We start from the raw sequence: 116495 nt of genomic DNA, 5'->3' as shown, positions 1-116495 counted from the left end.
AAGCGGAGAGGCAGGAATTTGTCCGGACGGCACTTGTGGAAAGGTAAATCCTTGGACAAAAAAGACCTGCCAGATTTTCCTTCCCTACTTGCTTGCGATTCAGGTAGAAAGGAGGAGCTGACGGAAGATGGCTAAATGCACAGCCACTATGCCTCTTGCGTGCTCTCCAAGGGGCTTTCCGCACTGACAGAGTTGAACTGGTTTCTACCTAGGTTCACCTCAGTGTATCCGCACTTCAACTGAGCTCAACGTTGTTTTGTCTCAGTTCCCCCCCCCCCAGAACTGCGACATCCCTGTCGCAGTTATGAACTGCGACTTTCTGCTGGAACAAGGTCAATATCGCTTCGAAGCTTCGAAGTGCGGATGCATCGAAATGACACCTCATCCGTTCAACCAATCAGGATGCGCAGAACGGGAGAGTCGTGGCGGGCATGTAACTGTAAACTGTGAAAACTGTAAAAAAAAAAGAACGCTCCCGTTTCCCGTGGTAGCACAAGCTCCAATCACGATCGAGGAGCAAAACAGGCACCAAGATGATCCCGCCCACTTAGCTCGGTTCCAGGGGGTGCTGTGCGGACAGCCTGGAATCGCCCCCCCCACTGAAGGGAACCGAGTCGACCTTAGCTCCCTTCTGTAGTGCGGAAAGCCCCCAAGTCTGTGCTGATGCAGAGAAAAGGGGCATTTGATGGAGCTTCCATTCCAAAGAAAGGAGCTTTTTCGATGCCTGGGAAGGGCAGAAGCTGATTAAGAACTGTCCCACAACATCACTGGATTGCTGGCAAAACGTTGCATTTCTTGAGAGGGAAACAGACCACGGCTTTCTTGTGGATCCAGTAGAGAAATCAGCCATGCCCCTTATCTCCGAAGATGGGACCATGTGCTCTTTCGCTGGTCTCCTAAATGTCGAGAAGAGACAGTCCCACAGTCCAAGGCTCTTGATTTTGCTCCATGATGGTATCAGGTGGTAAGAGAAGTTCTCTCCCTCTAATTCTGTTTTGCCTGGTTTTCAAAACAATAACCAGAAAGTGAAATAAACAGGAATCCTGGAGTTCCGCTGTCACCGAGCCAGAATTCTACCACTTTATATATATATATAAATTAAATACCCAAGAGAAAAGTCTGTTTGAAAAGAGATGAAATGGGACTTCGGGAAGGAGCTGGGGAGCAAGGAATACTCAATCATTTCAATGAATGAGAGAGGAGAAGCCAGAGGGTAGAGAGTCTAGCTGACTCATCGCCCTTGGCCAATAAAATATCGAACCTCCTGCCTCCGGAGAAAAAACAGAATTCTAAAGAAAAGGTTGCTTTGCCACCAGAGATCCAGTCATCCCGAGAGCATGGGGTTTGAGTTCCCTCATTGCTTCCGTAAGACATGACAGGTAAGGGGGAAAGGGAGAGGGCGAACAGCGCCCCCTCTGGCAAGAAATCCCGCTTGTTGTTGTGATAGCACCATCATCTCCACCATACATCCTGCCCTCCTGCATGGAAAAGGAGAGCGTCGCTTCCGGATCCAAAGGCCTGCTCCCAAATTTTGCGTGCCTTCCTGGCTGTGTTCTGATACGCCGGTCCAGAACGGAGGTGTGCGGGAAGCTGGTGTTAGCTTCAGAATGGTCTCTAGCAACAAACCGACAGAAGAGTAGACGTTGCGCTTGGGAGTGTGGGTTTTTTTCTTTCTTGTGAAGGTTAGCAGCCCGCTTCCACCTTAACGTGTAGGATCTTTGAAAAGCCTGGCCTCTTCTTCAGGGCCTGAAAGAGAGCACGGGAAGAGAAAGGAGTCAGTGCAGGGACTTCTGCCCTTGGCCGGCCAGCTCCAAGCTGGGACATTCTTGGAGGTTTTGGGATGGAATCTGGGGAGGACCAGATTTCGGGAGAGAAGGGACTTCATTGGGGTGCAATCGGGGGCATAGCTAGGAAAAATGGAGTCTGGGGCAGACTCCGAGTTTCCCACCCCCCCCATGGGCCACTGTGCCCCACTTACCTTAGCTGGGGGCGGGGCCTGGTGGGGCGGGGCCAGCAGCAACCTCTGTTGGGCCTGGCGGGGCAGGGTGAGGGGGGAAGGAGGAGGGGCATGGGGCGATATTCTGCCCTCACGTGACCCCAACGGCAGCCACCCAGGGCGCCTATCCCCACCCCATCCCATGGAAGCTACGCCACTGGTTGTAATGCCCTGGAGTCCACCCTTCAGGCCAGCCATTTTCTGCAAGAGAACTGATTTTTGTGGTCTGGAGATCAGCTGTAATTCCAGGAGATTTCTAGGGCCCACCTGGTTGTCAGGAACCCAACCTGAGCAGGTTAGAACCATGGAACTCCCTTTCCCAAATTCTATCTATCCCTATGTTACAGGCCACTTGGAGGCTTTTGAAAACATCTGCTCGTTCCAGAAAGCCTGTGAGCGGGGTTATATTTTTCCCTGACTTTGTAATGCATTTCACGTTTGGGTGCTGTCAAATGGTATTTCTACATAGAACTGGCCCTTTCCGCACAAACCTTTTAAAACATTTTGAGGCTGGAAATAAAACATTTCTTCCATAAAGTTCCACATTGTTTTTACCACCAGACGTTTCATTTGCAGTCTCAAAACGTTTTAAACGATTGCTCTTTTAAAACGATTCCTTGGCTGACATGTTTTGAAAACGTCTTCATTCCAGGGACCTAGGGCCTGTCATATTGTTGGTATTTGCAGATGTCTATCACAATTCAGACATGAAGGGGTTAACTGTGTGCATGCTAATTAGCTACTGAGGTCAAAGAGTTTTATGGCCAGTCCATTGATGAGGCTATTGGTCAGCTAGCCCCGGCATTGCCTATGTGGAACTACCGTGTTTCCCCGAAAATAAGACAGTGTCTTATATTAATTTTTGCTCCCAAAGATGCGCTATGTCTTATTTTCAGGGGATGTCTTATTTTACGGTGTTCTGTTCGTCGGGCACGCTTCCAAACAAAAACTTTGCTATGTCTTACTTTCGGGGGATGCCTTATATTTCGCACTTCAGCAAAACCTCTGCTACGTCTTATTTTCAGGGGATGTCTTATATTCGGGGAAATAGGGTAGTCACGTAGACAGAAAGTTATAAAGTAAAGTAGGTTTCTTTGTTTGAGCACACTGCAAAAGCCAACAGACTGCATTGCTAAGATGGGCGCCACGTGAAACCACGAGGTGCAAACTATGTAGCCAAGTTAGTGCTAGAATAGAATGCTGTTCTTTGTTTTCTTCCATGTAACCCACCCTAATAGCTAGTAAACTCATTTGTATAAAACCAGCAACTGTGTATTGGTCTCTTTTATGGTCCTCTGCTAAACATATTAAGTTACAGTCAACACATATCCTGTTCTCAGCCTCTTCCAACTCTACAACCTATAAACATGCCCATTGTGAAATGTACAGCCAACACTCAAGCAGAATGGCTAACACAGGAGGCCTTGTGTAGCTGAAACGCTGCAATTCCTGTACCTGAAGTTTGTTAACCATTTCCTCAAACATCTTCTTGGCTTCGGAACTGTTTGGTTCCTTAAAGTAATCGGCAATCCCGACCTGTACCACAATGGACTTCAGGTTCCGGCAAACACCTTTAAGGACAGAGAAACGCTTTTGGTGTGAAGATCAGCAAAAAACGTACGCAATCCCTGCAAACAGACAACGTTGCCAACCAACCAGAATAAAACTCATATGACTGCCCTTGTGTTGTTTAATGACACTAGAGACAGAAATTTGGGACTAATGTTTGTCTTTAGGGTGTTGTAATTTCCCGGGTTGTATGGCCATGTCCCAGCCACAGATGCAGGCGAAATGTCAGGAGAAAATGCTACTGGAACACGGCCATGCAACCCGGAAAACTCACAACATCCTATTGATTCCAGCTGTGAAAGCCTTTGACAATACAGTGTTTGTCTTCTTGCATATATATCAATCTCTCTATATCAAGCCAAATTGGAAAGCATTGCTACAAAAGGCAAGGGAGAAAATTGCATTGGCAACTTCGGGACCGCATTACCCCATATGTCCCGGCTTGTCCTCTGCGATCAGCAGAGGCGAATCTACTGGAGATCCCTGGCCCCTCGATGACGCGGCTGGCCTCCACACGGGCCAGGGCCTTTACAGCTCTGGCACTGGCCTAGTGGAACACATTACCATCAGCTATTCAGGCCCTGCGGGACCTTGGAGAGTTCCGCAGGGCCTGTAAAACTGAATTGTTCCACCGGGCCTTTGGAGAGCCCAGCCGCCGATAATGCCCCGCCCTCCCCCCCTTGCTAGTAGGGTCCCCTAACATCACTGGGACCCCTCCTCATTTTTTGGAAGAGGGTGGTATATGGGCCTCGTGGGCCCCTATTTTAGAATGTACTTGTTTTAAGATTTTTATGTTTTCTGTATGATTTTGTGTTGTTCACCGCCCTGAGCCCTTCGGGGTTAGGGCGGTATAGCAAGTTTAATAAATAATAATAATAATAATAATAATAATAATAATAATAATAATAATAATAATAATAATAATAATAATAATAATAATAATAACAACAACAACAACAACTTAGAGTGGGATAGAATTATTTGTTTTTTTTATTTCCTGCAACATATATATGGGCTCTGAAAACTTATAGTAATATGGATTTTAATTGAGGGGGTCCTATGGTGTAATGGCCTTTGGCTACAAACACTAAAGTGTATGGTGTGGCAGTAATACAGTTGTGCTTTGCAGAATAAGCGATTTCATGCTGTAGCTATATTTGTGATTTTGAAACAGCATAATTATATTGTCAAAGGCTTTCACGGCTGGACTCAACTTGTTGTGGGCTTTCCAGGCTGTTTGGCCGTGGTCTAGTAGATCTTGTTCCTAATGGGCCTTTCCCCACTTACGGTTTGCAACGCGCTACTCTCAGCGCGAGCGATTTCCGCCACGGGGTCATGTTCCCAAGGTGCCGTTTCTTCAGCGTCAGAAATGACGCGCGCTGAGGGGACGTGAGAGCACAGAGTTGGGGCGGCTGCGTTGTTGCCGCCCGGACTCGTGGGGAGCTGGACCATGCGCTATTTGGGGAGAGTAGTGCGCAGCAAACGGTAAGTGGGGAAAGGGCCAATGTTTCTGGACACAGTGTGTAACACACTTCTCTCTGTGAAACACCTCTGAAAATGCCAGCCACAGATGCAGGCAAAACGTTAGGAACAAGATCTACCAGACCATGGCCAGACAGCCTGGAAAGCCCACAACAATCGGCATAATTAATAGTCCTCATAAATGTCAGGGGGTGTTTACTACAGAACTAGTGATACACCAGCTTCATAACCACTCTCTTGCTCTCCCAAAACTGCAGGAAAAGTCTTCTTTGTAAATCCATTGAGGAATGGATTATTAGCTGGTTGTTCTGTGGCCTGATTTGATGCAATTTTTTCTAAATGGAATACTTATAATTATCTGTGAGGTGAACGAGTAATTTCTGTTTTGCGACTGGCTCAGAGAATGATTGCTGCCTTCTATTTTTGTGAGGCGAAGTTTGCACCAACGGCTGAATAGTTTAAGATGCTTCCTGTCCATTTATATTTAAATAGTGGCACAGCCAACTTTAATTAGCAGATCAACAAAGGAGATCAATTAATAGATTAACATATTAAAATTTCAGTTATGAATCAGTGGAGGCCAATTTTAATCTGCAAGGGTGGGAGATAAAGGAGACCCCTGTTTAATTTTGAGGCTCCTTTTGTTCGGGTGAAATTATGGCAGGAGAGAATGAGAACAAAAACAGAAATGATGAACTTTCAGTGATTGTAAGTTCTCAGGCTTCCTTCATTTTATAAGTATAAACTGATGCACATCGGGGCAAAAAAAATAATCTTAACTTTGCATATTCATTCATAGGGTCTGAACTGGCAGGGACTGACCAAGAACGAGATTAGGACTAATAAAAGGAAACACTTCTTCACGCAACGTGTGATCGGTGTTTGGAATATGCTGCCACAGGAGGTGGTGATGGCCACTAACCTGGATAGCTTTAAAAGGGGCTTGGACAGATTTATGGAGGAGAAGTCGATTTATGGCTACCAATCTTGATCCTCTTTGATCTGAGATTGCAAATGCCTTAACAGACCAGGTGCTCGGGAGCAACAGCCGCAGAAGGCCATTGCTTTCACATCCTACATGTGAGCTCCCAAAGGCACCTGGTGGGCCACTGCGAGTAGCAGAGAGCTGGACTAGATGGACTCTGGTCTGATCCAGCTGGCTTGTTCTTATGCTCTTATGTTCTTATGTTCTTATCTTGCAGTTGCAACAGACAGCAGCAGAGGTGTAGCTAGGGGGGGTACTGGGGGCTGGAGCTCCAGGTTCCACTTCCTGGGGGTGCCCTGTAGGGCCACACCTCTCCTTGCAACTGTGGCAGCCCCCCAACTCCCTGTGAAGTTTGGGGCAGGGGCTCAGTTGAACGCTGGTGAGCAGGGCTACATGGAGATTAGGAGTGGCAAGAGCCCATATGATCTTGGCTTAATTTAATTAGGCTTGGGTCCCGCTTCAAACTGCAGGTTTCCAGTCTGCAGTTTAGAGCTCTATCCAAGCCTTGCTGAGGCCAGAATCAGACGGAGCACAGGGGCTGTCCAACTCTAGCTTTATACCAGTGATGGCGAACCTTTTTGAGACCGAGTGCCCAAACTGCAACCCAAAACCCACTTATTTATCGCAAAGTGCCAACATTTATTCTTATTGCATTTTTATATTTATTATTGCATTTTTATACCGCCCTCCCCCTGAATACTGAGGTTTTAGTTTTGGAAAAATGGTTGGCTCTGAGGCGTGCGATACTCAGGAGTAAGCTTGGTGGTAGTTGTTGGCTTTGCTTTGAAGCAACTGTGCAACTCTTCCAACGGGTGAATCATGACCCTAGGAGGGTTTGCTCAGAAGAAAGCCCATTGCCAGCAACTGAGCTTACTCCCAGGTAAAGGATCGTGTTTTAGTTCTTTGCATGAAAATCAGTGGGGTTTAACAGCGCTTAACAGGGTTACCTATGCTGCTTCCCCAAAACTAGGTCTTAGGTTTAATGCTAATAATTGAGCCCAGCAGCCTAGATGGGGGGGGGGCGGGCGATTCCCCCGCCATGATGAACTCTGTTTGTGCGTGCCCACAGAGAGGGCTCTGAGTGCCACCTCTGGCACCCGTGCCATAGGTTCGCCATCCCTGCTTTATACTATTGGCTGCGCCCCAAGCTAGAGCTGGACAGCCCCCCTGCCCTATCTGATTCTGGTCTTGGGTACAATATTTAAGAGAAGTCCCCCAGGTGGGCTTCCCATTTCCTCATCTTCAAGAAAGTGGACAAATCTTTGCTCCCTTCTGTTCCTCCTCTTAATCCCTGGGACCCACACAACCTGGGAATTCTCCCCACTGCTTGCCCTTCGGAACCTCAGACCCCTTTCCGGTTCCCACTCACTGTTGAAATGCAGCAAGGCTTTGGGGGTGACTGGGGTGAACGTCAAGACCAGCATCTCCAGCCCTTTCAAGCCTTCCCGGCACACCTCAGCAGCCACCTCTTGGTTCACCTCTGTCACGTGGTCCAGCTCCAGCACCTGAAGGCGCATGCAGTTCCGGGCTGGGAAGAAGGAGATGCGTTCAGCAGCGAGGTGGCTCGCGGGCTCATTCAAAGTATGCTCTCCCTCCAAGCAACCATATCAATGTAAAAGGTTTAATCACCCCCACTCTGCACGAGGCGTGTAAAGGTCTACTAGAATCTATCAATCCTTATTTATCTTCTGATATGTAATAACATAAAATAATCTCTGTGTTCTTTCTTACAGGTAATAATTCAAGAAGAAGAAGAAGAAGAAGAAGAAGAAGAAGAAGAAGAAGAAGAAGAAGAAGAAGAAGAAGAAGAAGAAGAAGAAGAGGAGGAGGAGGAGGAGGAGGAGGAGGAGTTTGGATTTATATCCCCCTTTCTCTCCTGTAGGAGACTCAAAGGGGCTGACAACCTCCTTGTCCTTCCCCCCTCACAACAAACACCCTGTGAGGTGGGTGGGGCTGAGAGAGCTCTGTAGTGCTGTGACTAGCCCCAGGTCACCCAGCTGGCGTGTGTGGGAGTGTACAGGCTAATCTGAATTCCCCAGATAAGCCTCCACAGCTCAGGCGGCAGAGCTGGGAATCAAACCCGGTTCCTCCAGATCAGAGTGCACCTGCTCTTAGCCACTGCTCTTAGCCACTACGCCACTGCTTACATTCACTGGGCATCACAACAATCCATAAAGAACCAATACCTTACACATAGATATGCTTGACAAAATCATACATTAGGTGTTTACCATACGAAATGAAATATACCACTGAGAACTGTAATGTGCTTTATAAAACTATATGTAGGACAATATAAACTCTGGATAGGTTATTATTTTGGAAAACCTTTCTCAAGCCCAACCTGTAAAGGATAAAAATAAAGCAACATTTAAGAGAACGGACCTCTTTCTTCACAAAAAAGACATAGAGAATATCGCAGGTAACGTTGCTCTCATGAGCTCCCCGAGAGGCAAAGAACTGGTACTTGACCTCCGAATTGTTCCCAGAGCTTCACTGGATTATTTATCTACAATAGCAAATGAAAGTCTTACAGTACATGTGCACAAAAATGCCATGGATTGTGTTAAATGTAAAGCGGAGAGACTTTTCAGGGTAGCTCTAATAAAAAGGAGCAACCTGTGCTAAAAGGCCATCTTAGCAGATGAGAACTTCGTTGCTGTCCATTGAAGACCTAAGCCATAGGTGTCAAACTCGCGGCCCTTTGGGGGGGGGGGGGGGTGGCTGGGGGGGGGGGGGGTGGGGGGGGGGGGGGGTGGGGGGGGGGGGGGGTTGGGGGGGGGGGGGTTGGGGGGGGGGGGGGGGGGGGGGGGGGGGGGGTGGGGGGGGGGGGGGGTGGGGGGGGGGGGGGGTGGGGGGGGGGGGGGGTGGGGGGGGGGGGGGGTGGGGGGGGGGGGGGGTGGGGGGGGGGGGGGGTGGGGGGGGGGGGGGGGGGGGGGGGGGGGGGGTGGGGGGGCGGGGGGGGGGGGGGGGGGGGGGGTGGGGGGTGGGGGGGGCGGGGGGGGGGGGGGGGGGGGGGGGGGGGGGGGGGGGGGGGGGGGGGGGGGGGGGGGGGGGGGGGGGGGGGGGGGGGGGTGGGGGGGGGGGGGGGTGGGGGGGGGGGGGGGGAAAATGCAACCTGAACAGGACCTTGAAGTGTGATGTTAAATGTTGGTGTTATATGTTATATGTTAAGAAAGTAAACCATTTTGTTTTTAAAATTTGTTGTTGCAAACTCATTCCAAGTTCTGCCCCACAGAACCCACAGATAGAGGTTACACATAGGTCTACCAGTAGAGAGATATTCACATCTCAGGTGCACTGCGCATGCCTTCTTCCTCATAGCGTGCAAATGTGTGATGCATGAGAAAGGAAGATTTTTTCCTTGGCTTCATCCACAGGGCGACACCCCTTCCCATTCCCAACATGCAAATATTAGCCGATCACACCCTCTCTCTTTTTTTTTAGTTCCATAGAAACCCATTTCCCAGACAGGGGAAAAACCCAGACTTACCTAATGAAGCTAACCCCTGAACACCACAGCCTGCCCCACCGACACCCAGCGCCCTCAAATGCGGCCAACACCGTCCAATCATCTGCAGGCAGCGGTTGCTAAATCGTGTTGGTTGCTGGCTGGAAAATATATTTTTTTAAAGCACAGAAGAAGCTGATCAAAGCATCCCAATTTACATATCATTAACAGAGGCAAATTAGGAAGGGAATGTGTCACCTCCTTTGGCTTGTGGGAGTTTTCTGGGCAGCTTGATTAGAACTGGGAAAATAGATGTAATTTAACTTCTGTTATGTTTTCTGCGGAACAAACGGCAGCAAAGGGCTTTTCCGGAGGATAATTTCTTTGCACTTCGTTGGGGGGGAAAGGCAGAAAATGATACAAGCTTATTTTTCAAATTGCATCTGGGTATTTCTATGCTGCCAAACTATTTCTCCCTTGGAATTTTCTTCGGTAAATGGACTCTGTTTCTTTGCTCTGCTGGATCGCAAATCTAACGCGATCCACAGATAATGTCTTCATAGCAGACATCTCGGCAATCCAGCTCATAGGTTCCAGCCCAAACATCACAGGGAGCTCCGTGTATAGCCTATTGTGGGTTTTCTGGGCTGTGTGCCTGTAGTCTAGTAGTTTTGCTCCAGACTACAACCAAACAGCCTGGAAAAAAACACAGCTGCCAGTGGATTCCTTCATCAACACAGCTCCATGTATTTTTGTTTTCATTAAAAATTAGCCTGGTTAGGCTCTGACTGAGGGCTCAGCAACTACTGAACTGTAAACTGCAATCTTGTGCAGCTTCGCTTGAGCTTGGAGCAGGGGTGGGCAATTATTTTTTTCCATGGGGCCGCATAAGAAACAGAAAATATTGTGGAGGGCTGGGCCAAAAGGCTGAACTCAATTCTGCATCATAGGGGCTGATAAGTGACAGACAGGTGCACAGATCAACTTGGAATCAGTGGCAACAGTTCTGCATACAACACTATTTGGCACAAAGAATCACAGGCTTAACCTACCTGCATAGTTGTCCACTGTGACAATCAAGCAAGTGGGGAGACTTAAGTCCCTTGACCCACTTTTTCATCAACTGGTGCTTTTGAATGCCCCGCAGAAGCCGGCAGCCAAGGCAACCGGCTTCTGCGGGGCTTTCAAAGGCGCCTCGTTCCCCAGCAAGGCAGGGGGGCGAGGCGCTTTTGAAAGTCCCGCAGAAGCAGGCAGCCAAGGCAACCAGCTTCTGCAGGGCTTTCAAAGATGCCTCGCTCCCCAACAAGGCAGGGGGGCCAGTCAGGGTCATCCGGCGGGCGGAATGTGGCCCGCGGGCCGTATAATGCCCAGGTCTGCCTTGGAGGCATGTGAGAAGAGAGGACAGGGTTAACTCTTCAGCCTGTTGCATTTTCAGTCATCAAAATCGCCCCCCCCCCCTCGCTCTGCTATTAACAGTTTAAAGGAAACAGATTAAACACTTTCCAATTGTTAATAGCAAAGGCGAAACCTCAGTTTTGATCAGCAAAACCAAGAGGAGTTTGAAGGGTTAAACTCCATCTCCTTTCCCCTCATGGCCTCAAGGTAAATTGAGGCTTCAGGAGGCCACAGTAGCCATTTTATAGATGGACGGAAATGCTTGATCTTCCTCATGTCCATTTGAGCTCTCAGTGGAAGCTTTTATATTTATACAAATCTGAAGGATTTTTGTTTATTGTAAGCAGATCTGTGTTGTTTGTGTTTAATAAAAAGGTTTAATAAAAGGGCACAAAAATAAGTACACGCACACATATACAGTTATCCCATCTACATCTCTGGGGTTAGGAACACAGAACTCCTCACGATCTAGAGATCCACGTAAAATGTTTTGGCCTTCCTTTCGTACCAAAGAAGTCTGAATTTTCTTTTTCTTTTGACTTAAAAAAAGAAATTGTGTATATTTATGGTATTGAAAGACAAAATATATTGATATTATACAATACTAGACACATATTTTATGCATTTCTGAGTTACGTTGTCTGCTGCCCTTCGTGTGTCGTCTGCAGCTTCCGCAACATTCCCCCCAAATTCCGCAAGACTCCCCCCAAATTCCGTGATAGGTCAAATCTGTGATAAGGAAAGTCAAGATGTGGAAGGGATAACTGTATATAATGCATTGGAATAACAGAACATATAAATGCCACATCTTCATCATCAACAACAACACTAACACCCCACCTTTCTGTCCTATGGGGATCCTAGGAGATTTACATCATTCTTTTATCCTCTGTTATCCTAACAACAACCCTGTGAGTTATCTTATTTTGAAGGTCAAATTAGACGAGAAGGCACCCCAAGTCCAGATGGGCTATGTTTCATAGCAGGGGGCTCCCATCAGGAATTCTGTTCAACTGTGCTGCGGTTGCCCAATTCTGGTTGGGTGTGCCCCATCACCATCTTGGATCAAGTAAAAAGCATAAGGATGAAGGCAGGAGTTCCTTCTCCCACTGTGCCACAATAGTCCAGGGCAGAATCTGGTACCTACAGTTCTGTCAAAAGGAGTTTTTAGTGGGAAACCAAGGCTACAACATGGCAACACATCACTCCGGGCCCATCTGTGAACATCGCTTCATTCAGTTTGGTCCTGAAAATGGACTTGATGGAGTCAAGTTGACCAGCAAGCTGTGGGGATTCGAACCTAGTACTCTCATATCTTCGTCTGACACTCTAATCCAGGGTCTTCAACCTATGGCCCTCCAGATGTTCATGGACTACGACTCCCATCAGCCCCTGTCAGCACGGGCAACTGGCAGCGCTGATGGGAATTGTAGTCCATGAACATCTGGAGGACCATAGGTTGGAGTCCCCTGCTCTCATCACTACACTATTCTGGCTTTCATGTCCACTCCAACCATGCATTTTGCTATTGCCTTTTATAATATGCATTTTTTTAAAAAAAATACCCCCACAATGGGAACGCACAGGTACTTGTCTTACCAAGGATGAAGCGGTGCCACCTGTAAAGAGATTATGTCTCGGCAGCCGGCCCCCAACGCCCAGATGACCTCATGGCCAACGGGATCTGTAGAACTCCTATTAACAAAAAAGCAGAGGAGGATGGAAGACCGTAAGCACCTGCCTGTTTGACAGGAGACGCTTGTCTCCATCAAGGGGAGAGCTCCGCCTTTCCACTGTGGAGTAGATTGTAGACAACAGGTAGTTTAGTGATATACATTTACATTTCTTCTAGGATTAGGCTCTTTCCTGCTCTTTTTTGATACCGTAAGCTGCTTTGGCATGGACCTAGATAGCTCGCATCTTGTCATATCTTGGAAGTTAAGCAGTGCTGGACCTATTTAGTACCTGGATGAGAGGAAGTAAAGGGTTGCTATGCAGAGGCAGGCAATGGCAAAGGCAAACCACCTTTAGGCTGTCTTTTGCTTTGAAAACCCTACGAGGTCACCATAAACCACTTGGAGGCACTTTCCGTGACCACCAAGCTGCTCTCGGTTTACACTGCGTGGAGAAAAGTGGGTTAAAAAAGCATCTAAATGCAAATGCACAATAAATAATTTCCCCCCTTTCTGTGGGCAGGTGACTGACAAACAGTCTCTTCACCCTCTTTGGTCTCAGTTAGAACTCTTCCCAGCTGAAAAGAAATACCTCATCGGCTACCCCTGCCATCTATTCCAGACCTTTAACATGAAAGTCATTTCAGTTCCAGATCTGTACAAAACAATATTCCATTCCAACATCCTGTGAGGTAGGTGGGGCTGAGAGAGCTCCAAAGAACTGTGACTAACCCAAGGCCACCCAGCTGGCATGTGTTGGAGTGCACAAGCTAATCTGAATTCCCCAGATAAGCCTCCACAGCTCAAGTGGCAGAGTGGGGAATCAAACCCAATTCTCCAGATTAGAGTGCACCGGCTCTTAACCGCTACACCCAGTGGTGGGATCCAAAAATTTTAGTAACAGGTTCCCATGGTGGTGGGATTCAAACTGTGGCGTAGCGCCAATGGGGCTGGGCAGGGCACGACGGGGGCGTGGCCGGGCATTCCGGGGGCGTGGCATTCCTGGGCGGGGCTGTGGAAAGGATGCAGCCGCTGCGCCGGTCCTTGGGCGGGAAACGAATGCACAGGCGCAAGCTGCCACGCACGCCGGGGCACTTCCTGCTAGACTGCTTCAAGTTCTGTGCGCTACTGCTGAGAGGAGGGGCGTAACTAAGGCAAAAATCACATGGCAAAATCACCAATTAGTAACCCCCTCTCGGCACCCACAAATAATTAGCAACCTACTCTTGGGAACCTGTGAGAACCTGCTGGATCCCACCTCTGCCTCACCGGCTACCCCTGCCATCTATTCTAGACCTTTAACATGAAAGTCATTTCAGTTCCAGATCTGTACAAAACAATAATCCATTCCAACATCCTGTGAGGTAGGTGGGGCTGAGAGAGCTCCAAGAAGCTGTGACTAGCCCAAGGTCACCCAGCTGGCATGTGTGGGAGTGCACAAGCTAATCTGAATTCCCCAGATAAGCCTCCACAGCTCAAGTGGCAGAGTGGGGAATCAAACCCAATTCTCCAGATTAGAGTGCACCTGCTCTTAACCACGACACCACGCTGGCTCTCTCTATACCCCTTTACTGCATTTTGTGCTTCTAATCCCCTTGTGAAGCCCCCTAAACCAGTGCTAATCATGAATTCCTGTGTCAGTGAGTTCTGTAAGTAACAACCTGTGTGTCCAATTGTGCGATCGATCCATCGATCCATCTCTCTCTCTCTCTCTCTCTCTCTCTCTATCTATCTATCTATCTATCTATCTATCTATCTATCTATCTATCTATCTATCTATCTATCTATCTATCTATCTATCTATCTAAAGGACTTGGGACTCTTTATGGAAAATGTATTTTGTTTTTCCTTGGGTCTTTCGTGAGCTAAATCTATACACTAATAAAAAAGAAAAAGACTATTTCTATTTGGAACACTTTAATGTCACCCTTCCTCTGAGGAGCCAGAGATTATTCTCTCCTTGGTTTTATCCTTACAACAACTTGGTTGAGAAGGTTAAGCTAAGAGAGAACGACTGAACAAAGATCACTCACGATGACCGGCTAAATCTTATCCACCCCGCTCTTGTCACCACACCATACTAGCTAACAATAAAACCAGGAAAAAGAGAACAAAGAAGCCCCAGCTGCAGGTTGGTAACCCCAGAGGATGAGCATGTTTCTGCGAAGAAGGGAGGCTAAAATGACCAAAATAAGAACGATCGGGAGCCTCGGAAGAAAGTTCCTGCTCCCCTCCCTCCCAATTTGGAATGACCCAATTCTGCGCTTCAGAGGAGCCTAAAATAAGCCAGAATTGTATTATCTGGAACGCTCATCCATCTCAGAGAAAGCTGCCAGCGAAGGCTCCCAGACCGGATTGGCTCGGCCTTAATTAAAGCGCCTGAGTCACGGTGATGGGTTCAGGAGCTACTAAAGTGCTCAGGTGAGACTGAATATTCCAAGCGGATGGAGAGATCTGCAAAGATGGCTTATGTTGACTCGGCCCATCACCTCCTCAGAATCGAAGCAACGCTCGGGGGCCTCTGGCAAGAGGTTTCCCCAAGCCCTGCAAGGGAGGTCTGGGAGAGAACCGGCCTCCCCATAAAGTCAGCCCCTCCCAAGATCTATGCTGCGCCATCCAACAAGAGACTGCTGCCCATCCAATCAACCGTTGTACTATATCACTTGCTCAATGGGACCCCCTTTCATGGGCCAGATGCAGTGGTGGGATTCAGCCGGTTCGCACCGGTTTGGCCGAACTGGTAGCTAATTTTTTCCTTAGTTCACTGAACCGGCTGAATCCCACCGTGCAGAGGCGTTCCTCCCATTGGGCAAAGTGGGCAGTTGCCCAGGGCCCCACCTTGTGGGGGGCGCCAAAAATACAGGTGGGATTTTTTTTGGATTTTTCTGTGTTTTTTCTGTTTTTGGCCTGCAGGGGGCGCAGTTTTTAGGCTAGCAGCACCAAAATTTCAGGGATTTTTCAGGAGACTATCCTGATGATATCACCCATGTTTGGTGAGGTTTGGTTTAGGGAGTCCAACATTATGGACTCCCATAGGGAGTGTCCCCATCCCCCATTGTTTCCAATGGGAGCTAATAGGAGATGGGGGCTACACCTTTGAGGGGAGGGAGTGGACAAGAGAGGCAATAAAGCGATGGGCATTTGGGGAGTGGGCCGGAACTGGTTTTGCAAAAGCCAGGGGTTCAATGTTGGCTCCCCAAAAGGCTTCTGATTGATGAAATCCAGAGTCTGTCATTGAATGAATCATAGACCTGACACAGAGGGATTTTTCGTTCCTTAAAATCAGCTCCTTTACTTGCTGTCTTGCGTCTTATAACCAGAGCCTAGCCAGAGTTCTAGAGCCGTTTCTCCCCCTGCGTTGTGTTCTGAAAAGAGCTCCCCACCTCGCCTCGCCACCACAGCTTCTTGCTGGTCCCCAGATGTCTCTTCCCGCAAGCCAGCCTCTTCATTGAAAACCGCCTCTCCCACCGATTCAGGCTGAGCTAATTACAGGCTTTCTCAGGGCAGTCCTGACACGGAGACAATGCTGCGCCTCCCCAGTCGTCGGCTAAACCGCTTTGCCGTGGCAACCCTGCCAAGGATAAAGCCGCAGCCCGGATGTCAGCAGAGCGTGGGGGCTCATCAAAAACTTTCTCCCCTCCTCCTCCATCTCTGCCCCAGACTAGGGGGAGACAACGGTCATTTGCTTACACCTCCACTATCTTTTTAATGCTGCACTACACAGTGTGTGGACCCAGACACTTGGGTGCACTGCCAAGGATTGTTTCTAGTGGTCTGGTGTATCCGAATCCAGGCATTGGACACCCTATATCCCCCTGGGAGATACGCCCCTGCCCAGCCTTCCCCCAAGAAACTGACGGGGATGTATATGGTTTTCCACTCCTCTATTTTATTCTCACAACAACCCCATGACGTTAGATAGGCAGAGATGAAGATGCGCCCCAGGTCGGCCTTGTGGGTGACAGAGGATGTGTTGGGGTGAGCCAGCGAACCCAGCAGAGTCTCAGACAGTGCACAGGGATGCCTGCGCCATCTGTTGCCCTCTGGGCAAGCAGACTCACCGGTCACAAGACCCCCGTGACTCACGGGTCACAAGATGTCCTGGACAAAGGGACAAAAGGTGCATACCCCCAGGTATGGATTAGGCCCACACAGGAACGTTTCCTCCCACATGTACGCAGCCCCTATGAGTCATGTATTGTGCAACATTCTCCCGCTCTCCCGCCTTCCCTAAAACCCTAATAAAAGGTGCCAGGGACCCCAGTTCGGCAGAGTAGCCAGATCCACGGATCACGCTATATCACCACTGGCTTCTCTCCACCAGATGATATCGCTGCATCTCGTCTCTTCATTGCGTCGCCCGTTACGACTTCAAGGATGTAAATCTGGGTCTCCCCAGTTAGCGTCTTCCCAGTACCCACAAAAACAGATGGCTGTCCAAAATACTTCCCGGAACTGCTTCCATTCAATTGATTTTTGCCACTCTGCGCTGCCTTGCCCCAGGTTCCCCAACTTAACGCTGCGAACTTTGTTCTGAAGGTCAAACCTGCACCCTGGCCGAAGTCCCATCTGCCGACTTACCGGTAGGTGACGGCTTGAAGCGCCCGGCAGTAGCAGCTGGCGAGCCAGAGGGAGCGATCGGTCAAGATGTTGGGGCAGTGAGAAATGCGGAGGATCAAGAGGTTACTACCCGTGGCCTTTAACAAGGACTCCAGACCTGCTTCCAGGCAGCCCCTGGGGAGAAGAAGCAAATGGCAGGTGGAATTCAGACAGCGACACGCACCTGCACGGCAACCTCACATCCGATTTAGACCCCTGGAGCGACTTCACATCAGCAACTATGTGGTTCGTTTCCCTGCTCTTTCTTGGCCCCAGACATCTGTGCGGGGTGGATTTATTCGTGAATAACCTCCTTTCCCCAGTTGGGACTCACACACATGAACACACATGGACATGTCCTTTACCAAGTCACATCCGTGGTCCGCGATTGCCTTCTCTGATGGCAGCAGATCTCCAGAGCCTCAGGTGGAGGGTTTTCACATCACCTACTGCCTGTTCCTCTTATCTGGACATGCTGCGGATTGAACTTGGGACCTCCCGCATGCCTAGCAGAGGTTCTGCAACTGAGTCAGGCCCTCCCTCAAAGCACTTTATAAGAACATAAGAACATAAGAAAGAGCCTGCTGGATCAGACCAGAGTCCATCTAGTCCAGCACTCTGCTACTCGCAGTGGCCCACCAGGTGCCTTTGGGAGCTCACATGCAGGAGGTGAAAGCAATGGCCTGCTGCTGCTGCTGCTCCCGAGCACCTGGTCTGCTAAGGCATTTGAAATCTGAGATCAAGGAGGATCAAGATTGGTAGCCATAGATCGACTTCTCCTCCATAAATCTGTCCAAGCCCCTTTTAAAGCTATCCAGGTGAGTGGCCATCACCACCTCCTGTGGCAGCATCTTCCAAACACAAATCACACGTTGCATGAAGAAGTGTTTCCTTTTATTAGTCCTCATTCTTCCCCCCAGCATTTTCAATGGATGCCCCCTGGTTCTAGTATTGTGAGAAAGAGAGAAAAATTTCTCTCTGTCAACATTTTCTACCCCATGCATAATTTTATAGACTTCAATCATATCCCCCTCAGCCGTCTCCTCTCCAAACGAAAGAGTCCCAAACGCTGCAGCCTCTCCTCATAAGGAAGGTGCTCCAATCCTTCAATCATCCTCGTTGCCCTTCTCTGCACTTTTTCTATCTCTTCGATATCCTTTTTGATATTTAGAATGCTGCTCTTCCCGCCTAGATTTTCTTGCAGCCTTCTCTCTGCTTGCAGTTTACATTGAGAAGCTTACAAATATCCCAATAATATTCTAAAGTATTGAGAAAGCAACGGTGCAAAAAGCTCAGCAGGGACGTGATCGCACAGAGGCCCTTTCCCCACTTACCTTAAGCCCCGCGCTACTCTCCTAAAGTAGCGCGGGGTCCAGCTGCACTCCCCACTTCAGGGGCGGCGAGAACGCAGGCGCCCTGACGCTGCCTCTCTCGCGCCCCCTCAGCGCGCGTAATTCCTGGCGCCTTTTCAAATGGTGCCTTTTGATGACCCTGCGCAGAGTGCGGGGTAGTGGGGAAGACGGGGCGCGCTGGGAATTGCGCGCGCTGGGAATTGCGCGCAGCAACCCTCCAACAAGGGTAAGTGGGGAAAGGGCCAGAATCTACCCTCTGAAACATTTTCTTGGGGGAGGGGGGCTGATCTTTGTAGCATGGAGATCAGTTCCAATTGCAGGTTGCACCATAGAGATTTGTTCCTCTGAAGGAAATGGCTGCTATTGAAGGGTGGACTCTATGGCATTATGGCCACTAACGTGGATAGCTTTAAAAAAGGGCCTGGACAGATTTATGGAGGAGAAGTCGATCTATGGCTACCCATCTTGATCCTCCTTGATCTGAGATTGCAAATGCCTTAGCAGACCAGGTGCTCAGGAGCAGCAGCCGCAGAAGGCCATTGCTTTCACATCCTGCATGTGAGCTCCCAAAGGCACCTGGTGGGCCACTGCGAGTAGCGGAAGGCTGGACTAGATGGATTCTGGTCTGATCCAGCAGGCTAGTTCTTATGTTCTTATGTTCTTATAGGCCGCTGAGGAATCTCCAAAGATTCCCCATCCCAGAATTGGGCGCTCCACCCCTTGCCATCACTTTTCTGACCTGAAATGGCCCCATACACAAACATTTATCCCAAGTGGCTCATACGTGTATAGAGCTATAATTATTTATTTAATTAATCTTGGTATTATTGATTTTATTTGAGCTCTATTGTATATCTTGTTGTTCACCGCCCTGGGCCCTCCGGGGGAGGGCGGTATACAAGTATAATCCATCCATCCATCCATCCATCCATCCATCCATCCATCCATCCATCCATCCATCCATCCATCCATCCATCCATCCATCCATCCATCCATCCATCCATCCATCCATCCATCCATCCATCCATCCATCCATCCATCATCCATCCATCCATCCATCCATCCATCCATCCATCCATCTATCATCCATCCATCTATCATCCATCCATCCATCCATCCATCCATCCATCCATCCATCCATCCATCCATCCATCCATCCATCCATCCATCCATCCATCCATCCAATGTAAGGCTGCCAGTAGACCCACAAGCCGCCATTTCCCAGTTCCAGCCTGGGGGGCTTCCCCTCTCGCACCCACCGTGTGCTTTTCATGTAGTCCTCCCGCGTCTCCTTCTTCCCCCTCTGGCGGGGCTTGAGGTTCTGCAGGGTGAGGGAGTGTGTTTGGGTGCACCATTGTGACAGCATGACCAGGAACTGTGGGGAGAGCAAAGAGAGAACAGTGCTGAGTCTTGGAAGCTCTGCCTGTGGGAATGAGAGCCTCTGGAAGTGAATTCATCTTCTCTTTGTGCTAGAAGGTATCTGATGAAATGCTAGTGGGCCTGGGGCCGACTGGAGAAAGGCTTTGCTCAAATGGAATCTACTCTACCCATGGAATTCATGGCCACAAGATGCGGCAAGGGCCACAAACACAAATGGCTGTAGAACTGCTTGAGATAAGTTCGGCGAGGGCACGGATAGCAATGGCTCCCAGCCACAAAAGGTGAAGAGCCCAGGTATACAGAGGTAATGTCCCTCTGAGTATCAGATGCCAAGATGGCTGCAGCCGTTCATGGCCCATTGCCATAACTATCTAGAAACATCAGAATGGCCACTATTGGAGGAGGAGGGGGGTTGGATTTATACCCCACCTTTCTCTCCTGTAAGAAGACTCATGGGGGCTTACAAGCTCCTTTCCCTTCCACACTTTGTGAGGTAGGTGGGGCTGAAAAAGTCCTGAGAGAACTGTGACTAGCCCAAAGTCACCCAGCAGGAATGTAGGAGTGCGGAAACACATCTGGCTCACCAGATAAGCCTCTGCCACTCAGGTGGAGGAGTGGGGAATCAAACCCGGTTCTCCAGATTAGAATCCACCTGCTCTTAACCACTACACCACGCTGGCTCTCTTGGACGAAGGAAGAGAATCAGGGGAAGCGAGTGTCCTGGAAAAATTTTATTCCACTCTTAAGATTTCTATGTAAGGATTTTTAATTTTTAAAAATCTCCTGAGGTGGGGCGCCCCCTGACAACCCTCCGACCAGTTGCCACTACCTGGCAACCCCGTGCCCATCGCAATGATGAGTTTTGCTAGGCTTTATGATAACGGTTACTCTGGTGTTTCGTATATGGCTCTCCTCGCTTCGATACTGGCTGCGCCTCCATTTTCGATCAGAGCAGGACAGCCTAACAAAGCGAATGCTTTCGGATTCCTATCTCTCCACTTGGAGTCTTTTGATCAAGAAAAAAATTAATTCGTTAGGCTTCGCTTTAGATTTTTTCATAAACATGGACGAAGCGCAACTAGTCAAACTTCTGTCGCTAAGGATACTTGACGCCGAAAACCAACTGCTTTCTACTCAGCACATGAAGGGCATTTTACCAGAGGGTTCCTATCTTCCCCCCTTCAGTAAAGGGCTACCAAGGTATTTCTACAACATATCTTCACCGTATTCTTGATCGCATCTTAATGCTAGCTCCGGACTGAACGCCCTACCCTCAGCAGTCCTGAGCGGCAGATTTCTCCAGATCCCATACCAACAAAGAACGTGTCCCTGCTCACAAAAAGCCATCGAAACAATCGAGCACATCCTCCTAGATTGCGAACTATGTGCTTCATCTAGAAGACAATATATAGACCCATACGCTGAGAACTAGGCCTACTCATCAGACAAGGTCAAATCTTTCTATCTGCTTTGTGACCGGTCTCCTCAGAGATCCCTAGACGTTGCCACATTCCTGGCGCTGGCACAGCGGATTCGCCACAGATTTTAGCTTGTTTATTTATTGATTGATTGTTTTAACTGCCGGAAATGTCTTTTACTTATTGTATTTACTCATTTTAACGTGATTCTCCTCAACCTCTCTGTTGTATTTTAAACTCATGGCAATAAAAGGTCGATGATGATGATGACGACTCTGGTGTTCCTGGGCGCATGCCCGCTTGAGATACCTTCGAGGACACCCTGGCGTTCTCTAGCAGCACTCGGGTCCAGACGGCCGGATGCCGGGCCACAAATTTCCAGTCTTTGCAAACCTCGGCGGCCCTGAGCAAAGTCTTGGTGTCGAGGTACGTGAAGATGCAAAAGAGGGCGGCTCGCATCTTGAGGATCTCGGGGCGGATGACTTCGTTGGAGCGGGCCGGGCTGCCTCTCTCCGGTCGGACGGCCTTCCCGCCTCCGCTGTCAGACCGGGCTGGGAAGAGGAAGGAGCAAGACACAAATGGCCAGTCATGATGTCCGCTGCTTCTCAGGTTACACACACAGACATCTTTAGAAGTCGGAAGAGCCCCCAGAACCCCTCTCCCCGCAACTCGAGCCGACGTAAACGCACACGGGACTGGGCTGCCGGAAACTTTGGCACAGATTGGTTAAGAATAATTTTTAAAATTAAAAAAAAAAATCCAAGGAAAACAAGGGAGTCTGGGAAGGTTGAGGTCTGGGGCGGAGAAGGACCTCGAGGGACGATTCCCCACTGTCTAGCTTCCAACTGAGTTCGACCTTGGTTCGGGGAAAAAGCTGTACCTCAGAACTGGAATTAGAAATTAGAAACTGGAACTCAGCGGCAGTGGGGAGTTGCTGGGACGAACCTAGGTTGACTCTGCCAGTGGGGAATCGCCCATGTAGGGCATATTGCTATAGAGTCCACCTTCCAAAGCAGCCGGTCTCTTCAGGGGATCTGATCCCTGCGGTCTGAAGATCCCTTGGGAGATCTCCAGGGAAGAGACTCACCTGGTAACTTTGAGCTGTTTCCAGGTCTGGTCAAGTTCACTGGTTGAATCTCAGGCGGAACCCTCGGCTCCGTCTCCCACACCTCTGCCTCCGACTCGGTGGTCCTGGACCCCACATCAGAGACGTCTCCTTCTTCCCCCTCCGTGCTGTTGCGGTACGGCCTACGGTGCCAGTTTTGGATCGCCTGCCGGCGCAGACCCGCACCACGGATTCCCGAAGACTTGTCGAACCCGCCGTCGGAGTCTCGGTTCTGGTACTGGTTGCCGTCGGCATTCTCGCCCCCCTGGTAGAATTCGGGGCTGTCGCTGTCATAGCATCCTGAGCTTTGAGAAACGGCTTTGGCACGGCTGGAAGCCCTGGGTGCAAAGGAGCGAAGAGTCAGAAGGAGAGCATCTACACTGACCCCACCGGGCTGGAGAACGCACACAGTTCAGTCTCCCTCTTTGAAGCAAGTTTATTGATTTACTCTACTCTGTTTCACATAAAGATGTTAGTAGATTGTATATGGCCGAGGACTACATTTTCCAGAAACCTTTGCTTTTTCTGGTGCATTGCCAAGAACACACTGCTGAATTATATGTATAGATTATTGCAACATCCACATTCCAACTCTCTGCCCAACAAGGGTAATCAAGGTGGCTAACAATTCAAAACATCCAGGATAAAATCAGATTTTGAAAACGTTAAAATCAACCTGCTCAATGCACATCATCGGAACAATTTTTAAAGGGTTAAAATACATACAGAAAATAAAACCAGGAATTAAAACACTGGTTAGGAAGGAAGAATCGTTGAGGGAATCTCAAATGAAACAAACAAACTCTACACCGATTCTTAGCCCTTTCTGCACAAACCTTTCAAAATGTCTTGAGGCAGGAAGTAAAACGTTTCCCCCATGGAGTTCCGCATTGCTTTCTCCCCATTTGGTTCTGAAAATGTTTTCTTTCCAGCCTCAAAATGTTTTCAGTGAATAGCCCTTAAAAACGATCCCTTAGGCTGACACGTTTTCAAATGCTTTGCTCCTATGCAGTCCAATCCAATCCAAAAACCTTTATTAGGCATAAAACTGGAAGTCACATAAGAAAAGGGGGTGCAACAGTAAATATTATAATGATAGAACTACCACTACTGTTGCACTCTGGCTATAACTAATATTTCAAATACATATATCTATATACATGAGTTTATATTTATCATTGTTCATATTTTTTATATTTCATTAGTTATAAATACAATCATTTCTTGTCGACTACATCCAACAGGTAAGTTCAACTTATTTTTTAACAATTATAACAAATAGATTCAGGGTCATCCGTATTAATTCTGGTAAGTATTTAGTTCATACTGGAAGTACCAAACTGGAAGTACCGAACATTCCAGGTACAATAACAGGATCATTGTTACACATCATGTGAAACACGGATTAAAAATGTAGCAACTGCTTCCGAAATTTCTACATTAGAGCTGTTCAATAGCTTAGACATTTTTAGTTTGTCTGAGAAAAACATAAATTTTGAAGGTAATAAAGCTTTCAGGCCGGTTCTAATATCATTATACCTCAAACAGTAAAGCAGGATATGAGGAATTGAGTCCATAGTGTTGGGACAGTACCGACAGTCTCTTTAAAACATTTTCCACGCCCCTAACTTCTCCCTCAGTGCCATTTTTTGAGCTCACTCTCTGGGCGTTTCCCCACTCACCATGATCCCTTCCCTTTATGTTGCCGCCAAGGCTGCTCTCAGCGCCGACAGCATCCCTGGCATGCTTCTGGCCGCCCCTACCACCCCAATTTATCGATCATCAAAGGCGCTTTGCAAGCATGTACTGCCAGAGGGATGCTGTGCGCTGAGGGGGCGCAACAGCGGCAGCGTCGGGGCGGCTGTGCTGTCGCCGCCCCTCTCGTGGGGAGTGCCAGGGGACCCCGCGCTGCTCTCCTCAAGTAGCGTGGGGCTTAAGGTAAGTGGGGAAAGGCCCTCTGTTCCCTCTCGCTTGTTTATTGCCAGTGTTTCTTTGAGCTTTTGTTATTTTGGACGGCTAAACTGGCGTATTTCTAAATTGGCAAATGGATTTCCCCAGGCAGCAGAACTAGTGACCTTCTTGTTGCAGAGGTCATGTAACTGTAATTATATTGTTTTAACTTATTACTGTTTTGGATTTAGTGTGTTTTATCGCGTTTTAACTATTGCACACTGCCCAGAGCTTTCCGGGGACGGGTGGTCTATCAAATTAATTAATTAATTAAACATATGTAAAATAAAATGATGGGTTCCAATGAGCCAATACTGCTTTGGTGCTGTGTGGTTTCCGGGCTGTCTGGCCGTGTTCTAGCAGCATTCTCTCCTGACGTTTCGCCTGCATCTGTGGCCGGCACCTTCAGAGGATCTGAAGATCCTCAGCCCGGAAACCACACAGCACCCAAGTGATTCCGGCCGTGAAAGCCTTCGACAAGACATTCAATACTGCTTGGTTCTCCCCTTCCAAGTGCACTAGAGTTGTTCTCCTGAAATTTAACAATAAAGAAGGATGTGTGAGTAAAAAAAACTCATAAGGACATTTCTTACCCAGTACTGGAAGATGACCTCTGGTTGGAAGCGGAGTAGGAGCTGTGAGCAGTGGCCCCAGGGACGGAATGCCTGTCCCTCTGTTGAGACACGGAGAGCAAAGATGGACAATCTTCAGCACACAGTTCCACCAAAATCTTTCCTCCTACTAAGCATTCCACATAACTGTGCTGCTGAGACAGGTCTTGTGAAAGATTTGGACACTGTATGTCAGATCCTGGAAACCTGCTCCAAAGAACTACAGCAGTTGGTTCTTTTACTAAAAGGCCTTACGCGGCTCCTCGGGACCTCGTGAGATTCTCGGAGACCAAAGATCACCCCATATAGTCCTCTGCACGGCCTCTTCTCGATCAAGTTGAGGCTCAATCTACTTAGTGGTCCCTGGCCGCCCCTCGGGCGATAGCGGCTTTGGCCTCCACGCCAGCTGTGGCCTTTACGGCCCTTGCCCCAGTCCTGGTGGAATGCTCTCCAGTAAGTCCTCCAGCTGTCCAGGCCCTGCAGGACTCTTGGCTTGAAGTTCCGGCAGGCTGGGCCTCGTGCAAGATCGAGAGTTCGTTCCGCTGGCCTTTTGGGAAGGAACGGGCAGCTGATGGTGCCCTCTCTCCTTTGGCCCTTGACATCTGGGCCATTTGTCATCTGATGAGACTCACCATTCCTCCCTTCTGGGGGGGGGGGATTTTAAAACTAGAATGCTGGACGCCACTCACATTTTCATTCTCCTGAGATCTATTGTATAATTATTCGAATTAATTTTTACGGTTGTATCGCTGCTTTTAAATGTTTTAATTGCCTTATATTGTTATTTCCATAGTAAGTTGTAATAACTTCCCCGGATTCTTCTCGGGATGGGGCGTATAAAAGCCCTCAGGTAAATAAAATAATAAATAAAATAAAATAAAATAAATAAAATGGTCAAAGGTCTGGATTCCATATCCTACGATGAGAGACTTAGGGAGCTGGGGATGTTTAGTTTGGGGAAGAGAAGGTTAAGGGGGGACATGATAGCCATGTTTAGATATCTGAAGGGATGTCATGTTGGTGAGGGAGCAAGCTTGTTTCCTGCTGCTCCAGAGACTAGGACCAGGAGTGATGGGTTCAAGGTGAAGGAAAAGAGATTCCACCTAAACATCAGGAAAAACTTCCTGACAGTCAGGGCTGTTTGACAGTGGAATGCGCTGCCTCGGAGAGTGATGGAGTCTCCTTCTTTGGAGGTTTTTAAAGAGAAGCTGGATGGCCATCTGTCAGGAGTGCTTTGATTGTGTGTTCCTGCATGGCAGAGGGTTGGACTTGATGGCCCTTGGGGGTCTCTTCCAACTCTATGATTCTATTCTATTCTCTGCAGCAAGATTTCCACTGGGTTTTGTGTCAGGAGGGGGGGGGGAATACTGCAGTTAATTGGGCAGGTGCATGGGGTCCAGCCCACCAGGGAAGAAAAAAAGCTTTTAAAGTTCTCTGTTTTGGGAAAGGAAACGAAAGATCCTGCGGAAGTCTTGGAGAATTTTCTCGTCTTGCTATATGTTTCAAACAAGGACAAGACTTAATAAATACAGCTGCTTTGACTTTACTAAGCCTATTCCTTTCCCATCCCTTTATGGCCCTCGGGGACCAGTTGGAAAGCCAATATTTACAGGCAGGCTCGCTTAAATTTCCCCTCACCTCGAGTGAAACCATCAATCTACTTTGCCCAGTCCTGTTTGTGACAAATTAGACTTTTGGGGAATTGTGACTACGTCTCTAGAGTGGTTTAGTGATGCCACAAATGTCACTGTAAACCTGTTTGCCAGTCAGATGTGGTCTGTTCAACATTTATGATCAGGCTGTGAACCCGGGCTGCAAAGTGGGGGATACTCATATCCCTCTTGGCTGCCAGAACTCTGATCAGAGGCAAGAAACTACCACCACCACCACCACCACCCCGCCCCCAATCCTGTCTGTGGCATTGTGTCTGCTAAAGCAAGGAAATTACATTTAATGTGTTTTAAGGTGTTATGATTGAAGAATTGTCTTCCCCTTTGTTGTTCACCACCCTCAGCCCTTTGGGGGGAGGGGAGGGCGGTCTAAAAGTTTAATTATAAATAATAAAAACGAACATAAGAACATAAGAACAAGCCAGCTGGATCAGACCAGACTCCATCTAGTCCAGCTCTCTGCTACTCGCAGTGGCCCACCAGGTGCCTTTGGGAGCTCACATGCAGGAGGTGAAAGCAATGGCCTTCTGCGGCTGTTGCTCCCGAGCACCTGGACTGTTAAGGCATTTGCAATCTCAGATCAAAGAGGATCAAGATTGGTAGCCATAAATCGACTTCTCCTCCATAAATCTGTCCAAGCCCCTTTTAAAGCAATCCAGGTGAGTGGCCATCACCACCTCCTGTGGCAGCCTATTCCAAACACCAATCACACGTTGCGTGAAGAAGTGTTTCCTTTTATTAGTCCTAATTCTTCCCCCCAGCATTTTCAATGGATGCCCCCTGGTTCTAGTACTGTGAGAAAGAGAGAAAAAACAAACATAGGGTCGTTCTAGGAATCACCAGAAACTCTCTGAGAAAACTATAGAGGTTCTGGCAATATTCCTAGAGCTACTGATGTTACTTCAAATTGTGGTTTTTACCAAAAGTGATATAAACCAGGAGCCGCCGGTGTCGTGGCTCCTGCATATCCCTACCCACAGTCCTCCTGGCAGTGACCCGGCTCTGCTGGGCAACCTTATGGTGACCCTATCAAGCAGTGGTGGGATCCAAAAATTTTAGTAACAGGTTCCCATGGTGGTGGGATTCAAACTGTGGCGTAGCACCAATGGGGCTGGGCAGGGCGTGACGGGGGTGTGGCCAGGCATTCTGGGGGCGGGGCATTCCTGGGTGTGGCAAGGACACAGCCGCTGCGCTGGTCCTTGGGCGGGAAACGAATGCACGCAGGCGCAGGCTGACACGCAAGCTGGTGCACCTCCTGCTAGACTGCTTCAAGTTCTGCACGCTACTGCGGAGAGGAGGGGCGTAACTAAGGCAAAAATCACGTGGCAAAATCACCAATTAGTAACCCCCTCTCGGCACACACAAATAATTAGTAACCTACTCTCGGGAACCTGTGAGAACCTGCTGGATCCCACCTCTGCTATCAAGGATATGTTGAGATTGCAGAGCTGCCAAACACCTTTCGACTGCCTGTTGGTCAGAAGCAGGCTTGCAATGGACTGGGGGATCTGCTGGGAGTCAGTTTTTGATGCTGCCCCTCAGTAAAATAGCTTCACAGTGAAACAGCTTCATAATAGCTCCAAAGGGAAAAAGTCCTGTTTTAATCCCAAGCTCTGTGGGGACAAATGCGACGCTTTTAATCTCCACATTACCCAAGGGAGGGGTGGGGGGAGAGGTTGTTGCTCTCTGCAGCCCCAGCCGACATCTGGGGGTTGGGAAGGGAAAGACAGAGCAAAATGTATCCCGCGGGAGATCAGAAGTTGACATTGGGGCTTTCCCCACTTATCTTCTGCTGTGCGCTACTCCGGGAAAGCAGCGCGGGGTCCAGCGGGGCTCCCCACTTGCAAGGGAAGCAACCACACAGCCGCCCCGACGCTGCCGCTCTTGCACCACCTCAGCGCGCGTCATTCCTGGCGCTGAAGAAAAGGCACCTTTTGATGACCCCGCGCAGAGCGGGGGTCGTGGGGAACCCCGAGAGAGCGGGCCAGGAATGACGCGCGCTGAGGGGGCGCGAGAGCGGCACGCAGCAGAAGGTGAGTGGGGAAAGCCCCATTGTGATAGACCGGTGGCGGCGAACCTTTGGCCAATTGGCCATGCTGGCAGGGGCTGATGGGAATTGTAGTCCATAACATCTGGAGTGCCAAAGGTTCGCCACCACTGTGATAGACGGACCACTGTTCTAATCCAGCAAAGCCCTTTTAATATTCTTCCAAACAGCGTCATGAGGCTACTGGCTTTTGAGAAAGCAGATCACATGTTGGAGGAGGGAGGGGGGGGAAGAGAAGGAAGGGCTCTTTCTGCCGCCACCCCCCCCCCCCAACAACGACAGTTTGGCATCACCCATAATCTGTTTAGAATTGCGGACATGGTCTCGGTTCACCAGCAGAAAAGGTGCACACGGTCCCCTTGTGCGCATGAGACCCCGTTTGAGCACCCCCAAACCTAAAAGGAATGGAGGGGGGAAACAAGTTTGGCTTTTAGTATTTACTCCTCCAGTTTGCTGCTTGATAAGAAGAAGAAGAAGAAGAAGAAGAAGAAGAAGAAGAAGAAGAAGAAGAAGAGGAGGAGGAGGAGGAGGAGGAGGAGGAGGAGGAGGAGGAGGAGGAGGAGGAGGAGGAGGAGGAGGTTGGATTTATATCCCCCCTTTCTCTCCTGCAGGAGACTCAAAGGGGCTTACAATCTCCTTGCCCTTTCCCCCTCACAACAAACACCTGTGAGGTGGGTGGGGCTAAGAGAGCTCCGAAGACTAGCCCAAGGTCACCCAGCTGGTGTATGTGGGAGCGTACAGGCTAATCTGAATTCCCCAGATAAGCCTCCACAGCTCAAGCAGCAGAGCTGGGAATCAAACCCGGTTCCTCCAGATTAGATACATGAGCTCTTAACCTCCTGCTGCTCCTGGCCTGGGTGGGCTGCTCCCGGCGAAGGGGGGAGTGCCGGGTAGGGGTGCCTCTCCACGGAAGAGGTGTGGGGGCAATTTTGCGCCCCCACGTGATGTAATGGATGGTGCCCAGGGTCATGTGACCCCCACGTCCCTCTGGCAGATACACCGCTGCATCTAGGAATCACCAGAAACTCCTCGCTCACTGAGGAGAACAGCATAACTACGTACCGGTCTTCCAGTGCTCTTGGACCCAGGCACGCTGCACCTCCCCAAGCTACAATTGGGGGTGGTCCCACAGCTGCTGCTGATAATCTGGAGCTGCTTCTCGGCCCGGTCGGCCCGGTCAAGAAGCTCTTCGATGAACTGCTGGAGGCGCACTTTGGCGTTGGCTTCACGGGCCGCCGTCTCTTTCAAGAACTGGTCGATCTGGATCACCTCCCTGCGTGAGGAGACAGGAGCAAGACAAACCATCAGTGGATCTAGTCCAGGGGTAGGGAACCTTTAACACTCAAAGAGCCATTTGGACCCGTTTTCCACAGGAAAAGAAAACACTTGGAGCTGCAAATAATTTTTGACATTTAAAATAAAGATAACACTATATATATTGGGGTTTTTTTACCTTTTACTTCGCTCATTCTGAGAAGTGCATGGATGCGCCCGCCCTGCTGCCTGCAGTGCAGGCAAGGAGCCGGCCACTGGGAAAGCGCCCGCCCCGCTCCAACGGGACGGGTGAGAGGGGAAGCCCAGCCGACCGCGGGCAGTTGGTGTGCCTGCCCTGCTGCCTGCAGGGCAGGCAAGGATGAGGCCGGTGGCTCGACTCGTAGAGCCACAGTGCAAGGGCAGAAGAGCCGCATGCGGCTCTCGAGCCGCAGGTTCCCTACCCCTGATCTAGAAGAAGGGGAGTTTGGATTTGCACCCTGCGTTTTTCTCCTGGAAGGAGACTCAGAGGGGCTTATGAATTCCTTCCCTTCCTCTCCCTTTGTTCCACCCACAGGGACACCGCAAACCCTTCACCAGCGGCTAAACGGTTTAAAACGATTTCCAATTATCCAAAACAATATCCGATTACGTAGCTGTCAGTTCCATTCCTGAATCGCTCTTGACCACAGTAGGTCCGTACAGCTTGCAGCTGTAGTTTTCCGGTAAGCTGTTAACTTCACTGGAATATAGACCTCCTGTGTTTTTATTTATTTATTTATTTATTTATTTATTTATTTAATTTATTTTATTAGGCTTTTATACCGCCCCATCCCCGGAGGGCTCTGGGCGGTGTACAGCATATAGGGATACAATATAAAATAGGTAAACATTTAAAAGCAGAGATCAAAAAATTACAAATTTTTGTTCCAAGAATTATATAAAAACCTCAACAAAATAGAGTGGCATCCAGCATTCCAATAATAAAAAGTCCCTCCCCCCCCTCAAAAGGGAGGCATGGCGAGTCTCGTCAGGTGACAAGTGGCCCAGATGTCAGGGGCCACAGAAAGGGGGCACCATTAGCGGACGGTTCCTCCAAAGGCCCGGCGGAACAGCTCCGTCTTACAGGCCCTGCGGAACTCGCCAAGGTCCCACAGGGCCCGGACAGTTGGAGGAAGAGTGTTCCACCAGGCCGGGGCCAGAGCCGTAAAGGCCCTGGCCCACGTGGAGGTCAGCCGCATCACTGAAGGGCCAGGGACCACCAGCAGATTGGCCTCCACCGATCGGAGATAACCATGGCAGGCTGGTGGAGCTCAGGGAGCAGATGGACCTCAGTGGAGTATAAAGCCATACACCAGGGGTCTGCACCTGCGGCTCTCCAGTTGTTCATGGACGACAATTCCCATCAGCCCCTGCCAGCATGGCCAATTGGCCATGCTGGCAGGGGCTGATGGGATTTGTAGTCCATGAATATCTGGAGAGCCGCAGGTTGCAGGCCCCTGCCATATACTCTACCCTCCCAAATATCAGCTTTCTCCAGGGGGAGCTGATCTCTGCAGTCTGCAGATCAGATGTAATTCTGGGAAATCTCCAGGCCACACCTGGAGGTTGAGATGGTTTGGGTGGGAGGAAACCATGCTGAATGGGGAGAGCACGTGTTTGCATGCAGAGGGGCTTTGGGTCGATCCCTGACGATCCCAGCTCACTAGCTGGCCTCGGGGCCGTTTCTGCACGGCAAAATTATACTGGTGTACTACCGTTTTTTAAAACCTGGGTCTATTTTATCCTAGTTTCTCCCTCTGCACGGCTGCCCGTTTCTTTCTAGGAGCTGAGTTAAGACCGGGAGGTAATACTCCAGCTTGTTTTGCACGAGCTCGGGTCTTTGTATTTACACCACAAGTGCAGCGCCTCTTGATTGGTCGACCCGGAGTGGTGACGCAGAAAAAATGAACCGGTTCTGCTCCCATGGTGTTTGCACGGCAGCGGGGTCACCCTGGGATATTTGAAAGGAATCGCCAATTTGGGAAATATCACGGGGCAACACCGGGGCAGGCCTGCTTCAGCCCCGGGAACTGTGTAGAATTCTTGGCTGCACAGGGATATTTCTCTTGCACAACCAGGATATTTTGACTCAAAGCGGAAATGACTTTGAATATCGCCGGCTGGGCTTACTATCTGCCGGGAATCAAGTGCGCTATGTTGCTTCGAAGCTGCCAGAATGTGGTTTAGCAGCATTCTCTCCTGACGTTTCGCCTGCATCTGTGGCTGGCATCCTCAGAGGATCAAGATGCCAGCCACAGATGCAGGCGAAACGTCACGAGAGAATGCTGCTAGAACACGGCCAGACAGCCCGGAAACCACACAGCACCCAACCGACTTGAATATCCTCTGCATGAGCCACCACCAGCCAACTGTCAGTTTCAATTACATACTTTATATCAGGGGTCCCCAGTGTGGCACTCATGGACACTTTTCGTGGCACCTGCCAAGTGTTCTTAAAATAGGCGGGGCCAGTGGGGCTTTTGCCCAGCAGTGTTTCGGATTGTCCTCTGGAGATCTGATTGGTTGTGCAGATTTTTTTTTTAAAAAAATAATATTTTGGCAGTAGCTGCCACCAACTGTATAATGATTTTCACGGTGTGACTGAAGATAAACTTTGCATATGCAAGACAATGGCTTTTTCTGCACAAAGCATTTGAAATGTTTGCCAAACGTTTTGGGAAGGTTTTGAACAGAATTGTTTTTGTGGGTTTTGTCTGCATAGCCCAGAAAAATAAAGCGCTTCAGTTGAAAACATTCCTTTAAGAACATAAGAACAAGCCAGCTGGATCAGACCAGAGTCCATCTAGTCCAGCTCTCTGCTACTCGCAGTGGCCCACCAGGTGCCTTTGGGAGCTCACGTGCAGGAGGTGAAAGCAATGGCCGTCTGCTAAGGCATTTGCAATCTGAGATCAAGTCAGATCAAGATTGGTAGCCATAGATCGACTTCTCCTCCATCAATCTGTCCAAGCCCCTTTTAAAGCTATCCAGGTTAGTGGCCATCACCACCTCCTGTGGCAGCATATTCCAAACACCAATCACACGTTGCGTGAAGGGCGCAACATACACGCACACACAGAGATATATCTTTGAAGTTGGGGTGACTCAACATCTACGCAGCCTCACCGATAACAGACGGCATATCAACATAGCATTGAATCTACCTCACACAGAATTTTAAAAACGAAAAATGGCTGGGTTGCATAATCGGCAGGCAAAAACGAATTCATTAGCACACAGCATTGACGGAAATGGCAGGTAGCCATGATGCCAGATGAAAAAACATCTGTAGGGAAGTTCAGAAAATGGCAGACAGCAGAGAGGATCACTGAAGTGGCAGAAAATGGCAGGTGGCCGAGAAATGAAAATGAGAGAAAATTGGGCAGGAGAAATAAAATGTTTCCTGTGCACATCTCTGCACAGCAAGCAGGAAATGTTTTGAAAACATTTTTTGGGGAGAAAATTGCTTGTTTACTGTCTCCAAATCAAATGGTTTGAGGCAGAAATAAAACATCAAAAAGTTTTGGGCTAAAAGCTGTGCGGAACACTTGGAGGAAATGTTTTATTTTCCTGCCTTAAAATGTTTTATGTGTGCCGTGTGGAAAGGGCCATTAATATGTTCATTTTAAAAGGCATCCTGTTTAGCCTGAAATGTTCAAGAGTTGCTGTTAAGACTATACATAAGCTCACTTCTTGACATCTTGTTGCTGGCTTTGCCTTTTGTGGCCGCCATTTTGTGATTGCACCCACCAACCCAGGTGGGAATTCCAAAGGTGTCCACAGGCTCAAAAAGGACCCCTGTGGAGGGGCCGGGGGACCCCTCAGGATAGTTTCATGGGAGGTACTAAAAGAGGACTGGCCTTTGAGCTGGGCATCTTGCAAAACCACCCCCTCCCCTAATTACTTGCTACACAAGCTGAGTTCTGCAAGGATTCATTCAGCAAACTCACATCCCCAATTCCCTTCTGTGATGCAGAACCAACTTCCGTTGCCCCCTCCTCCTGATTTCCTTCCCTCCTTCCCCATCCGTCTCCTTGAAACATATTCATGCCAAAGAGCCCGGGGAGTCCACGCACTTGCCAAGTCTTTGGAGGACTCTGAAAAGGTCACGGTATCTGTAGCGTAGAAAGTAGGTCAGACACATTGTGGGGCTGAGGACAGGTCAGCAAGAAACCAGGGCGAAGGGAAATGCCACGCTGCTCCGAGAGACACTGAGAGCAGCTGTGGACGCCTCTGCAGTTAAAGGTGGTTCTGTGTAGTGAAACTAGATCCTGTCGGGCTGAACAAAGACCATAGCGAAAATGTAGCCCAGTGCAACACCCAACACCCCCGTATGGGCAGCCACCCTCTCCCACCACGACCAAACAATGTTTTTTTGCACCAGGTCTTGAAGTCAGTGTATGGACCCGGGGGAAAGGAGCAGGGGTGTGGGAGGCGATTTTCCACCCCCATGTGACTAAATGGCTGCAACCCGGGGACATTTGACCCCAAATGTTCCCCTAGGTGGTACGCCCCGCCTCCACCAATGCATTTGGAGTGAATCATCCCTCTCTTTCGTTTTCCTCCATCCATCCATCCATCCATCCATCCATCCATCCATCCATCCATCCATCCATCCATCCATCCATCCATCCATCCATCCATCCATCCATCCATCCATCCATCCATCCATCCATCCATCCATCCATCCTGTCCTTTTGCACATGTTCACTTTGGCCAGAAAACTTTCCTCACTGGGCAGCCTGATTGATAACCCCCAGATGCTGTTGGGTTTTTAAGGGTTTTTACAGCCAGCAGCAGCCAGATTCTGAATTCTACAGTGTGGTGCAGGGCACAAGTGCACGTGCAAAGTACCAGCCAACATGGCAGATTGGTTTGGAGCCCCACCAGCTAGCAGGGGCTGAGGTGAAGGGGCAGGGGCACTTAACGTGGAATCATCTTTAATAAGGGTCAGCAATCTCCACATGAGGCCAGGATTTCTGGCCTGAAGGCCAACAACAATACCTAGTTCCAATCTTTGGACAGATTTTGAACTAGGAGGGGTCTATTTTAGACACTCTACAGATCCTAGAGTGACTTGAGAGGAAGAAAGGAAGAAGAAGAGTTTGGATTTATGCCCCACCTTTCTCTCCTGTAAGGAGACTCAAAGAGGCTTACAAACTCCTTTCCCTTCCTCTCTCCACAACAGAAACTGTGACAAGGTCACCCAGCAGGCTTCATGTGGAGGAGTGGGGAATTAAACCCAGTTCTCCAGATTAGAGTCCACCTGCTCTTAAGCACTATACCATGCTGGCTTTTAAGTCTGGGGGAACTAGATTTGTCCACACAGGCTTGGGAAATTTCTGGAGATTTGGAAGCAATCTCTGAGTGTGATAAACAAGAAATGTGTTTTCTACTAGGAGTGAGGAGATGAGTCATAAGGGAGGATGCTTGTGGCAGGACAAGATAAGACCGCTGGATGACTAGGCTGAAAGGCAAGGCTTGTATCTGATCATAGGTATTGAACGTGCTTAATAGGCTAATGCATATTAACTTCTCCTCTGACGACAAACTGTATTATAATGAACATACAGGAAGAATATAGCAGGGGATCACATATTAAGGAGGAACATGTAAATAGGCAGACTGGAAAGTTGTGAGTTGTGATACTATTACATTACAGTCTAAATATCCTCAGCCAATGGGGGAAGAGAGAGGGTGTGGCAAATTCAGGAGAAGGGAATAAACATGCAGTGGAGATGCTGTTTTGGTGGAGTCTGCCCACGTGGGGACGGCTCCCCTTTCTTTGCAAATAAACCTACGGTACTTAAAACTCTTTTTTGTTGGCTTGATACGTGGTAAAGAAATATTGTGCACCACATGAGGAAGTTAGAAGCTCAGCAGAGATGTCACTCCAGGACTTCTGCTTCATAGAGTCTACCCTCTGAAGGTGCCCGTCCACCAGAAGAGCTGATCTTTGTAGCCTGGAGACCAGTTATAATTCTGGAACAAGTCCCTGGTCCCTTTTGGGGTTGGAGCTGCACAGTGATACTATTACATTACAGTCTAAATGCTATACTATCGATGCAGCCCAGAATCGCATTGGTTTTCTCGGCTGCCACACCACACTGCTGACTCATGTTCAGTTTGTGGTCTACTAAGATTCCCAGATCCCTTTCACATGTAGTGTTGTCAAGTCAGGTGTCACCCATCCTATATCTGTGAATTTCATTTTTTCTGCCTAAGTGTAGTATTTTACATTTAAGAACATAAGAACAAGCCAGCTAGATCAGACCAGAGTCCATCTAGTCCAGCACTCTGCTACTCGCAGTGGCCCACCAGGTGCCTTTGGGAGCTCACATGCAGGAGGTGAAAGCAATGGCCTTCTCTATGGCTTTGCCCCGAAGGCACCTGGTCTGCTAAGGCATTTGCAATCTGAGATCAAGGAGGATCAAGATTGGTAGCCAGAGATCTACTTCTCTTCCATAAATCTGTCCAAGCCCCTTTTTAAAGCTACCCAGGTGAGTGGCCATCACCACCTCCTGTGGCAGCATATTCCAAACACCAATCACACGTTGCGTGAAGAAGTGTTTCCTTTATTAGTCCTAATTCTTCCCCCCAGCATTTTCAATGTATGCCCCCTGGTTCTAGTATTGTGAGAAAGAGAGAAAAATTTCTCTCTGTCAACATTTTCTACCCCATGCATAATTTTATAGACTTCAATCATATCCCCCCTCAGACGTCTCCTCTCCAAACTAGAGTCCCAAATGCTGCAGCCTCTCCTCATAAGGAAGGTGCTCCAATCCTTCAATCATCCTCAAGTTCCCTTCTGCACTTTTTTCTATCTCTTCTGATATCCTTTTGGAGATGTGGCGACCAGAACTGAACACAGTACTCCAAGTGCGGTCGCACCACTGCTTTATATAAGGGCATGACAATCCTTGCAGTTTTAATATCAACTCCTTTCCTAATGATCCCCAGCATAGAGTTTGCCTTTTTCACAGCTGCCATGCATTGAGTTGACATTCCCATGGAACTATCAACTAAGACGCCCAAATCCCTTTCCTGGTCTGTGTCAGATAGCACTGACCCCTGTAGCGTGTATGTGAAGTTTGGATTTTTTGCCCCTTTGTGCATCACTTTGCATTTTGCTACATTGAACTGCATTTGCCATTTCCCCGTTACATTCCCCCTCCTCAACTGAAGCAAAGCAGAAGGACGCTGTGTCTCAATGGTGTGAACTGTTGAGTTGTGTTTATCTCTGTTGAGGTTCATGTTGTTAGTTTTGGCCCAGCTTTCTAATCTGTCCAGGTCCATTGGAATTCTGACCTTGTCCTCTGGGGTATTAGCTACTTTCCTAATTTAGTGTCACCTGCAAATTTGATTAGCATGCCCTGCGTTTCGTCATCCAAGTCAAGAAAGCTTATACCAGCTTTGTTGGCCTTCATGACGCTGCTAGACTCAACAAAGATTTCTGCTGCAAACTTTAACGGGTTTCCCAGAAGTCCTTGTGACATTTTTTAAAGTGTGTATGCGTGTGTGCGTGCCTGTCAAAGAAGAAAACACATTTTGGAGCATGTTGAAAAGTCTGCTGGCTGTATTTGTATCAGTGAGAAAATACAGGAACCCTTGCAGATTTCGACTCTTAACGGATGGAAATCAGATTGCCTGATACCCCCCCCCCCCAGAGGTTTCTGGGGCGCCAAAGCAAAAGTCCCCGTTCCCCTTTGGGGTTGGAGCTGCCCCCAGCCGCTACCTGCCATTCAGAAACAGCACAGCCTAAATCAGGTAATCTCAGGGTCACATAACATCTATAGTTCCATCTGGAGTGTCTCACATCCTTTTGTCCCTAATTAAAGCATCCTCCGTGGCGACCTCCATAGAATCCACACGCTGCGTCTTTGTGTGTGAGCCCCGTGGTTCACAGTTCAGGTGGAAACCATGGAGACCAAGCAGGCCTTGTAGCTTATTTTCCACAACCGCTGAGAGAGAACGAGCCGTCCTCCGCTGTGTTTCCTCATACTTGGCTGTCCGTTTGGCTTATTTGGTTGTTTACCAGACTGGGGGGCGGAGAAGGTAGCAGCGGTGCTGGAACTCGCATGGGAGGGGTGCGGTGCAACAGAATTCATGCATGCTGTACCGAAGCCGGGCCTGTTCCGGAAAATGCCGGAAACATTTCAATCCCCACCTCTGGGAATGGTGTGTGCGTGAGAACTGGGGTGCCGATATTCACACCTTCCTCCCAGTGCTCCTTGCCTTCACACTGAATTAATTTTCTCACACGGTTATTTAGCCAAACCGATCGGCTCCGTGGCGTTATATCATTACTTTTATTTTGCAATCCTTGATTGCCGCTAGAATCACCGAGAGCCAGCGTTTTGTAGTGGTTCAGAGCAGGTGGATTCTAATCTGGAGAACCGGGTTTGATTCCCCATTCCTCCACCTGAGTGGCAGAGGCTTATCTGGTGAACCAGATGTGTTTCCGCACTCCTACATTCCTGCTGGGTGACCTTGGCCTAGTCACAGTTCTCTCAGAACTCTCTCAGCCCCACCTGCCTCAGAAGATGTCTGTTGTGGGGAGAGGAAGGGAAAGGAGCTTGTAAGCCACCTTGAATCTTCTTACAGGAGAGAAAGGTGGGATATAAATCCCAACTCTTCTTATTCTTCTATGCATTACATTTACCAGTTGGTCACTGTGGGAAGTTGCAGAAGGAAGCGAGTGGCAAGTTCCTTGCAGGTACTCTGGACAGAAGCACCACAGGGTCCCAATTCTGGTACAATGTAGGAGGGGCTCCTGCCTCCCCTGCGCCATTTTATTTAACCTGAACCATCACCAGAGGGTATTTTTTAAAACCCATTTCTGGTTAAGAGAATGGTGCGGGGCGGGGGGGAATAAAAACTTCTGGACTGAAAACCCCACCCGCCATACAATGCAGACAACCACACCTTTGCATAGTAAGTTCCACCCAAACACTTACTGATTGGTTCCCCACCCTGGGACATGGATAGGCTGACCAGACGTCCCGCTTTTGGCGGGACCGTCCCGCCTTTAAACAATTTGTCCCGTGTCCCGCGGGTTCTTCAAATTGTCTCGATTTTGGGATGCTGCCGCGACTGCCTTCTGGGGGCGCAAGGCAGTGTGGCAGCCTCACGCGATCGTCGCAGGAGCACACTCGCCTAAGTTTGCCGCTGTCGCCTCTGTCACAGGGCGCAAACGGCAAGCCCCAGAAGGTAGTGCGGCCTTGCTTAGCGCTACAAGATACGCGACGCCCCCCCGTCCCGGATCACAAAGGTGACCATCTGGTCACCTTAGACATGGACAATATATACCTCACTCAACATCCCCTTCTCACTAGACACAGTATGTAACAGACTTCTCTCTGTGATACACCTCTGAAGATGCCCGCCACAGATGCAGGCGAAACGTTAGGAACAAGATCCGCCAGACCACGGCCACACAGCCCGGAAAACCCACAACAACCAGTTCTCCTACCCCATTCCACGGTCACAACCAGAAATGGGTCCCTGTGGCACTTTTAAATAATGTTCCCTTGGGGCACGCACAGCTGGCTCTCTGACACTCATTTCTGTGGTCAATGTGTGGCAAACATAATGTATAGTTTGGCCCTTAGGGGAAATGACAGTCGGAAAGGAATGGCACCATAGCAGCAGCAGCAGAGTAGAGAAGGAGATGTAGAAGCAGCCAAGTTTTCTAGGGACCCTTGAGTCTGGCTGTTGCAGGTTTTCTGGGCTGTGTGGCCATGGTCTGGTTGGGGTCTGCAACCCGCGGATCTCCAATTGACCATGCTGGCAGGGGCTGATGGGAATTGTAGTCCATGAACATCTGGAGAGCCGCAGGTTGCAGACCCCTCTGGTAGCTTTAGCTCCTAAGGTTTCACCTGCATCTACACTTGGCGTCTTCAGAGGCATGTCACAGTAAGATATATTTCTTTTCTCATGGAGAAAAGTACCAGTACATACCTCTGAAGATGCCAGTTATGGATGCGGGCAAAGCATTAGGAGCTAAAACTACCAGATTACGGCCACACAGCCCGGGTAACCCCCAATGGCCAGTTGATTCCGGCCGTGAAAACCTTCGATGGTGCATTAACCCACTACCAGTGGTGGCGAACCTTGGTTCTCCAGATTAGTGGATCACCGTTGCTTATCAGCTGGCCAGCATGGCCAATTGACCATGCTGGCAGGGGCTGATGGGAATTGTAGTCCATAACATCTGGAGTGCCAACGGTTCGCCACCATGGCACTAGACCATAGGTGTCAAACTCGCGCCCCTCCAGATGTTATGGACTACAGTTCCCATCATCCATGCTGGCAGGGGATGATGGGAACTGTAGTCCATAACATCTGGAGGGCCACGAGTTTGACACCTGTGCACTAGACCTTCCTGCATTCACCCTGAAAAAAATCTCCTGGCAAATATTCCCGGCAGCCCTAACAACATATTCTTCCAATACCTGCACGGCAAGCTGTCTGATCCGACAGCACGCCTTTAATTGAAACCGAGGTGCTGATTCGATCTCCATGCAAATGCCCTGTTTAAATAAAGATCAGGGAGGTGGGAATTACTAGAGGGAGCCATTTCTGGAAAGGAATCTATTTCTCAAGCAGCCGCCAGTCTTTTTAATATTCAGCTGGCTTTCCCTCCAGGCCTGCTCTTCCCCGGACGGCTGGGACCGCTGCATGTGCGCTGCTCCTTCACAACATTTGCACTGCGGAGACCAGGGGCCACGATGCAGAGTGGGGAGGGGGAGGAACAGCCATCTCTTGTGGGGAGAGAGACTGCAGATAGCGGGGACTTTTCTGATGTGCAAGTCGCATTTTTGCCGCTGTGGATAAATGAGCCAAGCAGGCAGGCAGGCAGTAGAGTTGAAAACGTTTTTTGTTGTTGTTGTTGGGAAGAACAGGGGTTTAGTTGCAGGAGAAGATGCACAATTCACCCGGTTGTGCATGCCCCGCGCAACACATCATTCCGATCAGCGTGGCATTGTTTGGAAATCTGATTGTGAATGGGGAACGGGCGTGCAATTAAGTCAATTGCACACAAGATTCACCGCTCTGATTTAGAAATTGCAAAGACACCCAGCGGTGGAAAAAAAAGGCATATTTGCATTTAGAGAAAAAGGGATGAATACGCATAATGCCAGCGGTTGAAATGGCAGAAAAATCCACACCAATAAGCACAAAGCTGTGTAAATCTCTTCTTGTGGATTGGGAAAAAATACACAGAACTGGAAGTAAAGGAAGCTCAGCAGAGTTCTGGGTTGAGAATGCCACATGGGTGGATCACAGGGGGCCCAGAAGGTGTTGACTCCAACGTGACTTAGTACCTACAACAGTGATGGCAAACCTTTTTGAGACCGAGTGCCCAAATTGCAACCCAAAACCCACTTATTTATTGCAATGTGCCAACATGGCAATTTAACCTGAATACTGAGGTTTCAGTTTAGAAAAAATGGTTGGCTCCGAGGCATGCGTTACTCGGGAGTAAGTTTGGTGGTAATCGGTGGCTTTGCTTTGAAGCAACCGTGCAGCTCTTCCAATGGGTGAATCACGACCCTAGGAGGGTTTACTCAGAAGCAAGCCCCATTGCCAGCAACCGAGCTTACTCCCAGGTAAAGGATCACGCTTTAGTTCAGCACATGAAAATCAGTGGGGTTAACAGCGCTTAACAGGGTTACCTACACTGCTTCCCCAAAACTAGGTCTTAGGTTTCATGCTAATAATTGAGCCTAGTGGCCCAAACCAGCCTAGATGTGTGTTGGGGGGCACTCTGCACGTGCCCACAGAGAGGGCTCTGAGTGCCACCTCTGGCACCCGTGCCAGAGGTTCGCCACCACTGACCTACAACATCGATTTCCTCACCGAGTGGAACCAAATTTGCATCCAGCTGCCAAGTTTAGCTATTTGGGTAGTGCCATGAATCACGGGACCAAAGTGATATGGGACGGGACTGGCAACACTGAGCGAAAAAGCTGACCAGATCCAACCCGTGGCAACGCTAGCCAAATTAAAATCGCTAGGTCCCCATCGCTGCAATGGTGAAGCTACTGACCCCGATTGTCTGAACCTATGTGACGGTACAGAATGTCCATCAACATTCCATGCGCACAGAGCTGTCAGACGGTTTGCAGTTCCACTTGTGCAAGAGAAGGGGCAGTTGCCAGTATGGGATGAAAACGTCACACACAGACTTTATGGGCACTTGTTCCAAGGGGTTGGCAGAGTGTGAGAAAGACAACTGGGCAGGCAGAGAACTAGAGAGGCCTGCGGCAAGGTAGCTGAAGGAAGGATGTGAAGCAGACAGAGGGACAGGGACCCAAGAGCGTTTGGGACTCTTTAGTTTGGAGAGGAGACGTCTGAGGGGGGATATGATTGAAGTCTATAAAATTATGCATGGGGTAGAAAATGTGGACAGAGGGAATTTTTTCTCTCTTTCTCACAATACTAGAACCAGGGGGCATTCATTGAAAATGCTGGGGGGAAGAATTAGGACTAATAAAAGGAAACACTTCTTCACGCAACGTGTGATTGGTGTTTGGAATATGCTGCCACAGGAGGTGGTGATGGCCACTCACCTGGATAGCTTTAAAAGGGGCTTGGACAGATTTATGGAGGAGAAGTCGACCTATGGCTACCAATCTTGATCCTCCTTGATCTGAGATTGCAAATGCCTTAGGAGACCAGGTGCTCAGGAGCAGGAGCAGCAGAAGGCCATTGCTTTCACATCCTGCATGTGAGCTCCCAAAGGCACCTGGTGGGCCACTGCGAGTGGCAGAGAGCTGGACTAGATGGACTCTGGTCTGATCCAGCAGGCCAGTTCTTATGTTCTTATGTTCAAGAGGGAAAAATGAGGAAAAGGGCAAAAGAAACAGAGAAGTGAGGCAAATTGCCATGTCAACATCTGTAGGTACAGAGTACATCTTGAAATGCCTTGAGAATGAAGAATGCCATCCTTTCCTTTAACAACTCTGTTGTTTGCCCTGGGTTTTGAGATGTTGACTGCTGCTCGTTCAGAATTTCAAGGATGCTCTTCCTAAATTCTTTCAGTGTGCAAAATTCTTCAGCTTCCTTGACCGACTCTTTGCAACTCCTGGCTTTGCGTTCGGGGAAACCTTTGTGCATTTGATGACCAACATTTAGGCCAGGGGTAGGGAACCTGCGGCTCTCCAGATGTTCAGGAACTACAATTCCCATCAGCCCCTACCAGGATGGCCAATTGGCCATGCTGACAGAGGCTGATGGGAATTGTAGTTCCTGAACATCTGGAGAGCCGCAGGTTCCCTACCCCTGATTTAGGCACTGCAGTTGTTTGTAATATATTTTATGATATTGCAGCATTGTTTGTGATTTGAATGTATATGTTAGTTGAAATTTTTTATGTCTAGTGTATATTTTAGCTGAAAAGTTTATGTCTAGTGTTTTATAGCTTAGAATAAAACGTACATTTCATACATATTAAGGGACAGTTTTTAGACTTCTCGACCTTTTCGGTCCCTAGGAACTTTTGCATTTCTCTTCACACTGCATATCATACAGTGGTTCTTCTCATGCTTATGGTGAATTCTTGAATATACTTAATTAAAGGGTGGTGGACCCAAAAAGAACAGAAACACCAAGAGAAGGAAATTAGCATCTACGTTGGGGATGGGATAGTGTGGAAAGACAGCCTGTGTAATCTGTTTTGATTTCTGCAAACGGACACAGGAAATCTAACTTGAAAACTTAATTTCTGCCTCTGGGGGTGGGCCTGCTGTTTCTCAGACAGGAAATCTGCCAACAGACCATAGACAACAGCCAGGATGCTTAAACAGGGGATGGTGGTAGAAGTCTTGCTGTCTCACCTTATTTTCATCTGTTTTCAAGCAACATGGAAAAGGGTGCAAATGTCAGTTTGGTTAAATCTGCAGACGCCCCTGATTTGAGAAACTCGTATGGAATTCAGCATCCCAAGAATTTCAGATTTCATTTAACATCCATCCCCCGCCCTGCCAATCTCCAGTGCTTAACATCAGTGGGACAATCCCAGGTGGTGTCGTGGCCAGCGTGGTGTAGTGGTTAAGAGCAGGTGGATTCTAATCTGGAGAACTGGGTTTGATTCCGCACTCCTCCACCTGAGTGGCAGAGGCTTATCTGGTGAACTAGATGCATTTCTGCACTCCTACACTCCTGCTGGGTGACCGTGGGCCAGTCACGGTTCTCTCTGAACTCTCTCAGCCCCACCTACCTCACCAGGTGTCTGTTGTGGGGAGAGGAAGGGAAAGGAGTTTGTAAGCCACCTTGAGTCTCCTTACAGGACAGAAAGGTAAGATATAAATCCAAATTCCTCCTCCTCCATCTCCTCATGTTCCAGGTGAAACCAGATTAGCTTGTGCACTCCAACACATGCCAGCTATGACCAGTCATAATTCTTCAGAGCTCTCTGAGCCCCACCCACCTCACTGGGTGTGTGTTGTTGGGGGGGGGGAGGGAAAGGAGATTGTAAAGCCCCTTTGAGTCTCCTTACAGGAGAGAAAGGAGGGATATAAATCCAAACTCTTTTCTTCTTCTCCTGCGAACAGCAGCATACACAGGCAAACAGTAACTGGGCTAAGGCACTTAGAAACCTTGCTAATGTAACCCCCATGCTCAGAATGGGTTGACCCAGTAAGGGGTGGAGACTCAAAGCAGCAAGAGGCTGCAGCAGACCTCATGTAGTTTGGAGGAGACAAGGGTACCAGACTTGGACCTTGATTTGTATAAGCCCTTAACACCTTGTTAAGGGTTTTTTGTGTTTGTAATGGGTGAGAGTTCTCCTGGAAACCTTCCTCATGTTGAATCCTGTTCATCAAGCCCTTGGAGTCTTCAGGAGCCAACCCACTTGCAAAGAAGAATTGGACTTGGCAGTATCAGTAGACTGTAAATAGAAGGACTTGAAAATGCAACCTGAACAGGACCTTGAAGTGTGATGTTAAATGTTGATGTTTGATGTTATAGGTTAAGAGAGTAAACCATTTTGTTTTTAAAATTTGTTGTTGCAAACTCATTCCAAGTTCTGCCCCACAGAACCCACAGACAGAGGTTACACTTTGTGTTATACAGGTGGGGTCTTCTGCAACATTGGTCTCATCTTATCCTATAATCCCTCCGGGACAGGACATATTACCACTACTAAAACGTTAGTGTCAATATACTCCTCAGCCCTCCTGAGATTCTTTCAGACTTCAGGTGGAAACTATTTACCTGCAACTACTCATCTCTTTCAGACAAAGGCACCTCCTATCCTATGGAGAGCCATGGATGGTAGCCCGGGTCAAACAAAGATATGATTCATGTTTAAATTCCCGTCTGCGCTCCTTCTCAAACGATGTTTGTGTTTCTGGTCCAGCCATTTGCTTGGAATTTGCTGAAGCGTCCCTAGTGGCCAAGGCTGGAAGGCACCCTTTTCTCTTCGACTTAAAATTCATCACTCACAAGAGGGCTGCTATCTGTACTATCGGGCCGAAGAGGGCTTTCTGTTCTCAGGCCAAGACTTTTTTGGGGTATGATACTTGGGAAATTACAAAAGATTATGAAGATAATTTAAAAGAAAACTAAGGCTTTTTTGTTGGGAATCAGGGAGGAGGACTTTCCTAAGCAATATAGACATTTGTCTATGTATATAAGAACATAACATTGATAGAGCCACTGCTTAATGTTTATTTAATCCAATTTGATATTACTGATTTTATTGTGTGCTCTATTTCTATGTTTTGTTTATAAATACAATTAATAAGAATAAGAATAAGAATAAGAATAAGAATAAGAAGAAGAAGAAGAAGAAGAAGAAGAAGAAGAAGAAGAAGAAGAAGAAGAAGAAGAAGAAGAAGAAGAAGAAGAAGAACATAAGAACAAGCCAGCTGGATCAGACCAGAGTCCATCTAGTCCAGCTCTCTGCTACTCACAGTGGCCCACCAGGTGCCTTTGGGAGCTCACATGCAGGAGGTGAAAGCAATGACCTTCTGCTGCTGTTGCTCCTGATAATCTGGACGAGTTAAGCAATTTTGCACCTTCAGATCAAAGAGGATCAAGATTGGTAGCCATAAATCGACTTCTCCTCCATAAATCTGTCCAAGCCCCTTTTAAAGCTATATGACAACTGCAGCAAGAACTTACAGAGTATTCAGCAATGGCAAAGCTGTTGACATTATTAAGAGATAATAGTTTGAATGCTTTTTTAAAGAAAACTGGAAATCTTTTATGCAATATCTTTTGAAAACTTATTTGAATAGAGAAGTAGTGGCAGGGTTTGAAATCTAAAGAAAAAAGTAGATTGTAATCATAAGAATACACTTAAAGAACTATTGAATTAATGCTGTAATTACATATGCATGAACCTACAGATAACTGATAAACAAAGATGAAACAGCTGGAAGTCAATATCTGATATGTAGCGTTGTGTTTTCTTTGTGTTTGTATGTTGTATGTGAGGAAAAATGTATATATTAAAAAGAGAGTTTTCAATGCTTATGGTTGAAACTGGTGGGTGACGTTACAAAAACTGAGCTTTTCCCTTGAAATCCTCAATCAAATGGATCCTTACTGCATGCACAAGCAAATCCAATTTGATAAATGGAGCACATGCTGTAGAGCACAAAGAGAGTATGTTCCCAACACTATTTGGGCTTCCAAACCTTGAAAACTCTACCTACATACTGTAAGTTTCTAACAGTTCCCAAACAAAGAATATAATTCTCTAAAGGCAAGAGTAAATGCCCTGCCATTAGAAGAAGAAGAAGAAGAGTTTGGATTTATATCCCCCCTTTCTCTCCAGCAGGAGACTCAAAGGGGCTGACAATCTCCTTGCCCTTCCCCCCTCACAACAAACACCCTGTGAGGTAGGTGGGGCTGAGAGAGCTCTGAGAAGCTGTGACTAGCCCAAGGTCACCCAGCTGGCGTGTGTGGGAGTGCACAGGCTAATCTGAATTCCCCAGATAAGCCTCCACAGCTCAGGCGGCAGAGCTGGGAATCAAACCTGGTTCCTCCAGATTAGATACACGAGCTCTTAACCTCCTACGCCACTGCTGTTAGGGGAACTAACAGGTAGCAGATGCTTGGGGCGGCCAGTGGCTCAGACGCATGAGCAGCAGCAGCAGGCTCTGCAGTATCCCCAAGCCCCAGTTCCCCCAGGGCCTGGGAGGGAAAGCGCTTGGACGGCTGTGCAGGCCAAGTCCTGGCAGCAGCCTGGCTCTGTCTTTAGCTGCCTCCCCTGCGCCATTGCACCCGGAGTCATTTGACCCCCCTGTCCCTATGTTAGGTACGCCACTGCTACAGGGATCGGTTTTCCTGGAGAAAAAGGCTGCTCTGGAGAGTAAACTGTATTGCATTGAACCCCACTAATGGACCTCCCCATCCCAAACCCCAGCAGTGGCGTAGGAGGTTAAGAGCTCGTGTATCTAATCTGGAGGAACCGGGTTTGATTCCCCGCTCTGCCGCCTGAGCTGTGGAGGCTCATTTGGGGAATTCAGATTAGCCTGTGCACTCCCACACACGCCAGCTGGGTGACCTTGGGCTAGTCACAGCTTTTCGGAGCTCTCTCAGCCCCACCCACCTCACAGGGTGTTTGTTGTGAAAATACTAAATACTAAAATATATACATGGTCCTTCTGTATCTAGGACATTCCCTTCAGCTGAAGCTAGCAAAATTACTGCTGGCTAAATGTTGTCATAATACATAGACATATGGTTGGTATTCATCTAGACTTTACGTCTTATTATTATTGTTAGCAGAAATTCTTGCATACATTCTCACACTGTGGGATCCATGTTGTTCAAAAGCATAGGTATCTTAAGAGCATCAGTGCTAGATTGTTATGTACAGAAATGGGATAAGTGCAGATTGTGACATTCTTGATTTTTTGCAAACCGTGTCTCCACCTGACCCCTATTGCATGGACATAGCCTCCTCTGTTTATCAATTTGTTGATATCTGCCAGAGAGCAGCATAGAAGGCATATGAGGGTGTTGTGAGGAAGGGCAAGGAGATTGTCAGCCCCTTTGAGTCTCCTGCAGGAGAGAAAGGGGGGATATAAATCCAAACTCCTCCTCCTCCTCCTCCTCCTCCTCCTCTTCCTCTTCCTCTTCCTCTTCCTCTTCCACTACTACTACTACTACTACTACTACTACTACTACTACTACTACTACTACCTGGCTCCACCCCCAAATCTCCAGGAAAGAAGCATTCCCACCACTACCATCCCACCTGTCATGGTCCCGGAGACCACAAAAAAGAGAGACTTACTGTTGTTTCCGGGTCAGCTCCTGCTCCTTCTGGACAAGATCTTGCTTTAGGGAAGCCAACATTTCCACGCTGACGTCCACCTGCCGGGAGAGCTCCACGGCCCGTTCTTCCAGTTCCTGCTTCTCTCGGCTGAGCCTGATGCTCTCCTGCTTGGCCTTCTCCAACTCCGAGCACTTCCGGTCCAGTTCCACTTGGAGCCGGCCTACCTGCGAGGCAATCTTCTGCTCCACTTCTTCCGTCAGCTTCTCCAGACGCTTGTCCACCTCCAGCTTCTCGAAAGCACGGATCTTGAGGCGGGTCAACCCTTCCTCGTAAGCTGCGTCCACCGCGGCCACGGCGGCCGCTGCAGTGGTGGGCGGGGTGGTGGCCGAAGTCATAGCCTTCCGGGTGAAGATCTCGGTCAGCGGGATCTCGATCTCGTGGATGTAGCGGGACGCCACCGGAGAGGAAGATGTGTCCAGCTCGTCGGCGGGAATGAGGTCGCAGGTGAAGCGCTGCTCCTTGCCCTGGAAGGAGGTGCTCTCGAAGATGTCTCGGCGGGTGGCTGGGGTCAACAGGGTGGTGTCTTGCGCCAGGGGAAAGACAGTGGCATCGCAGATGCTGTTGGTCTTGGAGAGGACATAGAGGGTCTCATAGGTGTGGTTGTACTCCAGGTGGGCCCGCAGAGACGACAAGCTCCGGAAACGCTTGTGTTCCCCGCAACGCGGACAGCGGTAGGGCAGGTCCAATGAGGCCATCCCTCAGCCAGAGCCGCGCTCCCTGCCGTGTAGCCCTCCTCCACAGGAATCCAGCCGCCGGGTGCCTCTCATGGTTCAGGGACGCGGGCGGTGGCAGGAACAGGACTGGCAGTGAAGGGAGAAAGGGGGCACCCTGGGACAGAAGGCCAGTTCCACAAGGTCATTGCTGGGGAGGGCCTGGCAAGCGAAAGCAAGGAGCGCGCCAATCCCAGCTTCCGACCCGGAGAGGCCTGGTGAGCATCAGGTCCGGCTGGCAGCCCTGGAAGAGAAAAACAGGTCAGTGGGTTAGGGCTCAGCCCAGGGACGTAACGAGGCAAACCAGAGCCCTGGGCAAAACCTGAGTTGGATGCCCCGCCCCCCCCATGGGCGGCCACCCCACCACGACCCAAATTTTTTTTTTGCACCAGGTCATTGGTGCCTACAGGGGATGCATTTTTAGACATATCTCACCAAAATTTCAGGGTATCGTCAGGAGACTGTCCTTATGCTACCCCCCAAGTTTGGTGCAGTTTGCTTCAGTGGGGACAAAGTTATGGACCCTCAAAAGGTGTAGCCCCCATCTCCTATTAGCTCCCATTGGAAACAATGGGGGATGGGGGCACCCCCTTTGGGAGTCCATAACTTTGGACTCCCTGAACCAAACTGCACCAAACTTGGGGGGTAGCATAAGGATGATACTCCTGATGATACGCTGAAATGTTGGTGCCACTAGCCTAAAAACTGCACCCCCGGCAGGCCAAAAACGGAAAACCACTAAAAATACCCCAAAACGAACCCTGCATTTTGACACCCCCCACAAGGTGATGCCCTGGGAAGCTGCCCACCTTTCCCAATGGGCATTACGCCCCTGGCTCAGCCTGGTCTGGGTGGGAACCCCCTGGGAGGAAGACTCAGACAGAGAGGAGGGGACAGTGTTGGGTCCAGGTTCTCGGGCACTCCCTGTAGATGCAGAGACTGAGCAGCCAGAAGTTCCTGCAGGACCAGGTCCCCGGGCTCAGGCAGAGCATTCGGGCTGGGATCCACAGCCAGGTCCAAGCTCTGAGACTCCCCAGCAAGAGTTTAGCTCTCAAACTCTTCAGCCTCTTGATACGGAGCCAGAGGGACCCTGACAGCTCCCCCCTTGTTTCCAGAGCCCCAGGAGCAACACAGGAGGAGACTATGTGCTAGTTTACTGCAGAGGAGACCCAGCAGCAGGTTGGCAGCTATGGGGCAAGCTAGAGTAGATGCAGAGACTTTTCAGGAGCCAGACTAAAGTAACTCAGCTGCAAGAGGTTATTTTACAAGGGAATGGGAGGCTGGCTATATAAGAGAGGCTGCAGTTGAGCTAGCTTGTGGTCGTGGTTTACTTTGCAGGTTACTATTTCTTGTCTTGTTTAGATTCCTTGCTCTGTGTACATTAAATGTCCAGACCTGCTAAGACCGGTGTGTGGACCATCCTTGGTTCCTGAGGGCCTGTCTATACCACAGCATTTCTGTGGCACCGCAGCCCTCTTTGCCTATTTTCCCAAGCTTTTTGTTCAGCTACTCCTTATAGTTTTTAAGTTCTAGAGCTTTTCTGCACTAACTGCTTGCCTTGAGGCTGTTTGCTCCGCAGTCGGGGTTTCCTGCAGTTTTCTGTTTACACAAGAGATTGGGCCCGAGGACTCACTCAGTCCTCAGGTCCATTCAACAGAGACAAGCTGGTCCAAAGCAACTGCTTTTGTTTGCAAAGGAAGACACCTCTTACAACCATCGGCTTTAGCCAACAACAAGAACTAGAAACTGAAACCATCAGCTCCACCCAGTAGGACCAAACTAAACCACACAGATAAAGGAGGTGGAGCAGTCTTCCATTATATACATATATACACAATAAATGAACCACACTAGCAGAGTCCCTTTTGCATATCATATTTGCATTTTAAAAAGGTCCTTTTCGTCTCATCTCAAGTAGTCCTGCCAATTCAACAGGGGCAAAAGTTTAAATTCTGCATGCCTTGCTGTTTTCCTGCAAACCCCCCCCCCCATTTTTTATTGGTGTCCAATAGCTCCATAGACTGGCCCCTTGTTCCAGCACCAGATTAGCATTTTTTACAACTCTTCTGGTCATTCAGAAATGGTGGCCCAAAAAATGGGAAAAACTACTTTTGGGTGAAGGTCGAAAGTAGCAACAAAATTCACATAAAGAATTATGATTCCTGTTTAGCTATTTTGCTTCCTGGGGAAAAGCAAAGCAACAGAAAAAAATCATGATTTCCCAGCATTTGGAAACCACTCAGCTTCTCTGGGATTTGGGTGTCTTGGTTGATAGTGCCATGGGAATGTCAACTCAATGCATGGCAGCTGTGAAAAAGGCAAACTCTATGCTGGGGATCATTAGGAAAGGAATTGAGAATAAAACTGCAAGGATTGTCATGCCCTTATATAAAGCCGTGGTGCGACCGCACTTGGAGTCCTGTGTTCTGTTCTGGTTGCCACATCTCAAAAAGGATATTGAAGAGATAGAAAAAGTGCAGAGAAGGGCAACGAGGATGATTGAGGGACTGGAGCACCTTTCTTATGAGGAGAGGCTGCAGCGTTTGGGACTCTTTAGTTTGGAGAGGAGGCGTCTGAGGGGGGATATGATTGAAGTCTATAAAATTATGCATGGGGTAGAAAATGTTGACAGAGAGACATTTTTCTCTCTTTCTCACAATACTAGAACCAGGGGGGAAACACTGAAAATGCTGGGGGGAAGAATTAGGACTAATCAAAGGAAACACTTCTTCACGCAACGTGTGATTGGTGTTTGGAAGATGCTGCCACAGGAGGTGGTGATGGCCACTAACCTGGATGGCTTTAAAAGGGGCTTGGACAGATTGATGGAGGAGAAGTCGACCTATGGCTACCAATCTTGATCCTCCTTGATCTGAGATTGCAAATGCCTTAGCAGACCAGGTGCTCAGGAGCAGCAGCAGCAGGCCATTGCTTTCACAACCTGCATGTGAGCTCCCAAAGGCACCTGGTGGGCCACTGCGAGTAGCAGAGAGCTGGACTAGATGGACTCTGGTCTGATCCAGCTGGCTTGTTCTTATGTTCTGATTTGCCCCGCGGTGGCTTCAGAAAGGGCAAAAACAGTGCATAAAGGAAAGGTGAAGCTTACTGCCAGGTAGAATGCAAGTGTGTAAATGGCCCTGTATTTCCTCCATGTTGTTCAGGGAGGAGAAACTTTTCTCTAGGTTTGCCATTTCAAACTTTCACCTTCAGTCCTAATCCCCTGCCCTTAAGGCACTGAGAAGTGGGCGGAAAAAATGGCTGGAAAATAGTCTTCACAGTGGCACTCTAAGAATTTCATGATTTCTCTGTGGTTACCATAGAGATTAGGGGAAACTCCCAGAGTGTCACCCAGAAGTGACATCGAATCCTCCCCAAACTCCACCCTCTCCAAATACTGTCCCCCAGGCCTCCTACCATTTGCTACGGCAGTACTAGCAGCACTCATTTTATACTCATGACAACTCTGAGAGGTCGAGAGGGAATGTCCCCCAGTGAGGTTCATGTCAGAGTGAGAAGTTGACCCCCATTTTTCCCCAGACCCTGGGCTGACACTTTAACCACTACACCACATGAAGTAACCAGTCATTCCCCACCCTTGGCCCCTAAGTCCCCATGCCCAAAGCCAGAGAGGAAACAGAGTACAAGAGAAGCCAACACACTCCTCCTTGTCTGGGAGGTCAAACACACACAGAATAGGTTAACATACGTTCTCTTCACACGGCAGCGTAAAGAGAATTGAGGGGAGTGTCTCCCATGTCCTAGAATTTATTAGGAGCAGCAGGGGCGTAGTGGTTAAGAGCAAGTGCCCTCTAATCTGGAGAACCGGGTTTGATTCCCCACTCCTCCACCTGAGTGGCAGAGGCTTATCTGGGGAACTAGATTAGCCTGTGCACTCCAACACACTCCACCTTGGGCTAGTCACAGCTCTTCGGAGCTCTCTCAGCCCCACCCACCTCACAGGGTGTTTATTGTGTGTGGGGGGGGGAGAGGGAAAGGAGATTGTGAGCCCCTTTGAGTGTCCTTACAGGAGAGAAAGGGGGGATATAAATTCGAACTCTTCTTCTTAGTCTCCAAGACCTGATGAGCTTGGGTGAAGCTGGGATTGGCTGCTATTGATGGGAGCCTCCTGTAAAATATGAACCAGGAGTATTTGGTCTGTGCTGTGACGCTCCCTGCTGGTAAAGCTTTGAGGCTGCACAGCTGAAGGACGGGACGAAAGCAGAATTCTCTCTTCCATAGCTCCTGTCCATCCTCTTAGCTCTGCCTGGCTTTATTCTGAAAGGCTTTGCCTAGCTCACACCTACTCACAGAACCTGTCCTTCCTGGGACTGCCCAGTAAGCATGTCCTTTCTTCCCTCTTCCCAGTTTGATCTACTTGTCTGAAGCAAAATGGGGAACTAAAACAGCCCTGGAACAACCTGGCCTGGGAGAACTTCATGGGAATGACCCAAAACGGTCATGATGACCCTTCTAGTTAATTTTCAGGTGTCCTTTGTCCTACGCTCCAAGTGGACCTTGATAAATTAGGTGAGTGGGCTAAGAAATGGCAAATGCAGTTCAATGTAGCAAAATGTAAAGTGATGCACATAGGGGCAAAAAATCCAAACTTCACATACACGCTACAGTGGTCAGTGCTATCAGTCACAGACCAGGAAAGGGATTTGGGCATCTTAGTTGATAGTTCCATGGGAATGTCAACTCAATGCATGGAAGCTGTGAAAAAGGCAAACTCCATGCTGGAGATCATTAGAAAAGGAATTGATAATAAAACTGCAAAGATTGTCATGCCCTTATATAAAGCGACCGCACTTGGAGTACTGTGTTCAGTTCTGGTCGCCACATCTCAAAAAGGATATTGAAGAGATAGAAAAAGTGCAGAAGGGCAACGAGGATGATTGAAGGATTGGAGCACCTTCCTTATGAGGAGAGGCTGCAGCGTTTGGGACTCTTTAGTTTGGAGAGGAGACGTCTGAAAAAGGATATTGAAGAGATAGAAAAAGTGCAGAGAAGGGCAACGAGGATGATTGAAGGATTGGAGCACCTTCCTTATGAGGAGAGGCTGCAGCGTTTGGGACTCTTTAGTTTGGAGAGGAGACGTCTGAGGGGGGATATGATTGAAGTCTATAAAATTATGCCTGCGGTAGAAAATGTTGACAGAGATAAATTTTTCTCTCTTTCTCACAATACTAGAACCAGGGGGCATACATTGAAAATGCTGGGGGGAAGAATTAGGACTAATAAAAGGAAACACTTCTTCACTAACCTGGATAGCTTTAAAAGGGGCTTGGACAGATTTATGAAGTCGATTTATGGCTACCAATCTTGATCCTCTTTGATCTGAGATTGCAAATGCCTTAGCAGACCAGGTGCTCGGGAGCAACAGCCGCAGAAGGCCACTGCTTTCACATCCTGCAGGTGAGCTCCCAAAGGCACCTGGTGGGCCACTGCGAGTAGCAGAGAGCTGGACTAGATGGACTCTGGTCTGATCCAGCTGGCTTGTTCTTATGTTCTTACCTCTTCCCCTCCGATGGGCCCCAGATAGCTATTTTATGATGCTATTGTATATTCTGTGTGGTTTTTATTTGTGATGTATGTTTAATTGTGGTTTTTATTTTGTAAGCCACTGTGAGTCAGACTTGTTAGGATGAGTGGGTTATAAATTGAAAAAGAAAAAAAAAGGTTTAAGATGTAAACAATAATTGCCATTGAAATCCACAAACACCAGGATACTTTCAACAAAAAGGAACAGAGTCTGACAATCAACAATCAACAAAACCTGGCTACCAGCACCAAAAAACACCAAAACAAAAAATCCAGACACATTCAAATTCAACTGCAAATGAACTCCATCTGGATACATGCAAATAAGCCTCACCCCCCCTTTACCTGTGAGATGGACAAAACATATCCCTCACTGCACAAACACTCCACATTACTTCACAGAGAGAAACACATCTTATGAGGAGAGGATGCAGCGTTTGGGACTCTTTAGTTTGGAGAGGAGACATCTGAGGGGGGATATGATTGAAGTCTATAAAATTATGCATGGGGTAGAAAATGTTGACAGGGAGAAATTTTTCTCTCTTTCTCACAATACTAGAACCAGGGGGCACCCATTGAAAATGCTGGGGGGAAGAATTAGGACTAATAAAAGGAATCACTTCCTCACGCAACGTGTGACTGGTGTTTGGAATATGCTGCCACAGGAGGTGGTGATGGCCACTCACCTGGCTAGCTTTAAAAGGGGCTTGGACAGATTTATGGAGGAGAAGTCGATTTATGGCTACCAATCTTGATCCTCTTTGATCTGAGATTGCAAATGCCTTAACAGTCCAGGTGCTCGGGAGCAACAGCCGCAGAAGGCCATTGCTTTCACCTCCTGCATGTGAGCTCCCAAAGGCACCTGGTGGGCCACTGCGAGTAGCAGAGAGCTGGACTAGATGGACTCTGGTCTGATCCAGCTGGCTTGTTCTTATGTTCTTATGTTCTTATCTTACAGTGACATGCCTTTGAGGATGCCAGCCATAGATGCAGGCAAAACGTTAAGAGCAAAACCTACCAGACCACGGCCACGCAGCCCAGGAAACCCACAACAGCCAATAACTGCTCTGTTTTAAGTGCATTTACAGTCTGGCTGGCTTTTATTGGCAAACGTTTTACCGATATGGAGGTTAGTGAAGATAGTTTTAGAGTTTACTGGAGGATTTTTACTGATTTTGTTATCATTTGTTCTTGTGGACATGGTTTGCTTTTATTGTTTTCTCTGTTTTAATTGGCAGGCCACCTGAAGCAGGTAACACACAAATGCTATAGGTAACAATGTTCAGTGTATTGTCGAAGGCTTTCATGGCGGGAATCACGGGGGTGTTGTGGGGTTTCCGGGCTGTGTGGTCGAGTTCCAGCAGCATTTTCTCCTGATGTTTCGCCTGCATCTGTGGCTGGCATCTTCAGAGGATCTTCCTCTAAAGATGCCATCTACAGATGCAGGCGAAACATCAGGAGAAAATGCTACTGGAGCACAGCCACACAGCCCAGAAACCCCACAACACCCCGATGAATAATGTCAGCTCTGCCATTTCTGAATATTCTGATACTTTCAGAATCCAGTCCTCTTTTGTTGGTATCCTATTATCTCTACATTTTTGCACATATAAAGTTCTTGCTGCAGTTGTTTTATACATAAACAAAGTCCTATATTGCTTAGGAAAGCCGGCCTCCACAATTCCCCACAAAAAAGCCTCAGGGTTTTTTATTTTTGAAATTGCTATCTGCAGAATCTTTTTGTGATTTCCTAAGTCTCATATCCCCCCCAAAAAAGTCTTCTTCACACGTCCGCTGGCGGAGGGCCACTGCTTCTGACTGGCAAAGAATGTAGCCTGGAGTGGGGATGAGTGAACAGTGATTTGATCTCCATCTCCGAGTATTTAAAAGGCTGTCAGATAAAGGATAGAGCGGAGTTGTTTTCTGTTGCCCCAGGAGATCGGCCCAGAACCAGAGACTGGGTTGGAATGAAATCAAAAGAGTTTTTGGCTGAACATTAGGAAGAGCTTCCTGAGAGTCAGAGCGGGTCCCCGGTGGATTGGGTTTCCTCGGGAGGTGGTGAGTTGTTTCTTTAAAGGTTATTAAGCAGTGGCTAGATGCTGGACTAGATAGACCAGTGGTGGCGAACCTATGGCACGGATGCCAGAGGTGGCACTCAGAGCCCTCTCTGTGGGCACGCACAGAGTGCCCCCCCCCCACATCTAGGCTGGCCTGGGCCGCTGGGCTCCATTATTAGAATTAAACCTAAGACCTAGTTTTGGGGAAGCAGTGTAGGTAACCCTGTTAAGTGCTGTTAAACCCCACTGATTTTCATGGGAAGAACTAAAGCATGATCCTTTATCTGGGAGGAAGCTCGGTTGCTGGCAATGGGGCTTGCTTCTGAGTAAACCCTCCTAGGGTCGTGATTCACCCGTTGGAAGAGCTGCACAGTTGCTTCAAAGCAAAGCCACTGACTATCACCAAGCTTACTCCTGAGTAACACATTCCTCTGAGCCAACTGTTTTTTCTAAACTAAAACCTCAGTATTCGGGTTAAATTGGCATGTTGGCACTTTGCAATAAATAAGTGGGTTTTGGGTTGCAATTTGGGCACTCGGTCTCGAAAAGGTTCGCCATCACTGAGATAGACCTTCATTGGTCTGATTCAGCAAAGGTCTTCTGAGGGTCTTATCACAGAAAGGCCTCTGTCTCTGCCTCTGTGCCCTGTTGTTGGACCTCCAGAGGAGAAGAAGAGGAAGAGGAGGAGGAGAAAGGAGTAGTAGTAGTAGTAGTAGTAGTAGTAGTAGTAGTAGTAGTAGTAGTAGTAGTAGTAGTAGTAGTTTGGATTTATACCCTACCTTTCTCTCCTGTAAGGAGACTCAAGGTGGCTTACATGCTCCTTTCCCTTCCTCTCCCCACAACAGACACCTTGTGAGGTAGGCGGGGCTGAGAGAGTTCTGAGAGAACCATGACTAGCCAAAGGTCACCCAGCAGGAATGCAGGAGTGCAGAAACACATCTGGTTCACCAGAAGAAGAAGAAGAAGAAGAAGAAGAAGAAGAAGAAGAAGAAGAAGAAGAAGAGTTTGGATTTATATCCCCCCTTTCTCTCCTGCAGGAGGCTCAAAGGGGCTTACAATCTCCTTGCCCTTCTCCCCTCACAACAAACACCCTGTGAGGTGGGTGGGGCTGAGAGAGCTCCGAGAAGCTGTGACTAGCCCAAGGTCACCCAGCTGGCGTGTGTGGGAGTGCACAGGCTAATCTGAATCCCCCAGATAAGCCTCCACAGCTCAGGCGGCAGAGCTGGGAATCAAACCCGGTTCCTCCAGATTAGATACACGAGCTCTTAACCTCCTACGCCACTGCTGCTCCAGAGAAGCCTCTGCCACTCGGGTGGAGGAGAGGGGAATCAAACCTGGCTCTCCAGATTAGCATCCACCTGCTCTTAACCACTTCACCCCGCTGGGTCTCAGGAGGAACTGGCTGGCCTTGGGCGAGACAGGATGCTGGGCTAGATGGATCGCTGGTTTGATTCAGCAAGACGGTAATGTTCTTGTGTTCTTAACAAGCTTGCTAAGCTCACCCTAACCCTAATCACCGCTTGTTTTAGGCAGGCCTTGATTAATGAAGAGTCTGGGCACTTCATGTCATGCACGTTTTCAATTCAATTTGTGCTTCTTTAAAAGGAGGCCTGTGTTGTGTGCCTGCCACAAGGCCGAGGGCTTTTGGACACTTCCCAGCATACAATTCATGGTTTTTTAAATGCACAACTTTGTCATCTGTTATTTCAATATTTAGTACCAGCCTTAGTCATGTAATGTGCTTTAATGTCTTCCCGCCCACCTACAGATTTAAAGAACCTGTTCCGAGCTACAGAGCTGCAACCCGTCAGTTCAAGGACCCATGAATCAAAGAAAGCAATTTTTTATTGCGCTGTTTTTTGCCAGCTCCAACCCAGGACTAGGAACAACACTTGACAGAAAACCACGCAAAGGAAACAGCTTAAATTACAATTTGCTCACATTAGGTTTAAAGCCAAACAAGAAAGCCAAACAAGAAAGATTTGCAACATCATATGTTAGCCTTAAATTGGGATACTTCCCTTTGAAGCCGTGAGCACATTTCAGTGGGAAATTATCCTTCAGAATTATCCTTCCAACCTCTGAAAAAGCAGCCAGTCACAGCAGGCGGCAGTGTTAAAGAGAAGTTTTGCAAAGCCCAGCCAGTTATTGGGAGTTTGTTGGATTCAGGACCAGGGAGAGCTCCCCTATAAAGCAGGAGTTGTTCTACTCAGTTCCAGGTCGACTTGCTGTTGGCTCAAATTGTCAGAAAAAATAGGTTTCTGCCAACATAAACTCTCTTGCATTAGGGGAGGGGCTGTGGATCAGTGGATCAGCATTTACAGAATGTCCCAGGTTCAAGCCCCATCCTCTCCAGTTTAAAAGAATCAGATAGGAAGGTGATGTAAAAGACCGCAGGTGGAGCCCCTTGCGGCACCCAAGGTAGCTAACAATGTTTTTTATAACGTAAAGCAAGAGTTCCTTATAACCTTAAGTTTTCAAGATCTGGTAGAGGAAGATCTTGCATGCCTCTGGAAGTGGAGGAAATTGGAAACATGATTATAAATTTACTTTCCTGCATTCATTCATTCATTCATTCATTCATTCATTCATTCATTCATTCATTCATTCATTCATTCATTCATTCATTCATTCATTCATTCATTCATTCATTCATTCATTCATTCATTCATTCATTCATTCATTCATTCATTCATTCATTCATTCATTCATTCATTCATTCATTCATTCATTTGATTTTATGAACCGCCCACCCCCATAGGCGTGAGGATGACGGGTCTTGGAACTGAAGTCACTAAGGGGACTCTGGATACTTGATCAGAAGTCTTTATCGATCACAGATAGTACCTGGTTTTCAGAAAACCAGTTCTGCTAGACTATGGACTTGCAGGTGCCTTTATCCCCTCAGAGTTCCCACCATAAATCCCCTGTCTCTGTTTCCCATGGAATGTGAGAAGAGATGTTTGGGAGTTGGGCATCTCAAGGCCAGCGCAGTGATAGCTCTCAGCCACCTGCCACCGCCCTCCTGGGAAGGCATTAGGATTGTTTTTATTAGCGACAGTTACTAGCATCAAAGGAAAATTAAAGAAGAAAAAGAACCATTAACATATGAGGGAGATGCTGCTGGCTTCCACCTTCCCATGACCAGGTGTGAAACCTTGCACCTAGCCACTCTGCTTTGATGGGAGGACAGCACATCTCGACAGAGGGTTGGCTATTTGCTTAGGTTTATTTCAACAAGAAGAAGAGGAAGTGGAGTTTGGATTTATATCAGTGCAGTTCAATCATGTGTGAGGCTATGTAGAAAAAGAAGAAGAGTTTGGATTTATATCCCCACTTTCTCTCCTGTAAGGAGACTGACTCAAAGGGGTTTATTTATTTATTTATTTATTTATTTTATTTATTAAACTTTTATACCGCCCCATCCTCTAGGGGCTCTGGGCGGTGTACAGCATAAAACATGGTAACACAAGTCACTAAAACCTTTAAAACAGTGGTAACAAACATTAATAGTAATCCATAGAATAGCTTAAAACTCATAAAACAGCAAAAAACCATAATACATAATAAAAGGCGTCCGACCCCAATTTAAAACCTACCCCCATGAGGGGGGATGGCAGGACCCCTCAATATGAGGGGACCCTGGATTCATAACTGCCCCTCAGGGGCAGTGGGCAGCAAGGGGGCACCATGTCAGCAGCTGGACACTCCAAAGCAGCGTCCGCCGTGGAACAACACAGTCTTTACAGGCTCCCGCGGAACTCACCCAGGTAACTCCCGCAAGAGGCCCGGACAGCTGGAGGAAGGGTGTCTCCACTACAGGCCGGGGCCAGTGCCGTGAGAAGGTCCTGGCCCGGCGTGCGGGAGGCTACAGCCTATCGCGAGTACAGAGGGGCCGGGGCCACCAGTAGGTTGGGGCCTTCCCTGCAGAGCCGCAGAGGCCGCAAGTTGGGGACATATGGGGTGATGCGTCCCGAAGCGTACGAGGGTCCCAGGCCGCCGCAAGAAAGCCTTTTAAAGGTCAAAACCCACACCTTGGAAGATGATTCGGAATTCAACCGGGAGCCACGCAGCTGGGTCGCGAACACAGAAGCTGGATGTGTTCTCTGAAGGCGCCTCCTGTGAGCAGGCGTGCTGCCGCGATGTTGGACAAGTTTTAACTTCCTCGAATCAAACGCAAGGGAAGGCCGGGCGACAGCGAAGTTACAATAGTCCAGCCTGGAGGTGACTGGGCTGCATGGATCACAGTGGCCAGATCCGCCTGGGAGAGGAAGGGAGCCAACCGCCGGGCCTGGCGAAGATGCGGAAAAAATGCAGTCCGGGCGTTGTATGGGCCTACCTGGGTCTCCATTGAGAGAGACGAATCCAGGTGGGACCCCCCAGACTGGGCGAATCAGAGGGGTCGGGCGCCAATGAGACTTCCTCCCACACCGGCGGCTGGAAATCCCTCAACTCACCACCCTGCGGTCTAGCCACAGAGGATCTCCGTCTTCGACATGGGATTCAGCTTGCAACCTGCTCCTGCTGCAACCAACCAGCTACCGCTTCCAAACAATGCTGAGACGCCGCGAGGGGCTGCAACCGGCCTCCTCCATCAACAGAATGAGCTGGAGTGTCATCAGCATATTGATGACAGATCAGGCCCAAAGCTCCGCGACTCCAACTGGAGCAAGTGGTCGCATATAGATGTTAAAGAGTCAATAGCGGGGATAAGCAGCTCCCGCGTAATACTCCGCACTGAAGCGGCACTCTCCGGGAGGCTTCATCCCCGGCCGACTCAACACTTTGCTGACTCCGGTCCCGAGAAACGCAGAGGCAATCCACTGAAGGACAGTGCCCCGTACTCCTCGGAAGCTGCCAGGCGGTGGGTCAAAAGGTCGCGTGATCGACTCTCATATCAAACGCCATGTAAGATCTAACAAAACCAGCAGCTCCGATCCGCTCTGTCGTAGCTGCATATGGAGCGCGGTCTGTGATGGCGACATTAAGAGCAGTCTCCTCGGCTCCTCCGCAAGGCTCCAGCACGGAAGCCGGACTGGAAGGGGTCGAAAGCCGATGCGTCATCCAGGAAACCCTGAAGCTGCTCCAACACCACTCTCTCAATTACCTTCCCCAGAAACGAAAGATTCGAGACGGGGCGGTAATTGGCCAGATCACCTGGATCTAACGATGGTCTTTTCAAGAGTGGGCAGACCACTTTTCCTCCTCCCCCTCACAACAAACACCCTGTGAGATAGGTGGGGCTGAGAGAGTTCTGAAGAACTGTGACTAGTCCAGGGGTCTGCAACCTGCGCCTCTCCAGATGTTCATGGACTACAATTCCCACCAGCCCCTGCCAGCATGGCCAATTGGATTTGTAGTCCATAAACCTCTGGAGAGCCACAGGTTGCAGACCCCTGGACTAGCCCAAGGTCGTCCAGCTGGCATGTGTTGGAGTGCGCAAACTAATCTGGTTCCCCAGATAAGCCTCCACAGCTCAAGTGGCAGAGAGGGGGATCAAACCTGGTTCTCCAAATTAGAGTACACCTGCTCTTAACCTCTATGCCACACTGAAATGGCTGGATTGTGGCTCTAGCAGAATGTATGCTTTGCATCGGGCAGGTCTTGGACTGAATCCTCACCCTCTCCAGGGAACAGATGCTATGAAAGAACTTTCTCCCCTGGAGAGCGACAAGCAGGCATTGGAGAGAACATGGGGCTCCACAACCCATGGGTCTGACTCAGCAGGTAGTCATTTGGCGCATTAATTTAATGTGTCCTGGATGGTCTTCCACTGCCTCTTCCGTATCCGGTCGCTGATTTTCAACATCAGTCAGGATGTTTGACGCTCAGAGTTTGCATTTTTGATTTATGGTTCAGAGAGACGACGATTAATTCTCCCCATGATGGGGAAGAAAGTCACTTTCAAGAGCACCGGGTTGCAATTCCTCTCAGCTCTGCTTCAGCTAAGAGTGGAGTCTGGCAGTTGATGGGGAAACATTTTTTTCTGACCATCAGCAACATAATTTTACCCAGCCCTGCAAAGCGTGGTTTTTTTTGCGATTCAGTTTTTTAATTTGTACTTTAAAATCCAAATCTAAACCATACATGAAGACAACAGTTGACCAAATTATGAACGTATTTCATAGAGACATCCTTTTCTTCTGCAATGAATAAGAACATAAGAACATAAGAAGGACATAAGAAAGGGCCTGCTGGATCAGACAAGAGTCCATCTAGTCCAGCACTCTGCTACTCGCAGTGGCCCACCAGGTGCCTTTGGGAGCTCAGCTGCAGGAGGTGAAAGCAATGGCCTTCTCGGTAGAGGGATCCAAAAATTTTAGTAACAGGTTCCCATGGCGGTGGGATTCAAACAGTGGCGTAGCGCCAATGGGGCTGGGCGGGGCAAGACGGGGAGGGGCCTGGCATTCCGGGGGTGGGGCATTCCCGGGCGGGGCTGTGGCAAGGACCCTAGGTGAAGTTCCTTTTCACCCCGCCTCTAGGAGGGGCGTAACTAAGGCAAAAATCACGTGGCAAAATCACCAATTAGTAACCCCCTCTCGGCACACACAAATAATTAGTAACCTACTCTCGGGAACCTGTGAGAACCTGCTGGATCCCACCTCTGGGCCTTCTGCTGCTGCTCCTGCTCCTGAGCACCTGGTCTGCTAAGACATTTGCAATCTCAGATCAAGGAGGATCAAGATTGGTAGCCATAGATCGACTTCTCCTCCACATATTAACCCTTAAACCCTCAACTTTCAGCACTGGGCCTTTAAACGTCACAGTAAAATTACATTTTAACAGCATTATTGGTTCTTTAAAAATCTCACTTTTCACTATTGGATCTTGCTTTAGCAGCTCTGAAGAAGAAGAAGAAGAAGAAGAAGAAGAAGAAGAAGAAGAAGAAGAAGAAGAGGCGGCGGCGGCGGCGGCGGAGGAGGAGGAGGAGGAGGAGGAGGAGGAGGAGGAGTTTGGATTGATATCCCCCTTTCTCTCCTGCAGGAGACTCAAAGGGGCTTACAATCTCCTTGCCCTTCCCCCCTCACAACAAACACCCTGTGAGGTGGGTGGGGCTGAGAGAGCTCCGAGAAGCTGTGACTAGCTCAAGGTCACCCAGTTGGCGTGTGTGGGAGTGCACAGGCTAATCTGAATTCCCCAGATAAGCCTCCACAGCTCAGGCGGCAGAGAATCAAACCCGGTTCCTCCAGATTAGATACATGAGCTTTTAAACTCCTACGCCACTGCTGCTCCTTCAAAACCACTAGTCATCAATTTATTTATTTTTTAATTTTGTCTAGATATGCTATCGGGGCTTCCAATTGTCCATGAACTTAGCTAAGTTCTTTTCTTTAAGTAACAAAGTTAACCTAGCCATCTTGGCCCGCTATAATACTTTCATCCACCTTTCCTCAATTGCATGTATAGCTGAAGTCCAGCTCTGAAAAGCCGACTGTGAATTTATGAATGCAATAAACAGGTCCAAAGATGGAAAATAAAGTCCACAGGGAAAGGGAGCTACATCTTTCGTGCCAGCTGCAACGCTTTGCTCACAATTCCACTGGTCTTAAGCTACTGTCCAGCCAAGCTGTCCCTAGCAGACACCATCGCTAACCACTTTCTCCACCAAGAATACACAGTTTTCTAGGTGAAAATAAATGCCACTTATTAGAACAATCTATTTCTCCGGCAGAATTCCACATTATAGTCAAATGTACAAAACTAGGGCAGACTCTCTCACCCAATACGTCTTGCGATCACAAGCGAAATTTCATTCCCCCAAACCATAAAAGGAGCTCAGCCGATGTGACAGTGAAAAGGCTGAAATAAGACACCTCCTGATTCAATATGCTAAATAAAGGAAAGTGTGAGGTTGCCAGAGATTATATATAGCTTTCCAGAAACAGGATGACAAAGGGTAGGGAAAGCAGGTACGGAGGTACTGTTTCGTTTGGGACTCTTTAGTTTGGAGAGGAGACGTCTGAGGGGGGATATGATTGAAGTCTCTAAAATTATGCATGGGGTAGAAAATGTTGACAGAGAGAAATTTTTCTCTCTTTCTCACAATACTAGAACCAGGGGGCATTCATTGAAAATGCTGGGGGGAAGAATTAGGACTAATAAAAGGAAACACTTCTTCACGCAACGTGTGATTGGTGTTTGGAATATGCTGCCACAGGAGGTGGTGATGGCCACTCACCTGGATAGCTTTAAAAGGGGCTTGGACAGATTTATGGAGGAGAAGTCGATCTCTGGCTACCAATCTTGATCCTCCTTGATCTCAGATTGCAAAGGCCTTAGCAGACCAGGTGCTCGGGAGCAGCAGCCGCAGAAGGCCATTGCTTTCACATCCTGCCTGTGAGCTCCCAAAGGCACCTGGTGGGCCACTGCGAGTAGCAGAGAGCTGGACTAGATGGACTCTGGTCTGATCCAGCTGGCTTGTTCTTATATTCTTCATGTACTGCTGCTAGATCAGAGTTCAGAGTGGCAATTGACAGATGCGTGTCTCCGTGCAGAGGGTGAAATGGGTGAGACTGCAAAATGGCTTGTAAGTGCAATAGCAGACTCGAATTCAAATTCTGGTTCAGCCACAGATTTTATATGCAGTTGCGGGCAATTCGCTGTCTCCCAGCTTGGGTTCCTTCCCGATCTGTAAAATGGGACCGAGCAAAGATTTAAAAGGGACATGTACAAGAAATGAAGAAAGGAAATAGAACTTTGGAACCAATGTATAAAAGAATGATTAGAGCGGCACATGCAGTGTTAGCGTTGGGCTGGAAAGATGACAAGAAATGGACAGTCTCAAAATGGTTAGAATATATTTGGGAACAAATACAGCTAGACATTTTTGAGAGACTGGCAAAAAATACACTATGGCAAGAGAAATTAGAAGATATTATGAAATTATGGACATTGTATGAGAAATGGATGGAAGAAGCCGGATTTAACAAAGAACTATGGAACAAGAGAATAAGAAGAATGAACCTTCTGCTGCTTGCTTGAATAACCAATGGAAAGAAGGGGGGAGGGGGGAGAAAAAGGAAAAATGTATAGTTTGAATAAACATATTGAATGTAACAAATATAACAATATTCTATACAATAAAAATTATATTTAAAAAAAGAAATGAAGAAAGGGGGAAATTACCAAACAGGAATTGAAACAAATAGCCAAGACGCGTAGGGAGAAAGTCAGAAAAGCTAAAACACAGATCGAGCTCAGACTTGTCAGAGAGGTTAAAAACAATTTTAAAAACTTTTTTGGTTATGTCCATAACAAAAAGGAAAAAAGGATGTGATAGGGTCACTGAGACGAGAATATGGCCAAATGCTAACAGGGGACAGAAAAAAGGCAGAACTGCTCAACTCTTTCTTTGCCTTGTCCTTCTTCCAAAAGGAAAACAGTGCTCAACCAGGGAGAAATGGAGCAGAAGGTGCAATAGGTGAAATTCTGCATAGAATAGAGAGGTAGTACAGAAATACCTGGCTACTTTACATTAATTCAGATCTCCAGAGCCTGATGAACTACATCCCAGGGTGTTGAAAGAACTGGCAGAGGTAATTTCAGAACCACTTGCTGTAATCTTTGAGAACTCCTGGAGGACAGGAGAAGTCCCAAAAGACTGGAGGAGGGCTAATGTTGTCCCTGTCTTCAAAAAGGGAAAAAAGAGGACCTAAACAATTATCTTCCAGCCAGCCTAACACCAATACCAGGAAAGATTCTAGAGCACATCATTAAACGGTCTGTAAGCACATGGAAGAGAATGCCATGAACGGAGAAAAAGGTTTATTGTTGTTTTTTCTTGCTGGCGTAGTGGCAGGAACTCAGTTGGGGAAGGGGGTAGTTCGGCAGGGGCTTGGCACTGCTAGTCTGGAGAAGAGAACATGAAGAAGAAGAAGAAGAAGAAGAAGAAGAAGAAGAAGAAGAAGAAGAAGAAGAAGAAGAAGAGGAGGAGGAGGAGGAGGAGGAGGAGGAGGAGGAGTTTGGATTTATATCCCCCCTTTCTCTCCTGCAGGAAACTCAAAGGGGCTTACAATCTCCTTGCCCTTCCCCCCTCACAACAAACACCCTGTGAGGTAGGTGGGGCTGAGAGAGCTCCGAGAAGCTGTGACTAGCCCAAGGTCACCCAGCTGGCGTGTGTGGGAGTGCACAGCCTAATCTGACTTCCCCAGATAAGCCTCCACAGCTCAGGTGACAGAGCTGGGAATCAAACCCGGTTCCTCCAGATTAGATACACGAGCTCTTAACCTCCTATGCCACTGGTGACATGATAGCCATGTTGAAATATTTGAAAGGATGTCTTCTTGAAGATGGAGCAAGCTTGTTTTCTGCTGCTCCAGAGACTAGGACCAGGAGTGATGGGTTCAAGGTGCAGGAAAAGAGATTCCACCTAAGCATTAGAAAGAACTTTCTGACTGTCAGGGCTATTTGACAGTGGAATGCGCTACCTCAGAGGGTGGTGGAAACTCCTTTGGAGGTTTTTAAAGAGATGCTGGATGGCCATCTGTCAGGTGTGCTTTGATGATGCATGGCAGGGGGTTGGACTGGATGGCCTTTGGGGTCTCTTCCAACCCCATGATTCCATGACTGATAAAACCCAATTTCATAAAATTAAACACATTCAAAACCAAACCTTAGGACTACCCACAGATTCTTCTGAATTATGTCCCGCAAACAGCTGGAAGCAGGATTGAAGTTGGGGTTCTTCTGTACCATGCTCACTATATTGATGTGTCTGCTATAAAAATAGTTCCTCATGATCAGGATGCTGCCATAGGTCTTCTCAGAAGTAAGGCTGTTTCAGCCGAGGTCCCACTCCCAGGAAATTTCCCTTTTTCTTTACTTTGAGCCCATTCTCCTGCAGCCCTCTGATTCTCTTTTGGAGTGGAGGCTAAAATACTGCTTCCCACTTAGCAACCAGTCAAACGTACTCCTCATTATTTTAAATATTTTTATTATCATAGTAGTGTAGTTACAAAACAATGATCTTTAAAGAGAGACAGCGTGGGATAGCGGCTAGGGCAGGGATGGCAAACTTAAGACACGTGTGTCAAAAGTGACACGCAAGAACGTTTTGGGTGATCCGCCAGCGCTCACCAATACCCAATAACAACTATGTTCTGTCTTTGAGTCTGAGTCATTTTTGCATTGATTTGATGTTTCTTTATAGTACATATATAGTGAGAGCCAGCGTGGTGTAGTGGTTAACAGCAGGTGCGCTCTAATCTGGAGAACCGGGTTTGATTCCCCACTGTGCCACTTGAGCTGTGGAGGCTTATCTGGTGAACTAGATTAGCTTGTGCACTCCAACACATGGCAGCTGGGTGACCTTGGGCTAGTCACCTTCAGAGCTCTCTCGGCCCCACCCACCTCACAGGGTGTTTGTTGTGGAGTGGGGGGGGGGAGGGCAAGGAGATTGTAAGCCCCTTTGAGTCTCCTTACAGGAGAGAAAGGGTGGATATAAATCCAAATTCTTCATCTTCTACACAGCCACACACATGATTGGACTGCATTTTTTAAATAAATAAATAAATAAATATTTAAATAATTGTTTCTCTTTTGTTCAGGGGAGGGGGTGTTCGACATGCTGGTGTAACCCCTGTGAAAGAATGGGATGACCCAGAAAGGGGTGGAGTCTGAAAAGAAGCAGAAGGCTGCAGAACTCATGAGGTTGGAAGAAGCGAGGCTACCAGGCTGGGACCTTGATTGATTTTATTAAGCCCTTAACACCTTGTTTAAGGTAACTGCAACATCGTTGGGAACTAGTGGGAAGGGAGTTTATTTTTTTGCTATATTGTAAATGTTAAGAATTTATTGTTTCAGGGTTTTTGTGTATGTACATGGTGAGAGTTTTCTGGGAACCTTCATCATCTTGAATCCCGTTCACCCAGCCTCTGGAGTCTTCAAAAGCCAACCACCAGCAAAGAAGAATTGGACTGGGCAATATCAGTAGACTGTAAATATAAGGAGTTGAAAAGGCAAACTTAACAGGACTGTAAAGTGTAAATGTTAAATGTTTTAAAAGTGTTATTTGTTAAGAGAAGTAAACTGTTTTGTTTGAATTTAGTTCTTTGAAACTCCTTCCAAGTTCTGCCCCACAGAACCCACAGAAAGAGGTTACACTGGCAGAGTCAAGTTAGGCATTTTCCAGATTTTTGACATGCCAAGGATGTTGAACTACTAGGATCTGGGAGAGCCAGGTTCGAATCCCCACCTCTGCCATGAAAGCTCGCTGGGTGACCTTGGGCTGGTCAGTCTAACCTACCTACCTCCCAGGAAAAGAGGAGAGGGAAACAATATAAGTCACATCAGGCCCCATTCAAAATAACAGCTGTAATAAATAAAAACACAACTCTTTCTAAATGGGCTGCAGCTTTGGCCCAATGCAAAGTGAGAAGCAATGCTCCTGCTCTCGCTTTTCAATCCCCCCCACCAAAAAAACCCTATCTATCTATCTATCTATCTATCTATCTATCTATCTATCTATCTATCTATCCATCTATCCATCTATCCATCTATCCATCCATCCATCCATCCATCCATCCATCCATCCATCCATCCATCCATCCATCCATCCATCCATCCATCCATCCACCATCCATCCAATCTATCATCATCCATCCATCCATCCATCCATCCATCCATCCATCCATCCATCCATCCATCCATCCATCCATCCATCCATCCATCCATCCATCCATCCATCCATCCATCCATCCATCCATCCATCCATCATATTTATATACCGCCCTCCCCCAAAGGCTCAGGGCAGTGTCCATCAGTCATAAAAACAATTTAAAACATATAATAATACATAAAACACTAAAACTTGCAGATGGCTTCAACCCCTCCCTCCCCCCTTTGTGTACCCAAGTTGTCAATGGCTCATCCAAGAATGCTGTGCCCAGCCTGAGAGAGACCAAGAAATAATCAATTAAGCTAGATGGAGAAAGAAAAGAGAAGAAACGCAAAAGGTCAGTAGCCTCCAGAAAATACAGCTGCACACTGACTGTCCACACCGGACAGCCCGGTGCTGCGATTGCATTTTAGGTTTAATCAAACCCACCAGATCTGCTCAGAATAAACAGGAATGGACAGCCAAATGCCAGAATGCAACAGGGTGCCAGCGGTGTGACTGGGGTTCTCTAATAAGAAAATCAAAACAACAAGCATTTCCAAATCAAACAGCTGATGTGCAAAAGATCTTGGCTGCACAGCCTCCCGACCAAGTGGACACTCTGAAATCCGCCATGCTTAAACACTGTTGGTTGTCCACATTTCACAATACCCAGATGCGCATTCCCATGGGAAGTTGTCACTGTTGGCCTTGAGCCATGTGCTTTGCTGTGCATGAAACAGACACACGCAAGAATGATGAATCCTTTGCCGACAGTCACATCCTTGACTGAAAACGAGGAGTTACCAAATCTTGGGTTTTGGCTCCAGGGCTCCATATTCTGGGGCTATTTCTACAGGTAGCAAATTGAACTAATACTTACACACTTCTACCATTAGTAAAATATTCAAGGTGATATTGTATTGTCAAAGGCTTTCACTGCTGGAATCATTAAGGTGTTGTGGGTCTTCTGGGTTGTATGGCCATAGTAGCGTTTTCTTTCTTCTGATGTTCCAGTAGCATCATCAGATGCCAGCCACAGATGCAGGCGAAACGTCAGGAGAAAATGCTACTGGAACATGACCATACAACCGAGAAAACCCACAACACCCTATTCAAGGTGACGTCACATTGCCTCCATAAGCCACTGGCTATAGCCCAAGAATCTCAGGATTGGGGGGAACTACTCAAGAAGAACTAATTGCTGACACAGGCATCAAACTACAAAGTCTATAATGCAGCGCAAATGCGATCAAACCAAGACTGGGTGAACATTGAAGAACAAAGGTTGGATCTAGCCAGCTGTTTGCTGCAATGCCACCTAATTCCCTTCCTTACTACAGTTCCTGTCCCATGTGACTTTTGTCCATTTAAGGCCCATAAATACCGTAGTTCTATTTTGGTAGCCAAAATGGGGACCCTCTTTCCTTTTTCACCTGGTTGTAGAACTGCTTTTTTGAGGAAACTTAATACTAGCGAGACAAAAATATACCACGGCAGCACGCCCAAGCTGCCGGCAGAAGAAGCATGGTCAAGAAGAGGAATCCTATTCAAATCTGTACGGGACACACCCGAAGTTCAGTGCATCAGGACCAGAGTTCTACTTTGGGTAAAAGACATCACAGAGCACATAATCCCAATTTGCTACGTTCGAGATCCCTAAACTGCGTAGAGAGCAAACTGAGCACTCTGTTTTCACAAGCCAAGATAGAAGCCGAATGGAAGATTTTTCAGTTGGGTACAGATCTGCTCACAGTACGAGAAGCTCTTCCCCTCGTTTCAGGACAACGTGGGCCTTTCCTCGGAGAAATGATTTGCTCTCGGAGGCCCTGTCAGAAGTAGGAGTTGGTGCCTCCCAAAATAGTAACTAAACACCCCTTTTCCAGTGCTTAGGAATACTCAGTGTTGTAGACTGTTGTGTGACTTGTTTTTCTGCACGATTCCTTCCTTCCCCCTCCTCCGCTTTTTCGGATGGTTTCTTCTTTCCATGCCGGGCTAGAGTGCGGATCTGGCACCTGCCGAAGTCCGCAGCTTGAAAGAGCCCCATCCCTAACCACTGGAGCTGCTGGCCTGTGCTGCTGGATAGGCTTGCCAATTTCCAGGCGGGACCTGGAGATCTCCTGGAATCTCAGTGGATCTCCAGTCCACAGGGAGCAAAAGGATTCTTTGGAGGTTGGACTCCGTGTCATTATACCTCCCCTGCTCACACTCCGCCTCCCCTCCCCCACGCCCCACCCTTCTGAGGCTCTGCCCCCAAATTTCCCAATCCAAACTTGGCTCCTGACCGCTCTGCTTTGCTACGTTTCAAGCCAGCGTGGTGTAGTGGTTACGAGCAGGTGGATTCTAATCTGGAGAACTGGGTTTGATTCCCCACTCCTCCACCTGAGTGGCAGAGGCTTATCTGGTGAACCAGATGTGTTTCCGCACTCTTACACTCCTGCTGTGTGACCTTGGGCTGCAGTGTAGGAGCAGCAGTGGCGTAGGAGGTTAAGAGCTCGTGTATCTAATCTGGAGGAACCGGGTTTGATTCCCTGCTCTGCCGCCTGAGCTGTGGAAGCTTATCTGGGGAATTTAGATTAGCCTGTGCACTCCCACACATGCCAGCTGGGTGACCTTGGGCTAGTCACAGCTTCTCAGAGCTCTCTCAGCCCCACCTACCTCACAGGGTGTTTGTTGTGAGGGGGGAAGGGCAAGGAGATTGTAAGCCCCTTTGAGTCTCCTGCAGGAGTGAAAGGGGGGATATAAATCCAAACGCTTCTTCTTCTTTGGCCAGTCACAGTTCTCTCAGAACTCTCTCTGCCCCACCTGCCTCAGGAGGTGTCTGTTGTGGGGGGAGGAAGGGAAAAAAGCTTGTAACCACCTTGAGTCTCCTCACAGGACAGAAAAGTGGGGTATAAATCCAAACTCTCCTTCTTCTCCTCCCCTGGCCTCAGGAGACTTTGAGGGATGTGTTTCTTCTGTTGCTGGCAAAAGAGCCGTTCCTATCTCGGGAAGGCTTCCAAATTGGCTGAGTGGGATGGTGGAATACAGGCTGCTGGCTCCGTCTCTCATTCCTGAAGGAGCGAAACATCTGGAGGTGGCTGAGGAAGCCGAGGGAAGCAGGCTCTGTGGCAGAGCCGGTGTGGTGTAGTGGACAGGGTGTCGGAGTAGGATTGGGTGACCCAGCTGGGGGACTTGGAAGCTTGCTGGGCAGAGTTCTAAGGAAGGGGGAAGGCAGCATGTTGGGGAGATGAAATGGAAGGATTCGCAGAAACTCGGTGCCCACCAATCTCTCAAAACCTGCTGCCCTAGTTCCTTCCCTTGCAATTTCTGAAACTTTGTTGGATGCTGTTTTGCATCTGACAAATTGCTGATTAAACATATAAGATTTTTTGTTGTGCAAACGAAGAGAAGAAAAAGAAGATCTGAGATTGCAAATGCCTTAGCAGACCAGGTGCTCAGGAGCAGCAGCCGCAGAAGGCCCTTGCTTTCACCTCCTGCATGTGAGCTCCCAAAGGCACCTGGTGGGCCACTGTGAGTAGCAGAGAGCTGGACTAGATGGACTCTGGTCTGACCCAGCTGGCTTGTTCTTATGTTCTTATGTTCTTAAGAGTTTGGATTTATACCCCACCTTTCTGTAAGGAGAGTCAAGGTGGCTTACAAGCTCCTTTCCCTTCCTCTCCCCACAACAGACCCCTTGTGAGGCAGGTGGGGCTGACACACTCCTGAGAAAACTGTGATTAGTCCAAGGTCACCCAGCAGGAACAAGGAGTGCGGAAACACACCTGGTTCACCAGATAAGCCTCTGCCACTCAGGTGGAGGAGCGGGGAATCACACCCACTTCTCCAGATTAGAATCCACCTGCTCTTCACCACTACCCCATGCTGGAAAGAAGAAAGAAGAACGCGGGAGACAGTCTGTGTGGTTGCACGGTCGAACTAAGGTCTGGGTTCAAATTCCCATTCTGCCAAGAGTCCAGGAGTACTTTAAAGCTCTGCAAATACCAACGAGATATTCAGAACCTAAGCTTTCCAGAGTTAAATCTTCCTTCATCATCTGCCTCTGAAAAACATTCTCTACCCCGTGAAATGAGACTGGCAGTGAGCAGGGCCAGGGTCTTTTTGGTCTTGTCCCCACACCTTAGGAATCCTCAAATAATTATATCCTGGGAACCTTGCAGGCCTTAAGAACATAAGAACATAAGAACAAGCCAGCTGGATCAGACCAGAGTCCATCTAGTCCAGCTCTCTGCTACTCGCAGTGGCCCACCAGGTGCCTTTGGGAGCTCACATGCAGGAGGTGAAAGCAATGGCCTTCTGCTGCTGTTGCTCCCGATCACCTGGTCTGTTAAGGCATTTGCAATCTGAGATCAAGGAGGATCAAGACTGGTAGCCATAGATTGACTTCTCCTCCATAAATCTGTCCAAGCCCCTTTTAAAGCTATCCAGGTTAGTGGCCATCGCCACCTCCTGTGGCAGCATCTTCCAAACACCAATCACACGTTGCGTGAAGAAGTGTTTCCTTTTATTAGTCCTAATTTTTCCCCCCCAGTATTTTCAATGAATGCCCCTGGTTCTAGTATTGTGAGAAAGAGAGAAAAAAATCTCTCTGTCAACATTTTCATTTTCACTACCCATGCATAATTCTTGTAGAGACTTCAATCCATATCCCCCCTCAGCCGAATCTCCTCTCTCCAAACTAAAAAGAGTCCCAAACGCTGCAGCCCTCTCCCTCATAGGAAGGTGCTCCAGTCCCTCAATCATCCCCGCTGCTGCCCTCCTTCTCTCTGCACTTCTTTTTCTATCTCTCCTCCAATATCCTTTTTTGAGAATCGTGACCATCAACTGGACACAGTACCCCAGGAAATGCGCGTTGCACCACCGCTTTATATAAGGGCATGACAATCTTTGCAGTTTTATTCTCAATTCCTTTCCTAATGATCCCCAGCGTAGAGTTTGCCTTTTACAGCTGTTAGGCATTGAGTTGACATTCCCGCGTGGGAACTATCAACTAAAGACGCCCAAATCCTCTTTCCTGGTCTGTGACTGATAGCTGACCCCTGTAGCGTGTATGTGAAGTTTGGATTTTTTGCCCCTATGTGCATCACTTTGCATTTTGCTACATTGAATGGCATTTGCCATTTCTGAGCCCACTCACCGAATTTATCCAGGTTCGCTTGGAGCTCTTCGCAATCCTTTGTGGTTCTCACCACCCTACATAATTTGGTATCATCTGCAGCCTAATACCACGCTTACTCCACCTTACCAGGTCAACAATTCTCACCCCCCATGCATAATTTTATAGGACTTCAATCATATCCCCTCAGACTTCCTCTTCTGCGCACTTACATTCTGTGAATCATGCTCTTCTACTCTAGACCAAGATGGCTACCCACCTGAAACCACTCTTCCAAGTGACTTGCCGGGCAAGCCTTTCTCTCTCAAGCTAACTTACCTCACAGGGTTGTTGTGAGGCTAAGCTGGATAGTGAAGAGACCCTGCAAACTGCCCTCAGCTCCCTGAAGGAAGGGTAGGATAAAAATGCATGAAATGGACTTTACTCACAGGAAGGACCAGTAGCACTGGCAGCAATGCGCAACAAGGAATGTATTATAAGGGAGCAGCTGGAGCCAGCAGGGCTCCCTAGTGGTTTCCAGAGAGCAATTCAGTGCAGCTGTTGAGTTTTAACACCTGAACCAGTCTGGGTCCTCTCTTGCATGAACCTGCCCATTCACTGAGATATGCCTCCAAAAGCACTCATAGAATTATAGAATCATAGAGTGGGAAGAGACCCCAAAGGCCATCAAGTCCAACCCCCTGCAATGCAGGAACACACAATCAAAGCTCTCCTGTCAGATGGACATCCAGCCTCTCTTAAAAAAACCTCCGAAGAAGGAAACTCCACAGTCGAACAGCCCTTAACTGTCACAATTTTTTTTCCTGATGTTTAGTTGGGATCTCTTTTCCTTCCCCTTGAACCCATGACTCCTAGTCCTAGTCTCCGGAGCAGCAGAAAACAAGCTTGCTCTCTCAGCAACATTACATCCCTTCAAATATCTCAACATGGCTATCATATCACTTCCTAACCTTCTCTTCACCAAACCAAATATCCTCAGCTCCATAAATCTCTCCTTGTAGGGCATGGATTCCGGACCTTTGACCGTTTTGGTTGCCCTCCTCTGGACCCGTTCCAGCTTGGCAATGTTCTCCTTGAATTGCGGTGCCCACAATATTCCAGGTGAGGTCTGGGGAAGGCGGTGAGCAGGGACATGGCCTTTTTGGTGGGGTCCCCATGACTTAGGAATCCTATTTCCTGGGAGATCTAGGAAGTGCCATCACGTTAAAATTCGCCTTATGATGACACCAGAGGGCTTTCAAGACAAGAGATGAGAGGGTGTGGTTTGCCATGGCTTCTGCCCCTGCATAGCAGCCCTTTCTTAGAAGAAGAAGAAGAAGAAGAAGAAGAAGAAGAAGAAGAAGAAGAAGAAGAAGAAGAAGAAGAAGAAGAAGAAGAAGAAGAAGAAGAAGAAGAAGAAGAAGAAGAAGAAGAGTTTGGATTTATATCCCCCCTTTCTCTCCTGCAGGAGACTCAAAGGGGCTGACAATCTCCTTGCCCTTCCCCCCTCACAACAGACACCCTGTGAGGTGGGTGGGGCTGAGAGAGCTCCGAGAAGCTGTGACTAGCTCAAGGTCACCCAGCTGGCGTGCGTGGGAGTGTACAGGCTAATCTGAATTCCCCAGATAAGCCTCCACAGTTCAGGTGGCAGAGCTGGGAATCAAACCCAGTTCCTCCAGATTAGATACACGAGCTCTTAACCTCCTATGCCACTGCTGCTCCTTAGCAGTTTCCAATCTAACTACACACCAGCGCTGTACAGGGGCGTACTGCCCAGGGGGACAGATGGTGTCAAATGTCCCCGGACTGCGGCCATTTAGTCATGTGGGGGTAGAAAATTGCCCCCCTCCCCCCCCCCCGGTTCATACACTGACTTCAAGACCTGGTGCAAAAAAGCGCTGTTTGGTCGTGGTGGGGGAGGGCAACCGCCTATATGGGGAAGCGGGGAACTCAGATTTTTCCACTGGGCTACATTTTCCCTAGATACACCTCTGAGCACTGACCCTTTTTAGCTGCTGAGATCCTATAAAACCAGGTTAGCTCAGCTGGCACTTCCACTTAATTTCCTGGCCAGATCTCGTTGATGCTAACACACCTAGTGCCCTTTTTATTGATGTTAACTATTTATTGTAATGTTTTGGATGTTATTCTTATTGTTGTTTACACCATTGTTGTATGCTGCCCTGAGCCCTCTGGGAAAGGGCGGGACACAAATCGAATCCATCCATCCATCAAACTGCTCCTCGTGGTTTGGGATTTATTTCGCCATCAGTGGCTTTGGTGAGTTTCGTGCCATTTCCCTTTTAGTGTTGCCTCTTGGCATCCCTGAGCTTTTTCGTTTTTGACCGGAGGAAACTGACTTTCGCAAAAGGGAGCCCCTCAGCCAATTTCAAGAAAGAAACGAAGCAAGCGAGGAACAGCAAATCGCTGACATTTGAACAGTCCGCTGGGTGGTACGCAAACATCTGCTACTCCAGAACTGAGACGGACCCCCGGGATGGAAATCCTTCCGGGGGGTCCATCTTTGTTTGCAAACCCCTCGGCAGGTACACCTCTTACGCTGCACGGCACCCGGCATCCTCTCGACACGAGAGAGACACAGGAAGCGCCGATGTCCGGTGGAATCGTTCAGACGGTGTAAAGGATTTTTGGGGCACATTTCACAAATTTGTGACTGGATCTCCCTCTTCCCTACCAGAGATTTCTTTTCAAGGAAATATCACTGTCAGAAAGAGGGAAAAATCTGTTTGGAATATGAACTGTCTGACATAAATAAGCGTGTTCCTGTCTCACCAGATCTCAGCAGCTGAGCCGGGGTGGTCCTGGTTAGTTCTTGGATGGGAGACCACCAAGGAAGTCCACGGTTGCTACACAGAGGCAGGTAATGGCAAATGATTTCTGAAGGTGTCTTGACTAGAAAACCCTACGGGGTCACCTTAAGTCACCTGACCTGACGGCACATAATTATCATGCCCTGACCTGGATGGCCCAGACTAGCCTGATATCATCAGAAGCTAAGAAGGGTTGGTTGTGCTTAGTACTGGGATGGGAGACCACCAAGGAAGGCCAGGGTTGCCACACAGAAGTAAGCAGTGGCAAACCACCTCTGTATCTCTTGCCCTGACCTGGATGGCCCAGACTAGCCTGATATCATCAGAAGCTAAGAAGGGTTGGTTGTGCTTAGTACTGGGATGGGAGACCACCAAGGAAGGCCAGGGTTGCTACACAGAAGTAAGCAGTGGCAAACCACCTGTGTATCTCTTTGCCCCTGACCTGGATGGCCCAGAACTGGCCTGATATCATCAGAACCTAAGAAGAGCTGCTTGTGCTTAGTACTGGGATGGGAGACCACCAAGGAAGGCCAGGGTTGCTACACAGAAGTAAGCAGTGGCAAACCACCTGTGTATCTCTTGCCCTGACCTGGATGGCCCAGACTAGCCTGATATCATCAGAAGCTAAGAAGGGTTAGTTGTGCTTAGTATTACTGGGATGGGGAGACCACCAAGGAAGAGCCAGGGTTGCTACTAACCAGAAGTAAGCAGTGAGCAGGAAACCACCTCTGTATCTCTTGCCCTGACCTGGATGGCCCAGACTAGCCTGATATCATCAGAAGCTAAGAAGGGTTAGTTGTGCTTAGTACTGGGATGGGAGACCACCAAGGAAGGCCAGGGTTGCTACACAGAAGTAAGCAGTGGCAAACCACCTCTGTATCTCTTGCCACGAGCCCTGGATGGCCCAGACTAGCCTGATTATCATCAGAAGCTAAGAAGGGTTGAGGGTGTGCTTAGTAAGTACTGGGATGGGAGACCACCAAGGAAGGCCAGGGTTGCTACACAGAAGTAAGCAGTGGCAAACCACCTCTGTATCTCTTGCCCTGACCTGGATGGCCCAGACTAGCCTGATATCATCAGAAGCTAAGAAGGGTTGGTTGTGCTTAGTACTGGGATGGGAGACCACCAAGGAAGGCCAGGGTTGCTACACAGAAGTAAGCAGTGGCAAACCACCTCTGTATCTCTTGCCCTGACCTGGATGGCCCAGACTAGCCTGATATCATCAGAAGCTAAGAAGGGTTAGTTGTGCTTAGTACTGGGATGGGAGACCACCAAGGAAGGCCAGGGTTGCTACACAGAAGTAAGCAGTGGCAAACCACCTCTGTATCTCTTGCCCTGACCTGGATGGCCCAGACTAGCCTGATATCATCAGAAGCTAAGAAGGGTTAGTTGTGCTTAGTACTGGGATGGGAGACCACCAAGGAAGGCCAGGGTTGCTACACAGAAGTAAGCAGTGGCAAACCACCTCTGTATCTCTTGCCCTGACCTGGATGGCCCAGACTAGCCTGATATCATAGAGCTAAGAGGGTGTTGTGCTTAGTAGTACTGGGATGGGAGACCACCAAGGAAGGCCAGGGTTGCTACACAGAAGTAAGCAATGGCAAACCACCTCTGTATCTCTTGCCCTGAGCTGGGTGTCCTAGGCAACATGGTCTCATCAGATCTCAGAAGCTAAGAAGGGTTGGTTGTGCTTAGTACTGGGATGGGAGACCACCAAGGAAGGCCAGGGTTGCCACACAGAAGTAAGCAGTGGCAAACCACCTCTGTTTATCTCTTGCCCTGAGCTGGGTGTCCCAGGCAACATGGTCTCATCAGATCTCAGAAGCCAAGCAGGCTCAGCCCTGGTTAGTTCTTGGATGGGAGACCACCAAGGAGGTTCAGGGTTGCTATGCAGAGCCCGGCAATGGCAAACCACCTCTGAATGTCTCTTGTCTTGACATGTATGGCCCAGGTTATCCCGATCTCATCAGATCTCAGAAGCCAAGCAGGCTCAGCCCTGGTTAGTTCTTGGATGGGAGACCACCAAGGAGGTCCAGGGTTGCTATGCAGAGCCCGGCAATGGCAAACCACCTCCATCCTGCTCTTTCCTCGAAAACCTTACAGTTCTGCCATCTGTCGCCTGCAACTGGACGGCACTTTCTACCCCTGCCAGCATCCCGCCTGGTTTCTGACCACCTCCAGTTTGATGCCTGAGCAGACGGCTGCCGCCCGCCACTAGTTCCAATCCCCGCTGGCTGGCAGGCAGGTCGGAACTACGCCTCGCCTGGAACTTTATGGGCATTTTACTACCTCTTGGTCAAAAACAGGGGGGGGGGGGTTGTGTGTGTGTGTGTGAGTGAGTTTGTGTCGAATAAGCGAGCCAAGCAATCCAAACCAACCCAGACCGGTCCCCACTTTCCCAGATAGATTAACCCCATCACCATAGATTCCCAGCTCCTGTAGCAAACATTTTACCTAGGTAACGAGGAGAAAATGGGGAGGGGGCCTCTGATTCTCAGGTGCCAGATGAGATGCGGCCAGGATTTTGTGTCCCCCCCCCCAAACAGCCCCTGCCTTTTTCACACACACCGCCCCCCCCCCTCCCCGGCCACGCTTACTACCAGCTCCATCCTGCCACAGCAAAAACCACACATGCCAACCTAGGAGAGAGATCCTCCCTCCCTGCCTGCAAGATAGATCCGATCTTAAAAGCAACGGATCCCAAACAGCCAGAGACCCCTCCCCGCCGAAGGATGCTGTTGACAGCGAGACCACCCCTTGGGGGAGGGAATAGGTCGGCTTTGCTTCCTCCCCCCCCCCCCAAGCCCCGCATGGAGAATTTTTCCTTTCTCCAAGATGGGTCCGGGGGGGGGGAGGGGGGCACCCTCCGTTCCCCCCCCCCCGCCCACCGCAGCCCCAGGGGATTTGCACCCCAGGCCCCTGGGCGTGGACGCTTAACCCTTTGCCCGCCCACCTTTGCCTGCCCTGGGGAGGGGGGGCGCACCCCCAGGAGCGAAGGGGCCGGATCCCGGCTGGACAGCTGGGTTGCGCCGCGGAGCAAGGCGAGGCATGCGGCTGGGCGCTCCCGGGAGCGAGTCTTACCTTCCCAGGTAGGCAGGCAGGCGAAGGTGCGGGACGGGTGCGGGCAGGGCACCCTGTGGGGGCCACCACTGGTGTCCGGGGGGGTCTCAGCCTCTGGCCGCCTTCTGCAAAGCGTTGCTGGCTTCCCAGCTTCCCTCCGCCTCGCCTTCTTTGTTGGCGGCGGCCAAAGAGAGAGGAGGCCGGGCTGGCAGGCAGGCAGGCAGGGGCAGGCAGGCAGGCAGGCAGAGAGGCAGGCGAGCGGGCTGGGTGGCTGAGCGCTCCTCCAGCGCCTGCAATGGGCGAGCCTCCCTTGGCAAGTGAGCAATGGAGGAGGAGGAGGAGGAGGAGAGACGCAGAACAGACAAGCTGGAGGGTGGGGGGAGAGGAAGAGGAAGGCAGGAAGGCGTCTGCAGCTGCTCAAGAGGCTGGGGGGGGGGCGGCTGGGCGAGGAGCCCCCCCCCGGTCCTGCCTGTCTACCACCCACCCCCCAGCTGGCTTGGCATGGTGCCAGGGGAGGCGCACCGGCGGGGCACCTCGGGGAGGGCTCCCCCTCTGGCTGGGTGGGTGGGGTGGGGTGGGGTGCAGCCTGCTCGCCCCCGATCCCGGACCCAGGCCCCCCCTCTCCCGGCACCTCGCTCCCAAGGCGTGGGGAGCGGGAACCGCAGAGGTACGCCCACCCAAGACGTTCAGGGGCCGCCCCCCCCGGCTGCTTGCCTTCCTCCACCCCCCAGAGCGAAAGAAGGGGGTGTGTTCCAGCCCCCGCAAGGTCACTGGGCGCGGAGGGTGGGCTGGGTTAAGGCGGGGGGGGGGGGAAGGTTGGAGGCAGCAATGCAGGGGGGCCACGTCCCGCGCCCCCTTTTGAAGAGAAGGATTCCAAGGGGGTGGGGGGAGCGTTGCTTTCCTGCTGCGCTCTGGGGGCGCATCTCCAACCCGGCGCTTGCCAAGGCGAGTCTCAGTGGCCCCGATCCTGAGCACGCAGCCGCTGGGCAGGAACGGACTGGCCGAGGGGGGCGGCGGGTCCCAGTCGGGATCCTGAGGGCGTGGCGCGAATCCAGGCTCATCTCCACGTGGAGCGAGTCCACGAAGAACTGCCAGATATGCAGGGACCCAGGCGAACCCGATGTCCCCAGGTCTCTGAAGCTAAGCAGAGGAGACCCTGGTTAATAGAATCATAGAGTTGGAAGAGACCCCAAAGGCCATCCAGTCCAACCCCCTGCCATGCAGGCAGACACAATGAAAGCACACTTGACTTATGGACATCGAGCCTCTCTTTCAAAACCTCCAAAGGAGACTCCACCATTCTCCAAGGTGGTGCATTCCTCTGTCCAACAGCCCTGACTGTCAGGAAGTTTTTTCCTGATGTTTAGGTGTAATCTCTTTTCCTTCACCTTGAGCCCATGACTCCTGGTTCTAATCTGACACTCTAACCACTATATCACAGGTGGTGCTATTTGGACTCCAAAATACTCTGGGCATCTTTCCCGTTTCTTCTCCCTCCTCCTGTCGCCCTCCGCACTTGACTGATGGTCATCGAGCCGCTCTTTAAAAACCTCCAAAGAAGGAGACTCCACCATTCTCCAAGGTGGTGCATTCCTCTGTCGAACAGCCCTGACGGGCAGGAAGTTCTTCCTGATGTTTAGGTGGAATCTCTTTTCCCGCACCTCGAACCCATGACTCCTGGTCCTAGTCTCTGGAGCAGCAGAAAACTAGCTTGCTCCCTCACCGACATGGCATCCCTTCAAATATCTAAACAGGGCTATCATGTCACCTCTTAACCTTCTCTTCTCCAGACTGAACACCCCCAGCTCCCTGAGTCTCTCCTTGTAGGGCATCGATTCCAGACCCTTTCACCATTTTGGTTGCCCTCCTCTGGACCCGTTCCAGCTTGTCAATATCCTTCTTGAATTGTGGTGCCCAGAACTGGACACAATTAATGGCTCATTCCGCACATGCAGAATAATGCACTTTCAAACTGCTTTCAGTGCTCTTTGAAGCTGTGCGGAATAGCAAAATCCACTTGCAAACAGTTGTGAAAGTGGTTTGAAAACGCATTATTTTGCGTGTGCGGAAGGGGCCAATATTCCAGGTGAGGTCTAACCAATGCAGAATAGAGAGGTTCTTTGGAGGTTTTCAATGAGAGGCTGGATGGCCACCTGTCAGGAGTGCTTTGATGGTGTGTTCCTGCATTGCAGGGGGTTGGACTTGATGGCCTTTGGGGTCTCTTCCAGGTCTATGATTATATGACTTGACGACACTGAATTATTGCCCTGATGTGAATGGCCCAGTGGTCAGATTTGGACGACTAAGCAGGGTCAGCCCTGGTTAAAACTTCAGTGGGAGACCACCAAGGAAGTCTGGGGTTGCTATGCCGTGGCAGTGTAACCTCAGCTTGTGGGTTCTGTGGGGCAGAACTTGGAATGAGGTTGCAACAACAAATTAAAAAAAAACACCAAAATGGTTTACTTTCTTAACATATAACATATAACATCAGCATTTAACATCACAGTTCAAGGTCCTGTTCGGGTTGCATTTTCAAGTCCTTATATTTACAGTCTATTGATACTGCCAAGTCCAATTCTTCTTTGCTGGTGGTTGGTTTTGAAGACTCCAAGGGCTTGATGAAACCAACATGATGAAGGTTTCCAGGAGAACTCTCGCCCATTACAACCATAAAAGAAACCCTTAACAAGGTGTTAAGGGCTTATACCAATCAAGGTCCGAGTCTGGTAGCCTTGTCTCCTCCAACTACCTGAGGTCTGCAGCCTCCTCCTGCTTTGGGTCTCCACCCCTTACTGGGTCAACCCATTCTGAGCATGGGGGTTACAGCAGCAAATGGCAAACCACCTCTATTCATTTGTTGCCTGGAAAACCCGACAGAGTTGCTGTGGGTTAGCCATGACTTGTCAGCCTGTTTGATCTACCACTTAAGCAGATTCACGGCGACTTTCCAGCGACACCGGTTAGGATTGCTCAGCAGCTATTGAGCATCCGCAAGAAAAACACGTTAAGGGAGATATGGCAACAGTGATTATTTTAGGTTTAAATGCGTTTGCATTTCAGCAAACAGAGTACAGTTGGTGGCAGCAGGGTTGGGGACATTTATGTTTATTTATGGATTTATTTCGTAGCCTGCCTTTTGGTTCTTACCAGATGCCAGGTTTTGGAAACCAGCTCTACCTAGCTGTGGAAAGAGAGCACCCAAGGTGAATATTCATCCTTGGAGAGCCAGCGTGGTGTAGTGGTTAAGAACAGGTGGACTCTAATCTGGAGAACCGGGTTTGATTCCCCACCCCTCCACCTGAGTGGCAGGCTCCACACTGGAGAAGTGACTGTAAGTGGCAGACTCTAATCTGGTGGACCAGATTTCCGCCCTGCTCCTATACCAGTGGTGGCGAACCTATGGCACGGGTGCCAGAGGTGGCACTCAGAGCCCTCTCTGTGGGCACGCGCAAACAGAGGATTGCCCCCCACCCCCACATTTAGGCTGGCCTGGGCCGCTAGGCTCGATTATTAGCATTAAACCTAAGACCTAGTTTTGGGGAAGCAGTGTAGGTAACCCTGTTAAGTGCTGTTAAACCCCACTGATTTTCATGCAAAGAACTAAAGCGCGATCCTTTACCTGGGAGTAAGCTTGGTTGCTGGCAATGGGGCTTGTTCTGAGTAAACGCTCCTAGGGTTGTGATTCACCCGTTGGAAGAGTTGCACAGTTGCTTCAAAGCAAAGCCACCAACTACCACCAAGCTTACTCCTGAGTAACGCACGCCTCGGAGCCAACCATTTTTTCCAAACTGTAGCCTCAGTATTCAGGTTAAATTGCCGTGTTGGCACTTTGCGATAAATAAGTGGGTTTTGGGTTGCAGTTTGGGCACTTGGTCTCAAAAAGGTTCGCCATCACTGTCCTATACACAAAGTCTGCTGGGTGTCCTTGGGCTAGTCACAGTTCTTCAGAGCTCTCTCAGCCCCACCTGCCTCACAAGGTGTCTGTCAATCCACTTGGAGACTCTTTACAGTCGAGACAAGTGGGGTATAAAATCCAGACACTTCTCTTCTTCTTTATGACCTGCAAGAGAAACGTCGGTCAGCTCTCCACTTGCTGATGAAATCCCCTGGATTATCTCAGGCCAGATGTGGTCGCTCAGCTTCATCTACCTTTGTGGGGTTGCCAGCCTCCAGGTGGGGCCTGGAGACCTCCCAGAATTACAACTGATCTCCAGAGATTTGTTCCCTTGGAGGAAAAGACCACTTTGGAGGGTGGAATCTAGAGTATCATCCCCGGCACAGGACTCTCCCCTCCGCCAATCTTCCTCTCCTAGGCCAGTGGTGGTGAACCAATGCCAGCATGATGAGAATTGTAGTCCATGAACATCTGGAGTGCCATAGGTTCGCCACCACAGTCCTAGGCCCTCTCACCCAAATCTCCAGGGATTTTCCAAACTGAAGCTGGCAACTCTACTACCTTGCAGGGTTGTTGGGAGAGTAAAAAAGGCTGGGGAGAGAGAAGGCCAGAGAGCCGTGCGAGAAGACATCGTGAACATAATGTGGTTTTCTGTGAACCTGCGCTCCTCTGTAGAGCTGAAACACAACACACACTAAACATGTCAAAATGTTACCGATGGGAAAATAAACAAAATATTTTCCTGAAGTCAGGTTCCTGGCTACACTGGCTCCCTGCCCGGATACCGAGACCTGTGTGGTTCAGAAGCCTTCATAAGGTTCACAAAGAATGTATATGCATGATTGTGCCAATGCTATATGATTTCCCTTGTGTTTGTGTCATTCTAGGATGTAGTAAAAGCTCCCCTTAGTTAAGTTTATGCCTGCAGTTTAGGATTTTAGTTTAATAAGGTTCTTCAAGCTGAAACACAACACACACTAAACATGTCAAAATTCACTGCTTGGGAAATCAAATGTAACCATTTATCTGCTGTTTTGCCTTCTGATGTGGGCTGAAACTTGTGTCCTTGTTGATGGAAGCTACACAGAAACTGAAGCCCGCTCCAGAAATGAACACCGAACACCCGTTTGTGAGATCTGAATACGCTGCCCGGGCATGTATTTCCAGTTCAAAATGGTGGTTGTGACCTTTTCCGCCCAGAATAACATTGGACAAGGGTCTTTTAAAGGCCTACCTCTCCCTATATCAACCCACCCTGCAACTGAGACAGCTATTCCGTGTGCTTCCCCTTGTAACCTCTCTCTTGGCGGAACAGGAAATAGAACTTGCAGCAAGAGGCATTTATTTGCAAAAGAATATCTTGAACTCCACTGTAATTCTTTAAGAAGTTGCGAAGTTTCTTTTACAAGTATCTGCACATTCTTCAAAAGATATATAACCGTGGGCCTTTTAACACGTATTTATATTTAACACATGTTTATATTTAATACACACACACACACACACATATATGAAGATTTAACTTTTATTTCCTTTTGAATTTGTTTTGCTTTTGTCAATCTGTTTCCACTCTTGATTAACAGTTCCCGATCAGATCATTAAAAACTCCTTAATTCATGCCTAATAAAGGTTATTGTATTGTATTGATGAAGAAAAAGAGTTTGGATTTGTACCTCACCTTTCTCTCCTTTAAGGTGACTAAAGATGGCTTACAAGCTCCTTCCTCTCCCCACGACAGACACCTTGTGAGGTAGGTGGGGTTAAAGAGTTCTTCTTCTTCTTCTTCTTCTTCTTCTTCTTCTTCTTCTTCTTCTTCTTCTTCTTCTTCTTCTTCTTCTTCTTCTTCTTCTTCTTCTTCTTCTTCTTCTTCCTCTTCCTCTTCCTCTTCCTCTTCCTCCTCCTCTTCTCCTTCTTCTCCTCCTTCTCCTTCTCCTCCTCCTCCTTCTCCTTCTTTTCCGCCTTCTCCTTCTTCTCCTTCTTCTCCTCCTTCTGCTTTTTTCTTTTTCTTTTTCCTCTTTTTCCTCTTCCTCCTCCTCCTGCTGTTCCCCTGGATTTCCCTCCCCCCACCCACTTGTGCAGCTCTCTCTCCCACAATCCCTGGACAGAGGGCACTGGAAATGGCACTCACCTGGCACCTGTGAGGACAGAGGTCTGGGGGAGGCAGGCAGATCTGGGGAGCAAAGCAGTGGTGATGGCAACAGGGATGCCGCTCTGGGCCTTGCAACGTGGCAGGCGGACCTCCTCCTCCTCCTCCTTCTTCATCATCATCATCATCATCATCATCATCGTGCTTGGAAGCACATGCAGCTGGGCAACAAGCAAGATAGCTCTTGAAAGAAGGTCATGGAAGGGTGTGAGAGCGGGCATCAGAGGAAGCACATGGGTAGGGAGTCATCCATAGCGGGCCACACCAGAGGCCATGAGTCCCGGCAGCTGGCCCACCTGAGTGTATGTTGACTCTGGCTCTGAAAATAAAAATGAGTGTCTGCACAGACTGTCCATGCTCAGTTAACAACTGCAGAGGGGAGTCTTTGCCACTGGGGACAGCAGAGAGCACGCAACAATCCATCCGGAACTATGCGGGATGAATATTTTATTTTCTCTTTTAAAATGTTATTGATACCCTGCTTACAACAGCATTCTTCTCTGCAGCACTTTATCCTTACAATAACAACCCCGTGAATGAGGTGAGGCTGAAAGAGAGAGGGAGGGGCCCAAAGTCACCCGGTGAAGTTACATGGCAGAGTGGGGTTTTGAACCTGGTTCTCCCAGCTCCTGGCCTGACGGTCCAATCACTACACACCGCTGCCTCTCCATTGCTAAGGACGAAAGAGGAAAAAAAGAAGGGCTGGTTTTTATACCCCACTTTTCTCAACCTTTAATTCAAACACTTCTTCATTTTTCTTTTGAAAGGACCTCCTGATTTCCAGGAGAGGGCAACATCGTAGGACCTATCCCTACCTCGCAAGGTTGTGGTAAGGATAAAATAGGGAAAGGGAAACCATGGGAGATCATGGGAGAAGGGATGAAATGGGTTCAATAGGCTGGAGTCTCTAGCTTTTTGGAGTCTCCTGGCAGCTTTGGAATTCTGATAACAGCGTAGTAGGTGCAGCCACAAAATGGCAGCTGCAGGAGGCGGAGCCAGTCACACAAGATGGCTGCCGGAGCTGACCTTCAGCCACGCACTCCTTCTGCTGGAGTGGCAGTTGCTGTCAAAGCAAAACTTTCAAATATCTGCAGAACCGTCAAATCACCAACAGCCGACCGGAAACTTTGCTGGGCAAAATCTCCACCTGACTCCTCCTACTTTCTAAAGGCGCTCCGCAGGTGCCAGGAAAGGTGTCAGAGGGCAACAATAGCCAATACACAAGGTGTGGGAAATGTGCATAACCTGGTATACAGAATTAAACACGATGCCCACTGGCCACAAATTACAGTGGAGGATTAAAGTGCAGATTCAGTTTTAATAAGTGACTGGTGCTTTTATATAAACATCTGAAGACATACATGACAAAATCAACACTGACACAAACTTGTATATATAACAAGAAACTGGTGGCAATTAACCAAACAAGATAAGGTCGCGTTTAGGCACAAACGAGACGTCTCCCGACTCTTAAAGAATGAGTAGCAAAATATAACACTGGATGAATGAGCTTACAGTATATAAAGCACCAGTCACCCCTTAGGGGCTGGGCGGGTTATTAAATTAAATTAATAACAACAACAAAAACAACAACAACAACAACATCACCGTGATCGAGGACAAGAAAGTGACCATCATCGACATAGCAGTCCCCGGTGACAGCAGGGTCATTGAAAAAGAACACGAGAAGGTCACTAGATATTGCGACTTGAAAATCGAGCTTCAGCGTCTATGGCACAAACCCGCTGAGGTCGTCCCAGTGGTAATCGGCACGCTGGGCGCCATCCCGAAAACACTAGGGCAGCACTTAAAACATCTTCGAATTGACAAAATTAACATCTGTCAAATTCAGAAGGCAGCCCTGCTGGGATCCACACGAATACTATGCCAATACATTACAATTTCCTAGGCCTCTGGGTGAGGCTCGAATTGCAGTGAAGGCCAACAACCAGCTAAAGATCTGGCAGCTGTGAAATCTACAATAATAATACTAATAATACTAATACTAATACTAATACTAATACTAATAATAATAATAATAATAATAATAATAATAATGATAATGATAATGATGATGATGATGATGATAATGATAATGATAATGATAATGATAATGATAATGATAATGATAATGATAAGAAGAAGAAGAAGAGAAGAAGAAGAAGAGTTTGGATTTATATCCCCCCTTTCTCTCCTGCAGGAGACTCAAAGGGGCTGACAATCTCCTTGCCCTTCCCCCCTCACAACAAACACCCGGTGAGGTAGGTGGGGCTGAGAGAGCTCCGAGAAGCTGTGACTAGCCCAAGGTCACCCAGCTGGCGTGTGTGGGAGTGCACAGGCTAACCTGAATTCCCCAGATAAGCCTCCACAGCTCAGGCGGCAAAGCTGGGAATCAAACCCAGTTCCTCCAGAATAGATACACGAGCTCTTAACCTCCTGCGCCACTGCTGCTGCTGCTGCTGCTGCTGCTGCTGCTGCTGCTGCTGCTGCTGCTGCTGATGATGATGATGATAATAATAATAATAATAATAATAATAATAATAATAATAATAATAATAATAATAATAATAATACCCGTCGAAGGCTTTCACGGCCGGAATCACTTGGGTGCTGTGTGGTTTCCGGGCTGTATGGCCGTGTTCTAGTAGCATTCTCTTCTGACGTTTTGCCTGCATCTGTGGCTGGCATCTTCAGAGGATCCTCTGAAGATGCCAGCCACTGATGCAGGCAAAACGTCAGGAGAGAATGCTACTAGAACACGGCCATACAGCCCGGAAACCACACAGCACCCAAATAATAATACCTGCACTTTAATCCTGCGTTGTAATTTGTGGCCAGTAGGCATTGTGTTTTATTCTGTCTACCAGGCCAAGATGAGTGCAATAGGCCAAGATGGCAATTTCCCAGAATGCTGTGTTCTGCTGCAAGCCCTTGTTGAGACTGAGTGTTTCAGCTTCCAGATTTGTGTGCAGAAGGTTTCTGACGCCCCACCGAAAAAGGTCTCCTCTGAACAGATGGTGCTACTCAAGAATCAGAAAAAGGCGCTGGTTTTTCTAACTGAAACAGCAACTTTACACTGCTCTGAGGGCTTACCCAATTCGCCTCCCTTCCCTTTACACACCCATACTTGGTGCGGTGTGGGTCGTTCTTCATTGAGTAGCCTTCACGTGTCTGTTTTGTGGTTTGGCTTGTCATTAAAGGATGGCTCGATTCTCCACAACTCTGTTACCTCAGTTTTTGCTGTCTATTTTCAGCAGCTGCGATGTTTGTGTCTGCGTGTGTGTGTGTGTATATATAGACTGAGTTTGAACAATCTGTGCTATCGGAATTAAAACACACACACACACTATTTGTTCTAGTGCTTACTCTAGATGGATTTGACCAGATGGGAGACCCAAATTGCAGAGATGTCTGTCAAAACCGGGCCGAGGCAGCCAAGCATGTGGGAAACCGAATGGCAGGTCCCGGCAGGATTTGAACTAAGTCTCGATGGAAAAATCCATAGGAGGGTTAGGGCCTAAACCGTGCAGTCTGTCCAAAGGGAACAGTTGGAAAGTATGATGAAGAAGAATGTGGATTCATACCCTGCTTTTCTCTATTGCGAGGAGTCTCAAGGCATCTTACAAACTCCTTTCCCTTCCTCTCCCCACAAATTAAGAACATAAGAACATAAGAACAAGCCAGCTGGATCAGACCAGAGTCCATCTAGTCCAGCTCTCTGCTACTCGCAGTGGCCCACCAGGTGCCTTTGGGAGCTCACATGCAGGAGGTGAAAGCAATGGCCTTCTGCGGCTGTTGCTCCCGAGCACCTGGACTATTAAGGCATTTGCAATCTCAGATCAAAGAGGATCAAGATTGGTAGCCATAAATCTGTCCAAGCCCTTTTTAAAGCTATCCAGGTTAGTGGCCATCACCACCTCCTGTGGCAGCATATTCCAAACACCAATCACACGTTGCATGAAGAAGTGTTTCCTTTTATTAGTCCTAATTCTTCCCCCCAGCATTTTCAACGAATGCCCCCTGGTTCTAGTATTGTGAGAAAGAGAGAAAAATTACACCTTGTGAGTCAGGCGGGACAGAGAGAATTCCGAGATAACTATGGTGGATTCTGCGCAGCCTATGTATAATGAGTTGCAGTAGTTATGAAGGACCCATTTTTCTTTTTCCCATCCTAGGCTGCATGGTCTCATCAAATCTCAGAAGCTAAGCAGGCTCAGCCCTGGTTAGTTCTTGGATGTCTGCTCTTCAGCTGTTCAAGTAGCGATTGAAGCCCATGGAAACAACCCAGGTTGCTTTCACACCTTTGCACGGAGATGCTTCTATTTTGAAAAAATATATATCCTTATGTGGTGAACTTTTCTTTCTCCGCTCCTGCACATGAAGCCTGCTGGCTGATCATGGGCTAGTCCCAGTTTTCCAGAACTGTCTCAGCCCCACCTACCCAAAAGGTGTCTGTTGTGTCTGTGTGTGTGTGTGGGGGGGGGGACAGAGGGAGTTTGTAAGGTACCTTGAGTCTCCTTAAAGATAGAGAAAAGCAGGGTACCAAAAGCATCTTCTTTTTGCTGTTTCTTGGTCCTAGAAAAGCAAAACAAACTAACCCTATATATGCTCTAGACTGGCACAGGTGTCAAACTCGCGGCCCTCCAGATGTTATGCACTACAGTTCCCATCATCCCCTCCCATGATGCTGGCAGGGGGTGATGGGAACTGTAGTCCATAACATCTGGAGGGCCGCGAGTTTGACACCTGTGCTAGAGCCAGTGTGGTGTAGTGGTTAAGAGCCGGGGACTCTAATCTGGGGAACGGGGTTTGATTCCCTGCTCTTCCACATGAGTGGTGAACTCTTGTCTGGTGAACTGGATCTGTTTCCCCACTCCTCCACATGAAGCCTGCTGGGTGATGCTGGCTGGGCCAATCCCACTTCTCTCCGAACTCTCTCAGCCCCACCTACCTCACAAGGTGCCTGTTGTGGATAGAGGGAGGGAAGGTGATTGTGGACTTCTGAAAGGTAGAGAAAAGGGGCATACAAAAAACACCTTACTATTTGGGTGCTGTGTGGTTTCCGGGCTGTATGGCCGTGTTCTAGCAGCATTCTCTCCTGACGTTTCAGCTGCATTTGTGGCTGGCATCTTCAGAGGATCTGATGTTGGGAAAGCAAGTGGAGTCTATATATCTGTTGGAGTGTCCAGGGTGGGTGAAGAAACATTGTCTGTGAGTAACAAAGAAGGCAACCAGGTCAATAGTTGAGGGCATCTGAATAGGAGTATGAGTAACAATGAAGTCTATAGCATGGGAGTAACAACGGAGATAGCAAAGTCACTGGTGGGAGCATCTGAATAGAAGTATCCTGGCCTTTGTATCCTTTGTCTATGGTCATCCTGTGTTTGTGTGGAGCTGGTTAGACACTGCCTTGACTCTAGTATTTTTCAACACTGGCAGCCGAGTTCTGTTCATTTTCATAGTTTCTTCCTTCCTGTTAAAATTGTCCATGTGCTTATGGATTGCAATGGCTTCTCTGTGTAGTCTGACGTAGTGGCTTTCAGAGTGGTCCAGAATCTCTGTTTTTTTCAAATAATATTCTATGTCCAGGTTGGTTTATCATGTGTTCTGCTATTGTTGATTTCTGCTATTGCTGATAATGCTGCTAGAACACGGCCATACAGCCCGGAAACCACACAGCACCCAAGTGACTCCGGCCGTGAAAGCCTTCGACCATACACCTTACTATTCTTCTTCCTGGTCCATGTCCAACCAGGCAGCTCAATTTGTGAAATGATATTTCCTGGTTGCAAATGCTCCCGCCAGGGCGGGGTGTGTGTGCTACTGGCTCCATCCTGCAACGAACCAGCCCTGGATCCCGACGCCACAGCCTTCCCCCAAATTACCCTCGTGTTGTGTGTCGTGACAGTAGAACCCCTTCGGGGATCGGGCGGTATATAAATTGAATAAATAAATAAATAAATAAATAAATAAATAAATAAATAAAATAAAAAAAACCATCCTCCGGCCTGTCCGTTGCAATGCTCAGGCCTTTCCCCGTATCACGGCTGCAAAGCCGAGAGTGGGGCCCAGCCTCCCTCCACGGGACTCTGGAGAGGTTTTCTTTTTTAGCAATGGCATCAATAATCCATGCGCTTTCTGCGGGGGTATTAATAAAGCCTCATGCATCATTCATCAGCGGCTGCTGAGCAAAAGAGACCGCCGGCTGCGTTTCCTTGCAGGGCAGAGCTGGAGGCTGAAGGTGCGGGTCTTCTCCAGCCAGGCATCCCTTTCGGTTAGTCATGCCAACTCCAGGCTTGGAAATTCCTGGAGATTTGGGGGTGGAGCCTGGGGAGGGGAGGGGCCTCAGCAATCCAATACAGCTCACCAGAGGGGTACGGGGATGAAACGGCGACCGGGGCCAAGGCCTTGTTTTTGTGCCCCCCGCCCCTGTGCCCCACCCTGGCCTCCGATAGGGGTGGTGTTACCGCGCTGCCTGGTAACTTTTAATAGCTCCAGACTAACCAGCTCTTGGCAGCGCAGAGGAACAGAAATGGGACCCGACACAGCGAGTAGAGTGAAATAATAAAAGGTTTTATTGAGATGCTGACCTACGTGTCAGCACCTCCGCACCACGGCAACTGCGCTGCCTAGCAGCTTTACAACACCTTAAATACACTTTCTCCCGCCGGGAGTCCGGGAGAATACAGGACAGCCTACAACCATTCATTCACAAAATACATAGTAACCAATCATACATCTGCAGTACATGGGAACCAATCAGAGTCCAGTGGGCAGCCCCTTCTTGAATTTCACGGCAGAGGCGGGCCAGGCGATGACATAGGCACTGGCGGGAAAAACACAAAAGAGTCCTTTGGGTGCTTGGGGTCAGGAAACGAAACTTAACGACGATGGCACCCTTATCTGCCTGCTGGTGGGATTAAGCGGATGGAGGCGCTTCTTCCGGGGTCCCTTTTGTCAACGTCCATTCTGGGTTTTACAAATGAAAGGGACATGCCCAGGTGGAGCAGGAGTGGATTCCTGCCTTGAGCCAAGGAGGTTCCATGCAGACGCAAATACAAAAGATAGCTATAATTCCTACTTTCTACCTAATACAGTTTGTTCCTGCCTAACTGATACAGCAATAAAACATAGTTCCATCTTTATTTAAAAACAGGATCAGAAATGGAATAAAATCACTTCTGACTCTGCTATCAGTGGGGTGGGGGTGCAAAAACAAGACCTTTACCGTGGCAGGCTGCCGGCCCGGCACCAGCTGCTGCCGACCTCCCCACCTCTATCGGAGGCCGCGCCTGCTTGCGGCCTCCAATCGAGGTGGGGGGGCGGCAGCTTGATCACGTGGAGGGAGCAATTTTACACCCCCACATGATCCAATGGGTGGCGCCAGGGGACGTGGGTTACCCCCTGTCGCCGTGGGTGGTACGCCCGTGCAGTTCAACCTGCAAAGCTCCTGTTTTCTCCAGGGGCGCTGATTTCTGCAGTCTGGACATCAGATGTCGTTTCAGGAAGATCTACAAGCTCTAGATCTACAAGATCTACAAACAGCCTCCCTCCCAGAACCACGGCACGACCTCCCGCTCAAGAGGCAGCTGCATCATTCAAAGAGATGCTTTGAAATGTTCTTGGAAGCATAAGCATAAGCATTTTATTGTCATTGTGCACGCACAACGAAATTTACAGCAGCATTCCTCGATGCACACAATTTCAGACTCATACATCATCCTCACTTCCCCTTCCTCCACCCATCCCTACACAGCCCCAAATACATCAATATGAAGCAGCGGAGTTTAGCATAGCCACAGCTCTAGAGTAGAAGCTGTCTCTAAGCCTCTTTGTCCTAGTTCTGAGAGCCCTGTATCGTCTGCCAGATGGTAACAGTTTGAAAAGAGAGTGTGCTGGATGAGACGGGTCCCTCAGAATATTTTGGGCTTTATTACGCCGCTGAGAGCTTTACAGGGAATAACAGCGTGGTGTAGTGTTTAAGAGCAGGCGGACTCTAATCTGGAGAGCCGGGTTTGATTCCCCACCCCTCCCCATAAGCAGCTGACTCTTATCTGGAGGATTGGATGTCCCCCTCCTACACATGAAGCCTATTTGGTGACCTCTCTGAACTCTCTCTGAGACCCACCTGCATCACAAGGTGCCTGTTGTGGAGAGAAGAAGCAAAGGTGTTTTGTAAGCCCTTTGAGTCTCTTTACAGGAGAGAAAGGGGGGTATAAATGCAAACTCTTCCTGATGTGGAGCTATAATAGAACCCCCCATCTCCACCAGAGGCTGATGAGAAGGAACCCCAACAAGAACTGTTTAGGAAAACTTAAGTTTTTAATTATTTCTCACTTTGCACATGCGGGTCTCTCATGACACGTCAGATACTGCATGCTATTGCAGGGCAACTGTCAACTACTACATACCACTGCATGTCAAAACACTAGCGCGGGCTGCGTGTCAATAGCTGGATTCTCTTCTGCTGACAAGTCACCCAGACAATTTACAGCTCTGATTTGGACCTGGCTTTCTCGGCTAGCCACAGAAAGGTTGCCCAGTTGAGCAAAAGCAAAGAGCAGGGAATTAAATGTTATGCAAGGGGATCCGATTCTCCAGGCAGGTGTGTGAGTCAGCTGCCGTTGAAGGACGGAGCCCTGCCGTCAGTCGAAAGACACTTAATACAAATCATCCGGCATTTGCTAGCGTTTGGAAGAGAATAATTAGACATAAGGTTGCTAAGCGATCTTCCAAATCAGGTAGGGTTTTCATTGGTCTGGAGGGCGACAGGAGGAGGAGGAGAAGAAACAGGAAAGATGCCCAAAGTATTTTGGAGTCCAAATAGCACCACCTGTGATAAAGTGGTTAGAGCGTCAGATTAGAACTAGGAGTAATGGGCTCAAGTTGAAGGAAAAGAGATTACACCTAAACATCAGGAAAAACTTCCTGACAGTCAGGGCTGTTCGACAGTGGAATGCACTACCTTGGAGAATGGTGGAGTCTCCTTCTTTGGAGGTTTTTAAAGAGAGGCTGGATGGCCACCTGTCAGGAGTGCTTTGATTATGTGTTCCTGCATGGCAGGGGGTTGGACTGGATGGCCCTTGGGGGTCTCTTCCAACTATACAAAGCACATATGAAATCAATTCAGATTAAAAACATTTAAAACAACAATAATAAATACTAAAAGGAACTTTATCTGTAACAGATGGTGATAAAAATCCACCCCCCAACAGAGTCCACTGGAGGCCTAGATTGTATGGGGTTTTGATCAACACGGCTGGCCAAATGCCTAGCGGAGCATGTCCGTTTTACAGGCCCTGTGGAACGCTTGTAGGATCCTAGGGAGCCTGTTCCACCAGAGCGGGGACAGGGCCGTAAAAGCCCTGGCCCTCGTAGTGGCCAGCGGGATATGTTTTGGGCCGGGGACTTCCAGTAAGTTCTCCTCCGACGATTGGAGAGACCTAGCAGGGCAATATGGGGAGACACGGTCCCTCAGGTATGTAGGTCCGAGGCCTCTAATGGCCTTAAAGGTCAAAACCAACACTTTGAACATGACCAGGTGCTCAGGAGCAGCAGCAGCAGCAGGCCATTGCTTTCACCTCCTGCATGTGAGCTCCCAAAGGCACCTGGTGGGCCACTGCGAGTAGCAGAATGCTGGACTAGATGGACTCTGGTCTGATCCAGCAGGCTAGTTCTTATGTTCTTATGTTCTTATGACCCGGCGGAACTCGATGGGCAGCCAATGGAGGTGGTGCAGGACCGGTGTTATCCGGTCCCGGCTCGACATCCTGGTAAGGATATATTGTAATTAGTTGTGCAACTGATATGAGTTTACTGAAAAGTCTAGTTTTGAAAATTACGTGGAAAAAGCTTGTCTTGTTAAGGGCTCTCCTCTGTTATTAATTGTTGCCGTCCCTAGCTAAGCAATGCGTCTTTGTTATTCTTCCGGGCTCATGTTGGGTTCGTCCGAGACAGGGTTGGCCTCCAGGGAAAGTTGCCTCCCCCCCCCCCCCATAAGTCATATTTATTGTTTCATTGTGCAGTCTCGCTGCAGCAATCCAATTTTATCTGTTTCAACACAGTATAAATAATTATGGATAGTCCTTAATTTGTAAATATAGTGCTTTTGGTAGAGTATAAGAAACCAAGTAGAGCCCAGCCGGATCTAAGCAAAGGATCTATCTATTCCACCACCTTGTTTCTATTAGGGACTAGCTTGATACCACCAGGAAACCTAAAAGGAGAACAGGGAGGAATGTGACTTCCCTTGGTCGTTGTCTGGTAATCTAAGGTATACTGCCTCTGAAGATGGAAGTTTCCTCATGGCTGTTATCATAGCCAAAAGAAAGAGGAGGAGGAGGAGGAGGAGGAGGAGGAGGAGGAGGAGGAGGAGGAGGAGGAGGAGGAGGAGGAGAAAAAGAGTAGTAGTAGTAGTTTGGATTTATACTCCACTTTTCTCATCTGTAAGGAATTTCAAGGCGGCAACTGGAATACTTCAAGCCTTTATCATCAGAGCAACAGAGCAGCATACTATGTGGATATTCAAATGTTTTGATGGAGGACAAGCATTCCTTTCATGTCAGTTGATTTAATTACTGGAAGTCTGCTTGATGCTTACAACTGAATTGCAAGGATTTCACGGAAGGGATATTATTTGTAGAGAAATTCATTATTTTGTGTATATTTTGGGATCCTTTTTCTGTCTGTTAATGTTGTCCATGTATTGCATTCTTTTCCATTGTTGATAGTTGGGCAATTGGATATAGTGCTTTTAATCGTTTCCATTAAAGGTTATGGTTTTATTGCTGTTCTTTTGAGCCAGGAAGAGTAATTTTTCTTCTTCTGCTAGCCCAAGGTCACCCACAAGCTTCATGTATACGAGCAGAGCAACCAACCCGGTTCTCCGGATAACAGCCCACCTCTCTTAACCACTACGCCACGCCGGCTCCTTCCTATGTTTGGAGTTCTTTGGGGTTATTCATCCATGAGGGAAAGGGGCTTTTCACATGTTCAGAATAATTTCTGCTGAATTCACATGCTCCCAGGTAGACCACAAAACAGGTTCTATGATGCAGCCAGAGGGATTACTTCAGTCATTTACTTCATTTAAACCTCACTTTCTCCCCAAAGTGGCTTATGTTGCTCTCCTCTCCTCCATTTTATCCCGACGACTATCCTGCGAGGTTGTTTATGCTGGAGTGTGCGACGGGCCCAAGGTCACCCAGCAGTCTTACATCGCAGCCGGGATGCAAACCTGAATAGTCGAACACTCTGACCATCACCCCTTGAGAACGATACACCCTCCCCAGATCTTTACAACGAAGGCGTGTGATATAACGCAAGAAAGCCACGTGGAGCTAAGAAAGTATTCGCCGTACGAACGGTTGCTATGGGAACTACTGTTTGGAAGCCTGTAAGAGGGAAACAAGCCAATCTAGTGGAATCTGGAAAAGGCAAGTTTCTCTCTTTACCGTCATGACCGCACACACGGCAGCTGTGCCTTTAAAAAAACACCCTGCACAATTTCACCATGAAGAAGGGTGGTTTTCATGGGTCCACTGGAAGGGAAGGAAAGGCAAATGGGTAGGATTCCTCTCTCTACCTTGGACAGCTCTTGGTGAGTCATGATTTCCCCATCAGGGTGAGATTCACACTCAATTTGCAGGCTCCCTTTCAAACAATAGAGATAGTGACTATTGGTATGCGGGAAGTCCCAGATTCAATCCCTGCTATTGTGCTGCAGACAAGCAGGGTGTGGAATGTTGCCAAGGTGTGGTCCGGTCCAGTCTCACTGGACAGAACAGGCAGCAGACAAGAGCGTAGTCAGAAGACAGTCCAATGGGTCAAGGCAGGCGAAGGCATAGTCATGGGTCAGTCCAACAGGTCACAGCACAGGAGATCAGGCAAACAGGCTGGAGATCAGCAGTAGACCGGGTACACAGAAGCAACAGGAAACACACTTGTTGCACCCAGGCAGAAGCAAGCTCACAGCAAGGCTTATATAGAGAGCCTTGTCCAAGGGGCTGGGATTCTGCAAGGAGTTAATTCTCATCAGATGCAGACACTCTAATCTCCCATATACCTTGCTGCCAAACAAGCACTTCTTCTGTGCTTCTGCAGTAGCTGCCTCTGCTTCTGCCTCCTGTGCCCAGCTGGCTCATCATTGGGTTCCCTAGAAAGATCTGCAGGCTCCTCTACCTGCACAGCATCAGGTAGGGAAGGGCTGGGCATTGGCTCTGCTGCCTGGTCTTCCTCAGAAGCAGCATTCTCTGGCTGCATTGTGTTGTCAGGTTCTGCCTCAGAGTCCTCTGTGTCCTGGTAAGTACCCAGGGGTTGGCTCGTGACAGGTATCTCCAGTTAAAAGAATCAGGTAGCAGGTGATGTGAAAGACCCTAGAGAACGGCTGCCAGTCTGAGTAGGCAATACCAGTCTTGATGGACCACATAAGGCCACTTCACATGTTCATGGTATCTTGGCAGACCTGTCAACTCTCCTGGAATAATGACGAGAAGAAGAGTTTGGATTTCCTCAACCATAAGGAGCCTCAAGGCGGTGTACAAACTCCTTTCCCTTCCTGTTCCCACAACAGACACCTGGAGGGATAGGTGGGCCTGAGAGAGTTCCAAGAGAACTGTGACTAGCCCAAGGTCACCCAGCAGGCTTCATTTGTACGAGCAGGGCAACAAATCCAGTTCATCAGGTCAGAGTCTGCTGCTCATGTGGAGGAGCGGGGAATTGAACCTGGTTCTCCAGATTAGAGTCCACCTGCTGTTAACCGCTACACCACACTGGCTCAGGTGATGTTGAAGACTCCTGCCCATGTAACCTCAGCTTGTGGGTTCTGTGGGGCAGAACGTGGAATGAGTTTGCAACAACAAATTTTTAAAAACAAAATGGTTTACTTTCTTAACATATAACATCAACATTTTACATCACACTTCAAGGTCCTGTTCAGGTTGCATTTTCAAGTCCTTATAATTACAGTCTACTGATACTGCCAAGTCCAATTCTTCTTTGCAAGTGGGTTGGCTCCTGAAGACTCCAAGGGCTTGATGAACAGGATTCAATGTGATGAAGGTTTCCAGGAGAACTCTCACCCATCACAACCACAAAAAGAAACCCTGAAACAATAAACTCCAACATTTACAACATAGCAAAAACAAACTACCACCTTCCCAGTAGTTCCCAACAACATTGCAGTTACCTTAACAAGGTGTTAAGGGCTTATTATACAAATCAAGGTCCGAGTCTGGTAGCCTTGTCTCCTCCAAACTACATGAGCTCTGCAGCCTCTTGCTGCTTTGAGTCTCCACCCCTTACTGGGTCAACCCATTCTGAGTATAGGGGTTACACCCACATGAGACCTGGAAAGGAGTTGTCAGTCACGGCAGAGAAGACTGACCATGGTAGACCAATTTGTCTGAATGTGTAGAAGGCAACTTCCTGGGCCCATGAGTCTTCCTCCCAACAACATATCCTGCTCAAAAGGATAGATGTTCACCCCCATTTGTTTTGCCTTCTGCAAAGCCTGCCTTTTTCACTGGGCCCCCTGTGTCATCGCACCTTTTGCATGGCTCTCCCGTCTTGCCGTTCCGCTGCTTTACTATCACCGTTTCTATGGTATTTTACTTCCCCCCACTCTGAGCAACCTTGGACAATTTCTTTGAAGGCAGCCAGTAAATATTTCGATTTATAAATACGAAATGAAATAAATAGTGGAAATGTCCAATGTGTACTTAAAGCTGGGACCTCTGACATTTATTTATTTGTTTCCAGTTTGTTTCAGTTTATTCCAGTTTATTTGTTTCCAGACAAACGTCCTGACCGTCAGGGCTGTTGGACAGTGGAGTGAACTGCCTCCGAGGGTGGTGGAGTCTCCTCCTTTGGAGGTTTTTAAAGAGAGGCTGGATGGCCGTCTGACAGGAGTGCTTTGATTGTGTGTTCCTGCATGGCAGGGGGTTGGACTTGATGGCCCCTGGGGTCTCTTCCAACTCTTATGATGCTATGATTCTATATCCCCTTTTTCTTTTGAGTTTGGGTGGACGGTGGATAGTCCTGGAAAACAATCTGCTTGCAGAGGTGTAAACACCTGCTTTTGAGAGGTAGCAAATCTCTGAATGCCAGTGCCTGGATGCAACATTGGAGGAAGGTCTCAGCCTCTATATCATGTTGCTGGCCCTCCAGAGTAGCTGGTTGGCCACTGGGTGAGACAGGATGGTGGACTAGATGGACCCTCACTGGTCTGATCCAACATGGGTCTCCTGGTGCTCTTAGAGGAGAAGGCCTTGCCCTCTATGCCGTGTTGTTTGGGCGTCTTAGTTGATAGTTCCATGGGAATGTCAACTCAATGCGTGGCAGCTGTGAAAAAGGCAAACTCTATGCTGGGGATAATTAGGAAAGGAATTGAGAGTAAAACTGCAAAGATTGTCATGCCCTTATATAAAGCAGTGGTGCGACTGCACTTGGAGTACTGTGTTCAGTTCTGGTCACCACATCTCAAAAAGGATATTGAAGAGATAGAAAAAGTGCAGAGAAGGGCAACGAGGATGATTGAGGGACTGGAGCACCTTCCCTATGAGGAGAGGCTGCAGCGCTTTGGGATTCTTTTAGTTTGGAGAGGAAGACGTCTGAGGGGGGGATATGATTGAAGTCTATAAAATTATGCATGGGGTAGAAAATGTTGACAGAGAGAAATTTTTCTCTCTTTCTCACAATACTAGAACCAGGGGGCATCCATTGAAAATGCTGGGGGGAAGAATTAGGACTAATCAAAGGAAACACTTGTTCACGCAACGTGTGATTGGTGTTTGGAATATGCTGCCACAGGAGGTGGTGATGGCCACTCACCTGGATAGCTTTAAAAGGGGCTTGGACAGATTTATGGAGAAGTCGATCTCTGGCTACCAATCTTGATCCTCTTTGATCTGAGATTTCAAATGCCTTAACAGTCCAGGTGCTCGGGAGCAACAGCCGCAGAAGGCCCTTGCTTTCACATCCTGCATGTGAGCTCCCAATGGCACATGGTGGGCCACTGCGAGTAGCAGAGAGCTGGACTAGATGGACTCTGGTCTGATCCAGCTGGCATGTTCTTATGTTGTTGGCGCTCCAGAGAAACTGGCTGGCCACCATGTGAGATGGGATGCTGGACCAGATAGACCACTGATCTAATGCAGAAGGGCTCTTCTTACATTGCTACATGTTTATCGAAGGAAGGCCTCAGCCTCTATGCCCTGTTGTTGGATCTCCAGAGGAATGGGTTGGCCACTTGTGAGACAGGCTGCTGGACTAGATGGACCACTGGTCTGACTCAGTGAACATTTTTATTTTATTTTCTTATAAATCCACTCCAGGAAGCAACAACCCAAGGAGGCCTTGGTCTCTTTACCCTATTTATTTGAGTAGGTGCTGGTCTAGAACAGGAGTCTGCAACCTGCGGCTCTCCAGATGTTCATGGACTACAATTCCCATCAGCCCCTGCCAGCATGGGCAATTGGCCATGCTGGCAGGGGCTGATGGGAATTGTAGTCTATGAACATCTGGAGAGCCGCAGGTTGTAGACCCCTGGTCTAGAAGGATCACTGGTCTAAATCAGCAGAGCATTTTTGCATGTTCTCTGACTCCCAGTGCTAGGAGAGATTCCTTTTCAACATACCGATTTTAATGAGTAGTGATCCGAAATTATTCTATATATGCTAATAAAGGCTTCTGTATCAGTTACAGCAGTGATGGCGAACCTATGGCACGAGTGCCAGAGGTGGCACTTCGAACTCCTCTCATGGTGAACTGGCATCGCTGCAGAGTTCATCATCGGCTAGCGAGCCTGGTGCCTGTGCTCCGGGTGGCTGCTGCCTAAGGCGGGGGGGGGGGGGGGGGGGGCAGAGGAGTCTAGAGATGCTAGAGGAGGCACAGAAGCGCGTGTGCATGGGACTTGCTGGGAGGCTAGAGCAGAGCTGGCCCTGCTTGAGTGGAGTGGGGCGGAGGAAGAGGGAGCCAACCGGTTTTTTCTAAACTAAAACCTCAGCATTCAGGTTAAATTGCCAGGTTGGCACTTTGCGATAAATAAGTGTGGTTTGGGTTGCAATTTGGGCACTCGGTCTCAAAAAGGTCCGCCATCACTGAGTTACAGCAATACTTGTGCCGCCTGTTTGTTACTCTGAGGCAGTAAGCCAATTTCGTTTGAACCCGAGTCTGGTTATTGGGGGGAGGTTGGTGGCCATAACACTCAGGTGGCGGCGGTCTCTTGCTCTTTGGAGGTTTTTAAAGCAGAGGCTAGATGACCACCTGGTAGCCAGGGTCATTCTGTAAACTTGGGCAGATCATGAGAGGGAGAGACAGGAAGGGAAAGGGCTCAGCTATATATATGTGCCCTTGGCAATGCCAATCGCCACTTTGGGGTTAGGAATGAATTTTCCTCTGGGCCAGATTGCTCTGGGATCCTTGAGATTTTTTTTGGTCTTCCTCTGGGCATAGAGCAGGGGTCACCAAGGAGTTGGTTGGGAACAGGTAGCTCTGAATTTCCTGTGTTGTGTACGGGGCTGGACTAGATGGCCCTTGAGGTTCTTTCCAGCTATATGTTTCTAGGCATTGGCAGACCAGTACATCCATGCAGGGTTACAATTTCTCAGGGTGAGAATCTGAGTTTGAAGAAGCATTGCGGGCAGAAGAGAGAGCAGGGGGAGAAAAACTTTCCATGCATTTTCTAGATTAAAACAGGTTCCGTTTATTGCAAAAATAAACACAGCTTTACCATAATCCCAAGCAGTTCTGTTTTTACAAAGAGAGAAATATTTACATAAAAAACTCATCACTCCCCTCATCACAATTATATTCAAATTGTCCATTAAGCAAACTCGAGAGCGACAATTCTGTATAACAAAGCAATTCAAGGGGCTGATTTTATACACTTCAAAAAAAATCTTCCCTTAAATTTCAACATAAAAATCCTCCCCCCACCCCATCTCCCAAGTTGCTTTAAAGTGCTGTGAAAAAAAGACAGCGGTTACTGTTCTTCAAAAAGCGTAACCTTTGCAAAACCATCTCCGTGTTTTATGAAATGTAGGCAGCTCTGGGCTTCTTTGTAAAGAAAGCCGACTAAAAACTTTTGGGGAAAGTCGGAAGCGGCTCCAGCAGAGCGCCTTTGGTGGGAACTGTCCACCCCTTGCGGTGCTGAAATGTAGTCCAAAAGGCTGCGGAGCTGAACGTAAATCAGAACTGAGCGGTTGAACTGCTTTCCGCAACGTGTCAGGCTCCGGCCTGGTGTGTATCCTCAGCAATACATTGTGCGAGAACCTACAATGGTTTTACATTGCTGCAAAATCCCACCGGATCCTTCCCCATCTTCTGTTCCTCCTGCTTCGACAATCCTTCTCAGTTCTCCTCAAAGTGAACCAGCCGCCAAAATCCACCGTTTCCCCACTCGGAAGAACCTTTCGGAGGTGGCTTCTCCACCCTGAGTTAGCCCCATAAAGTGCCCCAAAGCCCTTCTGAAAACGAGTCTGTCGCTAATGGCGACCTCAGAGGGTCCCGAACGACAGCCCCATGGCGTAGAAGCCGAGACTTTTCAGTTTTTCCTCCGTCCTGGCTTTCTGCTTCAGGTGCACCTTGCCGTGCCTCTTCTTCTCATCGCTCCGGGCGAACCGCCGGCCGCAGTCGTCGCAGGAGAACGGCTTCTCCCCCGTGTGGGTCCGGATGTGGGTGGTCAGGTGGTCGCTGCGGCTGAAGTTCCGCAGGCAGATGCGGCACTGGAAGGGCTTGTGGCCCGGCCCGATGTGAATCGCGGAGAGTGCTGCGGTTCTTTCTGTCGGGCCGGCTAAGCTCGGATGCAGATGCTCGACGGGCAGGTAAAGGCCTTCTCGTGGGGCCTGGAGCAGCAGCGTTTGGAGGGACATTTCCCTCGACGCGGTTTCTTCTTCAGCTCCGCTTGGATGCCGAAGTTGCCGGGCCCCAAAGCTCCGGCCAAGGGGACGGCAGAAAGGGCGAGGCTAAAGTCCGTCAGGGAGACCAGCGATGTGGAATCACCGGCCTGCAGTCTTGGCTCGTTGGGGTTCCCCAAGTTTGCTAGGACCTCTGGCTGAGATAAGGAAGATTCAAATTCCTGGATGAGCTGTGGGAGCAGGTTGGGCATCTTGGTCTCTGCAAAGTCACCGGGGAGTTGACCGCGGCTGGGGTAGGTTTCCGACTGGCAGCCAAAATCTAGTCCGTGTCCAAAAGACCCCACCTGCCCAGATAGGTTGTCCAGTTCTGCCTGGCAGCTGATGGAGAGGGCGTTTTCTGTTTTGGTGCCCAGCTGCATCGCTTGACCTGTCTCTAGGCCATGAAAAGTCTCGGCAGAAGGGTACTCCGTGGGCAAATAACTCTGAGGCGGATGGAGAGGCTCCCAATGGGAGCAGGGAGCTTTGAATTTGTCCAGAGACGGAGAGAGGAGAGAGAGCTTGATGTCCTGCTTACTGTCCAACAGTTTGTTATTGAACAGACACTGGGACACCTCGCCCACGTGAGGGGACGTTTGGACCGGCTGGATGCTGTCAGGGCTGGAGAAGTTGGGATAGTCTTGATCCGCTAAAGATGGCTGGACTGAGATATTCAGCTCCGGTTGGCAGGCGGAATAAGGGTCCTGTTGATTCTGAAGGGCCTTCGGGACGCTGTAGGCGGCATCCGTTTGTTGTCTCTGGGGGCCTTCGGGGAACGGGGAAAGGCCAAGGATCCCCGACATCAGGTTGAAGAGGGATTCTTGGTTCGGGCACTGCTCAGTCTTGATGAAGAAGCTGCCCGTGTAACTGAGAGGCGGGGAGGGCTGCCCGGCAAAGGAGTAGTAGCCACCAATGTCAGGATTCATGGTAGCTCCCATGAAGTCACCTGGGGAACCAAAAGAGAAGGTTGCAACTATGAGAAACACCATGGGGTAGAAACAACTCAATGCATTAGGGGTCGGGCAATTGTGCCCATACCCGTTGGAACGGGCACTAGAAAAACATCATTAGAAGACCATCCAACATTCAACTTGGGTTTTTTGGCTCTAGATGGGTTTCCCACCCTAAGCTGTGAGCTCGAGGAGGGTTCTGACGCAAACATATATATGAAACATTGTCGAATTCTATCCTCACACCAGGTCTGTGGTTATGCTCCAGGCTATGTTTGAGCCCATGGAGATGGAAAACAAAAGGAAAAGAGTGTTTCAGAGCATGTGCAGAGACAGCCCTCTTGCTGCTAAGTGGCCACAATGAGCCCTCTCCCAGACTTGAAAGAAAAAAGCTTTTGAGTCAGAAGTTGGAAGCTCTAGGCCAGGTGTCTGCAACCAGTAGCTCTCCAGATGTTCATGGACTACAATTCCCATCAGCCCCTGACCATGCTGACAGGGGCTGATGGGAATTCACAGTCCATGAGGCGCCTGGAAAAGCCACAGGTTGCAGACCCCTGCTCTAGGCAGCCACGCCACTTCTTATAAAATTAATTCTTGGTAAGACTGAACGAACACAGGCTAGCTCAGTCTCTTCGGATCTCAGAAGAAGAGTCTGGATTTATACCCTCTCCACTTTTTCTCCTGTAAGGAGACTGAAAGGGGATTACAAACCCCTTTCCCTTCCTCTCCCCACAACAGACCTCTTGTGAGATAGGTGAGGCTGAGAGAGTTCTGAGAGAACTGTGATTAGGCCGAGGGCAACCCAGCATGCTTCATGTGGAGGAGTGGGGAATCAAATCCAGTTCTCCAGATGAGAGTCCACCTGCTCTTAACCACTACACCACGCTGAGTATTTAAATGGAAGACCACCAAGCAACTGGCTGTTGTGGGTTTCCTGGGCTGTGGGGCTGTGGATTGGCAGTTTGTGCTCCTAACATTTCATCTGCATCTATGGTTGGTATCTTGAGAAGCAAGTCACACTGAGGTGCGTTTCAATCCCTGGCGCAAACTACCCGGCCATGGCCACACACCCTGAGAAACCCACAATAGCCCACTGATTCTGTCTGCAAATGTCTTTGACGATACACCGAGAAGCAAGTTCAGCATGGAGGCGGGCCGTGGCAAACCACCTCTGGACAGCTCTTGCCTTGAAAAGCCTACAGTAAGGTAGCCAACTTATGGTGCTCCAGCTCCAGATGTTCATGGACTACAATTCCAGTCAGCCAATTGGCCATGCTGACAGGGACTGATGGGGATTGTAGTCCACGAACATCTGGAGCACCATAGGTTTGGCACCCCTGGCTACAGGGTCCCCAAAAGTCAGTTGGGACCTGATGGTACTTTCCAGGAAGACTGAAAGGATGGAAGATGAGCAAGTTTTTGAATCGTCGTCTCCCGGATCTTAGCATGACTCCTGATCAGGCGAATCCCATTTTGCAAGGCATGAACTTCCAAGAGTTCAGCACTCAGACCGTGGGGTCCCAGCGCTCAGCTGGGAGACAACCATCCTGGGAAAACCATTCTCTCGCAGTCCCCTTGCCCCGCTGTGAAACAGGCGGCAGGTTGTCCCGCTCCATGGAGAATGGACCCACCAAGCAAAGAAAGAGGTCACAATCCGACCACTGGAGATCACATTCACCCCCATTTCGGCCAAATGAACGGCAGCTTTCCTCTGTTTCTGCATTTGAAGGAGCCACCCATGCTATCTGGACCAGAGCTTCTTGGGAAGTTCTGGAGAACTTGCATGAAGGCCACTTGGGCTGTATCTGAGTGAGCTGGATGTCTGAGCCAGGGCTGGACTACATGGTCTCTTGGGAGTTCTTCTGGAGTGAGTTCAAATCCTCCTTGGGGTTTCCCCCCCCCAGCTCCACCATTTGTTCGGTTTCCTGCCTGTTTGCTGCGGCAGAACCTATCTTTCGAAAAAAAAAAACCCCTTTAAAAACAGCTGCCATATTAGTAGAACAGATCCGGTCTTTCTGGGAAACTGTGACATTTCAATCTATTGTTGAAGGCTTTCAGGGCTGGAATCACTGGAGTGTGGTGGGGTTTCCAGGCTGGACGGCTGTGTTCTAGTAGCAGGAGAAAATGCTGCTAGAACCGTGAGTAGCTTGAACTGCTTGGCACTCCAGATAAAGTTCACGGGCTACATACTTCCCATCAGCCCCTCGCCAGCATGGCCAATTGGCAGGGGCTGATGGGAATTGTAGTCCACAACATCTGGAGTGCCAAAGGTTCACCACCACTGTACTAGAACACTGTACTAGAGCCTGGAAACCCCACAAACACCTCTGTGACATTTCAGGTAGCAACGACAACTCACAATTTACCTCCCAGTGCCCTGTTAAATGCCAGTCAATAGCATTGTGCCCAGCAGATTATGTAATTGGGGGGGGGGTGTCGGGGGTGTCAGGGGGATGCCGAGAGTCGCTCTGCTTACCTGGAAGAAAATCAGAGGTTTCCTGCCTCGGCTGCTCGGTCAAAACTTGGCCCACCTGCCCGGCTCCTGAGATCTGGGCATCTGCGGCTTTGAGTGGGTCCTGGTGGGAGAAATCCATCAGGTTCAACATGTCCAAACGGAGGAGGGGACCAGGATTGGGGGGGAGGCAAGGCGGGATGCCAGAGGACGCCCCCGATGGCTCAGAGAGGGTCCCCCCCAAGCAGAGCCAGGAGGGCTGCGCGCAGGTTCCCCTCCGGGGGGGCGGCTGCCGACTGAGCGGGCAAGTGCGTCTCTCCTGGGGGCCCCGGGGGTCGCTTGGCCCGGCCGGCAGCTGCGGGTTCTCCTGCCCGTGTCTGTAAGCCAAGAGCCCAGCCGCGGCCGCCCCGCTTTTTATATCTGCCTCGCATCTTCCGCCGCATCCCGGCGCTTCCATTTCTGGAGTTCCCCAGCGAGACGGCGGGTGACGTAAATGCCCATATATGGACTCAGGATGCGGGCCAGGGAGACCCAATAAGGAAATCTCTCCTCGTGACGTTTTCGCATCCTTCTCTCTCTCTCTCCCTCTCCCCACCTCCCCTTTTGGTTTTTGGCACCTTCCCCCACCCCTCCCCTAGGAAGCATACAGGATGGATGAGTGCAAAAACCCCCCCCACCCAATGAGGGGTAGTTGCAAACAGGTTAGGGAGAGCCCAAAACGCTTACATGGGGAGGGGGTTGCCGACCCCCACCCTTGCTGGAATAAATCTGTAGGAGACGAGCTGTGCTTTTTTGGGCGCAACCGCCAGGGGGTGCTGGCCGCCAGGTGAGGTCAGAGGCAAAGGGCTCAGCCTTCCTCCCCAGAGGCAACATTTCTGGGTTATTGGGTCAGGGAAAGTGGTGTGTGGAGAGGAGCAAGAGAAACAAGAGAAGACCAGGGAAGGTGCCTTATGCTGAATCAGGCCCTGGGGCCATCAGCCAAGATTGCCTACTCAGGCTGGCAGCTGCTCTCCAGGATATTTCAGGTACTTACTGCCATATCATGTACCTGGGAATGGGGAAGAATAAGAAGATGATGGGGAGGAAGAAGAAGATGAAGATGAAGGGGAAGAAGAAGAAGATGATGATGATGGGGAAGAAGAAGAAGATGATGATGGGGAAGAAGAAGAAGGTGATGATGGGGAGAAGAAGAAGATGATGGGGAAGAAGGAGAAGATGATGGGGAAGAAGGAGAAGATGAGGAGGAGGAGGAGTTTGGATTTATATCCCCCCTTTCTCTCCTGCAGGAGACTCAGGGCGACAGGCTCTCCTTCCTTCCCCCTCAAAACAAACACCCTGTGAGGGTAGGTGGAGATGAGAGGCTCTGAGAAGCTGTGACTAGCCAGATCACCCAGCTGGCGTGTGTGGGAGTGTACAGGCTAATCTGAATTCCCAGATCAGCCTCCACAGCTCAGGCGGCAGAGCTGGGAATCAAACCCGGTTCCTCCAGATTAGATACACGAGCTCTTAACCTCCTACGCCACTGCTGCTCCTGCTAGTTCTGCTCCTGCTAGAAAAGGAAGAGGTTGGATTTATATTCTCCTTCCTCTCCATTAAGGAGACTCAAGGTGGCTTACAAGCTCCTTTCCCTTCCTCTCCCCACAACAGACACCTGGGGAGGTAGTAAGGAGTGGGAAAAGAGTTCGAGAAAGGAGCAAGTGACTGGGCCAAGGTCACCCAGCAGGCTTCATGTGAAGGAGTCAGAAAAAACTTGGTCCTCCAGATTAGAGTCTACCATTGTTAGCCACTACACCACGCTGCCTCTCCCAAGATGGAACCTGGACTTTCTGCATGCCAATCAACTGCTCTGTTACTGAGCCACAGCCCTGTGCCCAAGAAGAAGAAGAAGAAGAAGAAGAAGAAGAAGAAGAAGAAGAAGAAGAAGAAGAAGAAGAAGAAGAAGAAGAAGAAGAAGAAGAAGAAGAAGAAGAAGAAGAAGAAGAAGAAGGAGGAGGGGTAGAAGAAGAAGATGAAGAGAAGAGAAGAAGAAGGAAAGAAGAAGAAGAAGAAGAAGAAGAAGAAGAGAGAGAAGAAGAAGAAGAAGAAGAAGAGAAGAGAAGAGAAGAAGAAGAAGAAGAAGAAGAAGAAGAAGAAGAAGAAGAAGAAGAAGAAGAAGAAGAAGAAGAGTAGTTTGGATTTATACCCCACCTTTCTGTCCTGTAAGGAGACTCAAAGGGGCCTGCAAGCAACTTTCCCTTCCTCTCCCCACAACACCTACCTTGTGAGGTGAGTGAGGTTGAGAGAGTCCCGAGAGAACTGTGACTAGCCCAAGGTCACCCAGCAAGAATGGAGGAGTGCGGAAACACATCTGGTTCACCAGATAAGCCTCTGCCACTCAGGTGGAGGAGTGGGGAATCAAACCCCGGTTCTCCAGATCAGAATCCACCTGCTCTTAACCATGCTGGCTCCCTTCTGTTGCCTCTGTGATGCTGCATGGGAACATGTATGTGCTGTACTTGCAGAACATGTTTGCAATGATGTGATGTGTGAGCAAGCCCCCATCGGTCAGCTTTGCTGTAAAGATTAACGTGTGATGTGGCAGGTATATGAACTGCAAACCCGTTTATGAACAAGCAGAGCAGCGGGGGCTCAGTGCTGCGTGGTTTAGTGAATAAGGGCAGGTGGATTCTAATCTGGAGAACTGGGTTTGAGTGGCGGAGGCTTATCTGGTGAACCAGATGTGGTTCCGCACTCCTACATTCCTGCTTGAAGACCTTGGGCCAGTTTTAGTTCTCTCAGAACTCTCTCAGCCCCACCTGCCTCACTAGGTGTCTGTTTTGGGGGGGGGGGAGGAAGGGAAAGGAGCTTGTGTGGAGAGAAAGGTGGGGTATAAATCCAAACTCTTCCTCCTCCTCCTCCAACCCTGGAGAGCGGCTGCAAGCCTGAGTAGCCAATACTGACTTCAATGGACTGAGGGTCTGATTCCTTAGAAGGCAACTCTGTGCATTCAAATGTGTTGAAGGCAAAGCCTCAAATTGTTCCTATGCTATGCTAAGACGTGGGCATGAAGGAGCTTTTTAGATATATAATCATTATTGCGGCTATGCATTATGTCGTGGCAAGTAATCATATATCTCTATGTTTGCAAGAAGTCAACACACACAAATAGAGCGGAAACTGCGTGGGCACAAATTGTGTTCAAGCCCATACTGTAGATATATGCTTGTATATGGTGCACCCTCACCTGCGTCTACTTTTTTTTTTTACAGAAGGGAAAGCACATTACTCACCTTGGATGAAGCGTGACGGAATGGGTTACTTAATCTCAGTTGGCCCTAGAGACCTCTTATCATTGCAACTGATCTCCAGGTGGCAGAGATCAATTCCCCTAGAGCAGTGGTGGCGAACCTTTGGCACTCCAGATGTTATGGACTACAATTCCCATCAGCCCCTGCCAGCATAGCCAATTGGCTATGCTGGCGGGAAACTAATGAGGAGCAATAGTCCACGCTCTAGATATAAGTCCTACTGATCACTGAAAATGGCTGCTGTGGGGTGGACTCTTTGTGTGTTATATCCCATTGAAGTTCTCCCTTTCCCAAACCAACACTCCCCTGGTTTCACTCTCTCCCCACAAGTCTCCAGGATTTTAAGGGTGTGCTTGCCCTGCCCTGAAGCCCTGCCGGGGCAACAAGGGAGAGGGTAGCACCTGCAGTTGCCAAGGGAACAGACTCCACCCTCTTGGGGGAGGGACTTCCTGTCTGGGAGGCAGGAAGATCCAACACAACATGTGCAACTTGCCTTCATAAATGGTTGGGAGCTGACCGATGTAGAAGCACCAGCTATTTGCTCCTAGGCCAGTGGTGGCGAACCTATGGCACTGGTGCCAAAGGTGGCACTCAGAGCCCTCTCTGTGGGCACGCGCACACAGAGTTCATCATGTGGGGGGCGGAAAATCACACCCCCCCCACACACACATCTAGACTGACCTGGGCGACTAAGTACAACGTTGCACACCGTGGTGAGCAGGAAGGACTTGGCTGGCGGGGCTGGTGCCTGTGCTCCGGGTGGCTGCTGCCTGGGGGTGGGGGTGCAGAGGAGGCAGAGATGCTAGAGAGGCACAGAGTGGTGCGTGCAGGACTTGCTGGAGGCTAGAGCAGGCTAGCCCCTGCTCGAGCGGGTGGGGCGGAGGAAGAAGGAGCCAACTGTATTTTTCTAAACTAAAACCTCAGCATTCAGGTTAAATTGCCGGGTTGGCACTTTGTGATACATAAGTGGGGTTTGGGTTGCAATTTGGGCACTCGGTCTCAAAAAGGTTCGCCATCACTGTCCTAGGCTTACGCAGAGAGAAGGAAGAACCCAGGGGTCTCACCCGCACTATCCCACCCACCCCTGAGCCCTCTCAACTTCCTCTCCACTGACCTGTGGCTACTAGATGAGTATCAGGGGACCCTGTTGCCCATATCCCACTAACAACGCAGTTCATACCAATGGGTAGCAGTGCGCATGCTGGCCCCATTCAGCTCTTGGACCTCGCAGCTTTCAACCCCTACAAGTCAGCAGCGTCCTGATACCTTCTGGTGACATCTGTGTGGCTATATCCCCCATGTGAATGCATCTGTAAAGAAAATGTATTTTTAATAGAAATTTGTTTATTAACTGAGCCTTGTTTATTAACTGAGCCTTGTTTATTAACTTAGGAGCAGCAGTGGCGTAGGAGGTTAAGAGCTTGTGTATCTAATCTGGAGGAACCGGGTTTGATTCCCAGCTCTGCCGCCTGAGCTGTGGAGGCTTATCTGGGGAATTCAGATTAGCCTGTGCACTCCCACACACGCCAGCTGGGTGACCTTGGGCTAGTCACAGCTTCTCAGAGCTCTCTCAGCCCCACCTACCTCACAGGGTGCTTGTTGTGAGGGGGGAAGGGCAAGGAGATTGTCAGCCCCTTTGAGTCTCCTGCAGGAGAGAAAGGGGGGATATCAATCCAAACTCCTCCTCCTCCTCCTCCTCCTCCTCCTCCTCCTCCTCTTCTTCTTCTTCTTCTTCTTCTTCTTCTTCTTCTTCTTCTTCTTCTTCTTCTTCTTCTTCTTCTTCTTCTTCTTCTTCTTCTTCTTCTTCTTCTTCTTCTAAGTGTAGCCATTTTGTTAAGGATTTTAGCAAAGTGAAATTTCTGTTTTGTCTCATTTCAGAAGGTGCAGCTTGAAGAGAATGGCACTTAACTCTCCGAGGTCACAAACGTTGTTAAGAGATAATTGGAACTGCATTCCTATCCTGGTTTGTAATAGGGGGCATCTGTGAGTAGTTTAGATAACAGCTGTATTAATTAGTAGAAATGATCTTATTGGGTTTAGTGTGTCACCTGACTAATAGCCTTACCTATAATGCTTTGCAGTATCCTACACATGATATAGCTTTTTCTTGGGCTTATTAGCATATGTTACGATTGGTATTTTCCTGCTTTTTCCTCGATATGGACTATTTGTTCCTGACTTTAGAGAATTATTCTGCTTGCTTCTATGAAACAAAGGCCACGCAGCTATGGACATCGCTGACGGGACGATCTTAGGACTATCGCTCTTCTTGCTGGCATTAGGTGCCTTTCAAATATTTTTCCGTCTATTTTGTGAATGGAGTTATCGATGCTACTGACTTTGCTTTCTTGTGAATTAAATCAAAAATATATTTTATTCATATTGAGTTGCCTGTGTAGTGTTTGGTTCAGAAGAAGAAGAGTTTGGATTTATATCCCCCCTTTTTCTCTCCTGCAAGGAGACTCAAAGGGGGTAACAAACTCCTTTCTCTCCCCCCCCACAACAAACACCCTGTGAGGTGGGTGGGGCTAAGAGAGCTCCATACAGCTGTGACTAGCCCAAGGTCACACAGTTGGTGTGTGTTGGAGTGGGCAAGCTAATCTAGTTCACCAGCTAAGCCTCCACAACTCAAGTGGCAGAGCGGGGAATCAAACCCGGTTCGTCCAGATTAGAGTGCACCTGCTCTTGACTGCTGCACCACTGCTGCTGTCAAGGGACTCACGCCTTAAAAGGCCCCGAGAAAGCGTCTCGGGTCTTTTTACAACATCCCTGGCAAACATGTTGTGCATTCACAGATGTGCCTTCGCTCATGCTTGCCCTTCCAGGGGCTGAGATACTGTCAGTTTCTGGGGGTAGACGAATCCGCTGTGCCTATCAGGATCTGGCCTTTATGAGGGGTCTTTTCCTTCGATGCAGTGGTGCAGTCCTGAACTGCCTTGGCAAAAGGCATCTTCCGTTTTACGTGAAGCTGTCAAGCTGGGCTTCTGTCTTCCCTCGCTGCCGCTCACCTGATGCTATTTTTGCCCTGCCTGCAGCCTCACAGTCTCACCGGGTTCTCAGCGCTCAAAAGGTGAAGGTTTTCTCTGCTTTTCACACCCTCCCGCATTCGGGTTTTTTAATTTTCTTTTGCATTGTGTGCTTCCAGAAGCTTGATGCGTTGCAATCTGAAGATTATCTGACAAAGCAGAATTATGAGCAAGACCTGGCAGCCCATTCCTCAATATATTGATGGTGGGAACTTTATCTCAGCATGGTGTAGTGCAGTGGTGGCGAACCTATGGCACTCCAGATGTTCATGGACTACAATTCCCGTCAGCCTCTGCCGCAGGGGCTGATGAGAATTGTAGTCCGTGAACATCTGGAGTGCCATAGGTTCGCCACCATGGGTGTAGTGGTTAAGGGCAGGTGCACTTTAATCTGGAGAACCGGGTTTGATTCCCTGCTCTGCCACTTGAGCTGTGGAGGCTTATCTGGTGAACCAGATTAGCTAGTGCGCTCCAGCTGGGTGACCTTGGGCTAGTCACAGTTCTTTAGAGCTCTCTCAGCCCCACCCACCTCACAGGGTGTTTGATGCGGGGTGGGGGAAGGGAAAGGAGATTGTAAGCTCCTTTGAGTCTCCTTGCAAGAGAGAAAGATGGGGTATAAATCCAAACTCCTCCTCTTCCTCCTCTTCTTTTTTCTTTTTCTTCAAGACAGTCATGCAGGGATGATGTTTTGCAGTTGAGATGCCACTGTAAAGAAGGCCATGTCCCTATTGGCCACTGAAGAACTGAGGCCCCTTCCGCACATGCAGAATAATGCACTTTCAGTCCACTTTCAATACACTATGTAGCTGGATTTTACTGTGTCCCCTTCCGCACATGCAGAATAATGCACTTTTAATCCCCTTTCAGTGCCTTTTGCAGCTGTGCAGAATGGCCAAATCCACTTGCAAACAATTGTGAAAGTGGAGGCAGGCAATGGCAAACCACCTCCGAATCTCTATGGCCCTGAAAACCCGACAGGGCTGCCATAAGTCAGCTGAGACTTGGCCGTGCTCTCCACCCATCAATCGGTTCTGACGTGGACACAGCGGTGCAGCTGTGTAAAATGATGCCCACCACTCACCCTGGGAACGACCCCTCACAGCTACTCCCTGTCCCCTCACAACGGTGCCCTACGTCAGTACTCCCCATGGAGTTCAGGGCAGGGGGGCAGTTGGAAACCGACCAGCAGGGCTTGCCCCAAACTCCACAAGGGATTTGGGAGTGGAGCCAGCCACACTTGCCTTGCCAGTGGCGTAGCGCCAAGGGGGCGGTGGGTGTGCGATGCACTGGGTGCATGCCGGTCCGGGGGCGTGGTGGGGGCATTCCAGGGTGTGGCAGGTGCGCAGGGTGCACGTGTGCCTCGGACACAGTTCCGCCTAGTGCCGGCCCTGTGCCTCGCCCACAAACTTTGCGTGGAGTTCAGGAGCAGTACACACCTGTTTGATACTGGCCTCAGCTCACCTGGGTCCAGCTTTGAACTGCAGGCTCCTCAAATGGGCCTGAACTGCTATGGAACTCCATGTGGGGCAAGGCCTGCTGGCGAGCATTCAACTGCGCCCTCCCCAAACTCCCCATGGGGAGTACAGGGCATAGTTGCGAGGTGTGATGGCCCTGCAATGCGTCCCCAAGAAATGGCGCCCGGGGCTCTACAGTGGTGGGATCCAAACATTTTAGTAACAGGTTCCCATGGTGGTGGGATTCAAACTGTGGCGTAGCGCCAATGGGGCTGGGTGGGGCACAACGGGGGCGTGGCCGGGCATTCCGGGGGTTGGGCATTCCTGGGTGGGGCTGTGGCAAGGACGCAGCCGCTGCGCCGGTCCTCGGGCGGGAAACGAATGCACGCAGGCGCAGGCTGCCACGCACGCCGGTGCACTTCCTGCTAGACTGCTTCAAGTTCTGCACGCTACTGCTGAGAGGAGGGGTGTAAGTAAGGCAAAAATCACGTGGCAAAATCACCAATTAGTAACCCCCTCTCGGCACACACAAATAATGAGTAACCTAGTCTCGGGAACCTGTGAGAACCTGCTGGATCCCACCTCTGCTCTAGCACCCCTTCTCTACGCCACTGGCTAGATAGCCCAGGCTGGCCCAGTCTGACTGGATCTTGGAAACCCTATGGGGCTGCCGGAAGTCATCTGTTGGATCTTGGAAACTGTTGGATCTTGGATCTTCGGAGTCGCTGTAAGTCAGCTGAGACTTGAGAACAAAAAAATATATGTGTGAATGTGTGTTTTAACTCTGCTTTCAGTTGTTTTAATGATGCAGGTTTGGAAGGAAGGGTGGTAAACTGTAATGGTTTCAAAATGTGACTTTATCATGTAAGTTTAAAATTTGGAGCCCCTGTGTGGCCCTTGCAAGGGTAGGAAGGCAGAATACAAATTTTAGAAATCAATAAATAAAATCACATATGCGGCCTGCCCAAATCCCCTTCTAATTCCCTGTGGTCCAGAAATGCTTATGCCCATTATGCATTATTTCCAGTGTTCCCATACAAAAAACAGGGGCTAGAAACCTGCCTTATTTTAAACCCATAAGCTCAGAGTGTTGGGAAGCAGCTGTAGAAAGAAGAGGCAAAGCTGCCCAGCCTTTTATGCAGAGCACTGAGGAAGACTCGGCAGAGGAAGGCAACAGCAAGCCATCTCTGCTTCTCACTCGGCGTAAAAGCTGGGGCTGCTATGAGCAGCTGCA

The 116495-nt window shown here is 48.9% G+C and overlaps 2 protein-coding genes across 2 annotated transcripts; both read right to left on the bottom strand.

Moving 5' to 3' along the window:
- Positions 1 to 1670: 1670 nt before the first annotated feature.
- FBXO41 (F-box protein 41) lies at positions 1671 to 80348 on the bottom strand. Its single transcript, XM_048509705.1, has 13 exons — positions 80182 to 80348; positions 48230 to 49225; positions 29746 to 29956; positions 24949 to 25028; positions 22388 to 22743; positions 21610 to 21851; positions 19762 to 19877; positions 17133 to 17285; positions 12478 to 12573; positions 9526 to 9644; positions 7402 to 7560; positions 3452 to 3567; positions 1671 to 1746 (listed from the first exon to the last, which is right to left on the bottom strand). The coding sequence occupies exons 2-13, from the start codon at positions 48964 to 48966 to the stop codon at positions 1684 to 1686; spliced, it is 2448 nt and encodes an 815-aa protein (XP_048365662.1). The 5' UTR covers positions 48967 to 49225; positions 80182 to 80348; the 3' UTR covers positions 1671 to 1683.
- Positions 80349 to 103917: 23569 nt separating this feature from the next.
- On the bottom strand, positions 103918 to 115382 carry EGR4 (early growth response 4). The gene is made up of 4 exons (XM_048508771.1): positions 115269 to 115382; positions 109931 to 110084; positions 107519 to 107953; positions 103918 to 105038 (listed from the first exon to the last, which is right to left on the bottom strand). The coding sequence occupies exons 1-4, from the start codon at positions 115380 to 115382 to the stop codon at positions 103993 to 103995; spliced, it is 1749 nt and encodes a 582-aa protein (XP_048364728.1). The 3' UTR covers positions 103918 to 103992.
- Positions 115383 to 116495: the final 1113 nt, after the last annotated feature.

Source organism: Sphaerodactylus townsendi, linkage group LG10, assembly GCF_021028975.2.
Source record: "Sphaerodactylus townsendi isolate TG3544 linkage group LG10, MPM_Stown_v2.3, whole genome shotgun sequence".
Taxonomy (NCBI): domain Eukaryota; kingdom Metazoa; phylum Chordata; class Lepidosauria; order Squamata; family Sphaerodactylidae; genus Sphaerodactylus; species Sphaerodactylus townsendi.
This window is presented reverse-complemented; position numbering and strand designations above follow the sequence as displayed.

Coding starts and splice junctions, on each gene's coding strand:
- FBXO41 (XM_048509705.1), bottom strand. CDS start 48,966: ATGGCCTCATTGGACCTGCCCTACCGCTGTCCGCGTTGCGGGGAACAC. Junction 22,744..24,948: donor AGGTCATCTTCCAGTACTGG/GTAAGAAATGTC, acceptor CTTTGCACCCAG/GGCTTCCAGCCGTGCCAAAG. Junction 19,878..21,609: donor ACGCCAGGGTGTCCTCGAAG/GTATCTCAAGCG, acceptor CTCTCCCCACAG/TTCCTGGTCATGCTGTCACA.
- EGR4 (XM_048508771.1), bottom strand. CDS start 115,382: ATGGGGAGTTTGGGGAGGGCGCAGTTGAATGCTCGCCAGCAGGCCTTG. Junction 107,954..109,930: donor AACAGAAGGGAGCCAGCATG/GTTAAGAGCAGG, acceptor GGGGAACTCCAG/AAATGGAAGCGCCGGGATGC. Junction 105,039..107,518: donor AACCTCTGATTTTCTTCCAG/GTAAGCAGAGCG, acceptor TTGGTTCCCCAG/GTGACTTCATGGGAGCTACC.